Raw genomic sequence first — 144,179 nt, 5'->3', positions numbered from 1 at the left:
ATTTCAGCTAGTTTCTTCACTAAATAAAAGAAATTAGTTGATTTGAATTAATTCAAACTTGTACATCGGTTCTGCGTGATTTAAATAGAGTGACATTAACACAGCTGTAGATACAGCCTGAGGAGATCATTTTAGATTAATGACCTTATGGAGAAGGGCAATATTATTTTTTTCCTGGAGAACAGTAACATCCCGTTTTTTCATCTTCCTTCTTACCAAAGCCATGTTATATAGTAAAGACTGAGACTTTAAATAAACACTTTCTAAGAAAGTCATTTCCTCTAGTTTCCGTATCTGACTCGACTCTGTTGAAATGAAGATGTGATTAACGGGTTTAATTGATTGAGTTAGTGAGATAACTAGCTGCGTCACGAGCGAGCCGTCAGAGCGCGTTAACAGCAGCTTGTTGGACAGACAGGCGATGGGACTCGATTTATGCCAACAGCGACAGCTTTGCCCCGTGTTTAACCTCACATGTTTGAGTTCTATCACACACACACACACACACACACACATACACACACCGCTTCCCACATGCTTGTGTCCGAGCCCGATCACGTAATCCGCTCTGCAGCAGCTCGTGACCAAAGGCGGTTCTGATCCGGTACTTTATACTAAAAACCCAGGTGGACCTGATATCAGAGGAAACATCTCAGGAATTAAATCCTGAAACAAATTTCAAAGATTCCAACTGGATTTGGAAAAGTCTCTACTCCCTCTCTCTTCTCTCCTCTATCTCTTCAATCTCTCCTACTTCTCTCCTCCACCTCTCCACTACCTTTCCTCAATCTCTACTCTTTCTCTCCTCCCTCCTCTATCTCTCCTCAATCTCTACTCAAACTCTACTCCAGCTCTCATCCCTCCCCTATCTCTCCCCCATCTCTCCTCTGTCTCTCCTCCAACTCTCCCCTTCATCTCTCCTCCTTCTCTCCTTTCTCTTTCTTCCATCTCTCCTACATCTTTCCTCCTTCTTTCTTTTGTCTTTCCTCCATCTTTCCTTCCTTTTTTCATCTCTCCTTCGTCTCTCCTTCTCCTCTTCTCTATCTCTTCTTCATCTTTCTTCCATCTCTCCTCCAACTCTCCCCTTTATCTCTCTTCTATCTCTCCTGACTCATTCTTACATCTCTCCTCCATCTCTCCTCATGCTTTCTTCCATCTCTCCTCCATCTTTCCTTGCTCTTTCTTCCATCTCTCCTCCATCTCTCCTCCCTCTTTCCTCAGTTTCTCCTCCATCTTTCCTCCATCTATCCTCCCTCTTTCTTCCATCTTTCCTCAGTCTCTCCTTCTCCATCTCTCCTTCATCCCTCCTTTATCTCTCATCCAAATATCAAAAAGTGAATTTGAAAGTAGAACATTAAATATGTATATATAGATATAAAAAACTGGATATTAAAATAAATAAATAGTACTGGTGTGAATGTAGCTTGTCGAAGCTGGGAAACAAATCCAGACTGAAGGAATTAAAATTAAAGTATGATGAGCTGGTTAAGGGGTTAATTGCATTTCTAATTGATGACACATTAATTAACTTGAAATCCTGGGAAAGATTTAAAAAGGAATAATTGGTGTGATGTCAAGAAAAACACAACTCCCCCCCCCACTTAATTCTCTAAAAAACATCAACACTGGCGTCTTTATTCATTTCCTCCAGATGTTATTACACGGTGAATTGAAGCTGCTGCGGCGGCTCGGCGTGGCTTGCGACCTCACTAACACACTTTATGATCTTTTTATCCTTTAATTTGTTACCCAATGAGGACAATGCTTTGTGAAAGGCAATAGGGAGTAGAGTTTGTGACCTCTATAAATAAAGCGATAGGCCGTACTCCACCCCTGCATTATGTCCACTTACAGGTCTATCACAGCAGCCCAGAGTGCAAGTCCCAGTGTCTGCTGAAATAAAACACATTCTCTGCTGTGAACTCAGAGGCTCGTGTTGTTGTGACAGGACTAAAGCAGTGACATGCAGCATTATGTCACAATATTTTGCCTGCGTTATGGGAAGTGAGGTGACGTTAAGCCACTCTAATGGCCGTTGTTGGGGATTGTATGACTCAGAGACAGCACACACATCACAGCCTGCTCTTTTTAAGATCTCTATGTGCCGGCTAAATGATTTTATCTTGACAAAGTGGCATTTCCGTGTCATACAGAGCTGAAGGATTGCCGGTTATTTATGTCCTTGATGTGACGCTGAGTGTGGAGATCTTAAGCTTGCGTGCTGTATAATGTCAGAAAAATGCTTTCTTTTGGCTAAAATAAACAGCAAAACAGTAAATTATATAATATTTTGTAAACCAGACTGAATAGACGTATTAGGAGTCTAGGAGCTTCGCAGGAAATAACATTAATGTCAAATTTTGGTGTATCAATGAATCATTTGGTGAATCTTCAAACCATCTGAGAAGTCATGGAATCGTTTTAAGAATCAAGTCAATCAGCAAATCATCAAATCATTCAGCGGATCATGGAATCACTTGGAGAATCATTGTATCATTTGGAGAATCGTGGCATTGCTTGGTAAATCATTGAATCATTTGGTGAATCATTGAATCACTTGGAGAATCATTGTATCATTTGGAGAATTGTGGAATCATTTGTAGAGTCATGGAATCATTGTATCATTTGGAGAATCATGGAATCATTTGGTAAATCATTGAATCATTTGGTGAATCACTGAATCACTTGGAGAATCATGGTATCATTTGGTGAATCGTGGAATCGTCTGGAGAATCATGGAATCATTTGGTAAATCAATGAATCATTTGACGAATCACTGAATCACTTGGAGAATCAGTGTATCATTTGGAGAATCTTTGAATCATCTGGAGAACCGTGGAATCATTTGGCAAATCATGGAATCATTTGGTGAATAATCGAATCCTTTGGCAAATCTTCAAATCGCTCAGAGAATCATCAGATCATTTGGTGAATTGTCGATTCAGTTGACGAATCAACAAATCTTTTTTTTTTGTCACCAAATTTTCTCTGCAAAGTTTTCAACAAGTGACCCATAACTCATAACCACTTCGAGTGAAACTTTTCAAAATTTGTCCATGGAGCACTGTATCTCATTCAAAAATCAACCAAAACACATACATTGTGCTGTGCTTGGAAAATAATCAGCAGTGAAGCAGAGTTACTGTGACCACCCCACCCGGAAGCTACTTCCTGTACCAACACCTTCTGACCAATCAGATTATAGAATTCAGCAGCACCTTGGTAGAATTATGCAGAAAGCTGTTAGCATGAACTAATTAAAAGTAATGTATCGTATAGAGCTAGATGAAGTTCTGATCTAGTTTTACACCAAAACAACACACACTCAGCTAACATGTTTAACCACAAGTGGCTAATGCTAGCAGAAGCGTGTATAGTGAGCAGACGTCTGGGTGAGAAACACTGATTTGTTGTTGATTTCTTTCTCTCTCTCTCTCTCTCTCTCTCTCTCTCTGCAGGAGCTGTTGTTTAGTGTATGTGCATTAAATGTCATCTCCACCATCGTGTGCGCTCTTGCCACTGCCATGTGCTGCATGCAGATGGTCTCTACTGATATACTGCAGATGGTAAGTGTGTGTGTGTGTGTGTGCGTGTGTGTGTGCATGAGCGTGTGCGTGAGCGAGCCACAGTCCTGCCCTTAAGCCTGTTCCATTGTATGGTGGAGGATAGATGGGGGCAGTTAAGAGGGATACAGTGTGCCAGCTATAATAAATTTGAGTGGAAAAACAACACAGGGCCATTAGAGTGAATCATATCCAAGAGCATATCATTTGCAGCGAGCACATATTCAAGCGTTCGGAGCAATCCCATATGGCACTGCTTTCTCTCATATGGCACTGCGCATTCGCAGATTTACACCACTATTCATTTTTTTATTTGTAACCAAAGAAGTAATGAACCGAGCAGCGAATGTACTGACCGTTACGTTCCACTGTAGTGTCCTGGTGGGTTAGAAAGAGGGACGGATTGTTCTGCGTTCACACACACGGCGACCGGAGTTTTATTTACAACAAGAGCTTAAGGTTTCTGCTGACATGAGCGACCGTGAGCGCTGGAGACTAGAAGTGGGCGTGTCCACATCAGCGACGTGACAAAGTTAAGAACTTTATGCAAATGTATACGGAGCGATGGTGCAGTGACTTGCGATGGAAGTGAGGTCAGAAGTGAGGTGGAATGCTAGCTGAGAAACGTTGTTACTATGGCAACCAGTAGTAGGATAGGAACGCCTTCTGATGGCTTCATAGTACAGAGACTCGAAATTTGCTGCGATAAAATGGCTATGTTTGTAGAATTCAGAATTGAATTGTAAAAATAATTTTAAATAGCTTTAAAAACAAGAACAGCCCGGTGCTGGCTAGCTACACTACTTACATGAATACTTAATTTGTTAAAATAACATACCATAACTAAATAATTATATATTTATAAGTAAATAAACGTTCTAATGTCATAAAAGTTCTCCTTCCATCTGAACAAGTCATACATAGCTGAAGAGTTTGTACAGATATTACAGGGTATATTATATTATATGGTTTGGAGGATGGTTTGGGACGGGTCTTTTTTTGTTGTTGTTGTTATTTATTTTTTAATTTTTTAATTTGCTGTAAAAGTTGTTGCCTTTTTTCTATATCAAATTATTATCAAATTAATTATTTAATTTAATTGAATACATTTAAAAAATAAATAAATAAATAAATAAAAATAAGTATTACCAAAACATATAAAATTGTTGGTAGCTTGCCTTTTTATTCTATTGGTGTAGTCTGTTAAATACTAATAACAAATTATTATAGATAGATAGATAGATAGATAGATAGATAGATAGATAGATAGATAGATAGATAGATAGATAGATAGATAGATAGATAGATAGATAGATAGATAGATAGATAGGAGCTCTACTGTTCTGTCCAAACCCGGGCTCCGATGCCACCTCCCCAGCATACTGCTGCAATGAAGTCTGCATCAATTCCCAGAACTTGACAGTGCATCGTGAGAGGCTCCTCACAGCACAAGAGGATACGTGTGGAGAGAAACACGTCTGATCAGCAAGGACAAGGCACAAAGTCTGTGTTTTTTCTGGAACACAGTATTCATATTCCCTTTCTAATTAGCTAATGAGCTTGTCAGCTAACTGAGTAGTAAGCTTAATAGCTAACTTCCTGTTAGCTACAGCAGTGCTGATTCTCGTGATCTATTCATTGGAATGGAACCAAACCAAAGGACTTGAAAGGATAGAAAATAATGGAAATCAGGAATAAATGATGGACGAGGACCACAGATCTCTCAGTGACCCCAATTTTTAAGAGGTCCTAAAGTCTTATTTTTTATGTGTGAGGAAATAAACTGACGAGGATATAAAGTTTTAATATTGCATATAAATAAGGTCCGTGGGTTTATGGCCACTGCTGTAAATCAGAGAATGAGATGCATGGCTGTGTGTGTGTGTGTGTGTGTGTTACATTAGCATGCTTGTGGCTGCTGTACGGATCACTGGAGCAGGAGGGGGATTAGTCTCGTCTCATGGTGCACGGTGGCAGTACAAAGAAATCAACAAACACTCTCGCTGCACAAAATCACCAGGATGAAACCAGTGGTGCTCACCACGATCTGTCTGATTTCTACGATGGCTGAGAAGTGCAAAACAAAATAACGATCTGAAAACAAAATAATGTAACCCAAAAATACATAAAAACAAATCTGAAAACAAAATAAAGATCTGTAAACAAAATCTTTAAACTAAATAACGATCAGAAAACAAAATAACGAATCCGAAAAACAAAATAACGAATCTAAAAAAACAAAATAAACATCTGTAAACAAAATCTTTAAACAAAATAATGATCAGAAAACAAAATAATGATATGAAAAAAAATAAAAAACAAAATAACAAATCCAAAAATCAGAGGTCCAATCAGAGGTAAGAATTCCATTTGCAAACTTATACCTACCTTTTCCGGTTTGTCTGAATTTTTTATTTTGTTCTCTGATTAGTTATTTTGTTTTGCACAAACATAACTACATTTCCCTTCAATAAAACTTACAGAAATACAACAGGCGGCACGATTAAACCTTTTCTGATTGTGAAACACCATAAAGATAAAACAGACACAGTAAAATGATGACGTTTAGTTACCTAGTAGGCTAAAATAATGAAAAAAACCTTTAAAGCCCTAAGTGCCGAATTTCATATAAGTGATTGAACACTACTGACCAAAACAGGTGACCCTCCAACAGTAAGGGGGGCGGGGGAAGGGTGGCTTGGGCAGGTGTGTGCATTTTCACATGATGACATGATGTAGTTTTTTTTTCGTATTTGCGTGTTTCCAGTTCATGCCTCACAGGGCGCGGGCTCTGAGCACCGACTGCATGACCCCTCACGGCACCATCCTACACCAGACACTGGACTTCGACGAGTTCATCCCGCCCATCCCTCCTCCACCCTACTACCCCCCAGAGTACACCTGCACCCCTGTGCTGGAGGGACAGAGGTACAGTCACACACTCATTCATCATACACACATACACTATACAGTCCACTCAAAAATATTGGCACCCTTTAGGATAAAGAAAGAAAAGAAAGAAATTGCGTCCAATACAACATCAGTCAATGAGTAAATAAGAGTAGCATGCTGTTAGCGGAATATAATACACAGTGGGAAGGTGTTTACATGACGTCAGGCTCCAGATTTTCCTACAGCATCACACATCCTGGAGTTTTTTATTCCCCGAATACCATCAGTTACATTTATTAATTAATAACATGATGAGTTTTTTTAACTACTTCCTTCCTGTTAATTTCTTAAGCCGTCATTCTGTCACTCTTTCTTTTTCCCCCTTATGAAGTCAGTCAGCAAACAGTGTTACAGCTTTACTGACTCCAGCCGACACTGGAGACTCCTTCCACGAAACCACACATCAAATCAAAGTACTTTGAAACAGACATATGTTTTTAAATGCCTTTTTGTGATGTGTACATCATATAGGTTATAACATATCAGACCAAGTGAGTTAATGTAAAATGAATGGTCTTTATGGAGATGAAACAAAAATGCTGTAATATATTGTGTATTTTTAAAAATAACATAATCACCATAAACTTGAAACATCTCCTGTGGTCTCAGCGTGAGTTCTGCTGTTAATGCGAGTGGAGATTAAACCGAAATAACTTTTCCTTCCTCCATCAGAGGTCTGCATCTGGACTTCCCTCATTCCCCCTTCAGCGCCATATACGGAGTTCCCATTAACAGCCCGGGAATCGTGTATCCGTCCGAGCTGCCTCCTCCGTACGAGTCGGTGGTGGGTCAGACCCCCGCCAGCCAGGTAACACACACCTTTACTCACCTGTACCTTTCTAATAGACATCAGGGAGAACACAACAAGGGAGAAATAATCAAACGGAAATAAAAACAGATCAATACAAGCAGACAAGAACAATAACGAAAACATAGAGGGAGAAAAAGACAGAAGAGGAATGATATAATTACTTTATACAGTTTAAGGAGATTGTAGTACTGAATCCTAGATGCTACGGGTAGCCAGTGCAAATAAGTCAGAGGAATTATTTTATTTTATAAAATAAAAAATAAAAGTGCTTTTTATAACCAAAGACAGACACTGTCTTATATGACATGCAGATTTAGATCCTTAATGAGCAAACCACACACACAACCACAGTAAAGAAAAACTCAGAATGGCTTTTTACGCTACCATTATTCCCGGGTTATCATCGTCATCAATCTATACCCCACTTTTACCCCCGGGGTAGAGGAAGATTTAACACGTGTGATTCAGAATCATGGTTTAATGCAACTTTTCCCTCTGGGGTTATGAAACTCTGCTCTGAAGCTTTTACAGTATAAACTCCACATCATGGTGCTGAACATGTACAGTGTGAAATGATGCGGTGTTAGAATGTTAGGGCTTGTTGCTTAGCAACAGACACCCAATCAGAACCTGAACAGCACTTCAGCCTCACATCAGGTGAAAAGGTAGCTGAACAACACCGAACAAAAACGGCTCGGTAGATAGAGTCAGGAGGAAAAGCACTGAACATCGCGGAAGTGCGCGAGGAAGCGAAGAGGAAATACGACACGCTGAAAAATTAGCGGAAGTCTGATATCGACGAAGGAATGAGTGGATGGATAATTAGACGACAAACTTAAAAAGAACAAAAAGAGATGATGAAGCTGTGAAAGATAACAGAACCTGCTCGAGTGCAGAACCACAGACCTGAACTTTTCTCCTCACTGATTAATGTGAAAGCGTGAGACGAGCCGTTATTTAAAGCGTCCACGCGCTGGATTTATCCAATCAGAGCTGTTGATACATGAATATGCAAATAAGCAGAAGGTGAAGGCGGGGTTTAGGAATGTAGAGAGTGAAAGGTCAGATTATGAAGAGCCAGGATTCAGTGTTAACCCCGGGGGAAAGTAGGAGCAGTGTGAAACCTCCAGCTACAGGATTCTGTTTACTCTGAGTTTACAATCACCTAAGCGTGAAAAGCTCTAGAGAATACATGAAGAAGAAACCTTACAGTGGCTGGAGGGATTCTTGCGAGTCCTGGAATGAGCATCTTAATGATTCCAGCAGCAGCTCCTGGGCACAAAATTGCATTGACGTGAAAAACGCAGACTCAGCAGAGACAGCAGCTCATCCTAAAAGGCTGGAGGAAAGGAAATGATTTAAAGCAGGAATGGAAGAATCAATTATCAGCGTAAACCAGTGTGAAAGAGAGAAAGAGAGAGAGTGTGATAAATGGTGATCATTAAGAACACTCGAAGATTTCTCTCCGCAGTTGACCTCGTTCACCGCTGACCTCCGTAGACCTCATCTCAGAGAGCGGCGCACTCGCGTCTCCAGCCCATAAAAAGTCAGGCGACAGTTTCATTTGCGCGAGAGCCTCGGACACGATCCCCGGAACCCTCGACATGCCGATAGATCAGCGCTTTTTATTTTATTATTTCATTTTTTTTTCTTCAGGCAGGCATTCCTGCACTCTTAATACAGTTTATGAGGCCGCTGTCCAGGGGATTTGCAAACCTCCGAAAGCGTTAGTCCTTTTCAATTACTCTCATTCATCTGTGTAAAGCCGTTCTGAAGAGCTCTTCTCCTGCACTCACGGCTAGGAAAAAAAAAAAAAAAAGAAGTGGCTTATGCAGCGGGTTATAATTTGCACTGGAGCGGCACCCAGGCTAAGCGGTCAGGAGGAATTCCACGCCGTTAATAAAAAGAAGAAAGGACGCCAATTTTCGATAATTTGTTTGATTTTCTCCCGGAGGATGTAATTTCGGGTAACGAAAGCGCTAAGCAGCGTCCTCGGTGCGGCTGGTGATTAAACCTGGCACAGGAATCAATCCGAGCACCAGATTCTTTTTGCTTTATTTTTATCGATGTCTATCTAGGAATCCAGACAGCGTTATTGATTCGCACGCCGCTGTCTTTCCTAAATATAAATACGAATCTGAATTGACAGTTGTTGTTTTTTTTTTTATGGACGATGATGTTATGAAGGGTTCGAATCCACAGCTTCCTTTTTTAACAGGTGGAGGATGATTATGAGGGTTTCACGTCATCAGGAAACCTTTTGTACTGTAAACTTACGTCTTTAACTTCTGCTCGAAGGAGGAAAAAGGACACTGAACAGTAATCGAGTTGATACTCAGCATCATCCGAGGTTTATTTTCTAATGAAATCACTGGCTGCGTTGGCGGTTTACTGTTATTTACTCATCATTGTGTTATTACTGAGGTATTTTACTGTAAAATATTCAGTTCTACAGCTGTTATTGTTCTGTACAGCATTAGCATAATACGTAACCATATTATTGATGCGTAATTTGTTATGGAATGAGTCCATTCACATTTTCATACATTTTCATACACTTTTGTTTTAATTTCATATTTTCTTGGTGTAAAGATGAATAGAGGAAAGGATTTGAAGAGAGTCAGATCCAGCTGAACATAATTATGTGGGAGAAAGTTAGCATCTAAGTTAGCAGAGTGACGCAAGGTTGATGGAACATACTGTAATTAGCTAATTGAAGTTAATTGGGGCAAAATCTGTGCTTGTTATGTTGAACTTTTACACTCTTGTGAGTATTTCAGTGATGTATTACTGGGTGATGGAGAGGAGATGGAAGGTTGAGGAGATGGTGGCAAAGAATCGGAATAGACACAGACTAACGTTAAGACTGAGACATGGACTGGCATTAATATTGAGACACAGACTGATGTTAAGACTGAGACACGCACTGACGTTAAGACTGAGACACGGACTGACGTTAAGACTGAGACACGGACTGACGTTAAGACTGAGACACGGACTGACGTTAAGACTGAGACACGGACTGACGTTAAGACTGAGACACGGACTGACGTTAAGACTGAGACACGGACTGACGTTAAGACTGAGACACGCACTGACGTTAAGACTGAGACACACACTGATGTTAAGACTGGGACACGGACTGATGTTAAGACTGAGATACGCACTGATTTTAAGACTGAGACACGGACTGATGTTAAGACTGAGACACGCACTGATTTTAAGACTGAGACACGGACTGACGTTAAGACTGAGACACGGACTGACGTTAAGACTGAGACACGGACTGACGTTAAGACTGAGACACGCACTGATTTTAAGACTGAGACACACACTGACGTTAAGACTGAGACACGGACTGACGTTAAGACTGAGACACGGACTGACGTTAAGACTGAGACACGCACTGATTTTAAGACTGAGACACACACTGACGTTAAGACTGAGACACGCACTGACTTTAAGACTGAGACACGCACTGACGTTAAGACTGAGACACGCACTGATGTTAAGATTGAGACACGGACTGACGTTAAGACTGAGACACGCACTGACGTTAAGACTGAGACACAGACTGACGTTAAGACTGAGACACGCACTGATTTTAAGACTGAGACACGGACTGACGTTAAGACTGAGACACGGACTGACGTTAAGACTGAGACACGCACTGACGTTAAGACTGAGACACGCACTGACGTTAAGACTGAGACACGCACTGATTTTAAGACTGAGACACGCACTGACGTTAAGACTGAGACACGCACTGACGTTAAGACTGAGACACGCACTGATTTTAAGACTGAGACACGCACTGACGTTAAGACTGAGACACGCACTGATTTTAAGACTGAGACACACACTGACGTTAAGACTGAGACACGCACTGACGTTAAGACTGAGACACGCACTGATTTTAAGACTGAGACACGCACTGACGTTAAGACTGAGACACGCACTGATGTTAAGACTGAGACACGCACTGACGTTAAGACTGAGACACGGACTGATGTTAAGACTGAGACATGGACTGGCATTAATATTGAGACACAGACTAATATTAAGTCTAAGACACAGACAGACACTAAGACTGAGACATTGATTAACATTAAGACTGAGACACAGACTTATTCTGTGTTCACACTGCATGATGGATCGGTGACAGGAGCTTTCACACTGCATGACTTCATAATAGGAAAAATCGCCCACATCTCTGTCTGATCCACAAACTGCGTTTCACAACCGAACATACGCCAGAAAAAAATAAGGAAATAACGCAAGATCACACGTGATGTCAGAGTTCTCACGTGAGACTGGACATGGAACCCCGCAAAAAGTTCGCAAGCCAAATGGTCAGTGCGTGAAACAAGGATTGTGCATTCTGCAGAATTGAACAAATGAATAATTTTGCAATGTGCTGCTGCTGATGCGGCTGGTCAAGCAAATATTTCTGCTTTATTTCTGTTTGATAATTGTAGAGCTAATTTATTCTGATAGAACTATATTTAAGACATTTTTGTCTGATAAAAACCTATAAACTATTATTATCACACAACAGTCTGGGCCAGAACACCAGAGGGAGCCCTCGCCCGAATATTAACTATCTCTGGCCACTTCCGGTACTGAGGCTTATTTAAGCAGCGCGCCACCTCAGCCTCATTGCGAAGCATTGTTTCCGTTTGTGTCACTTGCCAAGCCTTTATTCTGTTATTGTCTAGTTACCTCGTGTATGACCTTGCCAGTTTATCTCTTGACCTCGAGTTTCGGATTTGTGTTTTGGATTAGTTTACTGAGTGACAGCTTTCTGGTATTTGACCCTTTGCTTTCGTTATCTTGACCACGATTTCTGCCCACCGTCCTTTACGAAATCTGCACATGGACTCTAACACTCCTCCGCCTGACGAGGCGTTACAATTATATTGTGCTCCAACCGAAGCCGTGCTAGCTGATATTGTGGTCTAAAACTCCTCCTCCCGCTGCCCTGTATCTCGCTCTCTCATTGGCTGTAGGTCATCGCCGAGGTTTGTTTCAGTCAGAGCTGCTTTCACACTGCAGGACTTTGAGTAGTCAGCAACTCGATCAGACCAAGTTTTTGGTCATTCACACTGTGTACCTGTTCACTCGTGTGTACGCGCTCCGATTTGCCTCCACAGTGTGAACCCGTCATAAGGCTAAGACAGGAGACATGGACGAATTAATCTCCAGTAGAGAATTACTTTCTCTGAAGTTTTTCCAGAAAACATTTTTATTTCTTGTGTGAAAAAAGCTTTAAAAAGTGAAAAGCACAAAACTAAAAGGCTCTTTAAAGCTTCTGTAAAGTGCTGTGTGCTGTTTTAGCCTTTGTGCTGTTTTAGCCTTTGTGCTGTTTTAGCCTTTGAAAACTCCAGTGTTCATATTAGAGGAAAAAACTGTCACTCTCACAAACCCCATGTGTTTTTATTCACTCAGAACCTGCTGAACGTCGTCATGTTCCGTTTGAAGATAAATTATTTATTTTATGTCGTTCACCAAACCAAGGAATTGCACAGTGCATGTGAACGTTGCGCTAATGCTAATAATAAAACCGCCGCTTCCTGAATCCTGCTGTCTACTGACCTTCAGTTAATGACACATGAAGATGTACGCTTTATTTCAGCATTGTTTTCATCAGCACCGCTTCGGATGTTGTTACAGCAGCCGTGTTTCTCTCTGCGGTCAATAAACCCATCCGCTGTGATCAGCGCTAGCTAATAATAGCAAAGGGCTTTAGAGGTGCGTCAAGAGGAACTCACCGGCGCCATTTTATTCCTAAAATTAAAAATACAAGGTTGTACAGCTTCACAGACCTCACGAGGAACCGCGGGACTGCAGACGTACAGTTCAGGATGGGACTGAAAGAGGGTTTGTGTCCTCGGATTTGCTAGGAAGATGAATTAAAGAACATTTTGGGAAATAGAATCATCACCAACTGGACGTGTCGTTACACACAAGTAAAAGTTTCATCATTTTCTGTAATGTCTTTCATTTTTCTTGAAGGTTCTAGGAAGAAAGTGATTCACAGTCAAGAAGTGTGTGTGTGTGTGTGTGGATTGAAGTATTACCCCGTTATGAAAGGCAACATCGCCCCCTGTTGATGCTGTTTTGTCAGTATCAGCTAAACACAGCTGGGTTGCCAGATGTCAGCGTTTTCAGTGGGACGCTCTCTAAGTTTGGGTTCTCCTCCTTATCCTTTTCATCCACCTCCTCCTCCTCCTCTCACATATAATCATGTTCTCCAGCTGGACCTGGAACAAATTTGATCTGAGATGTCTGATATGACATCCTTCACAACTAGAATGCACTTAGACCCTGTCCTACTCCAGTGTGTCGTATAAAGTGTGTGAGTCATGTTTCCATACTGAAGAAGAAGAAGAAGTGCACTTCAGGAACCCAGATGATTCACTTATTCAACTAAAAAAAAACAAGTGTGGATTGTTGGACACTTCATGCACTCGACACTCACAGCTTCACTTACATAGAGAAAGAAGGGGCGGAGCTACCAGGTGCTGACGCCGGATGAGAAAACAGTTTCAAGATGGCCGACGAGACTCAGGTGGACGAGACGTCCTACAAACATCTTTTAAATGACCCCACGTTGTGATTTATGTATTTTTCAACATTTTAAAACAGCTTATACCTCCAGTTAAAAAACGTTGTTGTTCCATCTGAGATGATAAAATACCCTTCTAACATTAATACACTAGATGCTAGAGTACATAGCGCACAGTGTGGGGAACACGTCCACTTTAATCATGTCTCAGTGCTAAAATTCAACGTCCTTCTTGCCCAAATGTGACATTTCACCTTGAAGAAAAGCGGGTCCTAGTTTCCAATTTACGTCATTAATTTATTTATAACGGTTAAAACGTCTTAGGATCCTACACGGTTGCCAGATTTGTTTAAAATATGATGTCACAATAAATTAAAAAATTAACAAAAATAATGACTGGACTGAGGGCTTAGGGTAAAGTATCTCATTATCAGGACTGCATCGCATCCTGCTGCAAAAAATTTACAAAATGTTGAATTGTATAACAATTGTATTGTTTCACAGCAATCCCACAGTATCTTGGGAAAGTTTGCCATTAGAATGCTGATCATTACAGTACGTCATCAGTACCTGTAATTAGAAGAACATGAATGTAAATAGACATCAACTGTAGTATCTTTGAGGACACATTTATATACAGTGGAACCTCAGCATATGAATGCTCTACATTACAAATTTCCGCCTTAAGAATTTAGAAATTTTGCAAGAGATTTGCTTCAGCATACAAAGCATTTTCGGCATACGGACAAACCGAACGGAACACTGGCTAAGTCGCGCGTATGTCCGGAAGCCGTTCAAAGCTAGTTTGTTTCAGTGGAAAGCCAAGTGAAGCGAGTTTATCAATTTTACCATTCAGTTAAAGCTGTAGGAAAGAGTCGACCCACGATACCAACGTCTCCTTCAGCATGCGTTCAAAAGCTAGGTGATTTTTCAGGTGTTTTTTTGTTGACAGATTGGTGGTGTGGGCGGTCTGTTCTATTTTTATCCCAAGCTTGGTGGCACGACTTCCTGTGAGGAGCCTTGACATGGAATGCTTGGTTTGGGTCAGTTTTTTGTAAGCAGTCATACATTTTACATACGCTTCATATTGGTCATATTTTTGCTGTGAACAACTTTGTCACCTGGTGTGAGCTCAACCATCTACAGCTCAATGTTGGGAAAACAAAGGAACTGGTAGTGGACTTTAGAAAATCCAGAACCCCAGCCTCTCCTTTGTCTGTCCTTGGACAGAAAGTTGAGATTGTTGAGTATTACAAATACCTGGGAGTCCATACTGACAACAAACTGGACTGGACACTAAACTCAATAGCGTTCTACAAGAAAGGACAGAGTAGGTTATATTTTCTGAGGAGGCTCAGGTCCTTCAACGTCTGCGACACCATACTGCAGATGTTCTATGAGTCTGTGGTGTCTAGTGGCATTTTCTATGCAGTGGTCTGTTGGGGAAGTAACATGAAGGTGGCAGAGAGAAATAAACTGGACAGACTAATCAGGAGGGCTGGCTTTGTACTTGGCATGGAGCTGGACCCAGTTCACGTTGTTGTTGAGAGAAGAATGCTGTGAAAACTCCATTCAATCCTGGACAACCCTTCTCATCCACTACACAGTCTGCTGGTTAATCAAAAGAGCACATTCAGCCAGAGACTGACCACTGCCAAGTGTAGCACTGAGCACTTTAGGAGATCTTTCATCCCTGTGGCAATTAAACTGTACAATTCCTCCCTTTACGTGTTGGGACATTTTCATGTGCAATTCCATGCAGATAAATAATAATGGGTACTTTAGTAATTATAGACCTTTCATGCATATTACAATTTCACCATTTTCAATACAACATTACCATTATCACCTGTTAAAATTATCACCAATTTACAATCCTTGTGTGCAATATTACAGCTTTACACTATTATTTGTTCAGTATTTGTATTTATTTATTCTATTTTACAGTTTATATAACAGTGTATATATTTCTTTCTTTCTCTCTTATATTTTTATTTTTATTAGAGCAACTTTTTCCACTCAGAGGTTTTGGTCCTCTTTGTGGAGGTGATGATCTTCTAATAAATATGATGTTAATGTAAAGGTGTCTCTTTGTTTGCTCCATGCAGGCCACCACCAGTTTGGAGCAGCAGGCCACCGAGTCCAGCGTGTGTGAGAGGAACACGACCACCGGCCTCAGCACTCAGGGTGAGTAAGTTTAGTAGAATTATGGAAGTATATACAGCAAAATAAACGGTCTTTTTGTAGATCGGGTTGCCAGGTGTTAGAACAGAACTCTCAAACAACTCCAAGGCTTGGTTGAAGGAAAAGTAAGAGATGATGCTGTTTGTCTTCTTTTGTTTCCTAAGACTTCATGTAAGAAAGAAGGTCACTTAATCCTCACCTTTTCCCTCTCCTAATTTTTGGCAGTATGTCTATCGACAAAAAAAAAGTCCTGGACGTCGCTAGATGTTCTGGATGTAGATTCACTACCTTCTTCACTTTGTTAAAGTGATGTTAATAACACAACCCAGGCAACCCTGTGTACTGTCTCTGAACATACAGGACTATAAATACAGCTTTAGTATCTTTATATGTGTTGTTATTTTGAAGATCTTTCTATTTATTATAAAACATTCATGACCTAAACACACCCAGATGCATGTGTTATCTGTTTCCTGTGATTGAATCCGGCTAATACTGGCACCTGTTGTTTATGGTTGTCCCAGCGTCAGTGGACAGCGCGTCCCTGATGGTGTCCGAATCAGCAGACGTCCCTGATCAAAGCAGTTCCTCCGATGATCTGTGCTCTCTGGAGGTCCAGGGCTCCGATTTATCTCCGTACACGACACTCTGTACCTGCACGAGCCCGGAGCACAGCCACAGCACTCGCCCTCACGCTCGCTCTCACGCTAACCTGGACCACAGTGAGTCCTCCGTCACGCATGACTCCATCACCCACTCGCTGGAGAACGTCATGGCTCCTGAGAAGGACGAGAGCTCCATCACCATCCAGCCTTCAACCGAGTCAAGAGAGCGAGTCAGTATGAAGCTAACGCTTCCTGATCCACCTCCGGTGCCCGAAGTCCAGCCTTGTGCCTCCGACTCTGGTGCTTTACCTTCTCCTTCGGGGCGACCGCGGGGCGCTCGGTTATACTTCAGCGTCTGGTCACCTTCTTCCACCTCGGTGCCACATCCCTCCTCTACCTCAGCGCGCACGCTCCGAGCCAGGCGTTACCGCAAGCTAGCGAGAATCGTGCGGTCCACCAGCGACCCAATTTCCTGTAACTCTGTACACAGACGTATGTCGCCTTTTTCTTCTCTCTGTTTAGATTACATGTAAATGTTTTTCCTTTATTAATTCATTATCTCTTTATTTGTAGCTGAGAGCTGTGGCTGTACTTCTACAGGTAGGTTTGTGGTGTATATATGGGCGGAGCTATAAAAAAAATCATTTATTTGTCATGTAGTGAAAGCTTTTTGCAACTGGACCTTAACTGACCTTCTGAAATATTTCCCCACAGTTCTTTAAGTGGTACGTGGATATGATAAAGGTTACAGCTTACATTTTATTCCCGCAGCGTTCATGGAGATTTCAAGCGGTACGGCATCCCAGTGCTGCAAACACAACAGCCGCGGAGTGAAGAAACAGAAGGATTGCGGGAAAGCAGAGCTCCGTCTTAAAGGTCGCACGCTGCACCCGGCCTCGGGCGAGCGTCCACACTCGCTAGCCGATCTCCAAACCTACAAAGACACTAAGATCCTGGTGGCACGATTCCTGGAGCACTCCAGCTGCAGCCTGCCTCCTGAAGTCCAGCAGGTGGTCAACAGCATCAAATGCGTCATCAAGTCGGATGAGAAGCACATGGAAGAGGCCATGTTCAGCGCCAGTATTCTCGATCAGGTGAGGAATAAACGTAAGCGATAGTGCAACTGTTACCTGAGGTTGACTTCTTCCTATAAAAGCACATCCAATTTGCTCAGCAAAGATTTTTGTTTTCCATTAAAGAAAACAGCACCACTTCAACATCTATACACATTTTTATTCTGCTTACTCTGGAGCCATACAAGTCCCTGTGCAAGTTAAATCATTACTATAGAACAGATGTCATGTTATAGAAAATCAATCAACAGCTTCTGACCAATCAGAATTGAGAGTTCATCCACACTGTGTAATATCTATCTATCTATCTATCTATCTATCTATCTATCTATCTATCTATCTATCTATCTATCTATCTATCTATCTATCTATCTATCTATCTAAATTATGACAAAAAAATGGACAAGCGTAAGGATTTGAGTGAGTTTGGACAAAGGGCCAGATTGTGATGGCTAGACCACTGGATCAGAGCATCTCCAAAACTGCAGCTCTTGTGGGGTGTTCCCGGTCTGCAGTGGTCAGTATCTATCAAAAGTGGTCCAAGGAAGGAACAGTGGTGAACCGGTGACAGGGTCATGGGCGGTCAAGGCTCATTGATGCACGTGGGGAGAGAAGGCTGGCCCGTGTGATCCGATCCAACAGACGAGCTACTGTTGATCAAATTGCTGAAGAAGTTAATGCTGGTTCTGATAGAAAGGTGTCAGGATACACACTGCAGGACGGGTCAGGGCTGTTTTGTAAATATGTTTATTACACTGAAAGTTGAAAGTGTATTAATAAAGTGGAAAAGTGATGAAGTCCCTTTGAGATGGAAGTAAGTTTAGAGAAGTTCAGGCTTTGTTTGGCAGATGAACAAACCAATGTATTCCTTCACTGAATTAAGGAAAGCGACATCAAACCACAACCCTGATTAGGATAAAGTGCTTACTGATTCATTTTTTTCCCTACAGAGATGAAAAACAGCTGTGGGTAATCACTTTCAGGTCAGCTTTAAGGTTTTTGCAGGAGTGTAGTGGAGGAAAACTCAGATTCATTCACATTTTCGGAGATATGTTTTAAAAAAATGTTTTCAGAATGTTTGAATGGAAACCCGCTGAGCGAAAGAGTCCCTCAGGTCCATCCTCTGACCTTCAACCCGTTATTTATTTGATGTCGCAGGTGATGTCACACTCGCAGCCAATCACAAGCAGCCTCAGAAAACACACTCACGATGATCTGCATCTACAGAGCTGCGGGGCGCTGAGTTCCCCGTCCTTGCGCCGCTGTAACAAACCTCGGCTATCGGGCCAGACGGATGCTCGTGATGACCCGGGTCACGACCTCCCTCAACGACCCAAAAGCCTCATCAGTGTGTGCAGAGAAACCATCCTCTGACCACTGACCTCGCTCTGTGGACCACAGGACTCCTCCCACTCATAAACTTTCGTGCCAAGGCTCATCAGCAGGAACAGTAGCACTCAGAATGCATTAAATCATCCAAGAATTAAAAAAAACACAACGTTAAAGAAAGTTTGTTTTCAGGGGGTGTTTACTTTTAATTTATTTTGTCTGAGGGTCAAAATGTTTTGGATTTGTGATGGATAAAAAATGAAAGAATGCTCAGTTTTGGAAGGAAAGGACTGATGAATCTGACTCTTAGCGAAACTGTGACAGGACAGGATTTTGTTGTTTGATGTGAGACTGCAGGAAAAAAAAAACTCCACATGGTTGGATTACTTAACTTACCTCAGTGTGATATTCTTTTCAGTGTTACGAATAAAAAAATATCAGTTTGTAATGTTGTGTGTGGCTTCATATTATTGCTTGTGATCAGGAATGAAGTTCTCAGGAATCTGCTATTGTTTGTGCAAGCCCAGGTTTCCAACAACCAATCACTGATCACCATTTATCCCAAATATCAAACCCAGATCTCTCCCAAAAACCAATTAATATCACCATTTATCCCAATGACTAATAACTGTTCAGCATTTATCACAACCATCGATCCCTGATCATCATTTATTCCAAATACTAATTCCTGATCACCATCTATCCCAAATACCAATCCCTGATCATCATCTATCCCAAATACCAATCCTTGATCATTTATCCCAAATACCAATCCCTGATCACTATCTATCCCAAATACCAATCCCTGATCATCATCTATCCCAAATACTAATCCTTGATCATTTATCCCAAATACCAATCCCTGATCACTATCTATCCCAAATACCAATCCCTGATCATCATCTATCCCAAATACCAATCCCTGATCATCATCTATCCCAAATACTAATCCTTGATCATTTATCCCAAATACCAATCCCTGATCATCATCTATCCCAAATACCAATCCCTGATCATCATCTATCCCAAATACTAATCCTTGATCATTTATCCCAAATACCAATCCCTGATCATCATCTATCCCAAATACCAATCCCTGATCATCATCTATCCCAAATACCAATCCCTGATCATCATCTATCCCAAATACTAATCCTTGATCATTTATCCCAAATACCAATCCCTGATCATCATCTATCCCAAATACCAATCCCTGATCATCATCTATCCCAAATACTAATCCTTGATCATTTATCCCAAATACCAATCCCTGATCACTATCTATCCCAAATACCAATCCCTGATCATCATCTATCCCAAATACTAATCCTTGATCATTTATCCCAAATACCAATCCCTGATCACTATCTATCCCAAATACCAATCCCTGATCATCATCTATCCCAAATACCAATCCCTGATCATCATCTATCCCAAATATTAATCCTTCATCATCTATCCCAAATACCAATCCCTGATCATCATCTATCCCAAATACCAATCCCTGATCATCATCTATCCCAAATACTAATCCTTGATCATTTATCCCAAATACCAATCCCTGATCATCATCTATCCCAAATACCAATCCCTGATCATCATCTATCCCAAATATTAATCCTTGATCATTTATCCCAAATACCAATCCCTGATCACTATCTATCCCAAATACCAATCCCTGATCATCATCTATCCCAAATACCAATCCCTGATCATCATCTATCCCAAATACTAATCCTTGATCATTTATCCCAAATACCAATCCCTGATCATCATCTATCCCAAATACCAATCCCTGATCATCATCTATCCCAAATACTAATCCTTGATCATTTATCCCAAATACCAATCCCTGATCATCATCTATCCCAAATACCAATCCCTGATCATCATCTATCCCAAATACTAATCCTTGATCATTTATCCCAAATACCAATCCCTGATCACTATCTATCCCAAATACCAATCCCTGATCATCATCTATCCCAAATACCAATCCCTGATCATCATCTATCCCAAATACTAATCCTTCATCATCTATCCCAAATACCAATCCCTGATCATCATCTATCCCAAATACCAATCCCTGATCATCATCTATCCCAAATACTAATCCTTGATCATTTATCCCAAATACCAATCCCTGATCATCATCTATCCCAAATACCAATCCCTGATCATCATCTATCCCAAATATTAATCCTTGATCATTTATCCCAAATACCAATCCCTGATCACTATCTATCCCAAATACCAATCCCTGATCATCATCTATCCCAAATACTAATCCCTGATCACCATCTATCCCAAATACCAATCCCTGATCATCATCTATCCCAAATACTAATCCTTGATCATTTATCCCAAATACCAATCCCTGATCATCATCTATCCCAAATACTAATCCTTGATCATTTATCCCAAATACCAATCCCTGATCATCATCTATCCCAAATACCAATCCCTGATCATCATCTATCCCAAATACTAATCCTTGATCATTTATCCCAAATACCAATCCCTGATCATCTATCCCAAATACCAATCCCTGATCATCATCTATCCCAAATACTAATCCTTGATCATTTATCCCAAATACCAATCCCTGATCATCATCTATCCCAAATACCAATCCCTGATCATCATCTATCCCAAATACTAATCCTTGATCATTTATCCCAAATACCAATCCCTGATCATCATCTATCCCAAATACCAATCCCTGATCACCATTTATCCCAAATACCAATCCCTGATCACTATCTATCCCAAATACCAATCCCTGATCATCATCTATCCCAAATACTAATCCTTGATCATCTATCCCAAATACCAATCCCTGATCACCATTTATCCCAAATACCAATCCCTGATCACCATTTATCTCAAATACTAATCCCTGATCATCATTTATCCCATCTTATGTTTGTTTCACTTTTATGTTTTAAATGTTTTTAAATGTTATTTTTTCATGTAGCATTACCTGTAAGAGGGTATATCCATATATTATACAGTAGCATTTGTATTAATATATTAATATATTTAATAATATATACATGCTAAAGTGTTTATATCAGATGTTCTATATCAGACGTTCTATCATTATATCAGACGTTCTATCATTATATCAGACGTTCTATCATTATATCAGACGTTCTATAACAGACGTTCTCGTTAAAAAATACATATAAAAATGAACAGCAGGGTAAAATTGAATGTGAACTGAATTGTTCGTCCAGCAGGTGGCAGCAGAGAGCTTGTTTAAATCTGTGACACCGCATTTGAGTCTGGAAACTTCATCACTACAACACCACCTGATCTCTTCTGGGTGAGATTATAAAGTATACAGATGTAACTTGTGGTAAAGTACTATCTATATCTATCTGTACTGAAAGGAGTACTGAAGTACTGAAAGGATGAAGAATACACGACAGGTCTTTATGCCTACAGCAGCAGTACTAATCTGTATAATCCCGGAGAGATTATTCACGTATTTAGGAACATGTACTGTTTTAGGGAAGTCTGTATCTTTAGCGTATCCGTGTGGATCTATCCACTGTAGCAGCAAGTGCAGAAGAAACAGAAACAGAAGAGGGATCTCTTATAAGTTATAGATTAGATTATAAGATTACTTATAGATTATAAGTAACTAAAAAAAATCATCAGCAACAACAACAACAACAACAATAATAATAATAATAATAATAAAGCAATTTTGCTGGTGTTTGATCAAAACGACACCTTTTTTTTACCAAAGGTCCAAAAAAAAATAGATGGACGGACAGACAGACAAGAACACAGACAGACAGACAGACAGACAGACAGACAGACAGATAGATGATTAAACAAATAAACAAGCAAATTAGATAGACAAAAATAATAAATTAATGAGCAGATAGATAGATAGATAGATAGATAGATAGATAGATAGATAGATAGATAGATAGATAGATAGATAGATAGATAGATAGACTTGTGCACATATAGATAGATAGATAGATAGATAGATAGATAGATAGATAGATAGATAGATAGATAGATAGATAGATAGATAGATAGATAGATAGATAGACTTGTGCACATATAGATAGATAGAAAGATAGATAGATAGATAGATAGATAGATAGATAGATAGATAGATAGATAGATAGATAGATAGATAGATAGACTTGTGCACATATAGATAGATAGATAGATAGATAGATAGATAGATAGATAGATAGATAGATAGATAGATAGATAGATAGATAGACTTGTGCACATATAGATAGATAGATAGATAGATAGATAGATAGATAGATAGATAGATAGATAGATAGATAGATAGATAGACTTGTGCACATATAGATAGATAGATAGATAGATAGATAGATAGATAGATAGATAGATAGATAGATAGATAGATAGATAGATAATTCTTGTGTTACAGCAGCTTAGACAGTTACAAGATACAACACACACAAAAATATAAAAGTCTTTTTTATTCCTCAGCAAGTAAAACTACAGCCTCTCACCTTCATTTCCAGGAGAATCACTTGCCTAGGGAACACACTCCGCTCAGGATCAGATTTATTACAATTTCCTAATACAAATCCCGCCTTCCATCGTTCCGCATCCAATTAGATATCAGAGAACTTCATCTCTATCCAATCATCAGCGTTGAGGGTCCAAAGTCGTGCTTTCTGATTGGTTGTTGCACTTGTCAGTCTGCATCGTATTCTTGGATATGGACGACCTTTTTCGTTGCTTCTGACGCTTTTCGTTAAGACTGTCAGGGACTGCAAAACAAAACCGGAGTAAAAAAAAAGGGCAACAAAGACGCGTCCTAGGGGGTGGAATTGTCGTTTATCGGGGGTAATTCCGTGCGGCTGTGTTTTGGAGTGCTTTGTTTTATTGGGCTAGTCACGTCAGTTAGCTCTTGAGGGAACTAGCTGCGGTTTGACGTTGGCTAGCAACGCGAATTACCTAGCAGCACGCGCATAGCTGTTTTTATTGTTGTTGTTGTTGTTGTTTGTTTTTTTAATTATTATTAATGCATGTCTTTCGAATTGCACGCGCTTCGTGTTTGTATTTAAGCGCATATCAAGTGTCTAACACTGGATAGGATAATGCTAACGCTAACACCAGTGCTCGGTGTCCCGTTGGCACAACATAGGACTGAGCTAGCCATTTTGTTGTGCTTGTACAATTTCTAAAAAAAAATAAAATAAAATAAACAGAAATTGTTTTTTGTTTGTTGTGCACAAAAAAATCAGGACTGTATTTATTGGTCAGTAATAAAACAACGCCAGTGCACGGTTTGAGTGATTCTGTAACAACAACGGAAAAATAAATAACGCACGCGCACATTTTTAGCCTTATACTTGACAAAGCTGGTTGTTTTTGTGTTTATGCAAAGTTTAGTGCATGCAAACTTCCCTTTTCAGAAAATATGATTTTAATGCATTTTGATGCACGTGTAAATTGATGTGTGTATGTTGGGACACGCCACATAGGCAGGTTTGAGGCACGCGCTGCTCTTCATGCAAACAAGGAAATGAAATAAGAGAGAAGGTTGGGGGGAAAAAACGCCAACTGTGCGGAAGGGGAAGAAGAGTCCAGTAGCGTTCACACTCTTCTGAAGTGTGTGCGTGTGGCTTCACATCGTCCTGGAAGGGTTTGAATGAATCACAGAGAAAAATCCGTTTTATTCAAATATGCGCCATTTTTAGACAACTCATTGGCTAGAAAGTAGAGAACCCCGTCCGGTCTCGCGCGCGTTTCCTTTTTATTTTATTTTTCTTTCTGTCCCGTTGACCATGGTCGGGTTCGGAGCGAATCGCCGCGGAGGTCGGCTCCCGTCCTTCATCCTGATCGGCATGATGGTGATTCTCATCCTGCTGAGCTACAACTACTGGAGCTTGTCGCGGCTGTACGGGCGCGCGCTGGATGAGCTGGCCGAGGTGCACGCGCAGGTGAAGCGCACGGACGCCGCGCGCAGCCGCCTGGAGAAGCGCAACTCCGAGCTGGTGCTGCAGGTCAGAGACTCATATGAAGCTTTATGAAACGCTTTATGAATCTTATGGAGCTTTGTGAAGCGTTATTATGACGCAGGCTCCATTAGAAAGGCTTATCATCATTATGACAAGACTATCCACTGAATGCATGGTTGCGCGAGTGAATAGTTAATCCTAAAATATTACAAAATTAGAGATGGCATGATGCCACTTTTCCTTCTCTGATACATTCCAAATATCAAGTCAGCAGGTATAAGTGATAAGACAGGTCTATGTACAGTTATTCACTGACATTTTACTTTTACCTGCTATTTAAACAGGAACCCTGTAATTACCAAGTTGGCCAATTATGTCACATCATTTAAAACCAGGCCATTTAAAATTAAGCTTCATGTTCATATCAGACATGAGAATATCTCTGGAATAAAAATTTCTCCTTCTCTTTGTCTGATCTCAGCCTGTAAGGTCAGATTCCTGTCTGATGCAGTTTGAGATGCTTTTCTGCTCACCACGTTTCTCAATAGTGGTTATTTAAGTCAGCGTAGTTTTCCTGTTCACTCAAATCCATCTGGATGATAGCGGGTTTAATCAGCTAATTAAACCCGCTATCATCCAGAAGGATTTCTGCAGCCACACGATTGGCCGATCAAACGACTGATACTTCTTTTGCAAGTCATTGACCGTAGTACAGGGTAAATCATTTCGCTCTGTCCTGCAGGTGGACACACACCGGCGTCAGATCGACCAGAAGGACGGTGACTACAGTGTGCTGGAGGGTAAACTGCAGGCGAGGGACGCGCTGGTGAAAAAGTGTACAGATGAAAAGGTGGGTTCTCTCAGACAACTAACTCGCGTGCTTTAAAGGGGCCGTAAGCAAAACATTCAACTTTATACACCATTTAATTGCAGCTAACTGTGAATCAGTGGGAAAGTATTTTATACAGGGTGGAGTTTAATGTTGACGGACTTTCGCGCTAAGCTCTCTCACTCTTGCGTGCGACTGTTTCCCTGCACATCCACGTCGCTGCTCCTTCACTCGCATGGAACGCGTTTGGAACTCGCATGGAACGCGTTTGGAACTCGCATGGAACGCGTTTGGAACTCGCATGGAACGCGTTTGGAACTCGCATGGAACGCGTTTGGTGTTCTAGGAAGATGGTGTCACTCTTCGTCTTGATCTTTTCAGAGAGCAGTTTGTAGATTAATTCTCTTTGTTCGCTGTCATTAGGCGTGGTACATAGATTACATAATTATGTTAACACGAGCGTGCCTGTTCTTTTACACCTCCTTTATGAAGCTTTATGGAGCCCTTAAGGCTTTATCAAATTCAAATTCAAACTCAAATTCAAACTGTGTATGATTTCGCATGTGACAAATAAAATCTTATTTGTCACATGCGAAATCATACACAGTACGACATGTAGTGAAATACTTTTATGAAGCCTTAGGGATGTTTGTGAAGCCATAGGGATGTTTGTAAAGCCTTAGGGATGTTTGTGAAGTCTTATGGATCCTTTCTGAAGCCTTGAGAATCTTTGTTAAGCCTTAAGGATGCTTGTGAAGCCTTATGGATCCTTTATGAAGCCTTATGGATCCTTTACAAAGCCTTATGGATCTTTGTGAAGCCTTATGGATCTGTGTGAAGCATTATTTGAAGGCTTGTGAAGGCTTATAACAAGACTGTCCAGTAAATGCCAAGGAAATAGTTTTAAGGCTTTATGAAGCATACTGTAATGTGAAGCCTTAAGGATCTCTGTGAAGCCTTATGGATCTTCGTGAAGCCTTATGGAACTTTATGAAGCTTTGTGGATCATTGTGAAGCGTTATTTTAAGGCTTATGAAGCATTATAACAGGACTGTTCAGTAAATGCCACAGAAATATTAGTGCTTAGTGGTCGAGGTGATGGACTACTGATCAGAAGGTTGTGAGGTCAAATCCCAGGTCCACCAAAGTGGCACTACTGGGCCCCTGAGCAAGGCCATTTACTCTCAGTTGTATAAAAGTCGCTTTGGATAAGGGTGTATGCCAGAAATGTAATGTAAATAAAGTTTTCTTCTATGTTTAGAGAAGAATGGAGCTGGTGGTGTGTCTTTTCATCTTTTACTCATCTGGTGATTTTACTGACATCACCAAGTTGTCAGTTTCTTCTTATATGATGCTTTTATTGCAGCGGTTTCTCTCTTCAGGAGTTGAACTGCTGCTCAGTTGGGTTGAGGTCTACTCATTGACCTGGCCAAGATAAAACCTTTCACTTTTTTATCCCTGTAGAAGTGGTTTGTCAACTTGGCAGCATGTTTCAGATAATTGTCTTGTTTTAATTGTTGTTGGACGGAATGTTCCTCTAGACTTGCTTCCATCATGAGTTGCATCATATATAAAGAGTAGAGAGAACGTTCCAGAAGCAGCCATGCAAGCCAGAGCCATGACACTTAACCACCACCAGGCTTCATGGGATGTTTTGGATCATGAGCAGATCATGGTAGAGCTTCACCTCCAGAACTTTTGTGGATCTGCTCTGTACTTCATTGTAAGTTGAGGTCTGGGTTTCTTCTGATTCTTACTGCGGATGAGAGGTTTGTATTTGGAGGTATGTCCTCTGAATCTTCTAACGATGGATTGTGATGACTTCACCCATGCCAGAAGTTGTTGGTTCAGTTATGTTAAGCCTTTGTTTGTCATGTATACATTACTGCACAGTGAATTCTGTCTTTCCATATAACATCCTTGGAGGGTTAGGATCAGAGCACAGGGTCAGCCATGATGCAGCGCCCCTGGAGCAGGAGGGAGGTTGAGGGCCCAATGATGGCAACTTGATGGTGCTGGGGCTTGAAGACCAATCTTCCAATGAACAACCCAGAGCTTTAAATAACATGCTTGATCTACCACTACCTATTGTTCCTGCCTATTGTTCTCAGGTTGTTCTTCACGGTTCGTAGCGTTTCTGTCACCAGATGCTGTTTTCTTTGACCAGCTAGTTCGGTGCTGAAATACACCAATGGTTTCTTCTTCTCCGTAGATGATTCATAGCTATGTATTGCTAAAACAATCATTCTAAACAAACAGGACAAATCTGTCACCTATTCAGGTATTTTTGCTCACCTAAAAACTGATGGTCTGATAGGATCTACATGACACAGCTACATTTAAACCAAAGCTGAAATACCGAACGCTCTTCTCTTCTGAATTATTTCTTTTCTGGTGCTTCAAGTGTGCTTTAAAGGTGACAGTGACACATGGTACGTTAATTAGGATGCCACATTGCAGAAGCAGTGGTGTCATGTCGAAGCCCTCAGGCACAGGTTTAACAGAGCAGGTTCTTCTGGATTCACCGGTATTTCATCTGCTTTGTGACCCAAATGACTCTTTAAGTGATTATGCACTTTGAAGTTTTGTTTTAAAACAAGTCTTTGTTTTGTGTAAGGCTTAATGTTTATTGCAGGATTGTGTATCAATTTTAGGGGTCAGTGTCATGAGAGAGGCTGGACAGAAGTTATGAAGCTCACTTATAAGTGATTCAAGGGAATTTTGAACAAGTTCAGAAGCAGCGCTGATGTGTGAAGGAGCTCTCCTGCTCCGTAGTCATGTGACCCATCTGTGTGTGGCCAGGAAACCCCACCACAGTGTCCTGGCTCACTTCTCTGGGGTCCAGTCCTCCTTTTGTCCTTTGTATTAATATGCATCCTGGACTGCGCTTCGGAGGTCTCCAGCTGAAGGGGCGTGTCCTGTCCGTCGTGCCATTCATGCTAAAAACCACACAATCACGGATGTTTGCTCAAGGGGTTGTGCGTCTCGTGCACAAAGCAAACTCCATTTGCATGTTCATGTCCTCCTGCCCTTCCAGCTCTGTCTTTCGTCACCAAATGACCATTCCAGCTTTCTTTAAAACTGGAAGGCCCACATTTTTCAATCTCTCCCCGGATTCAAACCATTAAGAGCACAGAATATAGGGGTAGAGGTGCATTGGAGCAAAAAAATGCGGCGTGTCCGGTTAGAACTGGTTCAGGAAGCAGTTACCAGGCGCTTGAGTATTGTCTTGGTTTTTAATCTACATCTCATGGTTTTATGATTTAATTGTACAGGATGTAGGTTGCGTTACTGGTAGGCGATGTGGCAAGACAGAAAAACGTGACTCTTGAAGACGTGTTGGAATAAAGTGCAACAGTTTATAGCTAATATAGCAAGTGGACTTGGTAAAAAAGCATAGACTCCTGATTTACTTTGGCAGGTGTTTATGTAAGGAATAAAACACTGCTGCAGGAAAATAATCAACATTTATTACTATATTTAGTGTCGACTTTACAGTAACAGCTTTATGTCTGATACTAAAAACTTGCAAATAAATAAATAAAAAATTGTATCCGAAAAATGTCGTACCCGGGGTCATAATTTCTAAGGTACTATATTTAATGATTAATTAAAATACAATTGCAAATCAATTATTTTAGATTCATACATTTAGTAGAAACTAATATATCGATTACTTTATCAAAGTTATTTGACAAATAAAATTAGAATATTTACCCACCATTGTAATTATTTGCATAAACGTTCATAAACAGTTAGTAACACAGTTTATAAAGCCATTATATCGTCTCATAATTTTTTACTGCATTTTTTTTTTAAGCTTTTCAATTTTAATAATTGATTATTAATTTTTTTTAAATCACTTTTTTTTATTTCAATAATCGAGTCGTAAATTTTAGGGATCTTTATTTACTGATAAAAAAAAAAATACGATTACATATCAATTATTTTAAGTTTATGCAACTGAAAGAAACCGATAATTATATTACCGACAATAAATATTTACTCTATCAAAATTATTTACATAAACAGCTAGTAACACGGTTTATTAAGCCAAATTTTATTTGTCACATACATAATCGTACACAGTATGATATGCAGTGAAATGCTTACACGACTGTTTTGACCCATTAAAAAGAAAAAAGGAATAAGGACAAGGATAAAATGTAAAATATAAAATACAGAATATAAAAAACTACAATTTTCCACAGTAGGTAAAAAATAAAATATTAATATAAGTAAAGTAAGGTAGGGTATTATATGTATATAGAATATGTATAAAAAAGATGTAATGTAAACTGTATAAGGTGTATAGTGTGCAATAAATGTGCAGACAGCAGCAGTACGGGGAGGTCATGGAGGGAAATGAGGTGATGAGAAGCAGTGGTACTGTCCATCTTTAAAGTGCAGATGTGCACAAGTCTTCTTTGTGTATAACGGGAGCAGAATGTGCCATATATGTTTGTTTTATGTATTGTGTGTCACAGTCCTTTTATTTTATTTTTTTATGAATGACCAATCAGATTTCAGAATTCACAGAGGCTGAGGAGTTCATTAATATAAAAACACTGTCGGTTATTTTATCATCACATCGTAATGGTCACTGGTTGTTCTGTCCAGCCGTTAATAAAGCTGTGGTTCAGTAAATAAGACCTGATAAAGTTTTACAGCTTAAGTCCTCCGTGTTGTGTTTTCTAGATGAAGCAGCAGAGTGAACTCGCACAGAAGACCACGGATATCACCCGGCTGAAAGGTAAGACCAGAGGAATCTGACCCCTCTCTTCTACTGCACTTCTAATTCTATACATAAATAAAACGACCTCGTTAAATACTGCCAGGATCCGCCGTATAGCAGCGTAAAAAAGAACCAGTGCGTGGCTTTAAAACGATTTACTGACCAAACAAACAGCCACTGGAACTCTGCTTTTATTTTACCAAACTAATAAATGCATTTTTAATGTGTATGTTTGTTAGTTTAATATGCAAACATAATTATATTATATTATAATTTATATTCAACATCAAATATAACAGTAATGGTTTCCTGGAATTTTTTTGCATGTTTAATTAGTTTGTTTAATTTAATGGTTTAATTTAGTCACAGAACTTTTAATGTGGATAGAATCGTGAAGCAGTTTGTAATGTGTGTGTGTGTGTGTGTGTGTGCGTCTGTGTGTGTGCAGAGCAGGTGAAGGAGATGAGGGATGAGATTATTAGGCAGGAGGAGCAGCTGAAGGAGGTGAAGAAGAACAACACTAATCTCGAGAGGAAGATGGAGTATGAGAGGTGAGCCAAGCTGCAGAGCAAGATTTATGAATTTTTTATTATTATTTATTTTTATTTTTTTATTTTTAATCAATTGGCACACCCTGCTTTCAAGGATGATTTCTTCCCTGAATCTCAGTCTGCTCAACACTGAAAATCTCAAAAAAGCTGATTTTTTACATTTTTTTCCTCAGTTTCCTAAACTGACAGTGATTTAATACAATAAAACAAAAGGGTTGAACATAATGAGCTTGATCCTTTAAAAAAATGCAGATATTAAGATTAAATACAGGTGAAAAAATATTTCTTAAATAAGGCTGCAGTATGAAGTAGACGGTGTAGAAGCAATTTGAGAGTCGAGTATTTTTTTTTGTGATTATTGCGGCCAGAAATGTTGAATTTTTTTATTTTAATTATTTATATTTATTTTATGTTTTTCAAAAAATTTTGTGGGATTTATTTATTTAATTATTCATTCATTCATTTATTTATTAATTTATATTTTGGTGATAAACTGCTTGAATTAGTGAAATCGCAAGCACAGGAGTCTTCTTTTAATCTCTTAGTAGTAAAGACACATAGAACATATTGCCAAACGTTTTGGGACACCCCTCCAAATCATAGAGTTCAGGTGTTGGGCTCGGCCCCTTAGTTCCAGTGAAAGGAACTCTTAATGCTTCAGCTTCATACCAAGACATTTTGGACAATTTCATGCTCTTTGTGGGAACAGTTTGGGGATGACCCCTTCCTGTTCCAACATGACTGCACACCAGTGACCAAAGCAAGGTCCATAAAGACATGGATGAGTGAGTTTGGTGTGGAGGAACTTGACTGGCCTGCACAGAGTCCTGACCTCAACCCCATAGAACACCTTTGGGATGAATTAGAGCGGAGACTGTGATCCAGACCTTCTCGTCCAACATCAGTCCATGACCTTACAAATGCACTTCTAGAGGAACGGTCAAAAATTCCCATAAACACACTCCTAAACCTTGTGGAAATCCTTCCCAGAAGAGTTGAAGCTGTTATAGCTGTAAAGGGCTGGACAACTCCATATTACATTCATGTGCATGTAAAGGCAGACGTCCCAAAACTTTCTATAATATAGTGTTTGTAATGACTCTCTATGAGAGCTGTACTCACAGTCCACACACGTGAATGGGAGAGGGATTCAACTGAACGCATGTTGTGATGTCACATGACACATCTCAGCTTAAATTTGCGGGGAAAAAACACATCTGCACAGAATATCACAAGAGTTTGATCGATTTTGCGTTCATTTCTGTGATCGCTTCATCACAGGATCCTTGAGGAACTGATATAAGATAAATTCACAGTCTGATCCCAGCCCCGGAGCACAGAGAGGCATAACACACTCTGCCCTCTTCCTCATACCTGAGCTCACGAGTGCCTGTGATTGGCCGGTGTGCCGCTCCTATGTGCTCTGTAATCATGTCCCAGGTGTATTACATTATTCACTTCAAAATCTGTTCTAAAACTTGTACGGATTTAATGATTTAAATAGATGAATAGAAAAAACAACATTAGAAAAACATGAGGCTTTGAAGATACTGCTTGTTTTTAAATTATTAATGAAGAAGCTCCTGTTTCATGTGCTGTGTTTGTCATTTTTCTGGTTTTTATTTACATAATAAACCTGTGTGTGTGTGTAGCCTGCAGTGCGGCCGACAGATTGCGCAGCTCAAAGACGAGTACGAGGAGAGCAAGAAGCTACTGGAAGAGACAGCTTCCAAATTAAAAAAGGTAAACACACACACACCTGTCACAAACTTGTACATGTTTCCAGACATGGTTACCACCTGCTGAAGAAACTAAAGCTTTATTAACGTCAGAACAAGCGGCATTTAAACACCGTTTATTACAGAGCCGGACATCACAACCCACCGTTTATACACCGTTTATTACAGAGCCGGACATCACAACCCACCGTTTATACACCGTTTATTACAGAGCCAGACATCACAACCCACCGTTTATTACAGAGCCGGACATCACAACCCACCGTTTATACACCGTTTATTACAGAGCCGGACATCACAACCCACCGTTTATACACCGTTTATTACAGAGCCAGACATCACAACCCACCGTTTATTACAGAGCCAGACATCACAAACCACCGTTTATACACCGTTTATTACAGAGCCGGACATCACAACCCACCGTTTATACACCGTTTATTACAGAGCCAGACATCACAACCCACCGTTTATTACAGAGCCGGACATCACAACCCACCGTTTATACACCGTTTATTACAGAGCCAGACATCACAACCCACCGTTTATTACAGAGCCAGACATCACAACCCACCGTTTATACACCGTTTATTACAGAGCCAGACATCACAACCCACCGTTTATACACCGTTTATTACAGAGCCAGACATCACAACCCACCGTTTATTACAGAGCCGGACATCACAACCCACCGTTTATACACCGTTTATTACAGAGCCAGACATCACAACCCACCGTTTATACACCGTTTATTACAGAGCCGGACATCACAACCCACCGTTTATTACAGAGCCGGACATCACAACCCACCGTTTATACACCGTTTATTACAGAGCCGGACATCACAACCCACCGTTTATTACAGAGCCGGACATCACAACCCACCGTTTATACACCGTTTATTACAGAGCCGGACATCACAACCCACCGTTTATACACCGTTTATTACAGAGCCGGACATCACAACCCACCGTTTATTACAGAGCCGGACATCACAACCCACCGTTTATTACAGAGCCGGACATCACAACCCACCGTTTATTACAGAGCCGGACATCACAACCCACCGTTTATTACAGAGCCGGACATCACAACCCACCGTTAAATACAGAGCCGGACATCACAACCCACCGTTTATTACAGAGCCGGACATCACAACCCACCGTTTATTACAGAGCCGGACATCACAACCCACCGTTTATTACAGAGCCGGACATCACAACCCACCGTTTATACACCGTTTATTACAGAGCCGGACATCACAACCCACCGTTTATTACAGAGCCGGACATCACAACCCACCGTTTATTACAGAGCCGGACATCACAACCCACCGTTTATACACCGTTTATTACAGAGCCGGACATCACAACCCACCGTTTATTACGGAGCCGGACATCACAACCCACCGTTTATTACGGAGCCGGACATCACAACCCACCGTTTATTACGGAGCCGGACATCACAACCCACCGTTTATTACGGAGCCGGACATCACAACCCACCGTTTATTACGGAGCCGGACATCACAACCCAGCTGTAATAACAGCTGTAATAAATATTTATCACCTCACATTTCTGTCTCTCACTGTTTCTCTGTGGATGTCTCTCTCTCCTGCTCTTTCTCTCTCTTTCACTTTCACTTATTACTCTCACTCTCTTTTTTTCTCTCTCTGACTTTCTCTCTCTCTCTCTTACTTACTGTCTGTCTCTCTTACATCTGTTTTTTGTTTTCTCCTGTCTTCCTCTCTCTTTATCTTTAACCCCCCCAATCCCTCTCTCTTTCTTTTCTCTCTGTCTCTCTTGCTCTATCTTTCTCTGTTTCTTTCTCTCTCTTTTTTTCTCTGACTGTCCCACTATCTCTCTTTCTCTTTGTTTTCTTTGTTATACTGTCTGTCTCTCTCACTCTGTTTCTCTATGGATGTCTCTCTCTCTCTCTCTCTCTGTGTCTGTCTCTTTCTCTCTCTGTCTCTTTCAGCGATTCCATCACTCTTTTAATCATAATGCTTCACATTTCATATAAATTCTATGAAATTCTGCAAAAATTCCCATCTAGAAAAACTTCTCCGGCTCACGTGAGGCACTCATCATTTTCCCATTTATTTTACGAGCCACAAAATCTCGTCATTCCACTTTGACGCTCAATCCCTGACCGGTTTTTGGAGTCAGACAAGTTTTTATGACATTTGTTAGCTAAAGTCATTTTTAAATCCTAGGCTAAAGTAGTTCCTGGTCTGAAAATAGGTTCCTGAACTTTTGGAAGCGTTCCCGTTCGACTCTGACGAGGCGTTGTGTTAGAGCGGAGCGATCCGATGTCATATCAATATCGTGATAAATCATTTCACAAAACACTACATAAAATCTTTTCACTCGCACTATCACACTATATCCTGATAAATATGTAATAAATTTCTCTCTCTATCATATCACATCATAATTCATATCCTGATATCATCCATTTCTACTTTAAACAATAAAAACTTTACCTAAGCTTAGATTTTTTTTCTCCCACTTCCTTCTTCCTGGTTAAATGCTTCATTCCGGGAATGATTTTCATTTGTTTTTTTTGTTCTGATTCACTGTGTTAGGGTTTTCTAGCATTTCTCTAGCAACTCCTACGGAAACTAAATATCAGGATGAATATTATTTTAAAAAGTAAATTAATGTGCACTTCTTTTCCTTTAAGGAACATTCGGTGGAGATTCGTAAAGCTGGTGCAGAGGCTGCTCCGCCTGAGCGAGGTACAGAGACGGCAGTAGAGCACCACCCAGTGGCCACACAGCGACACAACAAGCCCGAGATGAAAGGTAGAGCTGTCTGTACTGCCCGCTGAAACCTGGCACACTGTTTATGTCTCTGACCGGATCTGGACATGATTATTATTATTATTATTATTCATGGATGAATATTCTGGTTTTCTATGTATTTTTATTTCTCTCTCTTTCTCTTACTTACTCTCACTCTCTCACTCTTATTTTTTTTTTTTCTCCCTGACTTACTCTGTCTGTCTTTCTTTCGTTCTTTCTGTCTGTTCCACTCTTACTGTTTGTCGGTCTCTCTCACTCTTTCTCTGTGGATATATCTCTCTCCCTCTCTCTCTCTTACTTACTGTCTGTCTCTCTTGTATCTCTCTGTGTCGGTTGATTTTCTCCTGTCTTCCTCTCTCTTTATCTCTCTCACACAAACCCCCAATTTCTTTCTTTCTTTCTTTCTTTCTTTCTTTCTTTTTCTTTCTTTCTTTCTTTCTTTCTTTCTCTGTTTCTCTCTGTCTCTTTGATTTACTATCGGTCTGTTTCTCTGTGGATACACCTCTCTCTCTCTCTCTCTTGGTCTGTCTGCCCCACTATCTATTTTTTTCTCCTGATGTACTATCTGTCTTCTCTCTCACTCTGTTTTTCTGTGGATGTCCCTCTTTCCCCTCTCTCTCGCTCACTCTCTCTCTCTTTCTGACACAGAGGATTTGGGGAAACCAGGAAGTGATGCTGGAATGCCTGGTATTGAAGACAGTGAAGTGGGAAAGTTGGATGAAATGCAGTTTGGTGAGTATTAACAATGCAGCAGATTTGTTTCTCCTCCAAAACAAAAGGAATGTAAAATATCAGCTGATGTTTCCTCAGCTTTGAAAAAGCCAGCCATCACAGCGCAGCATGCCGTGCCAGCGGAACCGGCGTTGGTGCTGCAGGTCAAACAGGCTGGAGCTGGTGCAGGTCCTGATGCTGGACCTGATGCTGCTATCGACACTGGAGCAAGAGCAGGAGCTGGTGCTGGAGCTGGAGAGGAACCAGTGTTTGATGTTCCTCGTGGACTTCCTCTGGACCGTCCCGACCTTCCCCAGGACGGAGGAGCAGGAAAAGGTCTCCCGCCAATCCAGCAGCAGGTTCCTCAGCCACTCATGGACAGACCTGTAGTGGCGAATGAAGGCAACAAGGCAGACGTTCAAGCAGACGAGTTCGGAGAGCAGCGGCGCCAAATGAGAGGTGAGCAGAAGAGCATCGTTAGGCAGAACATTTCTTTAATTGTATGCAAATTGGTACGAGTCCCTGTGAACGAGCTGTTACTATAGAAACGATAATGTATTAGAACCTGGGAACTGGAGCTGAAGTTCTGTCAGAGGTGCTTAATTAACACCTTCGGACCAATCAGAATCCAAAATTCACTCTCTAGTGTCCACGGAAATCTTTACTCTCTTTAAGTTCCTGTTCGTCACTTAGTCGTCTATTCGGCTACAATATTAAAGAAAACGTACGTTCAAATATTAGGTTAAAGGTTGAAGTTTATTAGAAGATGTAAATAGTTGAGGTGGTTTTGTTCTGTCGTTATTCCTGTGTGCAGATCCTGATAATCCTGGTGCAGCTCTGCCTCCTCCCCCGAATCCTGCTCAGGTTCAAGCCAACGCCATCGATCCTCAGAGAGACGCTGCCCCCCCTGCACCACTCCGACATCGGCAGAGTGAGTATGAGCAGCGCTGTGTGTGTGTGTGGCTGCAAAGACATGTAGTCACAGCAAGGAAAGCCTTGCAGAAAAGGTTTTCATTACTCAGGGGTGTGTGTGTGTGTGTGTGTGTGTGTGAGAGAGACTGCAAAGACACATAGTCACAGCATGCAAAGCCTTGCAGAAAAGGTTTTCATTACTCAGGGGGGTTGTGTGTGTGTGTGTGTGTGTGTGTTTGTGGGTTCTAGAGCGAGTTCCTTTGGTCTTTAATAATTAGAACATGACGTAAAGCAGTTAGGACCCTGGTGTGTAGGTGCGCATGCGTGAGAGTTGCTTCCCACATCCCTCTTTTCATCCCTCTTTCCCTTTTCTCCTTCCTACTTCTCCTCTCACGAATGAATGGATGAATTCGTTCACTTTCACACCGCCTTCTCTCCTGGTCCTGACCGATCCTGACCTCTCCTTTCTCTCCATGTTGTTTCCCCCCTCGTTCCTCTCTCCTTCACTCTCTCTCTCCTTCTCTCTCTCTCCTTCTCTCTCTCTCTCTTTCTCCGCCCCGCTCAGGCCGCTTCTTTGATGAGAACGAGTCCCCCGTAGATCCGCAGCGCACCTCCAAGCTGGCGGACTACAACGGGGACGACGGCAACGTGGGCGAGTACGAGGCCGACAAGCAGGCCGAGCTGGCCTACAACGAGGAGGAGGACGGCGACGGCGGCGAGGAAGATGCCCAAGGTGAGCCCGGTAGATGGCCGGCCGTCCCTCGCGTCGCTCTTCCTCCTCCATCCGTCCTCTCTTGTCCCGTTCCGTTCTCTCATGTCCGCCATCGCTTGTCTGCTTAGTCCGGAGAGTGCTGTGTGTGCAGTCACATTGGTGGGGAGGGCAGATGTCTGAGATGTCAGTGTGGTGTGTGTGTTTTTGTGTGTGTGTGTTGGTTGGTGCGCATGGTCGCGTGATTTTGCTTGCTCTTGCATCATTTAGGTGCACTTTCAAGGAAACATTTTCAGACATTTTGACAAAGTACACAAGTAAAACATTTTTCTTTCTTTCTTTCTTTCTTTCTTTCTTTCTTTCTTTATTTATGTATTTATTTATTTATTTTTTTTATTTTTTTATTTCAAGATTGTTGAAGCGGTCATGTAAAAAGATCAGATTAAGGATTGTCTTAAAGTCCAACAGAAATCCAGGTGAATTAAGACGCATGGATTAGAGTGCAGAGATCAGGTGTAATGCATGTTGAATAGATGCCGTGTGTGTGTGTGCACAAAGACTTTGGGCAAGAGAAAAAATATATGAAATATATGTAATGCATGGATAATAAATAGTTTATAGAAAACTTTCTTCCCAATGAAACCACAATACTGGATTTAAAATTTTTTACTGATGCTGAAAAACATTTTTCTTTATATTATGTGTATACACTGACCAGCCATAACATTATGACCATCTGCCTAATATTGTGTTGGTCCGCTTTTTGCTGCCAAAACAGCCCTGACCCGTCCTGCACTGTGTATTCTGACCCCTTTCTATCAGAACCAGCATTAACTTCTTCAGCAATTTGAGCAACAGTAGCTCGTCTCTTGGATCGGATCACACGGGCCAGCCTTCTCTCCCCACGTGCATCAATGAGTCTTGACCGCCCATGACCCTGTCACCGGTTCACCACTGTTCCTTCCTTGGACCACTTTTGATAGATACTGACCACTGCAGACCGGGAACACCCCACAAGAGCTGCAGTTTTGGAGATGCTCTGATCCAGTGGTCTAGCCAGCACAATCTGGCCCTTTTGGTCAAACTCGCTCAAATCCTTACACTTGTCCATTTTTCCTGCTTCTAACATCAACTTTGAGGACAAAATGTTCACTTGCTGCCTAATATATCCCACCCACTAACAGGTGCCATGATGAGGAGATCATCACCATTACTCACGATAGATAAATAGATAGATAGATAGATAGATAGATAGATAGATAGATAGATAGATAGATAGATAGATAGATAGATAGATACGTCATTCATCTCATGATGAGGGGGCAAAAGAGGCAGGTAGTAAGACTCACCTCAGAAGTGAAAAATGTTTTGTCCTCCATGTTTGTTTTCTCAGCCGTGAGTTAGTTAGCGAACTGTGATGAGTGAGGTACAGTGTATGTTCCTTGACAGCGCAGTGAGTCTGTACAGTCCGTGTTAAATATATAACAAGTGAATGTATCTACGTGGATTGGTCTAAAGCAGACGCTCATATACCTGCAGTGTGTCTGAATTAAAGGTAAGATGTGTGATGCTGTGTTTACAGTTGATGCTGCAACTAGCTAAGGTCTGAGGTGAGATTTGAGGTTATTTGCTGAACACACAGTGAAGGAGACTTTACCGAGGTCACATGTAGGAGTTTTTTTTTGCTTTTCCTATTTGATGACACTAATTCTGCAGTGAGACTACAGACACTTTTAAATGAATGAAAGGCATTTGATGGACACCCTTATCCAGAGCGACTTACAATTTATCTCATTTTATACAACTGAGCAATTAAGGGTTAAGGGCCTTGCTCAAGGGCCTGGGATTCAGGCTCACAACTTCAAATCAACAGGCCAATACTTTAACCACTAAGCTACCACATCCTCCATTTGTTGAGTTTATTATTTCCAAAAATAGAAACCAATTCTAGGACTCCAAGGACTCTATACAAAAAAAAACAGTTACTAAAGATAAATAAATCCGGACGCCGTCCAATCAGAGTGGCTTTTCTTCATCCTGAAAGCATAATATCTGACCGGTCTCACTGTATCGCAGTTCTGATGCATGCCTTTTTGCACAAGTTTACACATCGAATGCTTTTTGTTGAAAAAAATGAGACATGATATGATGGACAGATTTAGAATTATCTTGAAGTGATGGCGCAAGAGGCTGGAAATTTAGGCTGTTAATAGCAGTGCAGTTTGTAGTAAAGTAATCTGTGTGTGTGTGTGTGTGTGTGTGTGTGTGTGTTTCATGGCTGTCCTCTTTCCCTAAACTCTCTTCCCTTCCATTCCAGACGATGAAGACCGGGAAGTCCCAGGAGATCGCGGCGTGGACTACGGCAAGCGACACCAAGCCATCGACATCCTGTAGCCTCGGTCTGGAATCTCGAATCGAGACGTCTCTCATTATTCATACGTACGAGACTGGATCGGCAACAAAAAAAAATATAGTAATAAAAATAAATGAAATATCAAGAATTACTTGAACCCGCGTCCTAGCTGGAGCTGTATTTCAACGCGGCGTGGACACGGACATGTTTCCGTTCAGAGAAGGATTTTAACGAAGGATTTTTTTTTTTCCCCAGTCTTTCATCACTGACTTGAAATGAATCTAAACGTGAATCTGAAGGACGTGGAAAATGACTTATATGCACATGTGTATATATTTAATATGTACATGAGAAAGATTGTTTTTTTTTTCTGTTAAGTCTTGGTTGGTTTGTTTTTTGTTTTTTTCCTCTCCGGTCAGAAGCAGGATCTCCAGTGGACACGCCTGCTGACCCGATTTATTTTTTTACATTTTATTTTATTAGTTTATGTTTTTAATGATGAAGTTAAGCTGTCAGTTTTCTAGAGGATGAAACGTGCATCAGAACGAGATCCTTACAGAGGACACGGCTTGTCTTTTGTTTTCTTCTCAGAAAAACTGCATGAGAAATGTCCTTTCTTTCTTTTCTTTTCTTTCTTTCTTTCTTTGGGACAATAAATTGTACAGGACTCTCGCAAGCTGTTTTAATATTCCTGTTGCGTTAAGAACTCTACAGCGACTCAACAGGTGATTTTTTTTGTGTTTTTGTTTGTTTATGAGGGATTTTTTTTTTTTTGCATGTGAGTAATTAGATATTAACCTCCAGAAATACAGAAATACAAAAAGCAATACACTGTTCCACAGCAGAGCAAGAGCGACGCAGCTTCCTCCAGTTTTCTCGGCCAGATTTCCATGATCTCGACGTTTGATTGATCGATCAATTGATTGATGGATGGATGTTCATATTTGTGCCACCGATCCTGCTGAATTCTGTAGAAAACCTCAGTGTCCTGTAGCCCTTGGACTTTCAACTCGTCTACTTTTTTCCTTAAGGAGCGAAACCTAAAGTAAGCATTCTGAATGTACTTTTAATAACCACGATTGTTCCGAGCTTTCCAAGTGGATCCGGATCTTGAAACGTATCTCTTTACAGTTCTGTACAAACCGTTTGTTTTTCCACCTTTCCAAAGAGCAGAATCGTATTAGACGAGAAACCTTTTTGCTATCACTGTGACGCGACTCGGTAGTACTGTACATGTAGATATATCGACTCAACGGCTTCAAGGAGCGCTTTGCTTGCAGTATAAATAGATATATACTATATGGAGGGGTTTGTTTGCAAGTAAATAATGCAACTTCCACAAAAATAAAACAAGGGTCACAGAGTTGCAGTGCTGTGAGAAATGAAATGTTTCTCCATGCCATTGTGCAAAAACAGGCTGAATGTGTTAACCCCAGACAGTCTGGCTGAAAAACTTGTCTTGCAAGGTTCAGGCAGTCAGCTCTGGGTCTGGGTCAGCCAAACAGGGTGTGAGTCAATTCAGTCAAGGCATCAAGGTGTTACTCTGAACAGTTACAGGAAACAATGTTCTCCAACAATCAGCTTCTTCTATACTAGCACTGCAGCTCGGGTTGCCAGGTCTTCCTTCTTGTTCATTTTGCCGTCCATATTTTTGCGATTTTTCTGACAGGTTCCTGCCATTTTTCTTTTAAATATAAGATATTTGGACAATAATTGATGCAAAAACACTTCCAAATGATCTAGGTAGATGAGCTTGTTTTATTTTTGTGGAAATCATGATATTTATTTACAAATTATGCAACAAAGCCACATGAAGTTAAAAAAAAAACAAAACTTAAAGATCAGAATGAAAGACTTTGTGTTGGAAGTGAGAAAACCTTAGCAGCAGTAGGCATGATATCCGTGCTCCAGGTTCTCAGCATTGCTGTAGGTGTTGTTGGAGTAACGATGTTCAAGAGAAAGAGGAACTTCTCTACTTAACCGCCATTCATTCTAGAACCCTGAGAAATGAATGTTATGCTTTTTTGAAACATCTGCTTAAAAAAAGTTTACTGGTTTCTCCTCCTACAGGTTCATGTATAAGAAAAAGGAATGTTCATCCAAAAAAGTCATATCGCTTTATGTAATACACTGCAATTTTTCACATCTATAAAAAAAATTCCTGTCCCACTGTTTTACTGTGACGTGGTATCTTTCTGTGTGGATGGAGGGATGGATGGATGAGCTGTGAAAGATGGATGAAAGCTAGATGGGTGAAGGGTAGATAATCACATGAAGGCTGTAAAAGTGGGATGGATGGCTGGATGGATTGAGGGGAGCTAGATAAGTTGCATAAATGGATGGATGTTGGATAGATGGATTGGAGCTATATAAATTGAATAAAGAGAATGGTGGATGAATGGTTGGAAGCTATATAAGTTAAAAGGATGGATGGATGGATGGATGGTCAAAAGCTGTATAACTTGAAAGGATGGATGGTTAAATGGCTGGAAGCTTTATAAGCTTAATAAATGGAAGGATAGATGAAAAGCTAGAAGCTGTATAATATGGATGGATAGTTGAACAGCTGGAAGCTCTATAAGTTGAATGGATGGATGGATGGATGGCTTGAAGCTGTATATGTTGGACCGGTGGTTGAATGGCTGGAAGCTGTATGAGATGGACGGAGAGATAGATGATTGGATGGATGGAAACTATGTGCTGGATGGATTGTTGAATGGTTTGAAGCTGTATAGGATGGATGGATGAACAGCTGGAAGCTGTATAAGTTGGATGGATGGATGGCTTGAAGCTGTATATGTTGGAAGGGTGGTTGAACTGCTGGAAGCTGTATAAGATGGATGGATGGATCAGTGGTTTGAAGCTGTATAGGTTGGATGGATGGATAGATGGATGGAAGCTGCATATGCTGGATGGATTCTTTAATGGCTTGAAGCTGTATAACAAGGATGGATAGATGAACGGTTGGAAGCTGTATAAGATGGATGGATGAATGGTAGCTGAATATGCTGGATGAATTGTTTAATGGCTGGAAGTGCTATTGGATGGATGGATGGATCAGTGGCTTGAAGCTGTATAGGATGGATGGATTGATGAATCACTGAAGACTACAAATTAATGGATGGATGAATGACTGAAAGCTGTGTCATTTCAATAAATAAATGGAATCAGGGGATGGATGGATGGATGGATGGATGGATGGACATGGATGTAGCAGATGAATTGTTGGATAAAAGTATAGCAGCTAGGAAAGGTGAACGAATTATAAAACTGATTTATTAATCCGTCATCTGCGTGACAACTTCAGAGACTTTGTTCTAAAATATAAAAATATAAAAGAGAAAAATGTATAAGCACAATTTTCCAGTTCGACTAAAAGCGACGTCCTTCGTGTATTTTGAAGCGGACTCTGACAGGAATTGCACGACGGAAAGCGGTAGCGAGAAGTGGACAGGCGCATGCGCAGACTGCTCTTTCCTTCGTCCGGGTATTTTACAGTCCGCTGTGTGGCTGAGGAGGCGGGAAATGGCGACTAGTGGTGCAGTGAATAAAAACCTCGTTTAATAACAACAAAACACAGGAAAGCGGCTTTCAATTAAAAGAAGCCCGCAACTAGAATTGTCTCTGCGGCAGCCATCAAGACCCAGCCATCACAGAAGGGCTGGTTTACGGGCTTTAACAGTAAGTTTGTCGCGGTTTTCAGTAATTTCCTGATGTCTGTGGCGGCTGTGTTGGTGATGGTGGTGGTAACCGGCTTGTGGCTGTTTTTAAACACACATTTTACTATCATTTGCATTCATGGTGTTTAGTCAAAAATACTTTTGCACGTCAGGATTGTGTCGTGTAACTTATCCAAACTGTAAATAACCTAAATAAAGCAGCTGGAGTACTGAATATCCTCCACAAACATGCTTTAATTATTTACCTTTAATAATCGGTGCTCCCTGCTAAGGAAGCTATATTAAATAATCTTTACAATGTTGTTATTTTTCGTGACACGAGAATTGAAGTAGAAATCAGTTTACTGAAATACACACACAAACTAGTTAACGTTTTACTAGTGAGATGTTTTTGTTTTGATATTTTTTTTTTCCATTGAAGTGTTGTGGCTTTAAAGGTACAATAGACGATTTTTTAAAAACCCATATTTGTGCAAATGGCCGCGAAAAAATATAGAACGCGGTTAAAAGTCATGGGTTGAGCTGTGGTGTTAGTAGAAGTCTACTAACTAGTTGAGAAAACCAGGTTGGAATGTTGGAGTTCCGGTCCGGAATTTTGTTTATGTTTGGATTCCACACGTTGGATCGTGGATTGTGAGCTCGTGCGCATGCGCGAGGATGAAGGCGTAAATAACAATGAATAATTAAAAAAAATAATGATTAAAAATGTCTTTTTGAGGTCTCATTTTTATCTGTGGCAGGGTGGGAATCTTACCTAAACCTGAAGTACCATTAAGGTTGTTTGTTGGTGTCATGTTTTTTAGGTAGTCAGCAAGATTTGTTAGCTGGTTAGTTAGTAACTAAGAACTAACAAGAGTTTCTCGCTTTATATCCAGGTTAGCTCATCATATAAATTGTTTTAAAGAGTTAAAAGTATTTGTTAACTTCTTACCTGGTTTATTGATTCAAGTCTATTTAGCAGCTAACATAGAAAATCGCTTTCTTTGCTTTATTTTTCTGTTCTGTTTTTTTCCCCACACACCTCGAAATTTGATCCGGGTCGGCGAAAAAAACGGGTAATGAAAAATTTCCTCGTGACCAGAGCGCCAGACGATTTAGTTGACTTCAAAATCCCTCCAGACTACGAGGTCAGAGGTGAAATGTGGGCTGTTGATGGGTGTGGTTCGAATTTTCAGCTTTAAAGCAGTATTGTGTTGTAAAAAATGTTCGTGTTATACAAACCGTAAAATGTAACCGTTCAGTAAACAGCCAGGGATATATAAATGGGGGAAAAAGAACACCAATTTAATAATATAATTAGTTAAATTTAAAAAACGCTTTCTGGAGTCGAGTTGATTTGATTCTATTCAGTGAGTCGAGTCACTTTCTGCACTCGAGTGTAGTTGAATCAAAATAGTGAGTCGGATCACTTTCTGCACTCAAATCGAGTTAAATTGATTCAGTTAGTCGAATCACTTTCTGAACTCGGGTCGAGTCGATTTGATTCTGTTCAGCGAGTCGAATCACTTTCTCATTCTGGATCTCAGGTGAAGCTAAAGAAACCAGGAGGAGCCAAGAGAAGAGTGTTTTACAAACCGTAAATGTAACCAGTTCAATTAACAGCCAGGGACGTATAAATGGAAAAAAAGAACACTAAATTAATAATATAATTAGTTTAAATTTTTTAACGGAATGGAAAACCCCAAGTAGTGTAGGTGGGTGTGGCCTAATAGGTTCATAAGCTGACTTGATTGACAGTTGTGGTTCAAAGGTTGCATAGTTTTGGCTGGGAAAAAAAACAAACGTACACTGCGAGCTGTATAATTGCAAATTTAGGCAGAAAGCAGCCAAAAAAACCTATTGAATGATAAAATAACACCCCCCCCCACCACACACACACACACACACTTATTTTTATAGGTGCATCCTCATATAAGACCTCTTTATTATAACCTGTGTACAGTAGGTGTATTTTTGACCTCTAACTTTTTCGGCTAGACACAGATTAAATTCTTTCACCTGGAAAAAGCAGTACACAATTTTTAAGAAAAAAAAACTTAGCCGTCTCAGCCACCAGCATACAAGAAGGATTTTATGGTAAAAAAAATTTTTTTATTTATTTATTTTTGGTTTCTTTCTGCCACAGTTTTCTTTTTAACGATGTCAATAATATTGTAAAACTCTTTTGTCTCTCTCTCTCTTTTTCTTTTTTCTTTTTTTTTTTACAGATTTTATTTTACTCTTATTTTACAGATTTTACTTTATTGATCCCAAAGGAAATTCCAGATGTCCAGCAGCAATAGAGACAGTAACACAAAGACAGGTTGTAAATTTCACACTGTATATCTTACATATAGTCAGTATACACAGGGTAATGTGATGACTGACCAGACGTAACTAGTGCAATGTTAAGAACAAAAACTACAAGATATATAAGAAGCAAATTAATATAGTATTTATATATTATATATATTTAAAAGGGGGTGGGGGGGGTAAGATAAATGAGGTTAATTGCAGTGCAGCCTTGATGTGCAATTTTATATGTATCGCAGTTTTGATGGTGTGTTTTTAGCTTCTTTTTTTTATTTTTATTTATTTATAGATTTTTAGTTATTTATTAATTTTTTTATTTATAGATTTTCATTTATTTATTTATTTATTTATTTTTTATTCGAGACAGGAATAGGTTCGCACTCTTGGGGCACATTTTCTACACCAGTACAGCGGTCTGGTGTTAATTTACTGATCTCCGCCCACTTCCCGCCTCCCTTTCCAGATACAGTGCTGTATTTTTTTTTTTTTTTTTTTTTTTCTTTTCTTTTAATATAAAGGAAGCTCACATCAGGAAGGCGTTCCTGCTGCAGTCTGCTCTGTTTTTCTTTTTTTCTTTTTCCCTTCACTTCCATCTGACAGAAATTCTGCATCGACATCTGGACACGATAAACATTCTTTCTTGTTCTTGTCTTGTTAAGCTTCACGGTCCCGAGTCCCTGACAACTCGAAATTGGACCCGCTCGTCCCTGCTCGCTTTACAGAAGAACGTGACCGGATCCCGTAAATCTCACCTCTGTCCTTTTCTTCTTCTCCTCAGTAATAGATGTGACCGTAAAACAACATGAAGCTGAGAGTGCGTGAGGCATCTCAGCCGCCAAACCCGAACCCTCGCGTCCGCCGACGGGCCCGGAAACCCAAACGCAGACGCTCACGGTGCTCGCTCGAAGGAAAGGGCCTTCTGAAGACCGTCAAACATCACGAGGCGGTGAAGGTAAAAAATCAGGCTGTTTTCTCCTCTGAATCCTGAAGCTCACATTACAATGTTAGAATTCAAAACAGATGATGGTAGCAGTTTATCCTGGAGACTGAGGTTTGATTCATTGAAGGTTAATTCATCACATGAACCATTTTACATTTCAGAGTGCTTTGGTTTGGTTGATTTAGTTTAGATTAATCAAAAGTTTTGCTCCGACATTGATCTAAATGATAATAAAAAGCCTGCAGTTTAGCAGATGCGTCTACGGAAAAAGACTGAAACACAAAACGCACGTTTGATTCACTTCCGTTACTAGATTTGAGTTGAATCGATTCAGCGAGTCGAATCACTTTCTGAACTCAAGTTGAGTCGATTTGATTCTATTCAGTGAGTTGAATCACTTTCTGCACTCGAGTCTAGTTGAATTGATTCAGTTAGTCGAATCACTTTCTGATCTCAATTCTAGTCGATTTGATTTTATTTAGTGAGTCAAATCACTTTTTGCACTGGAGTCGAGTTGAATCTATTCAGTGACTCGAATCACTTTCTGAACCCGAATCGAGTCGTTTTAATTCTGTTCAGTGAGTCGAATCACTTTTTCACTCTGGATTTCAGATGGTGATGAAGAAACATGGAGGAGCCAAGAGAAGCCGCGTGACCTGTGACCTCATCACCTCGTCCCCTCGAGGCGCCAATGTCTGTAGGAAAAGTGCTGGACGCAGGAGCCGCTCCGTCAACCAAGGTGAGGCACCACACAGAGTGAACCACTGGTAGATGAAGTTACCCATAAGGCATTGCACTGCACTACACACAGGTTTCTTCTGTACATAAGTAGGTGGTACGCCGTAGGTATGTCGTAGGTGGTACTCGTGTAGACGCGAGGTTAGGATGAAAAGAGTTCCTAGTCAGTGAGCTAATATGATCACAAATTTTATTTCAGTTAGAGAAATCTTTAACCTTCTGTAGCTTTTTGTCACATGATCATTATTCCTCTTGTTTGCAGAAACCAGGAACCATGAGGCACCTAAACAGACCAAGAGCAGCGTGAAGCTGGAGGCTGTAGATACTTTGGACAGTCCTCCCCGAACCACCGTGCTCGGAACCGTCTTCTCTCCGGTCTTCAACTACTTCTCTCCGGCCAACAGAACAGGTGAGATGTTCACCAGCACCACTGGAGTCTACAGCTCCTCAGGTCACGAGAACTTTTCATCTGATGATTTTTGTTCTGCCGTCTCAGTGATGCTTTTGGTATCCGAGGTTTTATGACTACAACAATCCCTTTCTGTTAGGTTTGGACCTGCCGGGTCAGGCCATGGAGGCAGAGGAGATCATAAAGCAGCTGGACATGGAGCAGGTGGAGGAGATGCCCATGGGTACTGCCACATCAGCACCGGTGCAGTGTGTCCCAATCTACCCCAGTGCCATGTCCCCCTACCACAACCACACGGAAGATGAGGAAGAGGATGCGGTCACTCATGTTGATCTGCCTCCTCTTACAGGTACACAACTAAACCTTCTCCAGGAGCTCCAGCTGTCTGTCCGTCTGTCCATCCATCTCTTTTACTGTCTGTTCATCTCATCTACTGTTTGTCTGTCTCTCTTTCTGTACATCTTGTTTTCTGTCTCTCCATTTTTTCTTAGTGCATCTGTCCATCTCTTTCTGTCTGTACTTCTTTTTCTATCTTCTTTTACAATCTGTCTGTTCATCTCTTTATCAATCTTTCTGTCTGTCAATATTTAGCTGCTCCCTGTCTCTTTCTTTATTTGTTTACCTGCCTATCCTTCTTTTTATCAGTCTGTGTGTCTGTCCAGCTCTTTATCTGTCTGTCTATCTGTACTTCCCTTTTTCTCTCCATCCATTTTGTTCTCTTGTCTGTCCTTCTTGTTTTCTGTCTCTCCTTGTCAGTCTGTACATCTTACTATAATCAATCTGTCTGTCTATCTCTTGATTAATCTTTTTTTGTCTGTCGATTTTTAGCTGCTCTCCATCTACCTCTTTATCTGTCTGCCTGTCTAACTTTATCTGTCTCTGTCTGTGCATCTCTCTTCCTGTCTGTCCATCTTGTTTTTTGTGTCTGTCTGTCTGTACATCTTTTTATAAATGAGTTTGTCTGTCTATCTCTATCAGTCTGTCTTTCTGTCCATTTTGTATGTCTAGCTCTTCATCAGTCTGTCTGTTTTTCTTTCCAACTGTGTCGGTCTGTCTAGCTCTTTATCGATCTGTCTTACTGTCTGTCCCACTCTTAATTTGTCTTGTCTGTCTGTCCATCTCTATTTCTCAGTGTCTGTCTGTCCCTGCCACTTCTCAGTCTGTCTTTCTGTGTTCAGCTGTAGGATATCCCTCGGTCAGTGGTTATGTGGAGGTTCCTGCCTGTGTCCCTGACCCGTCGTGTGAGGAGGACTGGGAGACGTTTGACCCGTGAGTACCACTGCACTCAGACAGCGATGTCACCAAGTGCACTCCACAGCTTTTAAACAATTTAAGGAGAAGCGCCCCCTAGAAACAAACATGGACTTCGCTGACTAGTTATCAGATCAACTCTGTGAGGAATTAAGTGGGTTTGGTTTCTATGGTAACAGTAGTCTGACAGGTCTGTCTAGGGTTCCTCTGGGTTCTCTGGTTTCCTCCCGCTTGCTAAAAACAGATCAGTGTACCAGCAGTAACCCGAAACATTTCTTAAACATAACGAGGACGGAAATATTCTCAGAGTCTGTTCTAGTTCTTTGTAGCTCTCACATCTTGCTCTCCCCATGTTTTACTGTGGATTGTGTTGGATGTTTTTAGGTATTTCTTCATCAAGCACATACCTCCACTAACCGAGGAGCAGCTAACTCGTAAACCTGCACTGCCCTTAAAGACTCGCAGCACACCCGAGTTCTCCCTCGTCATAGACCTGGTAACTACTAACTCCAGCAGTTTATGCTTATTAAAGAACAATGTCTCTCTTATTTCAGCTTATAGTTAGAAGCCTCTTTTGTTCTGTTTTCTTCTGTAATTGTTTGTTGTGTTGTCTGTTTAAAGGACGAAACTTTAGTTCATTGCAGTCTGAACGAGCTGGAAGATGCAGCACTGACGTTCCCCGTGCTTTTCCAAGATGTTATTTACCAGGTAATGAACCTGTCTCTGTAATCAGTGTTTATATAATGAATAAACAGAACATCTCTGTTTTGTGTGCAGTGACCGGTGAAGTGAAGAAGACTGAGTATCTCCTCATCATGGCACCTGTTAGTGGGTGGGATATATTAGGCAGCAAGTCAACATTTTGTCCTCAAAGTTGATGTTAGAAGCAGGAAAAATGGACAAGTGTAAGGATTTGAGCGAGTTTGATGAAGGGCCAAATTGTGATGTCTAGACCACTGGATCAGAGCATCTCCAAAACTGCAGCTCTTGTGGGGTGTTCCGGTCTGCAGTGGTCAGTATCTATCAAAAGTGGTCCAAGGAAGGAACAGTGGTGACCCGGAGACAGGGTCATGGGCGGTCGAGGCTCATTGATGCACGTGGGGAGAGAAGGCTGGACCGTGTGATCCGATCCAACAGACGAGCTACTGTTGCTCAAATTGTTGAAGAAGTTAATGCTGGTTCTGATAGAAAGGGGTCAGAATACACAGTGTATTACAGTTTGTTGCGTATGGAGCTGCAGACCAGTCAGGGTGCCCAGGCTTCCAAATTCCCCAGATCTCAATCCAATCGAGCATTTTTGAGATGTGATGGACAAAGAAGTCCGATCCATGGAGGATCCACTTCGCAACTTACAGGACTTGAAGTATCTGCTGCTAATGTAAATTTCCCCATTGGGATGAATAAAGTATCTATCTATCAATCGATCGATCTATCGATCGATCTATCTATCGATCTATCGATCGATCTATCTATCGATCTATCGATCGATCTATCTATCTATCGATCGATCGATCGTCAAGGTGTGAAATTGATTTTTAGTCAGTATGTTTAACTCTGCTAACTGGCTGATTTTGAAATGTCTTATTTTATCTAATGATATGACTCTAATTCGTTAATTATTATTTGTATAATTATTTCTCTTCAGATATAATTTTCTGCTTCAGTTCATTTCTTTCTCTTTAAAGAGATTTAATAAGACGTCCACCAGAGGGCGCTGATGTATCACTTTAATAGACAAGTATGGAAAAATACACAGCGATCTAAAATCCTCTTGTGTCATGCACAGCCCCTCGTGTGTGTGTGTGATCATGCAAATCACAATATCAAGATATGAATGCCATCGTTATGAATTTTTGCCTTAAGAATTTACATTTTGCAAGAAATTAGCATCAGCATACGAAGCATTTTCGGCGTACCAGCTGTACGCCGGCTAAGTTGTGCGTACGTCCAGGAGTCATTCAAAACTTGTTAGCGTCAGTGAAAGCTGTAAGGAACGAATCAACCCACGATATAACGTCGCCTTCAGCATGCGTTCAAAAGCTAGGTGATTTTTCCGGATGTTTTTTTGTTCATAGATCGGTGGTGTGGGCGGGTTCTATTTTTAGCCTAAGCTTGGTGGCACGACTTCCTGTCAGGAGCCTTGACATGGAATTGGGTCAGTTCTTTGTGAGCAGCCGTACAGTTTACATACGCTTCATATTGGGAATATCGCTCATATCTTTGGGAGCTGGAACAGATTATCTGCATTTACATTATTTCTTATGGGAAAATTCATTTCATGATACAAATCTTCACTTTTAGAACTCGCCTCCAGAATGAATTAAATTCCTTTGCCGAGGTTCCACTGTATTTGTTTTCCCAACAGAGAATATTTTACACCCTGATACTCTTGTGTACAGTTGTGTGCTGTTTCTCTTGCTAGTATATTTGTGTGTGTGAGTGTGTGTGAGTGTGTGTGAGTGTGTGTGTGTGTGTGTGTGTGTGTGAGTGTGTGTGTGAGTGTGTGTGAGTGTGTGTGAGTGTGTGTGAGTGTGTGTGAGTGTGTGTGAGTGTGTGTGTGTGAGTGTGTACAGGTGTGACCTGATTTTTTTTCCCTTTATCCACAGGTATATGTACGGTTGCGGCCGTTCTTTAGAGAATTTCTCCAGCGGATGTCTCAGATTTATGAGGTAGCTCTCTCTTTTTTTTTCCTGAGTAATTCCATAACACACAGTCCTACAAAATTTATCAGACAGTTAGTGAGAACTAGCATGCTGTTAATTGTCTGAGATCACAATCATCTGATTTAATTACATGCACAGTTTGTGGTTTTCCTCAAGGCTGTTTGTACATGCTGGTGGTTAGAACTGCTGTACAATATAAATCATGGTGTTTGTGGCTCAGTGAGTTAAACAAACCGTACTTGGTGAACTGCTCCAGTCTGTAAATAAGTAAGATTTAATTATTTGTTTTTTCTTCTCCTCAGATCATTCTTTTCACCGCTTCGAAGAAAGTGTACGCGGATAAGTTGCTGAACATCCTCGATCCGAAGAAGCAGTTAGTTCGGTAGGTGGATTATGTTATTTTATATTTTTTTGTGAAACTTTCCTGAAAATTTCTGAAGAATTATCAGATTCCCTTTTTTTTTTGTTTTTGGCATTTTCTGTTTGGTAATCAGGCTGTGAGTCGGAGTAAGGAATGGTGCAATGGGAATCGAAAGGATTAATGGATTGCATGCTTTTGTTATTTATTTATTTATTTCTTGGAAAGCGTTTCCGTTTGTTAATCAGGCTGTGATTCGGCTAAGTACAGAGTAAACAATGACTGGGAGTGCTGTTGGAGGAAAATAATCATGTAAAAATAATCACATGGTCATTTCGATTCATCTAGGTGACTCGAATCTTTGAATCTTTTTGGTAAATCGAATTAATTCAGATGATTCGTTTAGTGACTCTTTCTGTAAGTTACAATCTAACACCAGTAGGTGGCGCCAGTGTTTTTCATGTCCAACATTGTCCTACCGATATACTCACTCTTCACCTAGTTTGTTTAAAAACTACAAGTACCATTTCGCTCAGAAGTTATATAAGTTTAAAACGTCCAGTCAGTGACCTGCTCCTTCACAGCCTCTAATGCGGTCGTTAAAAAGTGGGGCCTAAATGAACGAAAAATGAATCGGCACATGAAAGCGAGCGAGAATGTCTCCTGACTGACTCTGGACACAGATTACCTTTTTTTTCTTCTCCTTTATTCTATCTATCTTCAGCCAGAAATGAGGATGAATGGACAGGTCCCTGCCGTTACCGTAGAAACGATAACATTAGATGTTAACAAATGTTATTAATTACTATTCAGTCTTTCTGTGGCGTAAATGAATATTAATGAACGGTGTATGTTTGCTTGTTAATATTCATGACCATCCGTGATGAAGAGCTGAGTTCACATCTACTTTTATTGAGTGTACAGAGTATGAAATTATGACCCTGGTGTGTGTTTATAACCGTACAGGAATTAGAGAGACGTCTGAAAATCAAATGCGTCGTCTTTTCATTTAACCTGGAATGTAAAATCGTCCTGAGAGAGAGGTGTGAGTGTGTGATGAAATCCTCGTCCTGAGAGAGAGGTGTGAGTGTGATGAAATCCTCGTCCTGAGAGAGAGGTGTGAGTGTGTGATGAAATCCTCGTCCTGAGAGAGAGGTGTGAGTGTGTGATGAAATCCTCGTCCTGAGAGAGAGGTGTGAGTGTGTGATGAAATCCTCGTCCTGAGAGAGAGGTGTGAGTGTGTGATGAAATCCTCGTGCTGAGAGAGAGGTGTGAGTGTGATGAAATCCTCGTCCTGAGAGAGAGGTGTGAGTGTGTGATGAAATCCTCGTCCTGAGAGAGAGGTGTGAGTGTGTGATGAAATCCTCGTGCTGAGAGAGAGGTGTGAGTGTGTGATGAAATCCTCGTGCTGAGAGAGAGGTGTGAGTGTGTGATGAAATCCTCGTGCTGAGAGAGAGGTGTGAGTGTGATGAAATCCTCGTCCTGAGAGAGAGGTGTGAGTGTGTGATGAAATCCTCGTCCTGAGAGAGAGGTGTGAGTGTGTGATGAAATCCTCGTCCTGAGAGAGAGGTGTGAGTGTGATGAAATCCTCGTCCTGAGAGAGAGGTGTGAGTGTGTGATGAAATCCTCGTGCTGAGAGAGAGGTGTGAGTGTGTGATGAAATCCTCGTGCTGAGAGAGAGGTGTGAGTGTGATGAAATCCTCGTGCTGAGAGAGAGGTGTGAGTGTGTGATGAAATCCTCGTGCTGAGAGAGAGGTGTGAGTGTGTGATGAAATCCTCGTCCTGAGAGAGAGGTGTGAGTGTGTGATGAAATCCTCGTGCTGAGAGAGAGGTGTGAGTGTGTGATGAAATCCTCGTGCTGTGTTGCTTTACTGGCTTTGATTACAGTGCAGGTTTCGGTGGGGTCAGACGGACAGGTGAAGAGTCCATGTGATATTCAGGTGTCAACTCTTTGGTTTGTCTGCATTATTTAGTCTTATCCTGCTGGAAACCAATACATTTTCTTTCCATTCTTTCTTCTTTTTTTTCTCTCTCTCTCTCTCTCTCTTTCTCTCCATCTCTCTTTCACTCTCTTTATCTGTCGCTCTCTCTCTCTCTCTCTCTCTCTCTCTCTCTCTCTCTCTCTCTCACACTCTCTTTCTGTCACTCTCTTTCTCTCTCTTTCTCTCTGTCTCTCCATCTCTCTTTCACTTTCTTTATCTGTCGCTCTCTCTCTCTGTCTGTCTCTCTCTCTTTCACTCTCTTTCTGTCGCTCTCTCTCTCTCTTTCTCTCTCTCTGTCTGTCTGTCTGTCTGTCTCTCTTTCTCTCCATCTCTCTCTTTCACTCTCTTTATCTGTAACACACTCTCTCTCTCTCACTCTCTCTCTCTCTCTCTCTCTCTCTCTCTCTCTCTGTATTTCAGACACAGGTTATTTCGTGAACATTGCGTCTGTGTCCAGGGAAACTACATCAAAGATCTGAACATTCTCGGGAGAGATCTCTCGAAGACCATCATTATTGACAACTCTCCACAAGCCTTCGCCTATCAGGTGAGAGAACGCTCACTGGGAAATAAAACATCTCCTCCTCTACCTCTATCATATAAGCCCCGCCCCCTGGATGATCTGACGTCACCGTCCTCGAATTTAAACCCAAACGAATTTGTAATTAGGGTATTTTAGGGGTAATTAGGTTAATTTCCGTTTAGTTCAATTTTTTTGTAATTAAATTGAGTTGCTTGTACTCTTTAACTGGCAGTAGACATCCTTAGCTGAAATTTGGCCTATCCAAGATTATATGCATCATTATTTGTTTTTAATATATAATTTAAAAAAATGTAAATAAATTCCTAAAGCTGTTCCATTGATTTTTGGACAAAAACTCAAACGTTATTTATTTATTTTTATTTTTATTATTATTTTTTTTTTATTTTACACATAAGTTGATTTATGCAGTGATCTAATCCTTCTCTGACTTTCAGATTTTTTTTTATTTGCATTATTATTTTTAAAAATATATATCTGAAAATATTTAAATAAATTAAAACAAATTTAAAACTCTCTTTTTTATTTATTTAATTTATTTATTTATTTGCACTATTGTTTTTAAAAAATATATTTGAAACAATTTAAATACATTCCTTTTATAGTCGTATAGCTGTTTCATTGATTTTTGGACAGAAACATAAAATTGATGTGATTGAGTTTGTTTGTTTATTTATTTAACTTTTTTTATTTAAATTATTTACTTTTTTTTGCATTATTGTTTTAAAAATATATTCAAAACAATTTTAACATTCATATAGCTGTTAAATTGAATTTTGGACAGAAACTCAAAATGTATTTATTTATTAAACATTTATTTAAACTGATCAGGCAGTGATCTAATCCCCCTCGATGTTTGTTTATCCCAGCTGTCTAATGGCATCCCGATCGAGAGCTGGTTTGTGGATAAGAACGACAGCGAACTTCTCAAGCTGGTGCCTTTTCTGGAAAAGCTGGTGGAGTTGGTACGTCACTCACGGCAGGACTTCATTGCCTCCAAGCTATAATACCAGATGAATCTGAATTCAGAAAAGAAATGATTCGATATTTAAAAGCAACAATATCTATAATTTTTCATTGTTTTTGAGTCTGAGATGCAATTTGTATCCTTGATATTTACAATACGTTAACAATATCACGAGTCTGATACGATTTTGATTCATAAAAGAAGCGATTCAGTCTGTTGATACGACTGCTTTACGTGTCAGCATCGTTTAGTATTAGACTCCTTAGACTCAGGGACATTTGGTCTGATATAATCCGATTTTCATTCAGAATCCTAAATGATTCGGTATTTAAAACCAACGATTCTATACAATTTTTAATTTTTTTGAGTCTGATGCGAGTGTGTGTGATGCGAGTGTCCTTGATATTTACGATACGTTAACAATATCACGAGTCTCATGTGATTCGATTCTGATTCATAAAACAAACGATTCAGTATGTTGATATGACTGCTTTATGAATCAGTATCGTTTAGTATTAGACTCGGTGATTCAATATTTGGTCATAACGCTGAGTCTGCTATGATACAGTTTTCATTCACAGTGAAACGATTCGATATAATTCGATATCATTTTGATTTCTGATGTCGATTCCTAAAGGAAACGATTCAGTATTTTGACAATACACCTTTCCACGATCTTCAATATATTTCGATATTTTTGACAATATCGCCGAGTCTGCTGATGAGACACATTTGATTCCTAAAGGAACAGTTGGATATTTCAATGATTCTGAGTCAAATGCGAGACTATTTTGATTCCTAAAGAAACGATTCGCTATTTTGTCGATGTCACCGAGTCTGTTATGATACGAGACAAATCTGAATTCAGAAAGAAATCCTATATTTAAAAGAAACGATTCTATAAATTTATTTTATTATTTTTCAATCTGTGATGCAATTTAATATCCTTGATATTTATGATACGATTCGATTCTGATTCATAAAAGAAACGATTCAGTCTGTTGATACGACTGATTTACAAATCAGTCAAATGCGAGACTAATTTGATTCGTAAAGAAACGATTCACTATTTTGATGTCACTGATTCTGATATAATAATAATCCACTTTAGTGAATCCCCATGCTAGTCTGGTCATTTTTATTACACGCAGGTTTAAAAACACACCTTTTTTATACACTCATCGTTCTTTTCCCATAAGAATCGATCTCCCATCGTTCCCCGATTCATTTCACTCGTTCGATCCGGAGCGTCTGATCCGTACAGCTGAGTTACATCGTGTTTCTCACTCTGATGTCATGTTGTGTTTCCTCTCCAGAACGAGGACGTGCGACCGCACGTACGTGAGCGCTTTCGTCTGCACGACCTGCTGCCTCCCGACTGAAGCGCGAGCCTCGGGAACCGTGGACGACTGACGAAGACGACTGAAAACCAGCCTTTCTGCTTAAAAAAAAAAAAGAAAAAAAGTTGCCTTTTTTATTTTTTTATTTCCTTCCTTTCTGCCGTTACAGTCCTGAAAGTCGGGAAAAAGAAAGAAGATGAACAGGATTTATAAGCCAGAGTCTAGACGTGTAATTGAGGATGTGTGAGTCTCCAAGTCTGAGGTTAAGAAGAGGAAGATCCTGTTTCTTTCTTTTTCCTTTTTTTTAATTTGGTTTAAAGGGATTATTTTAGATTTTTTTTTATTTAGTTCTTTCAAACATATTCTACATTATGTATTATTCAGTAATTACAGTGAATTACAGATAGGTAAAGTGTATAGTTATGACCAGACGTTTAAATCGGGTTCAAACGCTCACTTTAATAGGAACAACCGAACCTCTCAGTGTCTTGGGTTTGACTCAGTTCTGAGTCTGTTGTAACCCTCAGGCAGCCTCGAGGTCCGATGTGTTCGGAGACGCTTTTCCTCTCAACACAGGCGTAAAAAGTGGTTCTTTGGGCTGCAAGGCGTTTCCGTCCACAGAACTGCACAATGGATGTGTTTTTGTTTCCCCTCACCGTTCTACATAGGAACCAAGATCATTTATTTTTCCCCCTTATTCTCAATTCTGATTGGCTGAAACGAATGGTTTACCAACGAGCAGCTGTATACCGTGTTCCTATTAAAGTGACCAGAGACAATAAAATATTTTGCTGCATTTTCATGGAAGAGGTTATGAGATGTTTAAGTATTTCACAGTCTGTATTTTCAACACGTGTCATTTTTTACTCCAGTTAGGATTTCGGAGAACAAACGCCGCCCGAGGTCACTTCTTATCGGTTTTAAATTTTTTTTAAATCATGTTTTTAGGATCATTTCTTTGTATTAGATATATCTATTTTTTTAAAGTCAGTGTTTATGGTCTCTTATGGTTTTAGTATTCATTTGTAAAAGAAGTGTTTTAACTGAATGTCGAGCGCTAAAGTAGCATGATGGTTCGGGTTTTTGGTTTTGTTTTCTTTTCATTTTGGCTCAAACGTAGCATCAATATATTTTTTTTTCTTTCTTTTTATTAAGTGAAATGATTTGCCGACGAAACAAACGACACTTTGCTTCAACACGCTTACTCAGAATCAGTCAAACGAGCAAAAACAACTATAATAGTAACGAATCTCATAACGAGGCTGAGAAACATAACGTACGTTGAATTTTCTTCTTACTAAGATGATTTTTTTTTTTTTTTTTTTTTAAGTTGATGTGTGAGGGTGTAAAAGAAAAGCACTTTCTGCTTTGTTTTATTGCCAACTTTCCTGCTTCTCTAGGGGTCCAGGAAGCATATCTGTGGGGTCAGTGGTTTTTAATGAATAAGGAAAAATTAATTATTCATCATAAATAAATTCACCATTATAGTTATTTTTTACATTTTTTTTTTTTTTAAAGTTATTTTGCATTTTGAATAGTGTCAGCTGGACTGTAGTAACATTTTTAAGTATAAGGAAAAAACTGACAGTCTGGAGAGTCTAGAGATAAAAAACAATAATGTGTCATTTTCTTTTTCTTTTTTTTCCTCTCTTCTTCTTTTAAATATTTGAACAAAAAAAATATATTGGAGAAAAAAAAAAATTTTGGACCCATTATCCATTTGCAATTTTTTCCCCCATCTTCCTTGACTTTTTGTAAGGCACTTTAAAATACATCTATATATGTATATACAGAATTTAAAAAAAATTCTGCATTATTTAAAATCGAAATTTTAATGCAATAAGACAGAAAAAACAGACTTGCAGTAATTAATAAACTAATTCGTTAGTACAGTTAATAAGAACTGAATCTACATGAGCTTTTTTTTTTTTTTTTTTTTTAATTATTTTTAATTTTTATTTTTGTCATCGATTCTGCTGCGTCTGCCTGAGCTCTAAAGCCTTCGTGTTTCCGTACGTGAATATTAAAGTTCCTGTTAAAGTCAATTTCCTTTTTGAAATCCTTAGTAGAAAACCATAAATAGCTTCTTTGTCGTAAAATTTGTAAGAAATAATTGCAAAGCAATACAGGAGGAGAAGTGATCCCAAGGATCCTGCTCTATTAAAAAAAAATAATTAAAAGAAAAAAATGTAAAAAATAATAAAAAGAAAGTTTGTACTATTCTTTCTCATTGAAAGAGTCCGTGATCGGTTACATTACAGTATGCAAATGGATTTGCGTGTATTTTTATTAATCCGTTGTACAAAACGGTGGCCATTCTTTTATTTTATTATTTTAATTTTATTTTTTTTTATTTTTAATCCTCCGCTGCATGTGGTGTTGAGATTTTTGTGCTTTAATGCAGCTGTAAATATTTGCAAAAGGTTTTCAGGCACATAATACAAGAATCTTCCCTTTTTACATTTTTATTTTATTTTTTTTTTTGTCGGGTCAGAGAGCTGTAGCTGAAGTCGCTCAGTGACACGAAGATCCTTGATGTAAGCAAACTTCTTTTGTTTTTTGTTTTTTTTTTGTGCCTTTTATCTCAAAAGAAATTGTTCATTTAAAAAAAAAAAGCACATTTTTATCTGTGTTTTTTTCCCCTCTCTCTTTCTCCTGTTACATGTATGTGTTTTTTTTTTGTTTGTTTGTTTGTTTTTTAATTTAGTTAGCCCTCGACATGCACTCATGGCTGTATTTTTATTTTTTATTTTTTGGAAAGTCAATAATTAAATTTTAACCATGGCAGTTTTTCTGCGGAAACCAAACTCTTCCAGATCTTTTTCTTTTATTTATTAAAATTTAAATTAGATTTTTTTTATTAAAATATGAACATAAGGTGTCAGGTTTTGTAAAATGTTCTGTTAGAAAATTATCCAGGGTATACGGTGATGTACATGGAATACTCTTTCTTTCTTTCTTTCTTTCTTTCTTTCTTTCTTTCTTTCTTTCTTTCTTTCTTTCTTTCTTTCTTTCTTTCAAATATTCATCCAACCACCAGGCAAAAAGGAAGGAAGTAATGAAAGAATGATGGAAGGAAGGTTAAAGCTAGCTAGCAGACTCCAAAATATTGCATTAACAATAAGTTAGCCACATTAGTAACACATTAGTAAGTTCTAACTCTGAAGATGGTTCTCTCTTCAAAACTGGGATTAAAATATTGTTATAAATCTAACCCATAACATGCGCTCTCTCTCTCTCTCTCTCTCTCTCTCTCTCTCTCTCGTGTGTGTGAGAGAGAATAATGTTTGCTCTGATGCTCAGTCGCGCTCCGCCTTAACGCAGGTGTTAATTAATTAACGGATCTAATAAATTATTCAGAGGCGTGACCCGACGCTCCAATCCGTTCGCACCTGTTCTCTCGTCCTGTTGGGTTTAATTAGGTTTCTGCCTGGACGGAGTGGACACTGCGCGCGCGCGCGTTGATGTGTGTGTGTTGATGTTTTAGGAAACCCATCACAGGGTAAAACGCACCGCACTGAACACACTCCGAGACACAGTTTCAGCTTCGCCGCCGCTTTTTGCGCACTGGACGCGTCTGTAGCCGGAAAGAAGGAGGGCGAATTATTTTAGAAATGCCTCTCTTAGAAAGTTTTTAAATGAATGAACAGAAATATAAACTTCAATTTCACGCCTTAACAATTCATTACAGGAACTCGCTACCGTGTAGAAGATGCGCCTCTCCGGAGGGTTATGGCTTTTTACCGCCTGCACTTTACTCAGTAAGTCTGTCTTCATGATTACTTCATTTTCCCCCAAGTATCTATCTATCTATCTATCTATCTATCTATCTATCTATCTATCTATCTATCTATCTATCTATCTTTCCGCCTGTCTGTCTGTCCGTTTTTCTGTGGAAACAATGAATCAAGCTCTTCATTTGTGGACAAAACGGTTTCTTTTTTTTCCATTCGTTTAGTTTAAAGGGAACCATTTTTACTTTTTATCTTCGCTTTAACTTGTTCAGAAAAAAATGTGTTAAAAGGCTATTAGTGAAAGAAAAAGATGGAATGAAAAAGAAAATCTATAGAAATGCGTGTGTGTGGGGGGGTCTTCTTAATATTAATAACAATAAAAATAAGTATTACTGCTTTTGTTATTTTATTATATTACTATAGCACTATTATTATTATTATTATTATTATTATTATTATTATTATTAGTAATAGTAGTAATAGTAGTAATATTAACAATAACAAATATGATTATTACGTTCCTATCGTACTGCACATGCGCGGGATTCCCATACCTGGAATTGCTTAGGGCCTTATTACTGTTAGTGGTATTAGTAGTATTAATATTATTAACAATTACAATTATTATGAATATTATTATCTTTATTGTCCTTTTCTTCTTCTTCTTATTATTATTATTAAAATTAGTAGTAGTAGTAGTAGAAACAACAACTAATATTATGATTATTATTAGCGTTATAATATTATTACTATTATTATTATTGTTATTATTATTATTGTAAGTCAAATGAAAACTCTACACATAAAATGAATAGAATCAACTTCAAGAGGAACACTCTTTAATCAATGGAACACCTGCACACTGAATGAAGATGATAAAAATATTTATTATTATTATTATTATTATTATTATTATTATTATTATTATTATTATTATTATTATTAATTTTATTATTATTTTTATTATTAAACACCTATTTGCAATAAACAATACACAATAAAGAGAGAGAGAAAAACTAATTGTAAATTGTAATCATACTATTATTATTGTACACAGGATTTATCTTCAGCCAGCCCACAGTCTTGAAGACCCTGATCACCCGCCGCACCGAGTTCAACTCCAAACCCGGTGAATCTGAGAAAACCCGAGACGTTCTCACAGAGAAAACTCACTCTTTCAAATCTGATAATGAGCAGACAAGGGTCAGAACCAGATTCGGGTCAAACCTTCCTCAATCTCGAAGCACCAGTAGAATGGGTCTCACCACGGAGTCCCCAGATCTTAACTCGTACCTGAACCTCCTCAGCGGATTCTACCAGATGTCTCAGCCCGTACCGATGGACGGCTTCTTTCGAGCTCTGGTTTGTCTGTTAGCTAACGGGACGCAGTGCGGGTGGCAGGCGGATTTAACCGCAGCTCTGATTTCGAAGTCGAGTGGCCCGTTGATGTCCTTCCTTACGTCTGTTAAATCTCAGATGTGTCCGTCAAACACCTTCCAGAGGAGCGGAGATCCGACTGGAGCTCAGTCTCAGCTCAGCGCTCTTCACAAGCTGCTGAGTACCGTCTTTTCTCTACAGCTTTCCGAAAACTTTTGGACTGCATGGAACGTTTTTTTTGACTTGTCTTTATCTCCATTGATTTCGGACATGTCCTGTGTATTAATAGACTTTCTTCAGTTGTTGGTAGAACTGGTAACAATCGGATTACAGTTTGGTATCGAGGCACCTACGCTGAACCAGACTCAACATTGTCCTCAGGGTTAGTTGATGGTGGTGATGATGATGATGATGATAATACTCTAATCTTTAAAATTAACTTTTAGGCCAATAATGTCTTTCTCTTTTCTTTTGTTTTTTCTACAGGAGACCTTAAACAGCTTATAATATGGTGAGTCTCAGCATGTCCATGTTTTCTCTCACAGAGTTCTTAGGATAATTAACAGAAACCTCTATGATGGACAAAAAACAACCCAGACCCTAATTTCTTTTACCGGACCTTACTGGAACCTTTACTGGGTTGTATGTGTGTGTTACAGCCCTGCTCTACAGATTCATTCCAGAACCCTATGAAGGAGTGTTTCACTTTCAGGTCATCAGCCATCCAGAGAACTCCTGAGAACATTTTTCCTAGAATTGGTTTTAAACGCCCAAAAGCACTCTATAAGAAGTAAGCTGTGTCTTGAACCGGCTTTGTTCTTTGTAAAGGAATTTGAAGTAATTTGGCTGTATTTTGAGACGTGACGTGTTCACCAGCAGCCAGTTTAGCACCACTGATGGTTCCAAGATGGCTGACGTGAAAATTTCTGACGGAGAGATTCAAAAACTCGCTGTCTGAAGCTTATTTAACGCAATAGCCCCCAATAGGTGCACCACACAGGATGACTCAAAACTCCAAAACATAATGGACATTCCTTATCACGTCACTCTGGAGGATGTTTGTTTTTATGTGAAAATTGCTAATGCTTCCACACACACAATGTAATCATTTTCTTTAATCACAGCTCTGTCTTTCAGTGATCTTGGAGTGATCCGACTTGAACACACACTGTTATCCAACACAGTGTTTATAAAATTTAGCTAAAATATTTAAAGGTAATTTTGATCAGTGTGACCCAAACTAGCTTTACTTAGTCATTGTGCTCTAATTGGTCCTCAATGTACCACTCCAGCCACCTTTTTTTTTCATTTTAAGGAAACTTTTGACATTTTTTGGGGGGTGTACTCATCAAAAAAAGTCTCCAGAATTCTTTGTATGGTTAAGGACTCTTAGTTTCCTAAATAGTTTTTTTTTTCTTAGACTGAAGAAACTTTGAGTGAACTCGATTCTTTGGTTCTTTGGAGTGTGATTAAAAAAAATCAGGACTCTATATCACTTACTGTAACACAGGTTCGGCTAATAATTACAGACTACAGACTGTGACTTCAAGGCCTTTTCACCAAAGGAAATAAACATGTAAAGAAAAATATCAGGAATGAGTGTTAACATTTTCTGAATCACTTTGCGTTCTTCAAAGGTTGCGAGATTAAAAATCTTCTGAATTGTTTTTTCTTGTCCAGGGGTATGAGCCAAAATTTAAGCTGGTCCTTTGGCGATTCGATCCTGAACATGTTTCTGACTCCTGACGTTCCTTCGTGCAGCTATTCAGACCCGGCATGCCAGATCGCATTTGATCTCCAGAGCAGCCGCTCTGTCGCCTCCCCAGTGGACGACCCTGTAACACGACTGTCCTGCGACGAGCAGGATGTTAAACACCTCAATAACACCCTCTGTGCAGAGATTATAAGCAGTAGATCTCAGGTTCCTGATGCTCTCTATTATGTTTGTGAATCTCTAAGCACTCTGTCCCACTCTGAACTGACTCAGGTATGGAGAAACACCTGCCACATGATGGAGGTTATTCTGTCACCCCTTTTGGAACCCTGCCCACCAGCACCCTCGGAATCAAGCCAGAGAGTTGCACGGTCCACCCTTAGCCTCAGCCAGCTTTTCTGCAACTACGAGAACTGGACATCCGGGGACATCATCGATCCAGGTCTAGTTACTATATGCAGTGACAATGAACCCGAGGCTTTTCTCGAGGGTGTGTGCAATAATCCCTATGTAATGCCGGTGCTCATCAAGAACCCGAGCAATAGCTGGGTGTGGGAATACTGCGGAAACGTGTCCGAAAGATACATGGTCTGGCAATACTGCGTGTATGATCAGTGGTTTGCTCAAATAATTGATGCTTCTATTGTGGCAATATGCTGGAACAATGATCATGCAAGAATGGAGAAGCTTCTGTGTGACAGTCTGGATTTTTACATGCTGATTTATTCCAATCAAGAAAATTCCTGGATAATGCCCAACTGTACTGAGGTTCCTTCACCTCCTCCAAATGATACTAACTCTCTTGTCCCAGAAATGTGTCGGTACTCGGAATGGCGCAACGTAATGGCAGTCTTCACAGATCAGATTACCATGTGCATACAAAATGATGAGCCTCAATTTGTAAGTGAGGTCTGTGCCAACACCTCATTCCTCACTTCGCTAGTTCTCAACAAGCAGAATGAATGGGTGCAAAAGTATTGCACACTCCAGTTGGAAAGTTCTCCAACAGTTCCACCTGTAGCCTCGAGCACTACTGTATCTCCAGCAACTCCACTGATCTCCATCACTTCATCATCTGTCACTTCAACTAAGACCTCAACAGAGGCCACTCCTTCTAGCACAACCCTTTCTCCATCACTAGTCCCAACAACTTCATCAACCTTCACAACTCTTTCTAGCACAACCCTTTCTCCATCCCTAGTTCCAACAACTCCATCAACATTTACAGCTCTTTCTCCCACAACCCCTCTGACCTTCACATCAACACTCTCCTCCAGAGTCAATCTCTCTCCATCAATAGTTCCTCCAGTGTCCTCCAGCATTGCTTCATCTCCCTCATCATCCCCCAATGCCATTTTATCTAGCACATCAAGCTTTCCCATCTTGCTAACACAATCTCCTCCGGCGTCTACAAAAATAGCAACAACTTCTAACCTCATGCTTTCTTCATCCCTCACCAAACTTCCTGCAACAGTCTCCTCAACCATCTCCACCGCCACTCTTCTTCCTATAATCAGCCCGACTCTCTCTGCTAGTGTACTCTCAACCATTTCTCCAACATCTTTGCTACCTTCAACCCCACCAACTATCCATCCCACAATTCCCAGCATGTCTGATTTGTGTAAATATTCATCCTGGATGGTTTTACCAGTGCATCCATCTGTCATTGGTCTATGTTGGAAATTTGACATGATAGCATTCCATCTTAACATATGCTGTAACAAGACGTTGTTAGCACGCCTAATAGTCGACCCCCAGAACCAGTGGTTGAAGTCTGTCTGCTCTGATAATGACACGTCAGACTTTCTTCCCAAAATTTGCCTGTACTCACAGTGGACCAAGCCAGTCGTTGTAGACATGACCGACCTTGCTCTTTGTGCTGATCTGGACACGGCAAACTTCATCCACAAAGTATGCACCAACGTCACCGTTCTACAGAACCTCCTAACCAATTTGGACAATACCTGGTTGCTGGAGCAGTGCTCCAACCTCACTGGGTCTGGCAAAGACAATCTGATGGGTTTCAAGCCCTCCGAGCAATGTCGCTACACAAACTGGACGGTGAATCTCCCAAATGCAGCTCTCCTTGCACTCTGCTGGGACTATGACCAAGCGAACTTCATCTTGTCAGTCTGCGTCAAACCTGATGTGCTGTCTCACATAGTTCAAGATCCTTCCAATCTCTGGGTGAGCGCTTTGTGTGCCACCTGCTTGAACAACACCAGGGTCGCCCAGTCCAACAACACCGACAGCAGCAGCAGCAGCTCAAGTAATACGAACACCACTGAGCTCCACCTTTGTCTGGTGAAAGAGATGATCGTAAGACTGAACTGGACATGCAGTATAGACTTGAACACCATTTGCCAGCCAGATATCCCTCAGCTTCAGGCGTTTCAGGCGTTCCTGCGCTGCGGTGTGGAGGTTCTCCTGCCCCGTTTGGAGAAAACGATGACTGCAGAGGTGGCTTCGATGGTCAGACAGGCTCAAAATTTGTGGGTAATTCTGCTGCTTGTTCTGGAAGAAAATGGAATGACGACTTTGAGGGTGACCGATAACATCGGGCAAAGCGTCCTGGACTCTGTATCTGCCTTCCTGGAGAAGGAAACAAGCTTCAGCAAGAAGCAAGTCCTCTTGCAGTGCTTTGCGGTTAGTTTTTTGTATTTTTGTGTCTAGTTCAAGTCCACACGTTTGCGTATATTTTAAAACCATATCTAGTCACATTTTTTTGGTATTCTCAGATTAAATATTTACCCACTATAGCCAAATTCCATCGACTGCTCAATTTTATTTGCACATCATTAACCAAAAAATAAATTAAAAAAAGAATGGTTCTTTTATTAAACCTAAGAAGGAAATATGAACTTTAATGCAGTCTGCTGCTCTCCGAAAATAATGTTTAAATGAAGTTGAAAAGTTTAAAAGAATAAATTGTCAACAATTTGAAAAATATCATAAAAAATATATATATAATGTAAAAATAATTGTTGTCAATGTTATATTGTTGAGAGAAGAATATTTGGCATCAGATGGCATTTAAAAAAAGAAATTTAAGTCATTTTAAACTGATAAATATCAGTTTAAACTGATAAATATATTTGTGTGTTTTTTATTTTAAAGAAAAGAATTTATTTAAATATAAAAAATCATATTTTATTAAATAAAATTAAATATTAATACAAATTAATTGAAAAAAATATTTAAATGTATTTTTGTATTTTTTGGTAAAAATGTTTTTACTTTAAACAACAGTATTTTACATTATTATATATTATACTCTATTTAATTTACTTATCAGACATCAGGAAAATTTACAACTTTCTAGATAATATTTTTGAACTGGAATTAATTGGATAATATCTGGGAATTCCTGAGATTTATCATTAATCTGGATTATTTTAGGGGTTAATTACTCAAGTGTCTGTTACCAGTGTCAGACCTGTTGTCTGGTGTAAATGACTCGAGCTGGAAAGGATACTACGTAGTGTCCGATGTCCACTCTGTCATTGATATCGGACATTTTGTGTCTGGTACATGTAACATTAACCGAGCGACATTTGATTTGTTGCTTAAATTGACACTTAACGCTAATATCCTGTGTTTATTGTTGTTGAACCTGTTTTTACATTGATGTCGATGGTATCATCTGATGCTCTGATGACTTTTTCCATGCCTGCTTCAGGTGTAGGTATCACACTCAAAGGGGTGTGTGTGTGTGTGTGTGTGTGTGTGTGCGTATGGTGTGTGTGTTTCAGAAAGTCCTCACCAGCCTGATGCAAACAGGAAGAGACGTCACCAGTGATGGTTCATTTTTAATAAAGGTGGGAACATAGTCAGAGTTTACAGTAAAGTGTGTGTGTGTGTTTTAATGCATAACTTTTGTTCCAGTGGATTTAGCTTTCTTATCTTCTTTTGCAGCAATATTTTGCAATTCCTCTGGAGCGTCTCAGAGCGGTGCTGAGTTCAGTGGACATGAACACCATGAGACTGATTTTGCACTACCTCAACCGCAACCATGAGAACCTGCAGGTGAACGCTTTTCAGAAATGTCACGAGAGATAAGAGAAGCATTGTGGAACCATTGTGGAACCTTTTCCTTACAAATTTATCTATTGAATTTGATCATATGTTTTTTGTTCATTCAATTTCAATTCAATTTATTTGTTTAGCACTTTTAACGATGAACATTGTCTCAAAGCAGCTTTATAAAAATATAGAAAAAATTGATCACGTTTAAAGTTACTATTTTATCCCTAATGAGAAGCCTGAGGTGACGGTGGTGAGGAAAAACTCCCTGAGATGATCTGAGGAAGAAACCTTGAAAGGAACCAGACTCAGAAGGGAACCTCATCCTCATTTGGGTGACACTGGACACTAAATAATGTAAATGTAAATAATGTCCTTTCTACAACAGTTTATATTCATGAGGAATTGTGCAACCAAGAGCTCTTGAGGAGCTAATCACTCAGTGGAGTTTATTATAAACTCAGCACTAATTCCTTCCTGCCGAAAACTGACCCATGCAACAGCAGGTCAGAGACGGTGTGATCGTCTCCAAGTGGTTCTATCCACAGTAGTCCCATGGGTCACGGTCTGTCCACACAGATCTGTCCACAGCAGTAGTGAGCACCACCAAGCCATGAGACTCCAACCAGGGGTAGAGCGTCTGGACCCATCAGGCAGGTCCGGAAAGAAGAAGTGGTCACACTGGGTGCTCAGAATTGGGACGTATAGCGAGAAAGAGAGAGAGAGATGTGATCATGTGATGTTTAAAGTCAATGTAGATTATGTGTAAAGTGTCTAGTTATGACATCATAATTAAAGGGAGAGCAGATATTGTGTATTGTTCTAAATATTTTTGTGTGTGTGATCCGTGTGTGTGATCTTTTCTTTAAGTGCCCTGTGTTTGTGTCTTTTCTCCCAGCTGACTGAGGACTACCTGCGCACCCTGGTGTCGGTGCTGATCCAAATCCACCTGAGACAAGATGAGACCCTGTTTTTGGACCTCGGCCCTCTCTTGCGGTTCGCCAAACCCGAGGACATCATCTCCCTCCCTCCGCTACAATCCAATCCCATTGTGTGAGTGAGTGACCCGTATTTCCACCAGCTTTGTAATGTCACCAGGAACATGACACTGAGTTTACTTTACAACTGAATCTTTAAGTGTTTTAATGAACAGGGAGGGAGACACAGTAGCGGCGAGGCAGGGTAGCCTTATCGCCTCGATCGCAGCTCCGGGGCTCGAACCTGAGCTCGGGTTACGGTCTGTGTGGAGTCTCACCAGAACTTCTCATGTCTGTGTGAAGTCTCACCGGTTCTTCTCATGTCTGTTCTTCTCATGTCTGTGTGGAGTCTCACCTGTTCTTCTCACGTCTGTGTGGAGTCTCACCTGTTCTTCTCACGTCTGTGTGGAGTCTCACCTGTTCTTCTCACGTCTGTGTGGAGTCTCACCTGTTCTTCTCACGTCTGTGTGGAGTCTCACCTGTTCTTCTCATGTCTGTGTGGAGTCTCACCTGTTCTTCTCATGTCTGTGTGGAGTCTCACCTCTTCTTCTCATGTCTGTGTGGAGTCTCACCTCTTCTTCTCATGTCTGTGTGGAGTCTCACCTCTTCTTCTCATGTCTGTGTGGAGTCTCACCTCTTCTTCTCATGTCTGTGTGGAGTCTCACCTCTTCTTCTCATGTCTGTGTGGAGTCTCACCTCTTCTTCTCATGTCTGTGTGGAGTCTCACCTCTTCTTCTCATGTCTGTGTGGAGTCTCACCTCTTCTTCTCATGTCTGTGTGGAGTCTCACCTCTTCTTCTCATTCTTCTCATGTCTGTGTGGAGTCTCACCTCTTCTTCTCATTCTTCTCATGTCTGTGTGGAGTCTCACCTCTTCTTCTCATTCTTCTCATGTCTGTGTGGAGTCTCACCTCTTCTTCTCACGTCTGTGTAAAGTCTCACCTCTTCTTCTCATGTCTGTGTAAAGTCTCACCTCTTCTTCTCACGTCTGTGTAAAGTCTCACCTCTTCTTCTCACGTCTGTGTAAAGTCTCACCTCTTCTTCTCATGTCTGTGTGAAGTCTCACCTGTTCTTCTCATGTCTGTTCTTCTCATGTCTGTGTGGAGTCTCACCTGTTCTTCTCACGTCTGTGTGGAGTCTCACCTGTTCTTCTCACGTCTGTGTAAAGTCTCACCTCTTCTTCTCACGTCTGTGTAAAGTCTCACCTCTTCTTCTCACGTCTGTGTAAAGTCTCACCTCTTCTTCTCACGTCTGTGTAAAGTCTCACCTCTTCTTCTCACGTCTGTGTAAAGTCTCACCTCTTCTTCTCACGTCTGTGTAAAGTCTCACCTCTTCTTCTCACGTCTGTGTAAAGTCTCACCTCTTCTTCTCACGTCTGTGTAAAGTCTCACCTCTTCTTCTCACGTCTGTGTAAAGTCTCAAATCTTCTTCTCACGTCTGTGTAAAGTCTCACCTCTTCTTCTCACGTCTGTGTAAAGTCTCACCTCTTCTTCTCACGTCTGTGTAAAGTGTCACCTCTTCTTCTCACGTCTGTGTAAAGTCTCACCTCTTCTTCTCATGTCTGTGTGGAGTCTCACCTCTTCTTCTCACGTCTGTGTGGGTTTCCTTCAGGTTATTCTGCTGATCCTGAACAAATGAATCAGTCAATCAGTCATTCATGGTATCTTTATCCCTATTTGATCTGAAGTTTAGAGTTTTCCTCTAATAGAATCATTACTACAGAATCTATGGGATTTTTCCGAATCTGCACAAATTCCTACATTTGGGAATTTACCTTCTGTAAAAAACACTGCAGGTGTCATTGCACCGTATCCATCTGAATTAACATGATGGAAAAGATCCTATTGTGTTGTGTTTAAAGACCCTCTAGGAAGCACTCTTGGTGTCATGGTCATGTGACCTACTAATGATCAACAAACAGTGTCCAGCGGTTTCATTTATCCTGATTCTTACTACAGACGTGATCCAACGGGACTTAACTCAGATATGTCAGGAAAACAGACCTCAATAATAGACTCGGGTCAATAGAAATACCTTTTCACGTATGCGTACAAGTTGAAGTATAAATGATGGATGATGCAAAAGATTAAATAATTTATCTATGGATCTTTTCTTTAGATTAAACCTGATTAACAACACCATCAGCAGCCTGTCGGCGGATCAGCGGCAGGCTTTCGGCTCGTGGTTCGGTCAGTCTCTGGGCACGGTGAACATAACGGCAGGCGACACGTCCTTCATCCGAGACTGCGGTAACCTGATCGCGTACCTGCCGTTCCGCAGCTTCCAGCACCTCTCACCTGCTCAGGTAACAGCCACGCCACCTTTACCGTGACACCCGAGCCGCCCTGGCTCCGGCCGAAGGTTTATCGCCGGTCAGATGGCTCCTTTTGTGAGGGACAAGGCTGCAAATCATTCGTCTGTAAGCAAATACTGGGCCATGAATTAAACATGGACCTGTAGTGGATGCTCAAAGAGTCAACACAAAGGAAGGTGTTTGGAAACGAATTTCCTACCAGGATTGAAACAGAACACTGGACATTACTGGACGTGTCATTTGCGCGGTATAAAATTTCCGTTCGGTTATTGATCAAAATATGAAACCAGTCTGCTTTTTACTGTGTGTGTTTGTTTTTCAGGTCCTGAACGGTCTGGATGTTCTTCTGAGGAACGAGTTGGGAGACGTGAAGCAGCAGTTTGTAGCTCAGAGCGTCTTTGGTGTGTACAAGAACCTGACAGCAGATGACTTCAGAAGGTTTGTACATCACGCTCACCCGGATAAATCCAGAGAAAAGGGTTTATTTTTTTGAGGTGTCGAGAAAAACTGTGCAAAACAACTGGGAAAAAACTGACTGAGTTTCTGAAGAGAAATGGAATTTGTTTTAGTTTTTTGTTTATTTAAATTGATCAGTGTCTATAATTTTAAGTTGATTTTTTTTACTTATGTACAGATCCTCAGAGCACTTTTTGGAGAAAAGAGCAGAAAATATAACTATTTAACCCCATTTTCATGCATCATTTCATTCAGGTAGTGAAACCTGCACATAAGTTAGCTAGCTAGAGCTTTGCGGGTAGTGCTGTGTGTGAGCTAGCTACAGATTATAATGTACTGAATAGCTGATAGTTGAATAGCTGTATGAAAAATTACAGGAATTAATTCTGACAGATTTGCTCACTAAAGTTGAAATGAAGCTAAAATTCTTTTCTGTAACACTTGATTAAAAATAAACTAGTTTTCTTGATGCACAAAGAAGTTTTGAAAATAAAATGCTATCAATGTGTTTTAGGTTAGCCACGCTGACTTGCCAGGCTAGCATGAGTGACCTGCTGGCGTATGTGGACACCAGCGCCTTCCCGGTGATCCAGGAGAACATCAGGACATGCGTTGCACAAGGCACACACGTTCCCAGTAACATGGTGAGGACTGTACATTAAAACCGTTCACCCTCATCGTTACTTGGGTTATAATTTGTCCTTCGTGTGTCGCGTCTCTCAGATTTCTAGCCTGCTGTTTGTAAATGGATCCGAGCTCCAGTCTCCCGGTTCTCTCAGTCCTCAGAAGGTCTCTCAGCTTGTACCGCTCTTTCCTCTGCTGGGGGCGGAGTTTCTGCAGCAGCTCAACCAATCGCAGCTCGTTCCTGTCTTCAGTGCCCTCACCTCTGTTCACTTCACACCTACACAGGTATGGCATGTACGGTATCACCTTTACACCTCATCATACAGCGTGTAATACAGTCAACTCCAAAACTATTGGCACCCCTACAAAAGGATGGGCATAAAATGTGAAGACTGATGATGTCATATGTCCAGTTAAAATACCTGGACGGTTCAACCCAAACCCTGGATACTTCTTATCTGTTGATAAGATTTTGATTTACATTTACATTTCTGGCATTTGGTAGACGCCCTTATCCAGAGCGACTTACAATTTATCTCATTTTATAGAACTGGGCAAATGAGGGTTAATGAGGGCCTTGCTCAGGGGCCCAGCAGTGGCAGCTTGGTGGACCTGGGGTTGGAACTTCGACTTGATTCTCAGAGTATTTTGAACTAAAACCCTGTGGAAAGCCTTCCCAGAAGAGCTGAAGCTGTTATAGCTGCAAAGGGCGGGACAACTCCATATTACATTCATGTGCATGTAAAGGCAGATGTCCCAAAACTTTTGACAATATAATGTGACAGGAGCTTATAAAATGACTACTGGTTCTAGATCTTTGAAGAAGTTATGAATCTACCAAGAAATGTTCTACTAAAGAAAATATTTTTTGTTGAAAGACAACTATACAGCTATCTATCTATCTCACGTCTCATCGTTATCCGGTCTCTAGTGCTCACACACGTCTCATCGTTATCCTCCAGAACTAATAAACAATAAACAATTCATTTCCACTCACCAGCTGTTACAATCGTATCTGCGTTCAGGATTTTAAGAGAGGTCAGAGGTCACACGGGGGCTGTTAAGGGTCAAGCCCTGAGGGCACATGAACAGGTGTGAGACCAACAACTGATAGGGTGTGTGTGTGTGTGTGTGTGTGTGTGTGTTTGGTTAGAATTGCATAGCCATAAGGTAAGCAGAAAGAACACTGAAGTGACAGGAGATTAAAATTACCCACATTCTCAGTTATATTCCTAATGATAGACAGGGTAGAGGGGTGTCAGTAGTTTGGAGCAAGTGGGCTACAGTCTACAGGGTTAGTAACTCTACACCTTTATTGTATCCTGGGTAGTAGATGGACCTAATAAATAAGTTTTATTTTAATTACTATATTATTAGATTTTTATGATCATGTCATGAGGTATTTCTACAGCCATCACTTTACAAAAAATAAAAAAAATAATAAAGTAAAAAAATTTATAATAACTTTAAAGTGGAAAAAATGATTCTAGTAATTTTCAAAAAATAAGAATATAATTTATTTTTGTAAATTTTTTTATGTTAGAAAAATGTAACAGGATTTTATATAATATTTCTAAAATTAGAAAATTCTTTTAAAATTAATTTTAATTCATTCATTTAAATAGAACATTAATTGATCACAATCATGGTCACGGTATTATATCATCATATTTCCACACACTAATTTAATATCTCTAATTTAAAGGACATGTCTGGACAGGATTTGTGAATATTTATCTAATTTCTAATTTTTTCCCTTTTTTAGGCCGCTGTGATTGTAGACAAGATCTCTTCCAGCTTAAATGTAAGTACTTTTATAGATAAATGCTGTAGAAATGAGATGATTTCATTTGGATAGATTGGGAATACTGTATTCTGATGAACTTGGTGTGTGTGTGTGTGTGTGTGTGTTGTGGCAGTTGTTTGATGCAGGAACTTTACCAAAGTTAGGCTCCCTGCTGAGTGGACTGAGGGCCGAGTCTCTCTCCACACTGCCCTCCACTCTCCTGCTCTCCACACTGACCAACTTCAGCCAGTACAAACCTCAACTGACCCCTCCACAGATCAACGCCATTACTACACATCTCTGGGTGTGGTGGAAACACACACACACACACACACCTTTTTAAAGCTTTGCTTTTTTATAGTTATTTCCAATGTAATGTCTTAACATGAACCTCGGTCCCTCAGGCTGCTCCAGCTGTGGTCACATGGTTAGATGAGGCGGAGCTTTTGCTGTCCAGCACGCCTCTCCAGTCTGTGATGCCTCAAACCCAGCTGATTCTGACCAACAGCACTGCTCCTTATACACACAGCTGGAACACACAGCAGGTACACACACACACACCTACAACAGGTATAGAAACACCCAGAAAGCACAACAGGTACAGAGTATAGACATTTGGTACACTTACGTCAGGTACACACACAACACACTTTCTCTCTCTCACACCTGGAACACACTGCAGGTACACACGTACACACCTGGAACTTACACACCTGGAACTTACACACCTGGAACACACTGCAGGTACACACGTACACACCTGGAACTTACACACCTGGAACACACTGCAGGTACACACGTACACACCTGGAACTTACACACCTGGAACACACTGCAGATACACAAACACACTTTCTCTCTCTCACACACACACCTGGAAAACATGACCGGTACACACACACAACTGAAACACACGACAGGTACACATAAGACACCACTCTCTCTCACTCACTCACACACACACCTGGAACACACAATATGAGCTGTTTCTTCAGCGTTCTGTGGATGTGCTGTATTTATCTCCCACAGGCTAAAACTCTGTTTAATGAGGTCATGAGCGGCACATCGAGTCTCACAACCCAGCACTTCCTGTGAGTGTCTCTCTAACCTCATCATGTCTCCATCTTTGTTAGATGTACATTTATGAGAATTATTTCACTCTTTGCTCATGAACTGTGTGTGTTTTTGTGGCCAGGTCTCTGGGGACAGTCGCACAGGGCGTCAGCTGTAATATACTGACGAAGCTTTTCCAGAGTTCTGTATCCATGTCCTCCATGCGTGACCTCCTGCAGGTCCTGAGACAGCAGCCGGTTCCTCTTCACCCCTCACTGGTATTTATATTCAACTAATACACAGAAAAATATACAATCGAACATACACATTCATGTTTATTAAACATTTATGTAGAATAAATGTCAATATTGTTGCAGTGATTTCAAACCCTGTGTCCTCTCTGATCTAGAAAAGGTGTTTGTTTGAAGTAATGTACAAGTCTGACTACTTCTTGAAGCTGCTTGGTGAGATGGGAGCTGAGATCGCTCTGTCCATCCCGTAAGTCTTTTTAACTGTATAACTGAGTCAGTTTGTGTGAGAGAGAGAGAGAGAAACTGAGGGAGAGAAAAAGAAAGAAAGAGACTCAGAGAGACAGAGTCTGAGAAAGAGAGATAAAGGCTCCTATGGATTCTATGGACCCTACAGCTAAAGGCTTCTCCTGGAGGTGAAAGAGACTAAGAGACTGAGAGAGAGAGAGAGAGAGAGAGAGAGAGAGACAGAAATAGACTAAGAGACTGAGACTGAGAGGCTGAAATTGAAAGAAAGAGAGGGACTATGAGACTGAAAGAGAAAGAGGAACTAAGACTGAGAGAGAGAGACTGAGACTGAGAGGGGTAGCGAGAGATAGATTGAGAGTAAACGACTGAGACTGGGAGAGATAGGGAGACTGAGAGAGCAAGAAGGAGAAAGAGAGTCTGCGAGAAAGAGAATGAGAAAAAGAAAGAGACTGAGTGAGAGAGATTGAGAGAGAGAGAGAGAGAGAGAGACCGACAGACTAAGGGAGAAAAAGCGACTGTGAGAGAGACTAAGGAAGAGAAAGAAAGAGAATCGGATAAGTAGGAAATGTATGAAAACCATAGAGGTGTGATGAAGCAGAGTTATGTTTACTACTTATTACACTTTTATCCGTTTATAGTTACATCTAATGTTGAACATTTTGCAAGACAAGTCATAGTGCACCTTCACCACCAGCCTCTCTGTTTTCTTTTTCATAATGTTAATAAGATAAATGAATATTCTACCCTTCTGATCAGTCAGAATTCAGTACTAATCTAATCTGTCTGCTACTTAATATACACAAAACCTTTGATATAGCTGCTGGAGTGCATTGCATTGTGGGTAAAGAAGAGTATGTGTTATTCTGTACATCTTCATGAAAATGCTGTGGTTGTGTAGGATGAGTTCTATTAAGAAGTTCTCCCCAGCGATGATGGACTCTCTCAGGAGAATGATCCTTCTGGATCCTCAGTACTTCCTGCTTCTTCCCAGGATCAAACAGGTCATGCTGGTGGACAAGATGGTGCAGAGCCTGGTCAGTCTTCCTTTTAACCATGACTTGAACTCCATTTCACATTATACACGCTAAAATCTCTTTTCATCACCTACAAAACCAATTATATGTAGAGGATAGTGAGAGTTCTTGTCCTTAGATGATGATTTTATTTTTTTCCTGTAGCCATGATCTGATTGGACGAAGAGATACACTTTTAGAAAAATTCTAAGAATGTAAATACCACTTTAGACCTTTAGGGTATTGATTTGTTTATTTATTAATAATCTGGAAATAGGATGACCGGTACATCAAGATCTTTTGTTTATTTTTTCCTAAAAAGGACACTCACTAGCACTGACCATTCAAATATGCACCGTTTCTATGAAGTCTATCTAATTTTTTGATATTTGGGGTGGTTTTCTTTCTTTCTTTCTTTCTTTCTTTCTTTCTTTCTTTCTTTCTTTCTTTCTTTCTTTCTTTCTTTCTTTCTTCCCCATCTCTTCTTTCTTTCTTTCTTTCTTTCTTTCTTTCTTTCTTTCCATCCTTCCCATTATGGATGCTGCCTCATAATTATTTTATGATAGATAGATAGATAGATAGATAGATAGATAGATAGATAGATAGATAGATAGATAGATAGATAGATAGATAGATACATACTTTATTCATCCCAATGGGAAATGTACAACTTCCAGCAGTATCCACAAACATAGTGGATACTAAATACTAGAATTGGGCGGTGGTGGCTCAAGTGGTTAAGTCTCTGGCTTGTTGACCACTGTTGGGCTCTTAAGCAAGGCCCTTAACCCTCTCTGCTCCAGAGGCACTGTATCATGGCTGACCCAAAGAAAGAAAGAATTTCACTGTGCTGTAATGTGTATGTGACAAATAAAGGCTATTTTTTTGCTAATAATAGCATAATAGAGATAATAAGGTCATGTGCAAAAACTGAGTGTTTTCAACGAGTCCTGGGCAAATCCGAGTGTATTGTGTACGGTGCATAGTGTACAGTTTGTAGTACAGTCCAGAACAGTGAGCAATGTCAGCACTGACTACACTCCCCCCATGATATAAAGGATCAGAGTAAAGGCTGAAAGACGGACGTGGAAGTTATTTTGACTTTTATGCCAGTAAAATTCGCTTATCTGAGACGTTTGTTCACGGCTTCAACTCGCAAAGTTGTAGTTTACATTAGTTTGACATTTATATATTAGTCTTTTTTATATACAAACCTGCAGACACACACACATAGGATACACACATTTTTACAAATTTATGGGATTTTCATAAACATCAAATTTCTTACTAAATACTTTACGGACAAATCCATTTGTTTCCAGGTTTGTAAAGAAGCTGGTTGATCCTTTCCCTTCCATCCCTCCATCCCTCTGTCCGTCCATCCCTGTTTAGGGTCTGAACACAGCTCCATATACTGAGCAGGAGTTTCGTTCTTTGGGAATCATGGCAACATTTGTAGTGGACACAGTCTTCCTGCAGCTGGACAGGAGATTCTTCGTGGACAGCATCGAGTTTCTGCGAGGTTTCTGTTATAACGCTAGCAAAAGTGACATCGTAGCGTCGATGCTGCAGGAAGACGGCACGTTCGGGTGAGTAAAAATACTACAAGTATGTCATCTAAAGAAACTCATTCTGATGAAGTGTTACGTTTTTGTGAATTATCTTCACTTTAAAGGGCTATTTAAGCTAACTAGCATGGACAAGAACAAACTCAAGTTTTCTATTCATTTATCTTTATTTTATTTTTTTTTATCTTAAAGCCCAGTCCAAAAGTGGAACTCAACAACCCTGATTCAAGTAGACAGGTTCCTCTTCTTCCTGCCACAAGAGATCATCCAGCTGATTCCTCCGGTACGTCATTTTATCAGTTTAGTTTTCTAACCCCCCCCCCCCAATCTATTTAGTTATAAACTTCCTATTTATTTAGCCACGTGATGCAACAGCAGCTATAGACATTGTTCTCTCACCAGCATCTCTATTTTGAAGGTAATAAGCCAAAAAAAAAAAAAAACTGTAAAAACTTTCCCAAGCAGGACGTCAATCTTAGTTCCAGCTCAAACCTTCACAAATTCAACATACAGTGGAACCTCAGCACAGGAATTTAATTGGCTCTGATGGCGAGTTCTTACGGCGAAAGTTTGCATTGAAATGAATTTTCCAATAAGAAATAATGTAAATGCAGCCACCCAAACATATGAGCGATATTCCCAATATGAAGCGTATGTAAACTGTACGGCTGCTTACAAAGAACTGACCCAAGCCAAGCATTCCATGTCAAGGGTCCTCACAGGAAGTCGTGCCACCAAGCTAAGGGAGGACATTCATATGCCGAGGTTCCACTGTACTATCATTCACACACTGTAGAAGTCCATGTGTAAGGTGCTGCTATTAGAAACATTAACACGTCAATATGAAGGTGAGATTTAGATTAGATTTCTGACTGATCAGGATAAAGAAGGTGGTGGAGTAGAAGGTGTGTTTTGTGTCTCTGCAGGCTCTGATGAGTCCGGAGCGTATCGAGAGGCTGTTTTTCAGCCAGCAGCAGTGGGAGGATGGAGATGTGGGCTCTGTGTGTGAACACCACCCCGACAAGATCTTATCCAGGAAGCAGTTCGTGTTTCAGTACTTCTCAGGATTGATGAAGCTGGGACGCTGTGAGTTCCTTACTTTTTGTATACGATAAATAGAAAAGAGAACAGAGACGTGAAAATAACTTAAATAAAATAGACAAATGGATCTGATATTTCATGTTATAGGATTGCAGTCAAATAAATATATGATTATTAAATAAACATTTCTTAATTATTTCAAGCTTGTGGGAAGAATAATAAACTATTGGAATCCTGTATTTTACTTTTTTATTTATTTATATTTGTATTTGCTTACTGTAAGTGAAACTATGTCAGGTTTTTGTGATCTCACTGAGCAATAAAATAATGAAAAATGAAATAAAAAAAAAATAGTGGATTGGATATCAGCAGAATCGTATCAGATATCGGATCCTGTAACAAATTCCAAAGATTGGAACTGGATTTGGAAAATAAACTATTTTTGGAAAAATAAAATGTAATCTTTCTTCTTTCTTTTTTTCTTGCTTTCTTTAGCAATTATTTGTATTAATTTCTTACTTTTTTACTTTATATATTTATTATATTTATAGTGAATGTGATTTTAAATGAAAGAGTTTAACTGTGAAGTGCGTGTGTTACATTCATTAGTGCCAATATGAAAGATTTTTCACTTTATTAGGAACACCTTTACATAACTGCATAAGCATGCTGATGTCCAGGTGTTCCTATTAAAGTGACCGTAATGTGAATATGATGTCAATTTCTCTCATACGATACTCTGAACCTGATCCCTACAGCTTCGCCTTCAGCCTCCAGCGCACCTCCGTCCTGTGAGAGTGTGCAGGCGACCGGTCCGGCTGTCTGGTCCGTAATCAACCTGGTGAACATGTCGTCCTCGGATTTCCGCCAGTGCCTCGAACTCTTCGGCCAGGAGCCGTCCTTCACATCTGACCAGCTCTCACTGCTGCTCCACAAAACCAAAGAGGCAACCAATTTTTATAAAATATTTAAAATGGCATGAATCATGCTGTAGTAGCTCAGAATAATATAATCAACACTCAAATAAATAAATAACTGCTAAATTTGTTCACATTCGTATAATCTTTCCATCTTAAACGCTCCTAGTTCCTCTCCTTTATTTAATGCCTGTCTCTTAATCTCTTAGATCATTGTGTTGATGCTACAGTGTGTGTGTGTGTGTGTGTGTGTGTGTGTGTGTGTGTGTGTGTGCAGGTGTACGGAGTTGTTTCCTCCTTCACACCATCTGTCGTCGCTCAGCTGGGACGCATTGCCACGCAGCTCTCGCTGGACGAACTGGCGTCGCTCAAACTGTCGGAAATTCTCTCCATCGCACCTTTAGGAGCCGTTAGCACCTGGACCAGGAAGCAGGTATTTAGCCACCGCTAACATCACAACACCGTGCCAGTGTATTGCAGTATTGGAGTATTAGAGTATTAGTCTATTAGAGTATTAATTTATTAGAGTATTAGTCTATTTGAGTGTTAGTGTATTGAAAGAGTATAAGTGTACTAGTGTATTAGAGTGTTAGAGTATTAATGCATTAGAGTTTTAGAATATTAGACTATTAGTGCATAGCCAAAAAACGATTTTAGACTAGCTACTGTAGCTAAAAATATATATTGTATAAAATCTATACAAAAAATGTATTTAAAAAAAAAAATCTCCTATATATATATATATATATATATATATATATATATATATATATATATATATATAAAATAAAAAATAAAACATTTTTGTTTTAATTTGATTCCTCTGTTTTATTAGTTGTTATTTTATTAAATATTTAATTATTAATAAGTAAACTATGAATAAGCGATCATATAAGGTTGCTTAAAAAATGTAAATAATTTTAAATAAATAAATAATTTATTGGTTTTTTTTTTTTAAAAAAACATTAGTAATCCAGCAACTTGCATATATAGTGACTTTCATGCATGCATTTATATTTGTGTTTATGTTTATATTTAGATTTAGATTTATATAGTTTTCTTTCTGTACTAAGCCCTCTAACGCTTGGTCTGTCTGTCAGTTAGGAGTTTTGTTCTCCACTGTGCTGAATGTCACCAAACAAACCCCCCTTCAGCTGAATTCCAGCTCTTTAGTGGCTCTGGGACACATGGTTTGTGGGATTGAAGCTTCCGTTATCCAAACCCTCAATCCTGTAGAGTTCAGGTAAGATGAGTTAATAAATGAGTTCATTCTCCATCAGATTTATTTACAGGTGGTTGTTTACTACTGCTTTAAATTCCTGTAAGAATTAAGAAGATACAGAAGCACACTCATGAGACGTGTCTGCTCTTCCTGTACAATCAATCAGAGCAGACCAGAACCATTGATTTGGTCAAGGCTAGGTCAAGTAGCCTTTACTTGTCACGTGTACATTACAGCACAGTGAAATTCTTACTACGCAGAGCACAGGGCCAGCCATGATGCAGCGCCCCTGGTACAGGGGGGGTTTAGGGCCTTGTTTAAGGGCCCAACAGTGGCAGCTTGGAAGTGCTGGGGCTTGAACCCTGACCTTCCAAGCCTTAACCACTTGAGCTACCATTAGCTACCACCGCCCCTTCTTTTTGCATATCCCAGCTTATTAGGAAGCTGGGGTCAGAGCACAGGGTCAGCCATTGGCCGGCACCTTGTCAATTCAGGGGCTTGAAGCTGGGGTCAGAGCACAGGGTCAGCCATCAGGCGGCACCTTGTCAGTTCAGGGGCTTGAAGCTGGGGTCAGAGCACAGGGTCAGCCATCAGGCGGCACCTTGTCAGTTCAGGGGCTTGAAGCTGGGGTCAGAGCACAGGGTCAGCCATCAGGCGGCACCTTGTCAATTCAGGGGCTTGAAGCTGGGGTCAGAGCACAGGGTCAGCCATCAGGCGGCACCTTGTCAATTCAGGGGCTTGAAGCTGGGGTCAGAGCACAGGGTCAGCCATCAGGCGGCACCTTGTCAATTCAGGGGCTTGAAGCTGGGGTCAGAGCACAGGGTCAGCCATCAGGCGGCACCTTGTCAGTTCAGGGGCTTGAAGCTGGGGTCAGAGCACAGGGTCAGCCATCAAGCGGCACCTTGTCAGTTCAGGGGCTTGAAGCTGGGGTCAGAGCACAGGGTCAGCCATCAGGCGGCACCTTGTCAGTTCAGGGGCTTGAAGCTGGGGTCAGAGCGCAGGGTCAGCCATCAGGCGGCACCTTGTCAGTTCAGGGGCTTGAAGCTGGGGTCAGAGCACAGGGTCAGCCATCAGGCGGCACCTTGTCAGTTCAGGGGCTTGAAACTGGGGTCAGAGCACAGGGTCAGCCATCATACGACACCTTGGCAGTTCAGGGGCAGGAATCTTGAATCCGGATCTTTTGATCAGTTAACTGCAGAGCCACCACTCCCCTACTTTCTGCTGTTGGTGGTGGAGCTGGTGGTGGTTAAGGCTGTTACTTCTTTTGAAAAATCGCCATGAAATTTGTTGAAATATGTTCTAATTCAGCCCCCATTTTTGGGTAATGATCAAGCAGATATTTGAATATTAAAAAGTGACACAGTGTGAAATTAGGGGGCCAAGCACCAAATACTTGGTCAGCATCTCCAGGACTATAATAAGTAAATTATATAAGGAAACTAGTTCAGGTAAATGATGAATTTAGGAGGATGTAGGTAAGAGGTTGTAGAATAACTGTGTTGTTGTTGTTGTTGTTGTTGTTGTTGTTGTTGTTTGTGTTGTCAGTAAGGCCGTGCTGTGGCTCGGACGTCTGAATCTGTCGTGTTCTGAGGATCAGCTGCAGGCCGTCGTCTTTCTGCTCAGCAGCAGACTGGTGTTTGGACCCATCAGTACATGGGGTCCAGAGGTGTTTCTTGAGATCGGGGCATTCTCTGGTAAGAAATAATGCCGATGCTACTTCAAGCCATCTACGAATGACCAGAGTCCTCATTTCCTCAAGTGTTTGTTTATGTTCATTTTAAATGTTTTTCATGTCATGAAATGTATCTGTCTATATTTCATAACAGATTTTACTTTCAACCTAACCACCCACTTGTGTGTGTGTTTTTTTTTTAATGATTGTTGAGTATAGTGTTATTGATTTTCTTTTCCTGCCTTTCATCTATAGCTGGAATTCCTGACATGGCCATGTCCGCCCTGGTGAAGGAGCAGATAGAAGGAATCACGCCGCTCGCCATCTCACTCATTACAGCCAAAAAGTTTGCAGTGAGTGACTCCAGGGCTTTTAAAGTGTACAGACAGAAGGTCTTATACACCATATGTGGCCTTCATCTGACACACAAGCTTCATATCTGACCTCTAAGTTCTTTCTGGGATGAGTTAAGTTTGTTTGGAGTAAATGTCAATAACGTGTTGGACAAATATAAGAAAATCCTGTACTTGAGTCAAAGATCTTCGGCTTTGCTTCAGTTTGAAAAGTAAGATTATTTCTAGACATTCTAGACAGCTTCATTTTCGTCGTCTTGAAATAAATAAATAATCTTACTTCTGAGAGATAAGTGACCATGAGGGGAAAAATTAAATTTTCATAAGACACTGGACTTCGAATCAGGGTCTAAAAATAAATGTAAATACATAAATGTAAGTGCTAAGTTGTCTTCTACTCAAATTTGACTTTGAAATGTAATGTATTGTATACATGAAGTATAAAGTCTACAGAAATGGAAAGACTCTAAAGTACAGATTACATGTACATTGTTTCTGTCCACTTAATGCTGCTATAAACACAGTGTGTTCAGTAAAGCGTGCGCTTCTGTCCTCACGTGCAGGTGGTGTTTAATCAGGCTCAGATCAGTGTGTTTAGCTACGAGCAGGCCGCTGCGGTGACTACGGCCCAGCGGTCAGCTCTCAGCTCCGTACAGCAGACCGCTCTGTCCATTGTGCTCAACTCACTCGAGGACAAACCTGTGGATTTCAGAGGTACTGTGTGGGGGGCGGGGATCTGTTTTATAACACAAATGCTTTATTTACTTTAATGCTAACAGATTGACTTTACTTTAATGCTAACAGAAGACTTTAATGCTAAAAGACTGTTATTTTTCCACGTCTGTGTCCACAGGCAGGTCATCAGGAGTAGCAGCTGAAGTCTGTCTTTTCTGCCATGTCTGCAGTCTGCTGGTGTTCGTCCTGATGCTCCTCCTCGACAGCCGAACATGATTAAAAAAAACAAAGAAAGTTTCTTTATGAAGCCTGTGCAATATTCTGTATATGATTTAATAACAGCACTTTAATTTGATCAGTGTATAATTAATGATTTCACTCTAAATGTTTGCATTGTAGGATAGGTTTAGTGTTTATTTGTTCATTTATTTATTTATTTATTCTTATATTATTTGTCCTCTTATTTATTGCTGTGTATGTTTTATTATTTTATTGTTCTGTGTCTTTATATAAGTTATATTTATCTTTATTTAATTCTTTGGTCCAAGTACAGCTTGTAAAAATGAAAGCTATTTAATTCACATTTATTTTTAATTCTTTAATTCTTTTTTTGATTTTGTTACAAATCAAATTTTAAGCTGTGTGATTTGATTAAAGTATGAGGATTACAGTATGAGGTGTAGCTGGGATGCTTTTCTCTGAATTGACATTAGTGTTAAGTTAAGGTAAGTAGCCTTTATTTGTCACATATACATTACTGCACTGTGAAATGCTTTCTTCGCATATCCCATCCTTGGAGCTTGGGGTCAGAGCTCAGGGTCAGCCATGATACAGTGCCCCTGAAGCAGGGTAGGTTGGGGGCCTAGTTTAAGAGCCCAACAACAGTGGCAGCTTGGTGGTGCTGCGACTTAGATCTTCCGATCAACAATCCAGAGCCTTAAACACTTAAGCTACTACTGTGTGAGGTTACATTTAATTTCACTGAATTATTATGAAATGTCAAATGTGTCATGTATTTACATTATCTCTATATTCCCGGATAAATCGAACTGTGAAATCAAAATATGGCAAGATACGAGTCTGAAAATAATTCCTCTCAATTTGAGTCTATAGGATTGTGACCGGATAATTTATTAACTTTTATTTAATTCTCAAACACACTATAAGGAATAAACAGCAATATTCCACTTTAAAAATAAGTAAGTAAATAAATATAATGAATTAATTTGATTGGTTAATTGAATAACAATATTATTATTATTATTATTATTATTATTAATAACTAATTTATAGAAGAGTACAAAATAGAAGCATTAGGTGTATAACAAAATATTTTATCTTCCAACAGTTTTTTTTCTGATTTAGTTTTAATTTTATTTATTTATTTGTTAATTTGTGCAGTTTAAATTGTATGTAGTTCTGTGAAGGCTTTAAATATATACAATGGCTACAGAACATAAATGGAAATAAATTATTTAATAAATTAAATTTATTATAAATTAATAATAATTAATAATAAAATAATTTTTTTATTATTATTTTAAAACCTATACTCGTTGGTCACTTTAATAGGAACACCTGTACATTTATACAGTTATCCAGTCAGCCAATCAAACGGCGGAAGCACCATCCATAAAATCATACAAATCATTTTTTGTTTAAAAAAAGGCATATTTCCACTTACAAATTTGAAATAAAGTGGTATTTTTAGTGATTTTTCCCCCCTTTTACATATGTATCAGATGCCTCGTTTTCGTAAAGGGTGCCAAAACTTTTGGAAGCTGAATCAGCTAGAACTCTTCCACGCGGGCGCGCGCTCCCGGGTCACATGTGGCTAAAGAGAGATGGAAGCGAGAGCGCGCGCTCTTCAGCTATCCCGTCATCAAGCCGTGCACGCTAGGAATCGTGAACGCGCTCCGGAGTAGCTCAGTTGCGCGCACATGCGTTCCTTCAGCTAGCTGTTTTAGGAGTGTGATAAACTCGCACATATCACAAAATGGCGGATTCCGATTCGTGGGGTAAGAAGTGATGTAGTCCATCTTTTTTTAAAGACAGGTTACTTTTTTTTAGATAAGTTCTGAAGGCGGTTTAAAGTTTAAAGCGTGTGTGTGTGTGTTGTAGACGCGGACAACTTCGAGCCGAATGAACCGATAAAAAAGGCGGCGGGACTGCAGGACCGGTGGGAGGGAGAAGACGAGGAAGACGACGTCAAGGTAACAAAAAAAATCCGTGTAGTCGAACAATTTATTGCGTGATCAAATACTAAAACAGGACTCCAGATGTTTTAGCCACTCAGCTAGCTGGCTAGCAAGCACAGTGCTAAGGGCTAAGCTAAGCTGGCTAGCTTTCGGCCGGCATGCAACTTTAGCTGTTAGCTGAAATAGCGGTCTGCTCTTAGCTGTTATTAATGTTATTATTACAGAATTAGCCTAGCTAACTAACACGCTGACCCGGGTCCTACCCTGCTGTTAAAACGTGCCTCGGTGTGTTAAACTATAAGAAATGATGCCATTTAAGTTTACACAACTCTACTCTGGGTTTTGTGACAGACCCGGGTAACACTAGCCGGATATCTCATGCTAGCGTTAGCAATGCTAGCAGGAGAGACGCGTGATATTCGATTGCGCCAGCTGGAAAGTTCGTGTTTTGTGTGACGTCACTGTGACGCGATCCGGCGAACTATATAGTGAGGCAGAGCGACAGCAGCAGGGGCCACTGAGTCACGCTGCGGCGTGCCACCGCCGCCTCGAGAACCGTTCTAGAACTGCCTAGAACTGATGGAACTTTCCAGAAGTCCCCCTGGTTTCAACTTCAAGAGCATGATGGAAGTGGACAGAACCAGCTAAAAGTGGTTTAGGAGCACCGATAGTGACAAGTGGAAGGGTTCTGGATTAGTCTAGGGCATGATGAACATTAGAAAGGGTTCTGGATTTATTTAGAACTTATGGAACCACAGGGATGGCTTCTAGAGTCGGAAAGAAACGTATGGAAGGCTGATGGATTAACTTAAAACTGATAGTACTTACAAAGTTCTCCAGATCCACGTTGAGTTGATTTAAACCCTGTAGATTCACTTAGAATTTCTAGAAACATATGGAAGGGTTCTAGAAAGTCTAGAAAAATATGGAAGGGTTCCGGGTTTGCTTAGAACTTCTAGGGACATATGGAAGGGTTCAAGGTTCATTTAGAACTCCTTAGAAGTCTGCAAGTGTCACGTCTAACAGACACAAACAACTGGGAGTGTTCTAGAATCATTACATATGATAGAACCAAGGATTCTAAGCAGCCTTCCAGGTGTGTGTTCTAGAATCCACTAAACATCATAAGGAATCTCACTGAAGTGTTTCAGTTCCACGTCTAACAGACTACTGAGTGTTCTAGAGTCATTGCAACTGATAGAACCATACAAAAGGAACCCTCCAGGTGTGTTCTAGGACCCCTACATCATATGAATAAGTGAATGTTAATAAGTGTTCATATAAGATATATATATGTAGGATATATATGTCCCAGTGAAGTGTTCCAGTTGGCCGTAATGTCTAGGATGCGTTCTGGAAATCTTTAGACGTGATCTAGAGCACCTTTGGACGGGTTCCAGAGTGCCTTGACAAATGTATGGAATTCTTCAGAGGTGTTCAGAGAGTTGCTCGGCTGTGTTCCAGGACCCCTAAGAAGTGATCTAGAGTATGTTACAAATGTTCCGGAATTTCTTGGTAGTGATCTGGAATCCTTTAGACGTGCCATCGGATGTGTTCGTGATATTCTAGAATCTCTTGGAAGTGACACTGAATCTCTTTAGGTCTCTTATAGGTGAGATTTTATTTATTTGTGGTGTTCCAGGGTGTCTTAGTGGTGATCTAGAACCCTTTAGGAGTTTTTTGAAGTAGTATAAAATGACACAGGGTTATTCAGGTTATTCTAGAACCCTTCAGAATTATGAGAGTTTATAAGCCGTTCTAAAATGCAAGTAAAGGCGATATTGGATATATTAAGTGTTCCAGAATCCCTTAGCAGTGACAGTGTCACTCTGGAGTCTCCTTAGGATGATCTCTTCATAGTGGTGAAGAATGCAGAATTCCTTATAAGGGTTCCAGAAACCTTCTGTAGTGAGAAATATCCCTTAGAAGCAATATGAAAAAAACTGGAGCCATTTTCAAAAGAATTTCTCAGAAGTCATAAACGGTTTATGCAGAATCCCAGAAATGATTTCCAGAACTCCAGGGTTTTTGTTCTTTTTTCACTCTCACTGAAATGTTGTTTTTTTTTTTTTGGACAAAAGATTTGGGACACCCCTCAAAATCATTGAATTCAGGTGTTCCAATCACTTCCATGGCCACAGGTGTATAAAATCGAGCAACTAGGCATTCGTGAAATTTCCTCACTGTTAAATATTCCACGGTCAACTCCTATGGGAACGGGTTTTCATGGCAGAGCGGCTGCATCCAAACCTTACATCACCAAGTGCAATGCAAAGCGTCGGATGCAGTGGTGTAAAGCACAGCGCCACTGGACTCTAGAGCAACTTTGTGGGAACAGTTTGGGGATGACCGCTTCCTGTTCAAACATGACTACGCACCAGTGGACAAAGCAAGGTCCATAAAGACATGGAGTGGAGGAACTTGACTGGAACTGCACAGAATCCTGACCTCAACCTGACAGAACACCTTTAGGATGAATTAGAGCAGAGACTGTGAGCCAGACCTTCTCGTCCAACATCAGTGCCTGACCTCACAAATGCGCTTCTAGAGGAATGGTCAGAAATTCCCATAAACACACTGCTAAACCTTGTGGAAAGCTTTCCCAAAAAAATAGAAGCTGTTATAGGTGTCAAGGGCGGGGCAACTCCATATTACATTCATGTGCATGATAAAGGCAGACGTCCCAAAACTTTTGGCAATGTAGTGTAGATACATTGAGTTTTCAAATTAAGATCATGATCCTTTGTTTTTTTTTTTCTGTATCTCACCATGTATTTAACCTTTAAATGCAGTTTAAATTCACTGGATTACATTTGTTGTTTTTATTCTCATGCAGGATAACTGGGATGATGAAGAAGAGGAAGAAAAGAAGGTGGAGGAGACAAAAACAGGTGTGGTTTCCAGTTTGAAGCTGAGTACAAGCGACACAGTTTAGACCCTTGATTGATTTTTGATCAAAAGATCAAAATCACTGTGCATGATCGATAATAACTGGTCAGAATCTGACAGATAATTCATCACACATTTAAAATAATATAAATGTATAAATAAATATAAATTCTTCTTCTTTCAGTGTGAGAAGTCAGCAAGCTGCTGCAACATTTATTTGCATTCCTGAAGCTGTTAGTTAAATGTTTTGCATGAACTCGAGTTTTGAGAGTTTTTTCTTATTTCATATAAATATAAAAAGCATCAACATCCTTAAATCATGATCATGAAGACATGGATGAGCGAGTTTGGTGTGAAGGAACTTCAGAGACTTTTGGGATGAATTAGAGCGGAGACTGTGAGCCAGGCCTTCTCATCCAACATCAGTGCCTGACCTCACAAATGCGCTTCTAGAGGAATGGTCAGAAATTCCCATAAACACACTCCTAAACCTTGTGGAAATCCTTCCCAGAAGAGTTGAAGCTGTTATAGCTGTAAAGGGCGGGACAACTCCATATTACATTCATGTGCATGTAAAGGCAGACGTCCCAGTTTTGTTCTGGCTCACAGTCTCCACTCTAATTCATCCCAAAGGTGTTCTATGGGGTTGAGGTCAGGACTCTGTAAAGTTCCTCCACACCAAACTCACTCATCCATGTCTTTATGGACCTTGTGCACTTGTGTGCAGTCATTTTGGAACAGGAAGGGGTCATCCCCAAATTTACCAATGCCGAAGCATTGCGTTCCTTTCACTGGAACTAAGGGGCTGAGCCCAACCCCTGAATTTTATGATTTGGAGGGGTGTTTATTAATCATAGGAAGTGAAAGACAGCAAAAATACAGAATTATACAGAAGGTTTAATGCTCTGCTAATATCATGACTTCGCTCTCAAAGACATGATCATGGAACATAAGGAAGACTCTTTACCAGGAAAGCTGCGTATTTTCATTCATCAGCATTAATGAGTTGAGATGACTAGCTTGTTGTATTTATAGGTTAATTAGTCTGTGTGATTACATGCAACTCATCACACTGGAGTGTTCTCTCACCCCATGTGCACTCTGTAGCTGATGGTTTGTCGTTTTATTCCAGCCGCTGACAGATAATATGCAACCATTACCATCATCACTCTATTCTAAAGGCTCGTTTTGTTTAAACGGTTTCCGCTGACTGGTTTTCTGTCGGTTTAATTACAGGCATTCCTCATTGGTGCGTTAATAAATTATTCACAACCATTAAAATCACATTAGGATTAGATGTCCAAGTTGCACACTATTATCTAATTATGTGTAGAGTCGTAATATATCACATTCATATCGTTTTCTTCCACTTGTACACGCTCTCTCTCTGTCTCTCTGTCTCTCTCTCTCTCTCTCTCTCTCTCTCTCTCTCTCTCTCTCTCTCTCTCTCTCTCTGTTTCACAGAGGTCAAAGTTCCAGTGAAGAAAAAACTGGGCACTAAAATCAAAGAGAAAGAAAATGAAAAGGAGAAAAAACAAGAGGAGCTGAGGAAAAGGGTGAGTCAGTTTTCATTGAATGCTATTCATGGGGTGGGGTTTGTTTTTTGTTTTTTAATTAGGAAATCCCCTTCAGATTCCAATCAGCTGATCCAGGGTCAGGGGCATTTTCTTGATTCGGAATAAAGATTGATTACTGAGAGCATTTAAAACCGCTATTCATCATTAAGAGAAATATATTGTCAGCTCAGAAGTCGCTTTAAGTTCAAACCAGACGTTTCATCTGGTCATGGCGCTGGTCAGACGTGACAGTTGGAAATGTCACCGTGAAATAAAATGACCACATGTCCAAATCTACAAGTCATGAGACGGTCATAAAGTAACGAGTTCCTCATCACCACGCAGTCATGTCAGTTATCTGGACACTAAGATGGTTTTGTTTTTGTTAATTGTTCTGAATAATTTTTAACTCGTCTGATATTTGACCAGTTACAAGAGACTGAGACCGAGGCTGAGTCCCAGCTCACACCTGAAGAGCTGGCAGCCGAGAAACTGCGTGTGCAGAAGCTGCAGGAGGAGTCGGACATGGCGCTCGCATGTGAAGCGTTCGGTGAGTTCCGTCACGTTTCTTGCACACTTGGCCATGCTTCATGAAGCAATGTTAGGAAACGAACAAAAGGAGATATATATATATATATAATATATAACATAACAAATGACAAGTGATAATTCAGTATTTTACTAGTGGAGATCACTAGCTCCCACTATTTGCACTAAAAAGACTTTAACGAAAAATGACTTACCAATAACTAAATTTTTTACCTGTAAAAATGATGCTTGTAATATCAATCCATAACATTTAGTTATCACTATTAAAAATTAAATAATGCTAGTAAAAATAGCTCCCTGGTTAAAATGAATAGGGAAAACTCATAGATTGTTTCGACTAAATGGAAAAATTAACATTAAATAGTGAAAACTGTGCATGTGGAAATTAAATTCATGATATCAAAAATGAGATTTACTAGTAAAAATGTAAAATTTGCAAGACATTTTCATTTCTGCATGTGCAGATGTCATTACTTAGTAGAGCATGTCAGATTTGTATTAGTTATAATTTAATTCTCAGAAGTGAAAATGACATTCTTACTAGTGAAATCTCAAAAATTCATTTTTTTGCTCATTTTTCACTTGGATATAGCTGGATATAATTATATCTAGAAAGCTATAATTGAAAGCTGAAACACCTTGTCCTCTGCTCTGAAATACAGTTTCTCTGAACATCTACATCTCACAGTGGAGCTGGAATTTTTTGCTGGTCATAGTTAAAGTTTCTGTATTTATCCTCACAACTTAACTTTAACTTGCTTTAATGAGAGGAAGCACCTAATTTCCAGATAAAGAAAATGTACTTATTTTGAAGATGATGATGATCAACACTCGGACTCTTCTATTCTGCAGGTGTTGACACGACTACCACAAATAGTGCCTCGGGAATTGAAGCCATGTGTCCATCGACTAAGGAAGATTTTGTAGTTTTTGAGAGATCACTGAGAGATAAGATTACACAGTTTGAAAAATCTGTGCATTATTCAAGCTTTTTGGAGTCGCTGTTTCGGGAGCTCTGTATTTCACGTGAGTAGATGGCCCAGCATCTGTATTGTGGTTATCGTGCTGATTTCATGCTTATAGCTGAAATTCCTATCTGAGTCTAACAGAGATCTTGTCCTGTGTTTTTGTGTAAATTAAATGCACATAACCGCTCAAATTTTCCCACTGAAATATAAACGGTTTGCTTGTTCTTGTTTGTCGCAGTGGAATTAGACGATTTAAAGAAAATCAACAATTCCCTGTCAGTTCTTCTCACTGAAAAGCAAAAGCAGGAAAAGGTAAGCTGTGAAGTTATTTATTTTATTCCCAATTTTATTATTTATTTATTTTTTATTAATTTATTTTCATTTTAACAATAATACTACTCCAAAGTTTGCGCACCCACTCTATCCCATAATTTATTTACGGGAAAAACCATAATTTGGTGTTACATTTCACAAATATGTCTTTTATCCCTATTTATTTATTTGTTTTTTAATCAATTCATTTCACAATTATTTCAGACCAGATATATTACACACTCTGGACATGTTATAAATACTCTCTTGGCCTTTATTATGCCCTCCTTTTATATTTCAGAACAACTTGTGAACCTACACAATTTTTCATAATTTTGTGTTAATTCTGCCATATTCCATACACTACTATTTTTTCCTTCCCAATTCTGAGTTTACCAGAATTTAGTTAGTTTTTCCTAGTTTGTTTTATTTTTGTTGCGTTACAGCAACATTTCAATTTAATGTCCTGCAACTGAATTTGTACTTGTTTAATTAAGTGTAAAGTAAAGGCATGCCGTTCTTTTTCCACCTGGAAACCATTGGAGATGCAAATATTTGCATGTGTCCTAAAGGTGAGGACACGGTTGTTCGATCCTTACTGAGCATCCCCATCCAGGATGTATTCCTGCCTTGTTCCCAGGACAAGCTCCGGATCCAGCAAGCCCTGGATATAGAGCTTACTGAACAGAATATCATTGAATCCAGAGTGTAATGCCTGATCCATGCAGTAGAGGGAGCCGTCAGCTCGCTTACTGTTAAATCATTCCCTTAACCCTGTGAGGGCGTTCTGTAATTCTGTGAGAGATCGAGTCCGCCTTTGCTTACGTTTGTCACGTGATATTTTCCTTATAGGAAAAAGCCAAAGGTACTAAGAAGAAAAAGAAAACCGTCCTTGCCGGCGGCGGTTTAAAGGCCAAAATGAAAGACGATTTTGGCGATTACGGCGAATTTGACGGAAACTACAACGATTACGAGGACTTCATGTGACGAAGGCTGAATCGCACTCCCTGTCCACCCAACCACGCCTACCCCCCCCTCAAGACATGCAGCATCCCCCCCACCCTCGTCTCTCATTTTCTCTCATCAGTGCCATCCTGGAGTAAACTGAACACTGTGTCAAACCTTTGACTTTTTTTTTTGCTTCGGTGGTCAAAAACAACTCTTAGTGAAGCTGCTATCACCAAAATTGCCATTTGGTGACAAAAGGAAGATCTATCAAATTGCCTTGTATTTACAACTCTGCCTCTGATAAAGACTTTAGGATGTGAGACATCTTTGCACAAAGTGTCTTCTCCAATTGGCCAACATAAGAAACTAATAATCATAATGCCTTATACGAAATATGACAGAAAACATGTTTATTTTGGTTGAAATACTGAAATAGCTGATGCTGTTAACCTCTGTGCAATTTTATTTACATAGAAACAAGTGATATTCTATGCAAAGTAATTGTATACAGAATGTCTAGGTTTAAAGAAAAACATGGATATTTTCTTCTTGTGGCTATTTCCACAGCATTATATCGATAGGTCTGATTGCCAGTTGTCAGCAACATCAGATGCACATAACTCAACAACTATTTTTTTTTCCTTGACATGTCAGTGCATTTACAGCAGACACTACATAAGGAACACTGTTGGTAGGTACACTTTCTTTTCCTTAAAATGATGATGGAAAAGCAGAAAAACGTAAGTACAATTTCAAAGCAGCATTTTTTTTGCTATTGAATTGTTCCGAAAACTATTCATTTTTTTTCTCTTTCTTTCCATTCAAATGTTTACTTTGCTCTAATGCTGGTAGAGTTCAATTTCTAGTGCAGGACTGTGGGACTTCTGTTGTAGCTTCTGCAGGCTTGAATCAGGGAGGAGGAAGATGGAACAGATAAACATGTTTGCTCTCAATCAATATTTGAGGTTTTCCTTTTGTTTTGGTGTTTTTTACCCCGCTAACCATTTGGGGGGAAAAAAAAATGCTTCACAAATAATGTTTTAAAAAAAGTGGTCAATGACAAGACTCCACAGTGTTTTTTTTTAAGGATGTAATTTAATAAAAATGATTGGTCGAAAGGAATTTTATTTTTTGGAAAACTTAGTGTGAGTCAAATACAGACGTTAGAATTTCTGGTCATTTATCGTGGTGTATGAAATAAATATCCCATTATTTACAATTTCAAGTAGTAACTATCACAGTACAGGTAAGTGTTAAGGCCTATACTAGGCATAAGATAGCTGTTTAAAAAAATGCTAGCCTCAATTATCAAATTTTGTTTAGGGGTGGGGGCACTCCTTATTTGTTACTGATCAACAGTATTCCTTAAACTATAAATGTCATATTACATACCAACTTTAACTCCAGAATTAGCTGTTTAGTGGAACAAGGTGTGTTGGAAGCAGGGGAAAAAGACAGGGTTCAGTTAGGACCCAGTACTTAAACCCCTAAAAGTAATTTCTTAGTATACCATATTATATTTCATTTACTATTATGCTCGAAAGTTGTTCACACCCGTCAAGTGGTGTGGAGTACATCCCTGGCAGCAGTCCTGTCCAGCCCATTTCCATTACACGTGTTCATTATGAGCTTCTACGTGTGGTTGGTGAACGTCTGTTGGGATTCCGAGTACTTCTTCTCTGGCTACTACGGAGTGCTGCGGAGTCTCCCCTCTGCCTTCGGTTGCCTCTCCCTGGACGAGTGGTCCCCGCTATGGCCCGGCCTGGAGCATTCTGGAGTTGCTGGAATACGCTCTGTCTGGTTACGTCTTTGTCACCACAAGTGAAGACTAATGCTACGCCGTCATTGGTCTTCATTACTCTTGATGTTCCATCTGACGTACCCTCAAAACAGCGCCCAAGTGCTATCTCCTTTGCGGTACGAGGATCTTGGTCGGTAACCGTGTAGATACCGTAATTGTGGCCCAAAGGGTCCAGTGGTGCAAGCATGGTGAATTCATTGGTATCGTTGTTGACAGCCAGTGGAAGATGGTTGACCAAGTATTCTTGTAGCATACTGTTTACACTGTCTCTCTTGCAACTGCCCTGCGGGATCACCTTCACTAGGGTGCGATCCACACGGTCTTGGTCGTAGAGCATGCCACTGCATTTGAACTCTAAACAGACTGCCGAGACACTGGACTGTACCCTGTCTCGGATGCTACGGGTGTCGCGAAGTCCATATAGTTGGCCAACTGTTCGCGGGTGGGTGCCTCCCATGTTGCGAGAACGAACATTAATTTCATGCGGGCCGTTGATTTTTACTTTAATATAGCAAGCTCGGTACTCAGTTGGTTTTGGCCACCAACTCAAATAGTCTTCTGTCCAACTCATTGGGTCGTCCTCGTTAAAAGGAACAGTGTTATAATCATATCGATCTCCTTCAACTCTTGAAAAGCGGAAGTGAGGTGCATTAAATGGAGCTTCTTCACACTCTTTCAGTTTTTCAAACGGATAAATGGGACCATTTGCTTCTTCGGCTGCATTCGGGCTGGGTCTCGCTACGTTGATACTGAACGCCGTCTTCTTCAGTCTGGGATCATCGTGATCTGTTCTTCTGTAGTTCAGTTTATTCAGATAAGGTTGAGGGACACCGATGATGTTGGGATTTAATTTTGGTGCTGAAGCTACTGCATCCAGTTCTTCCCCTCCAAGGTTTGCCATGACATAACCAGAATAAGCGTCCGCTTTTTGGTCATCACAGAAGGCAGGCAGACATGCACCATTGGGACCAGTGATGACACTATCAAACCTGCCCCAGGCACGAGGGTTGCTGGAGAAACCAGGTGTAGGCTCCATATTGATCAGACTTATCACAACACCCTCAACCTGCTCACTTGGTATAAATCGCTCGCTACGGAAAGCTCGGACTTTAACGTAGCATCTTCTATTCTCAGGCACGTCCAAGTTAAACAACCTTCTCTCTCGGATTTCCATGTTTCCTATGAGAAAAGTCCTTTCTTCTCGCTTTCTTCGCTGTTTTTTCTCCATATGAAACTGTCCTTCTTCTTCCCAAAGGCCAGTATCAGGGTTGAGGGACCACAACTTCATCGTCTCGAGATGTTCCGGCATCTTGACTTGGGCCGCATCAAGTCGAACTTTTACTTTTCCAGCATTTAGTGACTCGCCATCAGACTCATCCCTGAAGTCAACCGAGAACATGCCGTAGGTTCTCAAGGGAAGGGTATCGCCTTCAGTGCCTACAAAGTTTAGGTCACTTTGAGCAGTCGCTGCTGTGGATACATCTCTTGGGTCCATGAAGGTAACGCTGGCCTTCACATTACCAACAAATACCTCTCCATTTTGCTTGTAGAAAGAGTTGGGTGGAATTTCAATCTCGGCCATGGGTTCCTCCTCTGGTACTTCTCCAAGCTGTAGTTTGTTGGTGGCAGTTGAGCTCAAGGTAACGGGAGGTTTTTTCCTCAGCAGTTTAATCTCATGGTACACAGCTCCACCTTTACTGTTGAACAACAGTACTTTAGTAGTGTTCACAAACTTTTGCATGTTATCTACAAAAGTCAGAACCAGCCTTTCAGTATCTGTAGGAACTTGGATGGAGAAAGTGCCCTTGTATCCTGTTCGGCTAATCCTTGCTCCGTCCATGTAGATGTGTCCGAACCTTAAAGGCTCTTCTGTATCTGCTGCAATAGCTCGTCCACGAACTGTTGCCTTTGTTTCCACACATTTTTTGCAGCCACACTGGGTGACCACCATAGTAGGCAACTCGTAGCCTTGGCATGTTATTTGTCTCTCTTCCATTTTGGACACCCCACAACAGAAAGCTATGGAGTCTTTGCAGCGAATTCCATTGTCCAGCTGGCCAGTGCATGTTAGTATGGGGCATCTTCCTACATCATAGTAGAAGGAGTCTGTCTGGTTCTGTAAGCAGTCACGAGGCAAACGGATCATGTGGGGTTCAGGGGTTGGGTTGCATGAAGGCTCAGCCTGACCTTTTAGATGGAAAAAAAAATTCCAAAGTGAACAAAGTGATTGTAAACAAGTTTTTTAAAAATATATGTTACATGAAAAGCTCACCTATGACCGAGAGTGTAGCTGGCTTGGATTTAATAGCACCATTCTCACTGCTAGCTCTACAGTAGTACTCTCCAGCCTGATCCATTCTTAAATTCCTCAGAACCAGGGTCTCATCGTAGTGATATACGCTCTTGTCAAGAAGCGTTCCATTGTGAAACCTGGAATTAATCAGTGTTTAGATTGTACAAGAAAAAATGAGCTGGGGTGATTTATTGATGTCTGTCTATATACTCTTCCGAAAATGAAAAATGACCTATCAAAAGGTAAGTTTTCCAATTTATTCTGCACATTTTGTTAAACATTTAAGGTTAAATTTTTTGGTTAGTCATCAGACCGGTAGAACACCCTTGAGGAACCCTTTTTTTCTATGAATAGCTATATGTTATAGCAGTGTATAAGCTCTTAGAAGGTTCCTCAATGGTTCTAGCTTTCAAGAAGCTAAAGAAAATGGAAAAAAAAATATTTAAATGGGGCTAGATTTGGTTAATGGTTACCTTTTGGAACCACAAAAGGAACGTTTAATGGTGCTAATGCAGTCTGAAAACAGATCAGATCATCATTCATTGGGAAAAATTGCATGCATTTAAACACATTAGTACCTACAGATCTTGTTTACATCTTACCACTGGTACTCATTAGGCTCAGGTGAACCAGTGACCTTGCAGCAGAAGGCAGCTGTCTGACCCTGTCTTCTTGCTTTTGACTCAGGGTTCTTTTGCACATACAGGTTTTCTGAGGAAGATACAAGGTGGGATTGTTATTTTTTTCCACTTGAAGTCAGCACTACTTTCAAATGTACTTAGTTCAATGTTGGATCCTTACTTGCTCTCTCCAGCTTCACGTGAACTGCAGTTGTGGGCTCAGGACTCAGCGGCATGACAATTTCCTGAGGCTTGTGGCCCTGCAGCTTGATCAGCAGTGTAGTGTTGCCGTCTGAACAGATCCCAGGTACACGGAAGTGTCCATTGTGGTCAGATAGCGTGAGAAGTTTGGGGCTTGTGCCTGAAAGGAGAATGGCTGCCCCAGGAGCTGGGAGACTTCCAGCTCGACGAACTGACCCAAGCACTGTGTGATCCTCGCACGCGCAAGCATTGCAGTCTGTGTTTGCCTTGCCCATCACACACTGCAGACTACACACTACACCAGCAAACGAGAAGAATGCTTTTTAGAAAATGATATTGATTGTGACAGGTAGTAGCGGCAGTGGGTAATACTACAAGATGCAGTGCTTCATATTTAGAAACTGTCCATTTTGCTATAGTGCTTGATCACTACCAGGCCAAAACTTGATGACCCCCTTCAGTGGTGTTTAATACGTCGTAGTTTTCCAGCAAAATGTTACATTAAAGGTTGAAAGGAACATGACTATATTGTTCCCAAGAACAAACATTTTCTTTTTAAAATAGTGTACCATCCCAGAGACATCAAGTGATATGGTTTGGTCTCTTTTTAGTACTAAACACATGTCCTTGTTTAGAAAAAAAAAAAACGCAAATGTGTCTATTCATAAAAAAGCACATTACCTGGACATGTAGGTCCTCTGCATTGTCTACTCTCCATCTTTAGACCGTTGCAGTACCTGGATTGGGTTGTGCAGGTTCTGGAGCGGATCTGGGCTGCAACCTGGCCACATTGTGCAGGACACGGTGTCCAGTCTGACCACTGACCCCACACTCCTTCAGGTTCTGACTTTGTGTCTAAAAGCCCAGAGGAAATTGCTCTAATTAGGTTTTCATGATGGTTAGACATCAGCAGAAAGTGAGGCAGGTTTTGTCACAGTCCTTTCAAACATTTTGCAAATTCCAAACAAAAAAATTTCACGATTTATTCATTCATACTCAGTCTTTTAGCTATACCAACCATCCAATATGCTGCAATCTTTCTGGTTGGTGCTGAAGATGTCAGCAAAATCTATTACATAAGTCTTACCTCTTGGGCAAAGGAAACGGACTGCGTAATTGGAGCAGTTCTTTCCTTCAGGTTGTTCTGAATTGATGCACCAAAACCCCACAGTTGGCTCAGAGTGCACTCTCTCTCCAGTTCTGTGAGCTGGTATCCAGTCTGTGGTGCGAGCTTCCAGCTCCCGTGGGGAATCGCACACGCGAGCTCGGTAATAGAAACGAATCGCATCCAGCTGTTCGTAATCTCCCTTCCCTCCAGGGTGATCGACGTTGAACCAAGTCGTCCACTCGTAGTCATCTCGAATAGACGGTGCACATAGGGATAGAGTGGATGCATCTCACATTAAATATCTGATCTTAATTATGTGCATATTTAATGTTTGTGCAATGATTTAGTTATAAATACCTTCATTCTGGAGCACAGCTGCAGTGTGATGCATAGATCTTCCTGATCCTGTAGAGAAATTTAGCATTTTACATACATGATATTTACAACAGTGGAATCTCAGCATATGGATGCCCTCCCTTACGAATTTTCGCCTTAAGAATTTAAATGTTGCAAGAAATTTGCATCGACATTCCTTTGACCTGCCACATAAATCTGGTCTTCCAATGAAGTTTTAATTGTACGCTTTACATTTACAAGATTTTAGTTTATAGCTTTATCTACAAAATCTACAATCTTCCAAACTCACTTTAATCATGTTTGCCAGAATCTATGAAGGAAGTCAGTCCAGACAAATTAGCCCATAAATTATAATGTACTGAATGTCATTTTTGGAGAAAAATTAACTGTAACTAATTGCACAACAATTATCAGATCTCGATTATATTCATGAATACACAACCTCACTATGTTTTGACTCAATAAAAAAAATCTTTCAAACCAATGATGTAAATGTTTAAATCAGGATTTTTGTGCAATTCTCACTCATCTGTTAGCGATCAGTCTCCTTCCTGAACCAAGTTCTCACCGCTAGAGCTTGGCAAAGCTTCATTTACATGTTTTGATAATGGTAAAATAACACGATACGGGCTTCATTCACACAGTTGAACAGAATCTGACCTCGTATATTATTCAAGCTTGCATATGTTCCACGTTCATCACTGGAACATGAAACTGGCATGACTTAACCCAGCACTCTCAGTAAAGTGTGGCCAATTGCTGACAGGTGGCTCATAGCCTCTGGCTTACACGCATAACTTCTAATCAAGCTCGGCTTCTGAGAGGAAACACGACACTGGAGCTATTTATCATCTTCATGGAGGGGTGGATGAGGTTATGCAACCAAAAAAAAACAAAACAGCTGTTAGTCCCATTAGCACTTTTACCATGAATAATTTCACATTAAAGCTATAAACTGACAAGATTTGACTGTTTGACAAAGTAGATCGAGTTTCCACTCGGAGTGGTTTCTCCATCAACTCTGCCTGGGAATAAATAGAGTGGTTGTTAATTATTCTGTCCTGAGACTTTTTTTAATCATTAAGATGGATATTTGGTTGCTGGTTGAAAATGTGAGCTTTGTAAACGAGGTGTAATGAAAAGAGTAAAAGAAACAAACCTTGAGTGAAGGTGGTGGAAATTCCAAAGACGAGAAGAAGAAAGACCCACGTTAGCTTGGATGCCATCCCGAGTCTCTTCTGGTCGGCCTTTCACCTCAGCCGATGACCTTTACTTCTTTTCACGCTATATATATAAAATCCTGACACAGAACTCCTGTGAACAGTCAGAGAAATGTCTCTTACTTGCTTTCCTAAACCCCACAATCTTCTACCCAAGCAATTTGAGACTATAGAAGAAGGAATATTGTAATAATTTGTGATGTTAAATGTTACACATTTAGAGCAACTGGTAGAAAGTCTTATGGTTTAGAGCTGAAAAGGGGAAAAAAAAAAAGTCCTTGTGTAGTCCTGGTGTTTTTAGCGAACATCTAAAAAGCACTTTTATGTTTCCATATCACATCTGTAAGTGTCATCAGTGTGTATCAGGGGAGCGTAAAAATGCGTGTGCGCAACACGATCACACTGCCAGTCAAAGGTTTAGGAACATATGGGAGTTCGCAGTTTACCTGCAGCTTTCAGTTAAAGAAGGAAGCAAATTAAACAAGTGCCCCAACAGCAGGGTAGAATTTTTCAGAACTACTTGACCAGATGTTCAAGACTACTTCAGATACAGCAGACTCTTCGAACAAATGCACTTGACAGAAGAAGCTGTTACTGTATGCAGAGTTCTATCTTCCAGTTAATATCAAACATTCTGACCATCAACAATAAAAACGTACACCTGAAATGATATCAGCCAATCATGTGATGCGTACAGCAATCGCTAGAGTTTACACTTGCACTAGATAGTGAGTAGAAGGTATGAGGAACCGCCTTATCGATAAAGACTTTAAACAAACAGGAAGGCTACAGTAAGCACTCTGTACACCCATGATGAGCTGAAAAGCATTGAACATCAGCAACAAGCCTTCAGGTGAAGAGGATCCAGGAGCCCGTATCAGGTTCCTATCAGCCATGAATGAGAATCTAACACTACATTTAGCATAGGGTCACTGAAACCAGGTGAGGTCAAGCTGCGTCCAAAGATGATATACTACACACTTACTCTGTGCACTACATTCTCTAGAGTCTAATGAATGTTCTACGATTGTTAGAAGCATTGTATCGTCTCAGATGGAACAACTGACTGGAAGTGTGAACAGTTTTCCAGTCGACGGTGTATGACAAATGCATGATGCTACTACAGTAGCTTTAACGCTCACTGTGAATTATTAAAATGTTGAAAAAAATAAATCGCACAATACGCATGAGTTCATTTTAAAGATGTCTGTAAGACGTCTTGTTCACCGGGGTGTGATCAGCTATCGTGAAAATTGTTTTCAGTGTCAGTGTCGTCAGCTCAGATAGCTCCGCCCCTGAATTCAATACATAAGTAAAGCCAGGAGCATGGAGTACATGGGTTAGGGTTAGCGTCCAACGATCCACACTTTTTTTTTTTCCCCTTTTTCCTTTTCCCCTAGTTGAATAAGTAAATCATCCAGGTTCTTGAAGTGAGCTTCTTCATGTTGGAAATTTCAGTGTGAACACGACTCACTATTTTTACTACACAGCGGAGTACAATAGTGCATAAATATACGATTTGGGACACATCACTAGTTTGTTTTTTTCTTCTAATAAAGTTTCTCAGTTCATGTGTTAGATTTTCTAGGTCAGGAAAAGCGTAGCAACACATTCCACACAAAAAACCCCAACACATACGGACACACAAAAAAGAATCTGACACTTAAATGGTTCACTAAGGTCTATGAATGACAAACAGCTAGAACTAAAGACGACAAGGGTGAGAGTTAGACGTTCAGGTGATTAAAGCTTGAGATGAAACTGTACAAGAACAAGGAAAGTGAAAAATAATGAAGCAGAGTTCAGTAAAAAGCAGGACATGGATAAAAGGATAAAAGCAGGACACAGACATGAAATATGAAGATGGCTCTCTTACCCTGGTCAAAGTAGTCTAGAGACGTGAAGACGAAGAATCAGCAGAAATTGTGTGTGTGTGTGTGCTTGTGGTGTTCTGTCGTCTCTTATATAGCTCATGCTTGACTCGGGGGCTCGGCTTCACGCCGCAGTCAGGAAACCAGATGAGCGCATGAGGAAACCACAGAAACGACTCCACATCTCTTTCTCTCTCTCTCTGTGTTTAATAGAAGATTATAAATCAGCTTCAGTAGATGGTTTTGAATACAAACTTCCACTTCTCACTGAAACAGAAGAGAACTGTCACACAATTAGAGACGTGGTTACACTTTTCATGTTCTCTTCTGTTTCAGTGAGAAATGGAAGTTTGTTCTTTGTTCTCACCCAGCAGAAGAATTGTGGAACAATGATGAGGTGATTGTTGGGATTTTATCCCGTGATGTTACGCAACACAAACAACGGAAGTCATTTCTGTAAATCTGCACTGGAAAAATATTTAGATATTCAGTTAGAAAAATGATGACCAATTAAAGCAGTCCATGTGACACAACCCTCCAAACAGCAGAGCAGAGAAAGATTTATGCTGGAAACTTTATACAGTGGAATTTAGGTATACGAATGTCCTCCATTAGGAATTTTCGCTTGAAGAATTGAAATTTTGCAAGAAATTTGCATCGGCATACGAAGCATTTTCAGCATATGAGCAAACTGAATGCCGGGTAAGTCGTGCGTGCATCCGGGAGCCGTTCAAAACTTGTTAGCATCAGCGGAAAGCCAACCGAAGAAAGTTTACAAATTTTATGATTTTGTTTTTTCAGTCAGTGAAAGCTATTTGGAAAGAATCAACCCACGATACCAGCGTTTTCTTCAGCATTCAGGTGATTTTTCAGGTGTTTTTTTGTTGATAGATCGGTGGTGTGGGCGGTCTGTTCTATTTTAGCCCAAGCTTGGTGGCACGACTTCCTGTGAGGACTCTTGACATGGAATGCTTGGCTTGGGTCAGTTCTTTGTAAGCAGCCGTACAGTTTACATACGCTTCATATTGGGAATATTTTTGGGAGCTGGAACGGATTATCTGCATTTACATTATTTCTTATGAGAAAATTAGTTTTAATAATAATTTTCACCTTAAGAACTCGCCTCCAGAACCAATTAAATTCCTATGCCGAGGTTCCACTGTAGTCAGAGGTAAAGCTGTAACTTCACTGAGTATTTAGGACAGAGGAGAGAGGAGGTAAGATGAAAGACTGAAAGAGAGAGAGAGAGGAGAGCAGAAAAAAGCATGAGAGAAAGAGAAAGAAAGTGAGTGAAACAGTGAGCAAAAAAAAAAGAAAGCTTGTGAGAGAAACTTTATTGCTTACCTGCATCTCACAGGCTGAGATGGTCAGTGAAATGGTCAGTGTGCTGGTCATAATGTGTGGATTTGTTGAACTGAAGCAAATGAAATGAAGCAGCTTGAACCAAACTGTTTTACCTACAGAACTGGAACAAACTCTACAGGGTTTATTTTAACTGATGAAACAGAAAAACAGGAATGCTGTAATCTTTTGTTATTAAAACAGTTTAATCAAGTTTAAACACACCACAAATTCAAATACATTATTTCAAATAAATAAAATGTTTCCCACAAATGATGTAATTCTTTATAATCTTCCTCACATCAGGCTGCAGGAAAAATGCTCCATCTATCTATCCATCTGTATATCCATCCATCCATCCACATACATACACTATATTGCCAAAAGTATTCGCTCACCTGCCTTGACTCGCATATGAACTTAAGTGACATCCCATTCCTAATCCATAGGGTTCAATATGACGTCGGTCCACCCTTGGCAGCTATAACAGCTTCAACTCTTCTGGGAAGGCTGTCCACAAGGTTTAGGAGTGTGTTTATGGGAATTTTTGACCATTCTTCCAGCAGCGCATTTGTGAGGTCACACACTGATGTTGGACGAGAAGGCCTGGCTCTCAGTCTCCGCTCTAATTCATCCCAAAGGTGTTCTATGGGGTTGAGGTCAGGACTCTGTGCAGGCCAGTCAAGTTCATCCACACCAGACTCTGTCATCCATGTCTTTATGGACCTTGCTTTGTGCACTGGTGCACAGTCATGTTGGAAGAGGAAGGGGCCAGCTCCAAACTGTTCCCACAAAGTTGGGAGCATGGAATTGTCCAAAATGTCTTGGTATGCTGAAGCATTCAGAGTTCCTTTCACTGGAACTAAGGGGCCAAGCCCAGCTCCTGAAAAACAACCCCACACCATAATTCCCCCTCCACCAAACTTTACACTTGGCACAATGCAGTAAGACAAGTACCGTTCTCCTGGCAACCTCCAAACCCAGACTCGTCCATCAGATTGCCAGACGGAGAAGTGCGATTCGTCACTCCAGAGAACGCGTCTCCACTGCTCTAGAGTCCAGTGGCGGCATCCGACGCTTTGCATTGCACTTGGTGATGTATGGCTTGGATGAAGCTGCTCGGCCATGGAAACACATTCCATGAAGCTCTCTGCGCACTGTTCTTGAGCTAATCTGAAGGCCACATGAAGTTTGGAGGTCTGTAGCGATTGACTCTGCAGAAAGTTGGCGACCTCTTCGCACTGTGCGCCTCAGCATGCACTGACCCCGCTCCGTCAGTTTACGTGGCCTACCACTTCGTGGCTGAGTTGCTGTCGTTCCCAAACACTTCCACGTTCTTATAATACAGCTGACAGTTGACTGTGGAATATTTAGGAGCGAGGAAATTTCACGACTGGATTTGTTGCACAGGTGGCATCCTATCACAGTTCCACGCTGGAATTCACTGAGCTCCTGAGAGCGACCCATTCTTTCACAAATGTTTGTAAAAACAGTCTGCATGCCTAGGTGCTTGATTTTATACACCTGTGGCCATGGAAGTGATTGGAACACCTGATTCTGATTATTTGGATGGGTGAGCGAATACATGGCAATATAGTGTATATACACATACATACATACATACATACATACATACACACACACACAAACTACCAGTCAAAAGTTTGGACACATCTTCTAATCCCATGGTCTTTCCTGATGATTATTTCTTTCTACATTGTAAAATGCTGAAGGCGGCCGAAATACACAATAATGTCCTTCGAACAGTTGATATTGAGATATGTCTGCTACTGATGCTCTGTAAAGCCTTCATAATGCCTCTAATCTGAGGGGCAGTTAATTGGTGATTTCTGAGGCTGGTAACTCTAAATGAACTTCTCCTCTGCAGCAGAGGTACGTTTTGGTCTTGCTTTACTGGGATGGTCTTCATGTGAGCCAGTTTCATCATGGTGCTTGATGGGTTTTGCAAATGCACTTAATACTGTTCTTGCAAGAACTATTCCAGAACACCTGACCTTCGTGTCTTAAAATAACAACTGACTGTTTTTAGTTTTGAAATCTCCAGTGTTGTTCTAGAATGTAGAAAATACAGTGAAACCTTGACTTACGAGTGAATCAACTTAGGAGTTTTTCGAGATATGAGCCGTCGCTCGGTCATTTTTTTGCTTTAAGATATGAGCCGAGATCTGAGTTACGAACGAGCGAGCTTACGCCACCCGGCACTAGGTAGCCCAGCGAGCGGTCAGTTCACGTGGTTCTCTCTCCAGGTCGTGTGTTGGCGCTGTGTAACGACACTTCATCACTCATTTTCCAAACATTTTGAAAGGGAGGAAGAAACAAACCTCCTTGGACAGGTTTTTATTGAAACACCCTGCAAGTGAAAGCGAGGAAAGTGTGGCGAAAAAGGCAAAAATCAGTGAAGAAGATGATTAAGTGAAAAAATAAAAATAAATAAATAAAAAGTAGCAATTAAGTTTAGCGATAAAGTGTAGCATAGTGTGTAAGTTAAATTTTGCAATTAATTGTACCATTAAGTGTGTAGCGAGTAAGTTAAGTGAAATGGAAAAACTCCGCCACCCTCCTCCGCTAATTTCCTCCATCTCCGCTAGCATCTTCGTCTGATCTTCAAGGTAAATACACTTAATAAAACCAGTTTATTTCTTTACATTCTTTATGTATTATTATTTTTTATATATATTTTTCATTATTTGTTATTTATAAAGTACATTTTTCTTATTTAAAAACACGTAACAAAAAAAATTGGTGTGGTTTTTGGGGAGCTGGAACGGATTAATAGCATTTCAATTCATTTTAATGGAGAAATTTAATTTGATATACGAGCAAACTGAGTTACGAGCTCGGTCACAGAACCAATTAAACTCGTAAGTCAAGGTATTACTGTAAATCCCTAAACAAAAAACATTGAATTAAAAGGTGTGTCCAAACTTTTGACTGGTAGTGTATATACCCATCCTTCCAACCATCCATCCATCCATGTATCTATCTATCTGTCTATATCTAGAAACATTGTGTTCTGAAAGACTGCTGAAGTGTATAAAGCAGGAAGCGGACATGAAAAAAATAATCTGATTCTGAAAGAACAAATTACACAAAAAAGTAAAGCTTCATTTTCAAGTCCATATGACTAAAGAGTCTGATAGAATTTTTCTTTTTAGCCAGTTTTGCTAGCATGAGTCTCTGCATCAGTATCTTAAGATCTCACTCACTTTGCTTCTGTTGGTTGGTTCATTAGAGATAACGATATAAAAACACCACCAGATGGTGACCGGAGTTGGCCAAAGGCTCTTCTTAAGAACGTTCTTCGTGGAATTAAAGCTTTTGAGATTCCTCCAAGGCCACCGTCTTTAACTTCACCTCATGAGGAGAATTAGAGGGCAGAGATACACAGCAGGATGATGAACATCTCACGCCAGGAGCTACTTTACACATCTTTCTGAGAGGGTTTTAAAGCTTCCGCTCCGAGCTGTGGGGTTTATTAAAGACAAATTTTCCAACAGTTATGATGGTGGAGGGAAAAAGAGAGAAAACAACAAAACAAAAAGATTGACACGAAAGAAACCTCAAACACGATCCTGCTCCCAAGAGTTCCTGTAGATTCAGGAATATGTTAACCAGCATCACTACAATCTCCAGACTTGAGATTATTTTAAATGATCAAATGATGTAGATTCTTTTACTCATGATCAGGTTAAAATCTCTGGATTATTATCTGGATAAATATCTCTGGAGGTACCTGAGCTTGAAATGAGTAAGAAACATTTAGAAATTTAATACATATCATAGGTTTGGTTTATTATAATCTTATGATCTCTAAGAAATGAAAAACTCCAGACTACAAGCCAGACTAAGATTGAAAATGATCAATAAAAAATGATGTAGATTATTTCACTCATGACCAGGGTTAAAACTCTGGAGATAATTTGAGCTTGAAATGAGTAAGAAACATCTAGAAATTTAAAACAAATTATAGATTTAATATAAATTCATAGGTTTATTATAATCTGTGTGTTTCAGATGAATCTGTATTCAAGATAATATACACTTGATTTTATTTAGCAGTCACCTAGAAGTTTTTATTTTCCTGCTTTAAAGAAAGGTTGGTTTTATTATTTCTTATTTTCTTTCTTTTTTGGTTAATTATGTAAACTATTTGACTAAAAGTACACAGATGACTAGAAAAAAAACGGTCACAGGGATCTGCTGGAGCCTATCCCAGCACACATTGGGTGAAAGGCACCGGACACCGGACAGTTCGCCAGTCCATCACAGGGCCACACATATAGACAGACAACCACACACACTCACTCTCACTCCTATGGGCAATTTAGAATTACCAATCAACCTGATGTACATGTTTTTAGACTGTGGGAGGAAACCAGAGTACCCGGAGTAAACCCACACAGCACCAGCACATAAAAACAAGCGCATGCTGATGGATGAGATTTGGCATTCAGGGGAAACTTTCACAGGTTCGTCCTGCATGTTCCTGTCAGGTGTTGCGAGTCTGGTTGGAATCAAATCTTACCTCATGTTTACCAGACAGCCCTTATTGCATTTCCTGCAGCGCTCCTGTGGGGACGTCTGAGGTCAGTCATTTAGAAAAGGATCAGGAAACGGTTTGCGGTTGGAACTCGGAGTTCAGGAAAGGTGTTTTGTTTATGGAGCAAATCTCAGGATTACAGGCAGGTGATAATACAAGGGAATTGCTGGAGGAGCGGGATTTTACTGCAGCAGACAGACCGTTACCGCTTGCTGGTGTAATGGTGAAAAGATGTTTCAGACGCTGCTTTTGGTCTGCAGTAGTCCGGAAGTGGACTGGTGATTTTGCTCCAGTGTTCCTCTGCGTTAGCTCTACACTCAGACTCATGTCTCCATATATAAAGTGTTCATAATCTCACAATTTAATGTTCTATAAACAGTGTGGTGGCTAAAAGCGCTGTTTCCACCAGCTCAAACGCCACCTAAACTCCAAGCAGGACAGAAAATGGGCATGGTAACTAAGCAACAAGGATTTTACACAAACACAAATAACAGCATTTATTCCTGTTCCTTTGTATATAAACAGTGGAGCAGTAAACAGCCGAGAGCTAACAGCCGAGCCATTCACATGACTCTCTCTTTTCTTTTTCGGGCAAAGACTCGGCCATGATGTTCCTCATTCCTCATGAAAACATAACTCTGAGCTGGATGGAACGGTCAGTTTGTTCTTTTATGAAAGCTGTTGCTTGATTTCATAAAGGAACACTGCAATACTTCAATCGAAGCTAAACTGTGTGATTAGCGACTGGATATGGGGCATATGGGGGGAAAATAAAATAAATAAAAATCTGGAAGCCCTATATTTACTTCCTCAGAGATATATAAAGCCAGACAACTGCATCTTTTCAAAGCGTTGCACCTGCAGCATCACAGGGCAGAGTAACACACTCTGAGACTCACATTCTAGAAGCGTCTGTCTTGGAGAGCAAAGATCCTGGCCAATCAAGTGTCCGAGAGGTCACATGTTTGCGTAGATGACCTCTCAGACACTCCTGATTGGCCAGGATCTTTGCTCTCCAAGACAGACTCACGTTCACGACCAAGGCATCGCTGCGATTTAAACTAAAACAAGATTTTTGGTAAAATGTGTGTCTATTCTACACTACATGGCTGTAAGTTTGTGCACCCCTGACCATCACACCCATATCTGGTTCTTCCCTGAACTTTTACTACAAAGTCAGAAGCTGACAATTGTACAGGATGTGTCTGTATGCTGTACCTTTAGTTTCCCTTCACTGGAAATAAGGACACTGTTACAGCATGACGCTGTACCTGTACATACAACCTCTGACACGGTGTGACCTCAGAATCTGGACTCACTCACCCAGACATCCTCACTCAACATCAGTGATCTCTGAGTGAGTATACCTAGTATACTATAGTGTATCATGGAGTAAAGATTAGTTTGCGATCTCTAAAAACACACCTGAAGAACGCAGGAATGTTCGGAAGACCAAACTATTCCAGATTAAAGGATGTAAGGAGTGCTATAAGAGCAGAGCTGTGTTCATACACACACCAATCCACTTTCTACTGCTGCAGCTACTGCTGGACTTCCTGTAGATCCTGAGTGACCGATGTCTCGTCCAATCAGAGGGAAGAATTCCATTCACAAAAACTATACCTACCTTTTCTGCTTTGTCTGAATCGTCCTTGTGTTTTTGGATTTGTTATTGTCTTTCGTGTTTCTCAGACACCTTACCTAACAGCTGAAACACACTGTGATCGTCACTGACAGTGTTTTTCTAAATGATGATCTCTAGGGGTTAATCTCACAGGTGATGATCTTCAAAGCCAAACACTTCCAGGGGAAAAAACCCAATAACAACAGTATACACAAACACACTCTCATTTAGCAACTGGACAGGGCAGTGAAATATTTACAGCCCAAAATAACTGGCTCCCCAGCAAGAAAATAGGGTTTAAAATAAATAAATAAATAAATAAATACAATTATACAAAATAATAATAATAATAATAATAATAAATAAATAAAATAAAACTCTTTGCAACATTTAAACATGGCACACAATGATTCAAACTATGATTTAACTTCATAAAACTGGGAAAAAACAGTCCGGTTAGCATAAAAGTAAAATAATAATAGTATTTGTTCTTAAAAGCATGCCAATTATTCTTCAGTTTGGTACCTTCGACCAAAATCCGTTCATCTGTCACCGCAGAGCTTTCGAAGCAAAAGTGATGAGCTCTAAAATTACACAGGCAGTTAGAAACAGGATACCTAATGGAGCTATTACAAAATTGTCTGGAATGGTTGAAGATTCGCCTTAATTTGACTCATGAGAATACGGAGAAGGAGGCAACGATCGAACCTTGGATTCGATCGGAGGTCTGAGGTTTCTGAAATGTTGAAATGAATAATTCATTACAGCAAAGCTGTTCGATAAAAGCAGCAGTTTCTACAACATGCAGCACCTGGGATGCTTGAGTGGCTCATAAGCATGAAATAACAGGCTATAAGATGCGTCCGGTGTGTATTTGGGCTTGTTTCCTGTTACAGAGTGCAGACTGAACATGATTTGATGTTCGGACATTGTTGTTTTATGGGTCTGTGTGGGGTTTCAGGGCATGTTCTTCCTCAGTGTCCACCAGACTGCCTGGTTTACTCCTACATCCCAGAAAACATGGTGGTGGGTGACATGGTGAGTGTAAATGAGCCTGATCTCTCTGGATCCATCACCCTGACCAGGATAAAGCAGTTACAGTTGATGGACGAACGAATGAATCGACACATCGGATGTTTTTTTAAAATGGCACCAAGAAAACACAACATCCACTGGAGCGGAGGATTCATTTCACTTTGCATTTACTTTTTTGTACTTTCTCCATCACAGTGTATGTAAAGAGTGTACCTCCTCGTGTTCCATCAGACTCAGGGATTCTGTGGGGTTCATACTGTAGCGTTCTGATCTGAGGCCGTGGTCTGCGAGTCAGATCCGTGGGGAACCTCGGCTTAATGACTCCAGCAGTGAAAGTATGCAGGAACGGCTTCTGCTATGGTCATTAGGGGGCCAGCGATCCTACGGAAGAGGAGCGGGAGACGTTCCCGTCTTCCCTTCGCCTCCAGTGAGACGTATATGTGTTCCTGGAAACAAAGAACGGTTTTCTCGTCAAGTATAATTCATAAACAAGAGGGACTTTTTCAGTATGGGAAAATGAAGGAAGGATACAATATCAACCGGATTAGTGTTGGAGAAGCCGGGCTATGGATCTCATCTGATCTTGGAATACTCACCAGCAAATGCTAGTCCGATCAAAATCCTCTTACAGAAACCACAAACATCTTACTGAGATTTTAGCCTCTTTTTTTTTTAATATATATATATATATATATTACATGGAAGTAAATATTGTGTTGATCCTGGAACTGTATCTTAACCCTGGGACTCCTGAGGGTTTAGTGGCTGAATATCTCAGGGTTTCTGTTCCATCAGATAAAATAAAGAATAAAAAGGTTAGGATCTCTGTCCATTGTTCTGGCTAAATCCATTACCTAGATGTTTTCCAACCTAATCGTGTCAGCTAACTCTAGAAATATTGGTATTGTATAAAAATATATAAAATGAAACAATGAATAAAATTAGAGAAGAAACCTGGGGACACAAATTTGTAATAACAACATTTTTTCAAGTTTAATAACTTGACTTAGTTATACTCGTCTAGCATGAAGACTGGACCATGGTTACAGGTTAACGGTAAGGGTTTTTGCACATACAGTACATAACCTTAAACACTTGTTTTGCACATTACTTATCTTGGTTCTCATCTCATTCTCCATATTTATTCCTAAATCTCTGTATTTAGTATTTTTCTGCTATAGTTTGTTATAGTATTATATTCTGCTATATTTTGTAATATTTTGTTATTTGATATATTTTTTGTTATATCTTTGTATCCTATTTTGGGTTGTATAGTACTTTTGTTATATTCCTTCCTATTTTATCTATTACCTGTGTTTGTGGACACTGCTGTAACCTGTGAATTTCCCTTTAGGATGAATAATCTATCTATCTCTCTAAGGTCGTTTTTGCCTAAAGGTTAGGATTAACATTGAGTTTGGTTAAGGATACGCCAGGGTTAGGGTTTAGCTAGGGTTTTTCCTAAAGATTAGGGTTACGCTAGAGTTAAGAATGAGGTCTGGTGTATGCTAGCTTTTGCCTAAAGACTAGGGTTGTGCTAAGGTTAAAGCAGAGATGGGGTTTGGGCTGTGTTAGGTTTGGAGCTGAGATGGGGTTTGGGTTATGCTAGCATTATGCTAAGATGAGGTATGGGTTGTGCTGAGGTTAGAGCGGAGATGAGTTTTGGGTTGTGCTAGGGTTAGAACTGAGATGATGGTCGGTTTGTGTTAGCATCTGAGCTGAGATGGGGTTTGGGATGTGCTAGGGTTGGAGCTGAGATGAGGTTTGGGTTATGGGCTAAGATAAGGCTTGGGTTGTGCTAGTGTTAGAGCTGAGATAAGGATTGGTATACACTAGCTTTTGCCTAAAGATTAGGGTTCATGAAGGGTTAAGCTAAGGTCAAGTCTGCAGTAGAATTAGATTTGGTTAGAATTAATCTGGATTGAAGTAGCATTAAGGTTGGGGTTTATCTAAAACATAGGGCTGGACCAGAGTTAGTGTTTTCCTCTGGACTGGTCTTCAGCCATCAGATTTAGATTCTTAAACTTTTTCTAGGATGAAGATGAATTCCAGAAACATGAACTCGCACACTAAAATGTTAGTGTTCTCTCTCTCTCTCTCTCTACAAAGCCGCCGTGTCCTTCGTCAGTTCTTCAGGAGATGATTCAGATGTTCTACACCACAGCACAGGTTCTCAATGAAAGCCAGTGACCTCCCCTGTGCCACATAACACAAACATGCAGCCAAAGAGGTCACTTTTTATCCACAGCACCAATAAAACAAAACCACAAGACGCCCGAGGAGTGGTTAAAATTTTTTTGAATGATTAATGTTTTAATGTGATTAGTTCAATTAAAAGTGTAATAAAATACGCATCATGTCACTTCATTAGTCTTGTGTTTCCAGTATGACGAGCGAGGACACAGTAGGGGAGAGCACGCACACACACACACACACACACACACAATATGACAATAAAATTTCCTTTCCTTCACCCATAAATACAAGCAGGATGAAGTTCTCCGGTGGTGATGTCAAGGTTTCATGCTCTCATGAGTGCTTTTTTCTAGAGCCATTTTGTATAAAAAGTTAATTATGTTTAAGGTTAAAGTTAAGGGTGTGGGTTACTGTGTTGTGCTCATGACTTCATTCAAACAAAAAAATCACTCATTATTTAGAAAATGACCCTTTATTCCAAAAGACTTTCAGGATGATGAGGTCTTCGGGCACCAAGAATTAAAATCAAACAAAACTGGAGAACTGGAACTGGAACTGGAAACTAGAAAACATTAATAACATCAGGGGAAAAGATGAAGTAAACAAATTAGTGTTGATTATTTATAAATCTTTTCTGTGGAACATTCACAATGCTTGTTAGATCTCCGTCTGTTTCACACGATTTCTGTAGTGTATAGATGTTTAGTAAATTTAGCTACATTTTGCTAACAAGCTAATTTCCACTATTTACAAAAACTTCTGGTCATTTTTTTTTTTTTTTTGTCAGTACTCCCGAACTCTGACCCCTCCCCTCAGAATCAGCTCCAACATACGACTCAGATCAGAGACCAGCTCGTACACCTCGACCTCAGCTCTCAGCGGAACCTGAAACGGCGCACGCCAATATAAAAACATTAAAGGATCCAACAGGAGATCGGGAGATTAAACCCGAAGCGGCCGTACGCCGACGTGTGGCTGTGTCGATCGCTTAAAAACATTACATCACTGTCTACAACTCGGTTTTGCTAACAGGTCAACCTCCCCTATGGATGAAGATGTCCAGGAGATGCTGTGGATCGAGTATAGAATTATAATTATGAGATTAATGCGAATGAAAATCTCACAAACTCGCCTGATTTCGCAATATTTCCACATTAAAAATGGCAGATTTTGTTTGCAGGTTTGGGCGGAGTCGTGTCGTGTGACATCACAACACGTCTTCAGGCGAAGTCCACTCCCATTCAGGAAGTATGGAACATGAGTAAAGCTCTCGTAGAGCATCATAACATAAAGTACAATGTGTGTCTCACTGCTAGGAGTTGAAATGAAGAATCCCGAGCTTGTGATTACAGCTATTCAAATAGATTTCCGCTAAAAACAAACAAATCAATAAATAAATGAAATAAAAATTTAAAAAAGAAAAATAAGCAGCAGGAAAAACCAAGTGGCCTCAAGGATCAAAATCCTGGAGAAACTGATTCATGAGAACGTAAATGTTATGATCTACATGATGAATATAAAACCTCGACATCTAGCCTATAATTAAAAATACTCTAACGACTAAACTCTGAAGTAAAGCGGCCGGCTCGCTCGGCGTTTCCACAGACCGCGTGTATGTGTGGGAACACTTTTCTAGGGTCGATGCTTTAAAATTACACAAGCTCCCAGAATGACCCATGAGATTGAAAACATGTGGCCTGGAAGATGGATGAGACGTGAAACTGCGAGAGAGAGTGTGAGAGTGTGAGAGACAAGGCCTTGCGTTTTCTCTCTCTCTTTTTCTCGCTTTCTCTTTGAGAGGGTCAGAATGGGTTGAATGAGGACGTTAAAGAGGCTTTTGATTCGTAAAATCGCTGTTTTTCTGTATTGAAGTATAGCGCATTAGAAACCGCACGCTAATTAGAGATTTAGACTGAGGAGACAAAAAAGTATCTCTCTTTGACCATGTTTTTGTTTTTTTATTTCCCCGGGTTCTCTCCGGGCCGGTTACGAGAGAGTGGGTGTGGGATCAAAGCAACAGTTGTGAATCCGATTCAGACGATGACACGTAGAAGTTACAGCAGCGGTGAAGACGGAACCGGTTCTTGTGTCTGCGTTTCATGGGTCAGTGGTGAGTAATCCGGACGGCTCGCTGGCGCTACGCATGGATAATCCCTTTATTCTCCGTCTTCATTCCAGCACGGCGGCGTATGGACAAGATGCCGGCTCCCCGGTGAGGCCGGAGGACGAGGAGCTTTCATTCCTCCGTGAAAAGAAGGAGAGAGAGAGAGAGAGAGAGAGGCAAAAGATGTCTTTTTGGTCCAATCCGTCTTCCTTCATCAACCAAACAATCCGACGACGGCTTCACAAAGATCTGCACCAGATTCCCAGGAGGAAGATCGGGCGAGTTATTCTCCGTATGAAGGCCAAGAATCTGTCCCAGGTGTTGGACTGGAAGCATCTCCCAGATTTTATTAGCCTTTTAATAAATAAATAAAAGTTAAGAGGTTAATAAGCAACAGTTTCATAGATGAAACTTTTACCAACATAATCCCAGCCACCCAAAAATGTGGAACAATTCATCTAAAACTTTACATAGGTTAAGAAAGTATACTTTTCAAATTCCTCAGATTTTTCATTCATATAAAATAAAATGAATTCAAAATCGCTTGATTTTCTAAATTATTTAATTATTTTTACATAAAGGCAAAATCTGAGGAATTTTTATATTATATATATATATGCTAACCAAAGTATTTTATACTTATATGTATATATATATATATAAATAAATATCTTATGTGAATATTGGATTTTAATTGGTGGTTATTAGGTGCCACAATTTAAAAAAATTATTTTCAAATTCTCTTTTAAAATCCTTTATGAAAGTTTGCAATAGACAACAGAAACATGCAGGTAAAAATAATTTTTAAAAAAATTCTACTAAATATTTTCAGACACTAATCTGTGCATCGTGTCTGTTTGAGATGCTTGATCAAGTGGAGCAGTGTGTAGCAGTTGCTGTGAAAATTGTGAAGCACAAAACGCCAAACGCTAACCGAGCCGGGAAAGAAGCCGAGCTGGCCGAGCGCAGTGTTAGTAGCTGGAAAGGAATAAATAATTCGTCATGTTGTAAAAGTAGTAATGAATGTCAAAATGGCAGGATGTGAAGTCTAGCGTCTCTCGGAGTCATTATGTGGGAATGATGATGAGCGAGGTTAATTAGTTGAATGAAATCATTTGTGTAAAGTTTTATAAACCCCATCCTGAGACTCTGAAGTCACAATCACTGATCAGGAGGGATGATTAATTCTCTATAACAGCAGCCCTGACTGTAGATCATAAGGTTATATGGATGCGATCGCTATGGTTTCTATAGCGACGACTGACTCGCTCCGCCCTGTACAGCAGGTGCTACATGGAAGGAGTCTCCAGCGTCAGAGGGAAAAAGCTAAAACTGAAGATCTAGATTGACGCAGGAAAAGTCTTCAGGTCGTGCTTTACGCTGTCTCTGTAACAAGACAGTGAATTTTTGTCTAACTTCGAGAGGAAAAAAATAAGAGGTGGTGGTGAGGGAACGGACGTTTATAGCTGCTATAATGTGAGTGAAAACAGGAAACGTCTCACATTCTACAAGGTTAAATGTTACTGTAGTCAGGAAAAAAGTCTGATTCTATACATAAATTGCAATAAATAAATACCGTCACTGCTGGGAAATTAGTTAAGTGTTACAAGAGAAACGAAAACACTTCAGAAACAGAAATTGGAGGTATTTGTGCTAAGAGTAGAACTCGTGGTAAAAGTAACTCTGCTATATCACGCAAACGTCTTGTTGATTATTTTCCTCTCATCAGTCTCTCCAGGAAAGGAAATTAAGATATAGTTAATGAGAAGTGCAAAATAAAAAAAATAAAAAAAACAAACACGAGGAGAATTCAGACAAAGAGGAAGGGTTGGGGTTCAGTCTAGTGTGTGAATAGAATTCTTCCCTCTGATTGGACGAGACATCCGTCACTCAGGATCTACAGGAAGTAGGAAATTGTGTATCTAACTTTATTTCTTGTACATGTGTGGAGTTCTGCCTTCACTTTAAACCATTTTTTCTTCAATAGTGCAACTTTAAATCTTTTAAAAGAAAATAAACATATATATTTATAAGAAAATAAAATTCATTCAGCTCTACTCTGATGAAGGAGGTTCATATGGTGTGATGTTGGATATACTGATGGTGTATCATGGAGTAAAGATTAGTTTGCGATCTCTAAAAACACACCTGAAGAACGCAGGAATGTCCTGAAGACCAAACTATTACAGATTAAAGGATGTAAGGAGCGCTATAAGAGCAGAGCTGTGTTCATACACACACCAATCCACTTTCTACTGCTGCAGCTACTGCTGGACTTCCTGTACATCCTGAGTGACCGGTGTCTCGTCCAATCAGAGGGAAGAATTCCATTCACAAACTATACCTACCTTTTCTGCTTTGTCTGAATTCTCCTTGCGTTTATGGATTTGTCATTTTGTTATGCGCTTCTCGGACACCTTATTAACGCACCATCGAGCGAAACCTGTATATAAAGCTGTATATATAGAGGATTTCTCAATGCTTCAAAATGACGCAAATTTCCCACCGATTCGTGTCAACTTTCATTCGACTTCACGTGTGTGGAACATGAGTAAAAGGTCACGTAGGAAGTCATTACACGTCTGCGTCTCTGCTAGTTCAACAATTCAGCAACTCGAGCAAAAAAAAACCCCTCAACAATCAAGAAAAAAAAATACAGACATGGAGTGTTACATAAACTCACTGAACCTTTGAGCGAACTCCTGTTTTACATCTGCAACAATTTTATCTTATTAACATGCGTGTGTGTGCACGTGTGCGTGAGTGTGTGTGTGTGTGTGTGTGCGCGCGCAATCTGGATGTGTGCACCTTCACACGTTTGTTCAATCTGCTCTACATCTGGGTTTTGTGATGGTGTAATCCTCCTGAACTCTGACCCCTCCCCTCAGAATCAGCTCCAACATATGACTCGGATCAGAGACCAGCTCGTGCACCTCGACCTCGGCTCTCCGCGGAACCCGAAACGGCGCACGCTGATATAAAAACATTAAAGGATCCAACAGGAGGTCGTGAGATTAAACTCGAAGCGTCTGAACACTGACGTGTGGCTCGATCACTTAAACATTACATCACCGTCTAGAACTCGGTCTGGCTCCACGTCCGGTTCTTTGGTTCTTTTCCTCGACCCCCGTCTTCCAGCTCAGCACCTTATCACGGCGCTCTGCAGGGGGAGAGCGGAAACCCGATACTGCACATGGGGAACACTGTGGTCGTGTCTCTCTCACACAAATCAAACCATCCCGAGGTCTGAACAGATAAAGGCGGGGAACGGATGTGAAGAACGAGCACGAGAAAATCTGTTCCTCGTTTTGACTCTTGACATATGACAGAATGCGCGGTTGGGATCACGAGAGAACTTTATTAGAACATCCAGATGTGCTGTTCTCTCCAGCGTCCATCATTTAAAGCAGCTGAAACATCTCAAACACCTGTACACTTTCAGAAAGAGAGTGTTCCTCTTGGGTTCTTAAAGAAGGTTCCTACAGGCACAGCTGAACTCCTGTATTTCCAGCCTTCAGGTCTACAATCATTTACAAAAGGGTTCTAGATTTTTCTTTTGCTTAACGCTTTACATTAGTTGGTTTATGAGACTTGAGAACCTTGAAGAACTCTAGAAGAGCCTTCAGGTTAACGTCTGTATCTGCAGAAAGGGTTCTAGAGCCAAGTTACAGTTCTCTTCAGGTTTTATTCATATTTAACTTTTCACCTCAGAAAGAGTTCTAGATTGAACCTTTATTTTAACCTCTATTCTTAGAAAGAGTTCTAGATTAATCTATAATCCTAATCATGCCTTGTAGATTTAATCTTCATCATAAACTCTATTTGGTTTTGATAAAGATGTTGGTCTTTAACCTCAGGATGAAGCACATGGTCATTGGAAAGGACTCGAGATGTAACGACACCTGAACTACTTCAACCATAGAGAGAAAGAGTTCTAGATTAAACCTTTGGATTAAACTAGACATGGAAAGGGTTCTAGATTCAGCGTTTGAGGTAACATCACACACACTCACTCTCTCTCTCACACACACTCTCTTTCTTTCTCTCTCTCTCTCTCTCTCTCTCTCTCACACACACACACAGGGTCTGGTTAAAGCATTAAGGCCTCAGAGATATCCCTCTTCCCTCTGGTCTCAGTGAGTGTACACACACACACACACACACACACACACACACACACACACACACACAAATCATGCCTCTCATCTACAGAACAAAGAACAATTTAAACAACTTAAAAAAAAAGAAAAGAAAAGAAAAGAAAAGAAAAGAAAAGAAAAGAAAAAAAAGAAAAGAAAAGAAAAGAAAAGAAAAGAAAAGAAAAGAAAAGAAAAGAAAACCGTGTGCCAGAATCGGAGCTAAAACATCCGCACGCTCCTGAAGTTTCACTGAGAGCCTCATCATCATCATCACCAGGCCGTGTTCTGGACCATTTCTGCTTATTGTATGATTTTATGAGGAAATAGAAGACAGGCTTTGTTCTGAGTGCCACAGTTAAAGGACAGAGGAAGAAAAACTGTGGAATAAAAACGCATCATATCTTTAATATACGAGAAAAAATGATTCATATTCCAGTGACACTGAAAAATACACAGGACATGAGATACCTTCAGCTCTTTTACTGAGGGTTTATTCTTTAATATAACCTCTCTCTCTTCCTTTCTCTCCATCTCTTTCTCTCTCTTGCTTTCTCCATCTCTCGCTCGCTCCCTCTCCCATTTTCTCCCTCTCTCGCACTCTCTCTCTTCCTTTCTCTCCCTCTCCCATTTTCTCCCTCTCTCGCTTTCTTTCCACCTTTCTCTCCCTCTCCCTCCCTCACAAAGTTTTCTGTATGGAGATGTTTATGTAACAGTTATGGAAGGAGTCTCCAGTGTCAGTGTTTTATAATAAGCTGCATAGAGCTGGGCGATTAATCGTTATCGATTAATTCGAATTTATGGTTTATGTCGATGTTGAAAAAACGAAAATCGATTTTCCGATTTCACTTCGGTTAGTCAGAGCGAGCTTCCGTAGTTCTGCGACACAAAGAGCTTGTTTCTAAGAGAGGCGTGGTTTCATCAGTCGGATTGGAGAACGCGCTGAAAGACGGGGAGGAGCCGAAAGTCTGCCGCCGTTTTCATATGAAATTTAAAGGGGACTGAAGCGATCACGAATTTGTGTAGAGTTTATGGAGAATCGCAGAATTCTTAGGGTGGCTGAATAGAAATGTTAAAAATGGCCTAGCGATGAAAACGGCGGCAGACTTCGGCTCCTCCCCATCTCATCGCGTTCTTCAATCCGACTTCAATCCGTTTTATTTAGCGTGTTAGTTGCGTGTTGGTTTTATTTAGCGTGTTAGTTGCGTGTTGGTTTTATTTAGCGTGTTAGTTGCGTGTTGGTTTTATTTAGCGTGTTAGTTGCGTGTTGGTTTTATTTAGCGTGTTAGTTGCGTGTTGGTTTTATTTAGCGTGTTAGTTGCGTGTTGGTTTTATTTAGCGTGTTAGTTGCGTGTTGGTTTTATTTAGCGTGTTAGTTGCGTGTTGGTTTTATTTAGCGTGTTAGTTGCGTGTTGAACTGATTTACAAAATTGTTTCCTTCAGGGATTTTTTTTCAGGTGACAATTATTTATTTTATAAAAAGTGATGTAAGTTAAGTCTGCAGTTTGCACTTTACAAAGCCCTCATATTTTGTTATATTACTGTATTTTACTAGAATAATTAGAACTTATAAAGACTGGTGAAAGTTTGCATTTTATAAATCCCCAAAAAAGGTTTTTATGTTTTATTGATTATTGTTTTTCTAAAATAACAAAAAAAACCTGCATCGTTCTTTAAATAAATAAATAGATAAATATCGTAGGCATCTTGCAGTGGTACGAGAGGAATAAATCCCTTCATTCTTCTATCCTGATGTTGAGGACTTTTCTATAAACAGCACTAGAAATAATGCCGACATTTCTATTGCAAAAGCCTTACGATTAACAGAAGGTGGCTTTTAGAAAGCTGCACTGATTTAATATCACTCATTTAAATAGTGATAAATACATTATTTCCTGTCCAGTGTCACCCAAATGAGGATGAGGTTCCCTTTCTGAGTCTGGTTCCTCTCAAGGTTTCTTCCTCACATCATCTCAGGGAGTTTCTCCTCACCATCACCTCAGGCTTCTCATTAGGGATAAATGTTGGAGAAAAATCAAAACTTAACATCAATTTTTTCTATGTTTCTATACTTCTATAAAGCTGCTTTGAGACAATATCCATTATTTAAAACACTTTACAAATAAACTGAATTGAATTCAAATGATTTTTCCCCCTTATTCCTTTAAACTAGAAAATTTCCGTAATACATCTACCAGAGTATCTCTCAGGACTGACCGTCTGTTTGTGTCCTTTCCCTCAAAATCCATCACGGACAATTAAAATGAATTCAGCGTCCAGATTTTGACCCTGAATAAAGTAGTTTAAAAATTTTAGTCACACTACAAAACCCAAATAAGTATATTTTATCGAATTCAAAACATTTAATCCAATTCTCACTGACATAAACCTACACGTTTTTCACTCTTTTTTTTCCACCTTCAGTGTTTTTCCCTAAAGGCCACTTTTATCTCTGCACGCTGCAAAAGAAATCTCCTTCCATGTTTTCACAGGAAGTAAGATCTCCCTGTTTGAGCTGATGATTATTCCTGTCCTGTGAGTCAAAAACCTTCACTGTGGTCCAACAGCTGGATTCTGTTTGTATTCACAACACTGAATTTCCCTCAGTCTTAGGACCATTTTAGGAAACAAACAAAAATAAATAAATAAGGCTTTAAATTAATTATTAGATCTTCAGGTTAATGCAATGGTGGTGATGAGAAAAATGGCGTTTTGTTTGAATTGTAGTTCACTATATTTCTTGCTAGAGGTCACTGTTGTCCTGCAGCGATGAGACCAAATTAATTTCCACACCAAATAAGACCAAATATTAAACATTACCTCAGATCTTTTACACCATTACTGTCATGCGGTTAGTCTGCTACTGTTTAAGGTGCAATCCAGGTTACACTCAAAGTCTATCAAAATATATAAATATAAAAATAATTTCCATTGCCACCCTGAAAGCAGCCGGACACTGAAACAAATCAAGCTGTGATGTGAGACAGCTCTGTATCAAAACCTGCTAAAGCCCAAAGATCGAGATGCTTAAAGGTCACGGAATCCCAACAGGAGGAATTAAAGTAATGGCACCCCACCCAATCAGCGTCCAGCATCAGGACGAGGTTGTAATCTAATCGCTTCTGGTTACGGATCAGGATTCAGAAGTCTAAGTAAAAGTCGGCCCCAAGCACGTCATCGATTTTGGATTTGATCTGCAGCCTCACTTATTCTCTTTCCTCCGATTCGAGTCACGTGACGAGTCGTGACAGCTCGAATGAGTCCAGGGAGTCGCCGAAGCACTGAATAAGTAATGACCTCACACAAAAAAGATGCCACATTCCCTGTCTGGATAATCACATAATTAAAGCCTGTGACTGAATACAATTTCTAAGGTTAAAGAGGCTAAACTCTAGCTTTTAAAGAAAGATGAGCTCTTTATTCTTAGAATGGGTTCTGGGTTTGTGTAGCTGGAGGTTTCACACTGCTCCTACTTTCCCCCGGGGTTAACACTGAATCCTGGCTCTTCATAATCTGACCTTTCACACTCTACATTCCTAAACCCCGCCTTCACCTTCACCAGCTTATTTGCATATTCATGTATCAACAGCTCTGATTGGATAAATCCAGCGCGTGGACGCTTTAAATAACGGCTCGTCTCACGCTTTCACATTAATCAGTGAGGAGAAAAGTTCAGGTCTGTGGTTCTGCACTCGAGCAGGTTCTGTTATCTTTCACAGCTTCATCATCTCTTTTTGCTCTTTTTAAGTTTGTCGTCTAGACGTCCAGCCGTTTGTTCGTCAATATCGGACTTCCACTAATTTTTCAGTGTGCCGTATTTCCTCTTCGCTTCCTCGCGATGTTCAGTGTTTTTCCTCCTGACTCTATCTAGCTAGCCGTTTTTGTTCGGTGTTGTTCAGCTACCTCCTGGTTTTCACCTGATGTGAGGCTGAAGCGCTGTTCAGGTTCTGATTGGGTGTCTGTTGCTAAGCAACAAGCCCTAACATTCTAACACCGCATCATTTCACACTGTACATGTTCAGCACCATGATGTGGAGTTTATACTGTAAAAGCTTCAGAGCAGAGTTTCATAACCCCAGAGGGAAAAGTTGCATTAAACCATGATTCTGAATCACACGTGTTAAATCTTCCTCTACCCCGGGGGTAAAAGCAGGCTTTAGAATGATGATGACTCCAGGGTTAAACTCTGTGTGAAAATCCCTAATGGTATAATGAACTTCCGATCTCAATCCAGTTTTCCATAAACACTTTACTAACCAGGCGCTAGCCCTTGTACATCTACTCTGTGCTCTTTGCTCCTCTACTTATATTTTCCACTGCTTGATATCCCTTTGCTTGTACTTCCTCTGTGCAAGCGTCTGCTAAACGATTAAACACAACCGTGTCACCGAGTTGACGCGATGTGGTGTGTGGGCGGAGTTACAGCAGTGTAAGCGGCTGCGCAGTGTGTGTGTGTGTGTGTGTGTGTGTGTAGTGTGTACGGTATTCGCTCGGTACACGGTGAGAAGCGTGTTGTTATTAATACACAGCGAGTGCGTAGAAAGACGTATGTGGGTGTTGAAGTGTTAAGAGGTGTGGAGGAGGACATGCTGAGCGAGGTTATGAGGAACTCGAGAGAGCTGCTGTCTTACTTTATGAACCAACACAACAACATTAAAAACGACGGAACGTTCCAGAGATCGGAATATTTTTTAGTGTTTTTAAATGATGTGAAACGATCCAATTAAAACACTTAAGGTGTTAGATGCGACGTGTCTTAATGACTGAAGGTGGTCATTATTTATTAATGACATTTTAATAAATAACATTTCCACTAAGATAAAGAAGAGGAAAACGACATGACGGCGAACCCCACAGAGACAGCTTTCAGAGAGGAAGAAGTTTTTCTAACAAGCACAAAGCTGAGCCGTTTAAAAGCTCCTTCACATCCTGGGTTAATCGGATTCAACAAGCTTCTCTGTGGGAGGAGACCGAGGGAAAAATCCGGCGAAAAGGAATAATTTAGCGATGAAAGTCGTTAGCTGATCAATTCTTCACTTTAAATAATGGCTTTACTTTAACTTCTGTGCTTTTATTAATGATTTATGGATTCCTCAGTGTGTGTGTTTTGTGTTTCAAATGCAAATCTAATTCAAATTTTGTCACATAAAAATTCATACACAGTACGACAATCACTTTATCAACCGTCTGGGTCAAAATAAATCAATATAGAATACAAATATACTAAGAACAGTAAAAAGATTAAATTATACAGATAGGAAACTAAGAAAATAATAATAAATAAATAAAAATATAGATCGCTAGCAGAACAGTGTGACTATTATGAATAAAGTCTGTGCAATCGTGTGTAATTTACACAATATATTCTGAAAAATCCAGAAAGCACCATTAAAAAAAAAAAACAATGTGAAGAACATAATCCAGAAAATAATAAACAAAAGGGAGACGTAATGAAGAATGACAATTACAATCACAAAGCTGATTATTGTCCCATAATCTCGTTCTCTCACAAAGAATTAAAGTTTTTCCTATTCATTTGTAGTGTCATGTATCCAGATTTTCAGACTGAGGGAAGAAGCTCTGGACTCCAGAGCAGCTTTTATTAGCCGAGGACCGCCCAAGAGGACATCTGACTGACGTAAAACAACCGATCAGTCTGTTTTGTTCATGTTTAGAGGTGTGAAAATGTCAAGTCTTAACAAAAACAGACCGGTATGCAACCACAGATCTTTGTAATGAGTCAGTACCATGAACTACACATCATTTGGTAAATTCAGCCTTCATCTGATCCTCATAAACGCTCACCTCCTAATCAATACACGAAATAATGTTCTACATTTGCTGTATCTCCATCACTGAGTATCAGCATGGAGGAGTTGGTGTTGAAGCTATAATGAACTCAGATGTTGAGGTAATTTATGAGTTGCTGAGGAGCTCCTGGTTACTCCAACAACAACTGACTGTATATGACTGTAGAAAAGACGTTATTTATAAATCACACTCTCTGGCGTCACCCCAATGAAGATGAGGTTCCCTTTTGAGTCTGGTTCCTCTACAGGTTTCTTCTTCTTACCATCTAAAGGAGTTTTTCCTCACCAGTTGCCTAAGGCGTCCTCATTAGGAATAAATACAAATAAATTTAAATACAAGTCTAATAGTAATCTTGTTCCTCTTTTTCTACCCATCCCGAGACATCTGTGCCAGCTCCAGTCGTGTTCATGAAGTCATGAAGATTTCGGACCTTCAGCGAGAAGAGGTCGACCCTGCGAGTATCCTGAGGGATCCAGAGATGGACCAGGTCCAGTTGGTTTCTGCTTCATGAAAAGTTCGGACATTGGAAGAGAAGATGCCGGCCCCATGTGGACTTTGAGGACAACAACCTCCTAATCAATACACACAATAACATTCTACATATGCTGTATCTCCATCACACAACTCCAACTGACTGTGGAAAGGACATTGTTCATAATAACTCTCTGGTGTTTATAATGATTTATAATAACTCTCTGGTGTCGCCCAAATGAGGATGAGGATCCTTTCTGAGTCTGGTTCCTCTCAAGGTTTCCTCCTCTTATCATCTAAGGGAGTTTTTTCTCACCACAGTCACCTCAGGCTTCTCATTAAGGATGATTTTGTCTAACATTAACTTGGACTTCTGTACTATATTTCTTATGTTCTGTAATGCAATGTCCATTGTTAAAAGTGCTATACAAATAAAACTGAACCGAACTGACCTCACTGTCACAGTCGTAAACATGACGACTTCCGTCTTCCATGAGGAAAGTAGAGCGTTATGACGCCTTTGTTTACAGACAAAGCTTTAAAAACTTGACACACGTCTTCTGGAAATCCTGAAAGTCCTCCATGGATCAGACTTGTTTGCTTGATCAGATTGAGATCTGGAGAACATGGAGGTTAAGTCAACATCTTGAAGTCTTCCTGATGTTCCTCAAACTATTCCTGAACAAGTGTGTCCGAGAGCATTATCCTGCTGAAACTGGCATTAGAGAAAAGTGTTGTGATGGTATGCAGCAGTGTCAAAGTAGCATCCAGATGAATGCAGGACCTGAGGTTTCCAAGCAAAGCATTGCCCAGAGTATCACGCTTACCTCCACTATGGGCTTGTCTTCTTCCCATAGTGCATTCTGGTGCCATCTGTATTCCCCAGTGATGCACATACCAGGTCATTTACATGATCCTCAGATGCTCTGATCCATTCATCTTATATAGACATTACAATCTGTCCCTTATTGAACTAGCTCTTCTTACACATCAGACTATGGCGTGTGAATCTTTAATGCACTCGCATACCTCAACTTCTCACTAACTAACCCCTTTCCTCCATTTTGTCTCATTTTTCTTCTTGTTCTTGTTACTGTTTTAGCAGCTCAACAGATCCAGACATCAGAACTGGGTCAATTCCGAGTGGAGGTGGATTGATTTCCCTGACAGACTCGTGTTCCCTGGACCGTGATCAATCAGGCAGCACAGATCGACTAATCATGATGGATAATCATTGGGAATGGAGGCCCCTCTCTCCCCGGATGTCAACGGTTCGCTCATGCTTTCTCAGTGTTCAGTGTCAGAGACAACTAAATAGAAAAAGAGGAGATCTAGACAAATATAACACAGAGCATCGTTCATTATTTCATTACAGAAGGTCAATAAACAGACGCTTCTCTACAGTCCGGATCTTTAAGTTTGATTATTGACGGAGCTCTCAGGCAATTGACAATTCGCAGAAGGAGATCTTAATGAAGACCTTAATGAAGGTTTAAGGTGTAAATTAATTTTTTATATTCAAACTGAGATGAATTTTACTTAATTTTTTACTGCCCTTCGAGGATGAACATGAATAGCTTGATTTGCACAGGATGTTACTTGATGAAATTTAGCTGTGAAGGAATGAGAGAGCATTTATTAGAGAGAGAAGGAGAGAGAGAGAGAGAGAGAGAGAGAGAGAGAGATTTTTCTCCTGTCTTTTATTTGAGTCTAAAACATTGAAACAGAGGGCAGGAGGTGAATTGATTGGCACAGTCTCTCGTTCCTCAGGAAGGTGTTTGATGAGAGATACATATGAGAGACAGGAGATGGAAGTGTGTGTGTGTGTGTGTGTGAGAGAGAGAGAGAGAGAGAGAGAGAAAGAGAGAGATTGATCCATCATTGAGAGATAAGGATGGAGGAAGGGTCAGAAGATCCTCAGGCTAAATCCTCTTCGATTCCCAGTTTTTGTTTTTTTCATTTTCCCCAGTTTCATTTTCACCATAATACTGTTGAAGGTAAAATAAACAAATAAATAAACGAAGTGTACAAAATAATGTACATTCTCATCCACATTTGAAATGCATAATATATGAATAAGACATAACAGGACTGGAGACAATAATCCTAGAAATCTTAGGGCAACAGAGGAGCATCTCAAATCTTATATATTTTTTTAATTTTATCATTATGACAAAAAGCGTCTCACAAATAAAGTGAACTGTTCTTCAGCTGCTTCAGTAAACAGAGTTTCCATTGGGGATTAATATTAATAAATCCATCAGTTAATCTGATCATCCCTCCATCCATCCATCCATCCATCCATGAATCCATTCATTTCTTAGTCCAGCAATTAATCTATTCATCTATTAATAAATCCATCAATTAGTCTGATCATCCCTCCATCCATCCATCCATCTATACACACACCCATCCATCCATCCATTCATCTATCACACTAGCAATTAATCTATTCATCTATTCATCCATCCATACATCCAAATATCCATCCATCCATCCATCCATTCATCTATCCATCCACCCATAAGTCCATCCATCCCTCAATCCATCCATCCATCAGTCCAGCAATTAATCTATTCATCTTTCCATAAATCCATCAATTAATCTGTTCATCCATCCTTACATACATCCAACCATTCATCCATCCATCCATCAATTAACCCATTCATCCATCAGTCCAACAATTAATGTATAGGCCCATTCATCCATCTATCCATCCATCCATCCATCCATCCATCCATCAAACAAGCTAATAATCTATTCATCCACCAATTAATCAATTCATCCATCCATAAATTCATCAGTTAATTCATCCAACAATCCACCCATCCATCCATCCATCCATCCATCCATCTATCAATCAATTAATCTATTCATCCATCAATCCAAACATCCTTCCATCCATCCACCAATGAATCCATTCAGCCATCATTGCAACAATTAATCAGTTCATCCATCCATAAATTCATCAGTTAATCCAATGCAGCCACCACATGGATATTTAAATAATCAAAAAAGAGCTCCTCATGTTTGGACCTCAGGAGATTCTAAGAGGAGGAGGTAGCTCAGGATCTATCCCAAGAACCCTCCACACAGTTCATTGTTCCTGGGTACAAAACAATAAAACAGGGAAAAAAAACCTAACCGTTGTTGTGAACCCTGATTGAGAGATGAAATGTACATACTCGAGGCTCACCAGGATCATCAATCACAGCGAACATGTGGCACCTGAGGCTAAAGACCTGTTCCACAATCTCACAGTGTGATCCCACGGCCCGGCTGGAGCGAGTCTGGGAGCTGATGGATGGATTTATTCCGGGACGTCAACAGCTTCTGTGGAAATGTGAGCATTTTGGTTTGGTGGCCAGGAAATATGTTGACCTGAAAAGCCATGAAATTCAGTTTCATATTTAAAGTGCTGATGGTTTAATGAAGTCTAATATTAAATTCAGACTCAAGATTATCCAGTAAGACTTCCTAAGGTCTCAAAATAGTCCCTAAAAGTCCTTAATAAGAACGAAAAAATAAATAAATTAAAATAAAAATAAAATTCTTAATCAAAATTAATAAGATTTATTTGATTTTTTTTTATTAAAATAAAAAAAATAATACTTTTAAAAAATAGATAAATAAAATAGAATTCTTAATTAAAATTAATAAGATTAATCAAATAAAATTCTTATTAAAATAAGAAAAAATAATAATAAATTATTATTTTTTTAAATAAAAAAATAGCTGTTTTGTTACAGATGATCTGAAACAATAATAAATATTCCTTCTGAAGCTTCCTGTTATGGTTTCTATAGTAACGGCTCATTCACTGGTGGATGTTTCTATTTTTTTATGGTTTATTAAATGTTTAAGGAAGGAGTCTCCAGTGTTAGCGCTTTGTAACAGTCAGAGGTGGTTACATTATGTTGTATGTTTGCATTATCAGGACAGAAGAGTTTCGGTTTCTCTGTAACATGAAAACTGATAAAAAAAAGAAAAAATAATCAAGGTGCTGTTGAGGGGATGAGTGTTTACAGCTGCTATAACATACGTGATAACAAGAACTAGCATGTTGCACAACATTAACTGATGAACTATAAACCATGGAGTGATCAATACTATTATCATGAGTGTAGTGCGCACATAACCCAGCTGTCCAGCAGGTGGCGATAGAGTATTTTTAGCTGCTCTTTGTTTAGCCCACTGCTTGTTTTCAAGATCTCTGGCCGCTCAGCATGAGTCAGACAGGACTCTTGGTTCAAGCAAAGTGCACCACCACAGGCGCTGAAGGTTAAAACCACGGCTGAAGGTTAAAGCCATGAACCTGCTAGTGTTCATAAAGAGCAGAATGAGCTGCTGAGACGTAATCTGTTCAGCTAACGTGCACTGCCTGACCTCGGCTAATGGGAAATACACCGCAGCCTTGATGAGTCTACACGAACATCTTCTCACCAGGATGAGGAGAAGTTTTTAAAGGTGCTTTATTGATCCCGGGGATGAAAAGTGGAACTCGGTCGCATTGGTGTGTCGAGATCTCCGGAGAAATGGGACGACTATTGAGCAAAACTGACACTTTAAACTCGACCGTGACCTTCACATAAGACCTTCAAACAGATGATTTTGCACCTGTTGGATATATATGGTCAGTATCTATCAAAAGTGCTTCAAGGAAGGAACAGCGGTGAACCGGTGACAAGGTCATGGGCGGCCAAGGCTCATTGATGCCTGTGGGGAGTGAAGGCTGGCCCGCATGGTCCGATCCAACAGACGAGCTACTGTTGCTCAGATTACAGTAGAGGTTAATGAGCAATAGAGCAGTGGAAGAAGGTGTCCTGGTCTGATGAATCACATTTTCTTTTACATCACGTGGATAACCAGGTGCGTGTGCGTCTCATACCTGGGGAACACATGGCACCAGGATGCATTATGTGAAGAAGACGAGCCGGCAGAGGCAGTGTCCTGCTTTGGGCAATGTTCTGCTGGGAAACCTTGATGTTACTGTGACACGTTCCACCTACCTAAGCATTGCTGCAGTCCTTGTACACTCTTTCATGGAAACGGTATTCCCTGATGGCTGTGGTCTCTTTCAGCAGAATAATGCACCGTGACACAAAGCAGAAATGTTTCAGGAATGGTTTAATGACCACAACAACCAGTTTGAGGTGTTGCTTCCACATTCCCAAGATCTCAATCCAATCCAGCATCTGTGGGATGTGCTGGACAAACAAGTCCGATCCATGGAGGCCCCACCTTGCAACTTAGGACTTGAAGGATCTGCTGCTAATATCTTGGTTCCAGATACCACAGCACACCTTCAGGGATCTAGTGGAGTCCATGCCATTTCAGGTCAGGGCTGTTTTGATAGCAAAACACAATATTAGGCAGTAGATCTATTATGCTGTAGATCCATGCAGCCAATCAATCGTGTCATGTGACACGCCCACTAGATTTCCACAGTGGAGGATCTGTAACAGTGCATCAGAAGAGAAATGGACAGAGCAAACCCTGTTCAGTAAAGTACACCTTCCACAGAACTGGACAGATGATGAAGCTGTAAGTTGTTTGAAGTACTCGAGGTTTTGTGTAACGACGAAGCCAGCACTTAAACATTCGCCTGTAGATATCAAAAAATAGAAAGAAAAAAAAATTTGCGAATGTGTAAAAATGACTTTTTTCTCTTCAAAGACTTCTATACACCACTTCATCTCGATTGTGACGAGATCCTCCACAGAAATGTAGAAACTAACGTCAGTTAACAAAAGCTGCAAATAACACAGTGACATGGTGACCCAGAGAGCTTCATTCTGCACACAAACATCACCGAGATCCAACACAGCGCCTGAGAGGAGGAATAAAAGAAGAGGAAAGACTTCATCATTAAAGAAATTAGAAATAATGAAAACAGCTGTGTTTGTGTGTGTGTGTGTGTGTGTGTATTTTTGTGTGTGTGTGTGTCTGTGTATTTGTGTGTGTGTGTGTGTGTCTGTGTGTGTTTTTGTGTGTGTGTGTGTGTGTATGTCTGTGTGTTTGTGTGGCTGTGTGTATTTGTGTGTGTGTGTGTCTGTGTGTGTTTTTGTGTGTGTGTGTGTGTGTGTGTGTATGTCTGTGTGTTTGTGTGTCTGTGTGTGTGTGTGTGTCTGTGTGTGTTTTTGTGTCTGTGTCTGTGTGTGTGTAGTTATGTGTTTGTGTGTGTTTGTGTGTCTGTGTGTGTAGGTATGTGTGTGTGTGTTTGTGTGTCTGTGTGTGTAGGTATGTGTGTGTGTGTTTGGGTGTCTGTGTGCGTGTGTGTGTGTGATATTTTGCTCTACATTATGTCATCAGTGAGACTTTAATATAAAGTAATATAAAACTGTACATTAATCATACCTGCAGTCAAGCTCTTGTTAGATATTTTCATTATTTTAGTCTCACATCTAATATCACTAACTCATTTACATGTACAGTGTGTGTGTGTGTGTGTGTGTGTGTGTGTGTTTTTAACATGATTAGAATCAATTCATTATTTTCGATCACATGGATTAATTCTCTATTATTCCCTACACACACACACACACACACACACACACACAGAGCTCATGTGATGATGAAACAACGTGCAACACGTCTACATGTGCAGCTTTCTCTCTCTCTCTCTCTCTCTCTCTCTCTCTCTCTCTTTCTCCATCTTCTGTTTGCTTCAGCTCTTCATCTCTCCCTCTTTCTTTCTATCTCCATCGATCTCCCTCTCTATCCATCTTTCTATCATCACTCTTTCTCTCTTTATCTTTCAATCTTTCTCTCTCTCAATCTCTATCTTAATCTTTCTTTCTTTCTTTCTTTCTTTCTTTCTTTCTTTCTTTCTTTCTTTCTTTCTTTCTTTCTTTCTTTCTTTCGCTTTCTTTCTTTCTTTCTTTCTTTCTTTCTTTTCTCTCTCTCTCTCTCTCTCTCTCTCTCTCTCTCTCTCTCTTTCTCTCTCTCTCTCTCTCTCTCTCTCTCTCCCCCCTCCCTGGAGTATTCAGTCTTCTTGTGTATAAAGCTGATGTTTTGAGAGTGTGTCCTTTACCTGCTGATGGTCTCTGTGGATTTAATAAAAAGGCGGAGAGAGAAGTCGGAATATATTTCAATAAATTTGGAGATTAAATAATAATCAGTTTTTTGAGGAGAGAGTGAACTCTTCACCTTCATGCAGCGCTTGTAGATTTTCAGATAAAAAGAAATAAATTCATTCACTTATTTATTCACCTGCTGCTTTTATCACCAATAATATTTCCCTGTTCTCTCTCTCTCTCTCTCTCTCTTTCCCTCTCTCACTCACTCACTCTCTCTCCCTCTCCTATCCTCTCTCTCTCCCTCTCTCACTCTCTCTCCCTCTCCTTCTCTTTCCCTGTCCCTCTGTCTCCCTCTCACCCAATGCCCCCCTCCTCTCCATTTCTCTCTCTCAGGGAAAAATATATATATTTTCCCCTGGAGACTCAGAGAAAAGAGACAAGAGCAAAACCAGAAAACATTCAAGTGCACACACACACACACACACACACACTTATGAAACCATCTTTAACATATTTCTGTCTCTCTTTTCTTTCTTTGTTCTTTCCCTTATGTCAAAAATCTCATCTAAATTGTATAAAATTGGGGCAATAATAAAACCCAGGAACTTTATATACATTATTCAAAGGATTCACATCTTTCTTTTAAACAACTGAACAACTTTATTCACTCCAAAATAAACCTGTTTTCTCTCTGGAGGTGAAAGTACTGAATGATAAAATACCTGGAGAATGATCTGCATTACTGTAAAATCCACAGAAAGACATAAAAACTGACTCTTTGATATTTCTGTGGATTATGTTTATAAACCTGAGTCTTTACCTCCACAGAGAGAGAGAGAGAGAGATAGATAAAGAGCAAAAGAGAGAGAGAGAGAGTGTGTGATAGACAGAAAGCAACAGAGATAGAAAAAGAGCATGTTAGAGACAGACAGAAAGAGACAGACAGGTGAGAGAACAAAAGACTGACAGAGAGAGACAGACAGAAAGAGAGAGAGAGTGAGAGAAACAGAGAGAGAGAGAGAGAAAGACAGGTAGACAAAGTGAGAGAGGACGAAAGGCAGACTGAGTGAGACAGACAGAAAGAGAGAGAGAGAGTGAGAGAAACACAGAGAGAGATAGAAAGACAAACAGGAAGATTGAGAGGAGGAAAGGCAGAGTAAGAAAGAGACAGACAAACGGATAGACAGAAAGAGGCAGAGTGAGAAAGAGATAGAGAAAGAGAAAAAAGAGAGAGAGAAAGCAACAGAGAGAGTGACAGACAAACAGAAACAACAGAGATAGAGGAAGAGCGCATTAGAGACAGACGGAGAGAGAAATAAAAACACAGAGTGAGACAAAAGAGAGAGAATGAAAGACTGAGAGAGAGACAGACAACAGACGCAAAGAGACTGACAGAAAGAAAGAGAGAGTGAGAGAAACAGAGAGACAGAGCGAGAAACAGAAGAGAGAGAGAGAGAGAGAGAGAGAGAGAGAGAAACAGAGCGAGGTAGACACAGAGTGAGTAGGATGAGAGAGTAGGATGAAGGGCAGACTGAAAGAGAGAGAGAGAGAGAGAGAGAGAGAGAGAGCGCCAGCGTCCTGAGGTTTAATTAATGCAGCACGCTGTGCTCCCGTATGTTCTTATTTGATTACATGTTAAAGCGTGTAATCTGATCAGAGCTGAACCTCAGCTTTCATTTCTCTCGCCTCTTTATTCTTCATCTTTACATTTCTCTCCTTTCTTTTCTTTTCTTTTCTTTTCTTTTATCCCTTGTTCTCATCAGCACCAGTTAAACCAGTGAAACTGTCGTTTCTGTTTAATCTGAACCTTCATCGACGTCACTCATCAGTTACCTACAGGAATCACACACGGCTGAATTCTGGATTCTGATTGGTCGGAGGACGATGATGCGTTTCCTTCCCCCCTACAGCGGGGTCGAGTTCTCCGCTCTGAAGCTGTGTGGTGATGTCTGTATCTCTGACAGTAATCTCAACCTGAATCACAGGTGTGCTGTACTACCGCCTCATCATTACCATAGCAACAGCTCTTTCACCACGACTCTCTACATCATCGTCGGACTGATAACAAACCAAAACGAACTAATTAACACCACAAACACAAACAACATCCAGCTGCTGCTCTGGGCTCGAGTTCAGGAGAAGATCAGAAGATCAAAAGATCTGGTTTGGATCAGGTCTTCACCAGAACATCCAGACATCTAGCTGCTGCTCAGGGCTCGACTTCAGGAGAAGATCAGATGATCAGAAGATTAAATTATACACCAGGTCTTCACCAGAACCTCCGGGCCTACAGCTGCTGCTCAGGGCTTGAGTTCAGGAGAAGATCAGAAGAACAGGTCTTTACCAAAACCTCCAGAACTCCAACTGCTGCTCAGGGCTCGAGTTCAGTAGAAGATCAAATGAACAGAAGATTAAATTATACAACAGGTTTTCACCAGAACCTCCAGACCTCCAGCTGCTGCTCAGGGCTCGAGTTCAGGAGAAGATCACAAGATCAGAAGATTAGATTATGCACCAGGTCTTCACCAGAACCTCTAGACCTCCAGCTGCTGCTCAGGGCTTGAGTTCATGAGAAAATCACAAGATCAGGTTTGGACCAGGTCTTCACCAGAACCTACTCAGGGCTCAAGTTCAGTAGAGGATCAGAAGATCAGGTTTGGACCAGGTCTTCACCAGAACCTCCAGAGCTCCAGCTGCTGCTCAGGGCTAGATTTCAGTAGAAGATCAGGTTTGGACCAGGTCTTTACCAGAACCTCCAGACCTCCAGCTGATGCTCAGGACTCGAGTTCAGTAGAATATCAGAAGATCAGAAAACCAGGTCTTCACCAGAACCTCCAGACCTCCAGCTGCTGCTCAGGGCTTGAGTTCAGTAGAATATCAGAAGATCAGAAAACCAGGTCTTCACCAGAACCTCCAGACCTCCAGCTGCTGCTCAGGGCTTGAGTTCAGTAAAAGATCAGAAGATCAGAAGACCAGGTATTCACCAGAACCTCCAGACCTCCAGCTGCTGCTCAGGGCTTGAGTTCAGTAAAAGATCAGAAGATCAGAAGACCAGGTATTCACCAAGCCTCCAGAATTCCAATTGCTTCACAGGGCTTGAGTTCAGGAGAAGATCAGATGAACAGAAGATTAGATTATACAACAGGTCTTGACCAGAACCTCTAGACCTCCAGGTGTTACTCAGGGCTTGAGTTCATGAGAAAATCACAAGCTCAGGAGACCAGGTCTTCAGCAGAACCTCCAGAACTCCAGGAGGTCCACCTCAACCAGCAGCTCTCTGCTAATCAGAAAAAACCTTTAGATTATTACTCATTTGTGCTCGTTTTTATGAGGGGTGCCAATAATTATGCAGTCACCTGTATCATGTATGAAATGAAACAAAAACAAATAAACAAATAAACAAATATGGAGTGATCAGATCTCAAAGCCTCTCTGCTGCTGATTGCTTGATTACTGCTCTGTATTTTCCCTCCAACTCCACCCCCCCTTCTCTCACCCACTCTCCCTTTTCATCCCTCACTCTCTCTCACCATCTCTCTTTCCTTCTCTCTCTTTCACTCTCTCACTCTATTCATCTCACTCTTTTAATGCTCTCTTTGTCTCTCTTTCCAGCTCTCTCTCTCCCTCCCACCTTCTCTCTATCTTGCTCTCTCTCCATCTCTCTCTCTCTCTCTCTCCTTTTTTCTCTCCCACTCTCTTTGTCTCTTCCCCCACTTTCTCTCTCTCTCTCTCCATCTCTCCCGCGTTCTCTCTCCCACTCTCTTCCCCCATTTTCTCTCTCTCACTCTTTCTTTTGCCCACTCTCTCTCTCTCCCTTTTCGCTCTCTCTCACTCTCTCTCTCTCCCCCTTTTCACTCTCTCCCACTCTCTCTTCCTCTCCCCATTTTTCTCTCTTTCTGCCTCTTTCTTTCTCCCACTCTCTTTGTTGATCTTTCTCACTCCCCCACTCTCTCTCTCTCTCTCTCTCTCTCTCTCTCTCCCTCTCTCTCTCTCCACTGTCTGTAATTTGACCTTGACACAGTGGAGTGTGATTAGTGTGACAGAAATCAATCCTGAATAATCTCAACAATTTTAAAATGGCGGAGAGAGACGAGAGCTAAAAAGAGAAGGAGCTTCGATTTGTGAAAAAACAGGACAGTTTTAATGACACTGTGAGTAAAAGATCTCTGTTTCCTCAGTGAGGAATAAAACCCTGTGTGTTCTTCTGTGATCAGAAAGCGATTGAGGACGGGGTGGTGTGATGAAGCGGAGTTAATGTGGATTATTTTCCTCTAACTGCACACCACCCTGAAGTGTTATATTCCTCTTAATCCAGTCTTTCTGGCTTGATCCCACTTTCACCTCGATGACATCATCACTGGTGGCCTTGTTTAAGGAAGAAGAAGGGAAGCAAAGGGGAGAGTGGTAGAAGTGTTGTGTTTGGAGTGTTGTAGCAGATTGGTTGTACTTGTGATTGTTGTGTTTAGTTTTCTCTGTTTACACAGACCAGGCATAACATTATGACCACCTGCCTAATATTGTGTTGGTCCACCTTTTGCTGTCAAAACAGCCCTGACCCGTCCTGCACTGTGTATTCTGACACCTTTCTATCAGAACCAGCATTAACTTCTTCAGCAATCTGAGCAACAGTAGCTCGTCTGTTGGATCAGACGATTCTCCCCACGTGCATCAATGAGCCTCGGCCGCCCATGACCCTGTCACCGGTTCACCACTGTTCCTTCCTTGGACCACTTTTGATAGATACTGACCACTGCAGACCGGGAACACCCCACAAGAGCTGCAGTTTTGGAGATGCTCTGATCCAGTGGTCTAGCCGTCACAATCTGGCCCTTCGTCAAACTCGCTCAAATCCTTACACTTGTCCATTTTTCCTGCTTCTAACATCAACTTTGAGGACAAAATGTTCACTTGCTGCCTAATATATCCCGCCCACTAACAGGGGCCATGATGAGGGGATACTCAGTCTTATTCAATTCACTTGTCAGTGGTCAGAAAGCCTGATCAGTGAATGTATATATATATAAAACCCTGAGCTAATCCCTCTGTGTGATCAAACCCTAGACTGGGTCGTAACACACTGTTTATCCATTTATATTTACATACAGTGATGTGGAACAGCCCTGAAATAAGTTAGTTCCTGTTCTCACTTTGATCATAGCAGCTATAAACAGAGATTACAGCTGTTTCTCTGACTGCTATGAATCACTAACACTGGAGACTCCTTCCATAAACGTCAAATAAATAAATAAATAAATAAATAAATAAATAAATAAATAAATAAATGTCTCCTCAGTGAAACTTTACCTCATCTACAATTAAATTCTGTTAACAAATACAGAAAAAAAAATAGAGCAAGTGCGTTAATATAAAGCTATGAACTGTAGCTGGACAGTAGAGTTACTGTCTCAACACTTTCTGACCAGTCAGAAGCGAGGAATAAAACAGCACTGTGATGTAATAAGATATTTTGTATCCTTTCAAACTCTAAACTTAAGGATCAGTCAAGCATGTCTTCAAAATCTGCAATATGTCAGAGTGTTTAATCTGATGACACTGTGGTCACACACACACACACACACACACACACACACGCACGCACACACACACACACGTTTATGTGTTTCTTTAAGAAAGTTCATGAGTGTGTTCCTCTCCACTTTAAATCATATTTTCTTTATCATCTTCTTCTCTCTCATGGTTTCTTTCTCTCTCTCCTTCATGCACACACAGACACACACATGTCCATTCTTCGTGTGTGTGTGTGTGTGTGTGTGTAATTAAGGCATTCCCTCTCTGCCAGAGTTAAAGGTCACAGGCTTCATTGAATACTCATTTCTAAAGCAGATGCTTGCTCTTATCACATTCCTTCACCCACCCACACACACACATATATGTTATACAACACACACACACACATATACACAAACACATGTTTTCATACACACGCATGTATAAATGCATCCTTCCAAGCAGCAGGAGCTGACAAGATGGTTCTGATTATCTCCGGTGTGTGTGTGTGTGTGTGTGTGTGTGTGAAACCTCATTGTTTTCCCCTCGTCTCAGACTCACCTTGGAGGAGTTGATGGAGTTACGGCTTGCAAATCTGGAAGCTATAAAGAAAAAAGTGAGTCAGAGTCAGAAGGTCAGGAGAAGGAGGCCTCTGAGCAGCTCGACTCTCAGAGACCCGGCGCTCCCTCAGGGCCAGAAATTACCCAGAGGGCACTGGGGTTTCAGCATGTGTGTGTATTCGTGTGTGTGTGTGTGTGTGTGTGTGTAGGGGAATACAGCTCCTGTTTTATCTGATTTACAGCTTTCACACAGATAATAAATAAAGCAACAGGACCCTGGGATTCTCACAGAGAGAGAGAGAGGGAGAGAGAGAGAGAGGCAGATAGAAAGAGAGATGGAGATATAGAGAGAAACAGACAGCGAGAGAGAGAGAGAGAGAGAGAGAGAGACAGACAGACAGACAGACAGACAGAAAGATAGACAGAGAGAGGGAGAGAGCAGAGATGGAGATAGAGACAGACAGAAAGAGAGAGAGAGAGAGAGAGACAGACAGAAAGAAAGAGAGATGGAGAGACAGACAGATAGGGAGAGAGAGAGAAGCGGAGAGACAGACAGATAGGGAGAGAGAGAGAAGCAGAGAGACAGACAGAAAGAGATGGAAAGATAGAGAAAGAAAAAAGATAGACAGACAGACAGTCAGACAGACAGAGAGAAAGAGGAACAGAGAGACAAATAGAGAGAGACAGATAGACAGACAGAGAGACAGAGAGAGAGAGAGATCAAGGTGATCAATACACAGCAGTAAAACACACAGAGAGGTTTTTATTACTAGAACTAGTTTATTATCATCGTTTATGTATTTTTTTCTTGTTTATGGAAACCTAAAACAATACAAACCACTAAAAATGGTCTATTCAGGTCTATCATACAGCACATACGCACACGTAGCCGTGAAACTGAGATCACCACGCCCGAGAGAAGCTTCCGGATTTTATTTATCACACACAGAGAACACGGAGGAACGGATCCGCGGCGTTCCCAAACAAACACATGAACATGAAGGACATCAGAGCGGGAAAACAAAATAAAGAGATACAGGTACAGCTTTCACAAAACCTCGGAGCGCTCGCTAAACAATAGCAAAGAATGAAGCAGATACAGTGGCTCTAAAGTGTGGAGAGAGACACACACACATCTGTACAAAACACACACACACACACACACTGGTGTGGTAATACTGCAAGCCTCAGACAGGACAGACCTCCAGACTAGATACTAGAGCTAGAACCCTGATTTATTAAAGGTGTGTGTGTGTAAAAATTTGTGCAATCTTCGAAAAACACCTGAAAAAAAAAATTTTTAATCGTGTCTATTTTTTCTTATGAGAAAAATAATTTTTTTAAGGTTTTTTGGGGGCCGTTTGTAGATAAAGGTACAGGATCTGGGGCGGAGTTTATGTAAATGAGCTATCTCTTTTTGGGGCTGTTTGTAGATAAAGGTACAGGATCTGGGGCGGCGTTTATGTAACTGAGCTATCTCTTTTTGGGGCCGTTTGTAGATAAAGGTGCAGGAAATGGGGCGGAGTTTATGTAAATGAGCTATCTCTTTTTGGGGCCGTTTGTAGATAAAGGTGCAGGATATGGGGCGGAGTTTATGTAAATGAGCTATCTCTTTTTGGGGCCGTTTGTAGATAAAGGTGCAGGATATGGGGCGGAGTTTATGTAACTGAGCTATCTCTTTTTGGGGCCGTTTGTAGATAAAGGTGCATGGAAATGGGGCGGAGTTTATGTAAATGAGCTATCTCTTTTTGGGGCCGTTTGTAGATAAAGGTGCAGGAAATGGGGCGGAGTTTATGTAAATGAGCTATCTCTTTTTGGGGCCGTTTGTAGATAAAGGTGCAGGATATGGGGCGGCGTTTATGTAAATAAGCTATCTTTTTTGGGGCGGGTCATTTGTAGACAAAGGTGCAGGATATGGGGCGGAGTTTATGTAAATGAGCTCATTTGTTATTCATTTAATATCTAACTTCTGAAGAAATCTAGAGAACTTTTCGTGTTATTTCTAAGACACCAAGCCACAATTTCGAGAATTTTTCTCAAATCCCAAATGACTAAATGGTTGTATTTTTTTTTTAATTAATTAATTTATTTTTGGGGTTAATTTCTATATTTGTTGTTTCTTCTGAGATGCCAGCAAAAGTTTTTCACAAATGGCGAACCTCAAAACTAAAGCCACAATGTTGTTCTTCTGACAAAATAACACATGGTTTTATTTGTACCTCAAGCGCTCGGACAGCAGTGACCGGTGAGAAGGAGAAGCTTTAGCAGCGGCGGTGGATTTGTTCCGGCAGGAAAACGTCGATAAAGACATGAATCTGTAGCCTCAAAGTTCTCACACGTGACTGTCTCATGACGTTGTAAAGGAATTTTTATTTCAATTTGAGGTGAAAGTCGCGACCTGGTGATTAACCGTCCTGCCTGCTGCTCCTCCACCAGTGCACATGCTAACAGAGTGAGCGCAGGGCAGCGTGATTCCCGCCCCGACGGGCCTACTGTCACTACTCCATCCGTACCGGAAACACGACTTATACTGAGCATGTGCGGAAACTGCTCATTGAAATTGCTGCCACTTCCTGTCATCTCCAACGTTTTCTACGACACTTTGCGCTTTGGGGGGGGTGACGGAAGGTCTGAATTAATTTATGAATAAATAAACTGAATGCATAAATGAGCATCTTGGGTGTTTCTTAAAAGCAGACATTCTTTAAAGTGGAAAGCTGGAACAAGTAGAACATATCTTTAGATAATTAAATATTAAATGTAAAACAAACACACACACACACACACACACACACTTGCACTTATATACACATCTGTATTGCCAAATTGGAGTCTAGCAAATGTAATATATTTAATGTAATTTTTTTCATTTAAAGTTTTATTTTATTTAATTTGTTTAATTTGTGCCAAATGAATCGATTACACAATTTAATCAATATAATTTAATTTATATATTTGACCAAAAAAGTATCAAGAGAATCACTAGTGAAGATCTATTTCCGGCACGGATCGGGTAGTGTCAACAACACGTTATAACGTTATATTATTAGTAGTGTTATAACAACAGTGTTATAAATACCCAAAAGTGACGTATCGTCATACTTCAGACAGGAAGTAGCCGTGTTTCTGCACATGATCAGTACAAATCGTGTTTCCGCCACGGATTGAGTAGTGACACGGCCTCTATATACAGTTCCAAGAGATAAGTAATAACTTTACAGAGATAAATACACAAAATCTAGAAATCCTTTCTGACTCAAAGAAGTATTTCAGCATCATATAAAATGTCTGGAGGACTTAAGGACATGAACCCGCCCCTATGGACCCTACAGCTGAAGGCTTCTCGTGTGAAGGTTCTGTAAGGAAGCCTACAGCAGAGGATGAGAAACTCATTGGACGAGGGGAATTTATCTGGGTTTAATGTGTATTTTGTTGAACGAGGACGTTCGGGTGAGCCGAGAGATCTGGTGGACTTTTTCTGATAAGTAACGACTTTATGGACATGAAACAGAAGGAAGAAAGAATCAGTAGATGATTGGATCACTGGAGTTACACAGCACCTGATATAGCAAAAATACTTATATACTTATATAGCCCTGTGTGTGTGTGTGTGTGTGTGGAGAGAATTACTTAACACATTTACCACTAAATCTAACACTGTTAGCTATCTTGAGTAACATCTAGTAAAGTTTGTCCATCCGGCGGTCATCTTGACGATGCTCATGGGCAAACTGGAACCAGAAACGGATGGACACGATGGTACGGAATTGAAATGACTGATTTTTTTTTTAAATGCCATAAATAATGTGCTGTCTTTGGCTCAAATGACACAAAAACAATAAAAAATAATAACAGATCAAAGTCAGTGTATTTGTAAGCAGTGGATTTGCGCCTACACGTAAACCACCGAGTTCTGGAAGTTTCTGCACCGATCTCCACGAGCTATCGTTATTAATGGAGTGTGATAAGCAAACTGTGAGGAGGATAATCCGCATGTTCGGTCCCAGCGCTGTCTTAAAGCCCGCCTTTGAGTGACAGCGCTCACGGCGCTCAGACGGCGACCCGCACAAAACCGTGTTTGCTTTGCAGACCCGAACGAATCCGAATGCGCCGGGGTTGCCATGGTGGCGCCGCTAACCCGACACCGCTACATGCTAATGGGGTCGTCTCCGAGTCGTCCTCCCGATGGGAATCTTAGGGGCAGCGAGAAACCCTTCGATAAATGGGCCATTCATTGCGGGTTAGCTGTTTGTTTAGGATGATAAAGGGCCATCGGGACTGGACACTAATACCCTTTTTGTTTTTTTAGAGATTATACAGATAAAACCGAGGAAAGAGTACAAA

General features: G+C 40.3%; 7 protein-coding genes across 11 annotated transcripts in view; 5 read left to right on the top strand and 2 right to left on the bottom strand.

Moving 5' to 3' along the window:
- fam189a1 (family with sequence similarity 189 member A1) overlaps positions 1-19,511 on the top strand; it is a 140,226-nt gene extending 120,715 nt beyond the window's left edge. The window contains exons 5-12 of the mRNA XM_058382379.1: positions 3,459-3,566; positions 6,331-6,491; positions 7,188-7,323; positions 16,003-16,081; positions 16,603-17,175; positions 17,257-17,283; positions 17,455-17,777; positions 18,915-19,511. Coding sequence (XP_058238362.1) covers positions 3,459-3,566; positions 6,331-6,491; positions 7,188-7,323; positions 16,003-16,081; positions 16,603-17,175; positions 17,257-17,283; positions 17,455-17,777; positions 18,915-19,130 — 1,623 coding nt within the window. The 3' untranslated portion in view covers positions 19,131-19,511. The remainder of the gene's footprint in view (positions 1-3,458; positions 3,567-6,330; positions 6,492-7,187; positions 7,324-16,002; positions 16,082-16,602; positions 17,176-17,256; positions 17,284-17,454; positions 17,778-18,914) is intronic.
- A 4,268-nt stretch (positions 19,512-23,779) lies between these two features.
- golm2 (golgi membrane protein 2) lies at positions 23,780-40,551 on the top strand. 3 transcript variants are annotated; one of them, XM_058381855.1, is made up of 11 exons: positions 23,780-25,102; positions 25,800-25,907; positions 30,585-30,639; positions 31,070-31,172; positions 32,825-32,915; positions 35,598-35,718; positions 36,367-36,450; positions 36,529-36,888; positions 37,244-37,360; positions 37,907-38,074; positions 40,368-40,551. In XM_058381855.1, the coding sequence occupies exons 1-11, from the start codon at positions 24,884-24,886 to the stop codon at positions 40,442-40,444; spliced, it is 1,503 nt and encodes a 500-aa protein (XP_058237838.1). In that variant the 5' UTR covers positions 23,780-24,883; the 3' UTR covers positions 40,445-40,551. The 3 variants fall into 3 exon arrangements, with proteins under 3 accessions (XP_058237838.1, XP_058237839.1, XP_058237840.1); XM_058381856.1 differs by lacking the exon at positions 37,907-38,074 and having other exon boundaries at positions 23,781-25,102; XM_058381857.1 differs by lacking the exons at positions 23,780-25,102; positions 25,800-25,907 and adding an exon at positions 27,475-27,609.
- A 678-nt stretch (positions 40,552-41,229) lies between these two features.
- Positions 41,230-60,318, top strand: ctdspl2b (CTD (carboxy-terminal domain, RNA polymerase II, polypeptide A) small phosphatase like 2b). 2 transcript variants are annotated; one of them, XM_058381859.1, is made up of 14 exons: positions 41,230-44,084; positions 46,316-46,385; positions 47,154-47,327; positions 47,928-48,054; positions 48,316-48,462; positions 48,602-48,811; positions 49,641-49,731; positions 50,098-50,209; positions 50,335-50,421; positions 52,320-52,382; positions 52,679-52,758; positions 55,137-55,263; positions 56,127-56,222; positions 57,541-60,318. In XM_058381859.1, exons 3-14 carry the CDS (start codon positions 47,178-47,180, stop codon positions 57,604-57,606), a joined length of 1,356 nt encoding a protein of 451 aa, XP_058237842.1. In that variant the 5' UTR covers positions 41,230-44,084; positions 46,316-46,385; positions 47,154-47,177; the 3' UTR covers positions 57,607-60,318. The 2 variants fall into 2 exon arrangements, with proteins under 2 accessions (XP_058237842.1, XP_058237841.1); XM_058381858.1 differs by lacking the exon at positions 46,316-46,385 and having other exon boundaries at positions 57,541-60,317.
- Positions 60,319-60,935: 617 nt separating this feature from the next.
- Positions 60,936-85,045, top strand: strc1 (stereocilin 1). Its single transcript, XM_058382162.1, has 28 exons — positions 60,936-61,325; positions 62,356-63,057; positions 63,162-63,186; positions 64,356-67,035; positions 68,142-68,207; positions 68,305-68,415; positions 69,311-69,465; positions 71,506-71,692; positions 72,024-72,139; positions 72,672-72,801; positions 72,881-73,066; positions 74,547-74,585; positions 74,701-74,871; positions 74,972-75,112; positions 75,597-75,658; positions 75,763-75,898; positions 76,030-76,118; positions 77,016-77,151; positions 78,523-78,719; positions 78,891-78,981; positions 79,625-79,784; positions 80,498-80,685; positions 80,934-81,089; positions 81,757-81,899; positions 83,424-83,572; positions 83,806-83,903; positions 84,467-84,617; positions 84,757-85,045. Exons 1-28 carry the CDS (start codon positions 61,277-61,279, stop codon positions 84,852-84,854), a joined length of 6,612 nt encoding a protein of 2,203 aa, XP_058238145.1. The 5' UTR covers positions 60,936-61,276; the 3' UTR covers positions 84,855-85,045.
- Positions 85,046-86,435: 1,390 nt separating this feature from the next.
- On the top strand, positions 86,436-114,323 carry eif3jb (eukaryotic translation initiation factor 3, subunit Jb). 2 transcript variants are annotated; one of them, XM_058381498.1, is made up of 8 exons: positions 86,436-86,596; positions 86,700-86,791; positions 89,613-89,667; positions 91,130-91,221; positions 91,651-91,771; positions 92,623-92,796; positions 92,977-93,050; positions 114,140-114,323. In XM_058381498.1, exons 1-8 carry the CDS (start codon positions 86,575-86,577, stop codon positions 114,218-114,220), a joined length of 711 nt encoding a protein of 236 aa, XP_058237481.1. In that variant the 5' UTR covers positions 86,436-86,574; the 3' UTR covers positions 114,221-114,323. The 2 variants fall into 2 exon arrangements, with proteins under 2 accessions (XP_058237481.1, XP_058237480.1); XM_058381497.1 differs by lacking the exon at positions 114,140-114,323 and adding an exon at positions 93,903-95,116.
- cilp (cartilage intermediate layer protein, nucleotide pyrophosphohydrolase) lies at positions 94,798-103,598 on the bottom strand. Its single transcript, XM_058381496.1, has 9 exons — positions 103,475-103,598; positions 101,538-101,692; positions 100,379-100,426; positions 100,001-100,270; positions 99,595-99,768; positions 98,894-99,208; positions 98,695-98,803; positions 98,072-98,229; positions 94,798-97,986 (listed from the first exon to the last, which is right to left on the bottom strand). The coding sequence occupies exons 2-9, from the start codon at positions 101,602-101,604 to the stop codon at positions 95,621-95,623; spliced, it is 3,507 nt and encodes a 1,168-aa protein (XP_058237479.1). The 5' UTR covers positions 101,605-101,692; positions 103,475-103,598; the 3' UTR covers positions 94,798-95,620.
- A 26,292-nt stretch (positions 114,324-140,615) lies between the features above and the next one.
- The window catches only part of igdcc3 (immunoglobulin superfamily, DCC subclass, member 3), a 73,024-nt gene continuing 69,460 nt past the window's right edge, over positions 140,616-144,179 (bottom strand). The window contains exon 14 of the mRNA XM_058381495.1: positions 140,616-144,179. This exon is cut by the window's right edge and continues 7,018 nt beyond it. The gene's annotated coding sequence lies outside the window, so the exon portion shown is untranslated.

The sequence above is a fragment of the Hemibagrus wyckioides genome, linkage group LG27, assembly GCF_019097595.1.
Source record: "Hemibagrus wyckioides isolate EC202008001 linkage group LG27, SWU_Hwy_1.0, whole genome shotgun sequence".
NCBI classification, from domain to species: domain Eukaryota; kingdom Metazoa; phylum Chordata; class Actinopteri; order Siluriformes; family Bagridae; genus Hemibagrus; species Hemibagrus wyckioides.
This window is presented reverse-complemented; position numbering and strand designations above follow the sequence as displayed.

Excerpts from the sequence above, each read along its gene's own strand:
- ctdspl2b (XM_058381859.1), top strand. The coding sequence starts at position 47,178 with ATGAAGCTGAGAGTGCGTGAGGCATCTCAGCCGCCAAACCCGAACCCT. Across the intron at positions 48,463-48,601 it reads CTCTCCGGCCAACAGAACAG|GTTTGGACCTGCCGGGTCAG; the intron begins GTGAGATGTTCA and ends CCTTTCTGTTAG. Across the intron at positions 50,210-50,334 it reads TCTCCCTCGTCATAGACCTG|GACGAAACTTTAGTTCATTG; the intron begins GTAACTACTAAC and ends GTCTGTTTAAAG.
- cilp (XM_058381496.1), bottom strand. The coding sequence starts at position 101,604 with ATGGCATCCAAGCTAACGTGGGTCTTTCTTCTTCTCGTCTTTGGAATT. Across the intron at positions 99,769-100,000 it reads CCGTTTCCTTTGCCCAAGAG|ACACAAAGTCAGAACCTGAA; the intron begins GTAAGACTTATG and ends CTGGGCTTTTAG. Across the intron at positions 99,209-99,594 it reads CAGAGGACCTACATGTCCAG|TGTGTAGTCTGCAGTGTGTG; the intron begins GTAATGTGCTTT and ends TTGCTGGTGTAG.
- strc1 (XM_058382162.1), top strand. The coding sequence starts at position 61,277 with ATGCGCCTCTCCGGAGGGTTATGGCTTTTTACCGCCTGCACTTTACTC. Across the intron at positions 75,113-75,596 it reads ACAGCTGGAACACACAGCAG|GCTAAAACTCTGTTTAATGA; the intron begins GTACACACACAC and ends TATCTCCCACAG. Across the intron at positions 81,090-81,756 it reads GCACCTGGACCAGGAAGCAG|TTAGGAGTTTTGTTCTCCAC; the intron begins GTATTTAGCCAC and ends TCTGTCTGTCAG.
- golm2 (XM_058381855.1), top strand. The coding sequence starts at position 24,884 with ATGGTCGGGTTCGGAGCGAATCGCCGCGGAGGTCGGCTCCCGTCCTTC. Across the intron at positions 25,103-25,799 it reads ACTCCGAGCTGGTGCTGCAG|GTGGACACACACCGGCGTCA; the intron begins GTCAGAGACTCA and ends TCTGTCCTGCAG. Across the intron at positions 35,719-36,366 it reads CAACAAGCCCGAGATGAAAG|AGGATTTGGGGAAACCAGGA; the intron begins GTAGAGCTGTCT and ends TTTCTGACACAG.
- eif3jb (XM_058381497.1), top strand. The coding sequence starts at position 86,575 with ATGGCGGATTCCGATTCGTGGG. Across the intron at positions 89,668-91,129 it reads GGTGGAGGAGACAAAAACAG|AGGTCAAAGTTCCAGTGAAG; the intron begins GTGTGGTTTCCA and ends TCTGTTTCACAG. Across the intron at positions 93,051-93,902 it reads AAAAGCAAAAGCAGGAAAAG|GAAAAAGCCAAAGGTACTAA; the intron begins GTAAGCTGTGAA and ends TTTTCCTTATAG.